The sequence below is a fragment of the Delphinapterus leucas genome, chromosome 18, assembly GCF_059928025.1.
Source record: "Delphinapterus leucas isolate spDelLeu-1000000601 "Yukka" chromosome 18, BTC_Dleu_Yukka2, whole genome shotgun sequence".
Lineage (NCBI taxonomy): Eukaryota > Metazoa > Chordata > Mammalia > Artiodactyla > Monodontidae > Delphinapterus > Delphinapterus leucas.
In genome coordinates, this window is record NC_143146.1 from 62,425,182 (window position 1) to 62,564,591 (window position 139,410).

General features: G+C 40.8%; 1 protein-coding gene across 11 annotated transcripts; it reads left to right on the forward strand.

Annotated features, from left to right (window-relative positions):
* The first annotated feature begins 23,477 nt into the window (after positions 1–23,477).
* Positions 23,478–119,448, forward strand: RNASEH2B (ribonuclease H2 subunit B). 11 transcript variants are annotated; one of them, XM_089899607.1, is made up of 13 exons: positions 23,480–23,827; positions 49,605–49,676; positions 51,687–51,794; positions 54,268–54,344; positions 58,157–58,271; positions 68,824–68,888; positions 70,511–70,616; positions 73,027–73,108; positions 81,644–81,686; positions 93,951–94,011; positions 105,539–105,565; positions 112,056–112,157; positions 114,207–119,448. In XM_089899607.1, the coding sequence occupies exons 1-12, from the start codon at positions 23,764–23,766 to the stop codon at positions 112,145–112,147; spliced, it is 912 nt and encodes a 303-aa protein (XP_089755733.1). In that variant the 5' UTR covers positions 23,480–23,763; the 3' UTR covers positions 112,148–112,157; positions 114,207–119,448. The 11 variants fall into 11 exon arrangements, 10 of the variants coding, with proteins under 10 accessions (XP_089755731.1, XP_089755733.1, XP_089755734.1 ...); XR_002644689.2 differs by lacking the exon at positions 93,951–94,011 and adding an exon at positions 100,905–100,985 and having other exon boundaries at positions 23,482–23,827; XM_089899605.1 differs by lacking the exons at positions 112,056–112,157; positions 114,207–119,448 and adding an exon at positions 108,817–112,048 and having other exon boundaries at positions 23,478–23,827.
* The last annotated feature ends 19,962 nt before the right edge of the window (positions 119,449–139,410 follow it).

A 139,410-nucleotide genomic window follows, 5' to 3' on the forward strand; every position in this document is an offset into this window, starting at 1 on the left:
CAGCCCAACCCCCAGCTTTCTAAACTGTGGGCCACCTCTTTGTGCTTTATAACCCAGCCAGGAACTTTTTGGGTTTCTGTGGCATTGTCTAGCTTTCAGTAGGCAGCTACAGTGTACTCAGTAAAGGCCTGGTGTGCCTTGGGGTAGGGGGCTTTTCTCTCAGTTCTCCTTCTTTTCCCCCAGCTTCTGCACGCCGCTGCCTTGCACTAGGTGAAAGCCCATGCTCTTAGGAGAGGACTTCTGTCAGCTATGCTGCCCTGTACACAAACTTTACTGCGTCGCTGCCTTACAATCAATGAAATTCATATACCTTGGAGATTCTCTCTCATCACTCCTGCCTTGCTTCCACTTTAGCCGGCCACTTTCTTCTACTTGGGGAAGACTTGATGTACCTCTGGAGGAAATTTCTCAGCTTTCCTGCTCTGGCGCCAACTTTTAGTGTACTACCCCCACGCACTCCAGTGCAGGCTGAGTGGGCACAGACTAGCTTTATTACTGGGCACCTTGTGATTCCAATCTACTTTGCCAGCCCAAATGCAATCATTGAAAAGTTGTTTGAAGATAGGCCTGTTTCTCCCTTCCTTTTGATGATCCTTCCAACATGCCCCTAGGTTGAAAGAAGCTGTAGGACTCCTCTACTAGGAAGGGCTTGATTCTTTCTAAACTGTAGTTAATGTAGGTGTTTTTGTTTTTGTTTTTTGTCTCATGGGTTCTCTGATGGGTATAGAGCAAATAAACAAAAACAACAACAAATCAAACTATGAATTTGTAGTGTTTCTGGCCTGTTCTCCTTGTTAGGGTAAGAGAGACAGACACTTGTAACTTTCTTCATCTTATTCGGAAAGTAAGTTTTTTCCCCTCATTAGGTGTTGTGCATTGTCCTCAGGGTATAGGTTGTTTATCTGTCAAAAAGTTACCTTAAATACACACACACACACACACACACACACATTCCTTTTAAATATAGCTAAACAATGCTGTAAAGCCTCAAAGTTCAACATTCATACTCAGTGTGAATGAGCTTAAACTCTCCTTGGTCTTCAGAAATGCCCTCTAGAACCTCCCTCATTTGCAATGGAATTTTCATAATAAATTTATTCAACAAACATTTATTTGGTACCTACTATGTGCTAAGGACTATTTCTGGACCTGGAGATACAGGATAAAAGTCCCATGGCGTTTAGATTCTAGTGGACTTAGGAACAATAGAAGGATCATGATTTAGTTGTGAGCGCCCCCATGATATGCAAGTTCACATAGTCTAACATTTGAAACAGCTATTTCAGGAGCCAAATTATTAAGGATAATTTATTCCAGATCCCTGCTGGAATAAACAATGCTTCTGAGTTCTGTACAGATGTGTAGCCAGCAGCGAACTGCCTGACTACCTCAGTTTCTAGACGTCTTTCAGCAAAGTCAGAGCTCCGCAAAGAAAGCTGAGTATTCGGGGCCTCTGTGCATTTTCAGGCACACCCTAGGGCCTCAGTCTAATGAGGGGATTACACTCTTTTGTGTGTAATTTTTCACTGGTGGCAGATTTAATGTGGATAATAATGCTCACTTAATAAGCAATACAATATAATTTAACAGAGGTTAGTAATTCAAGTTAAAATGAATTTTCATCTACAATTTTAAGTGTCATGTATGATAGAGAACAGTGGATGAAGAGTGAACCTAAAAATAGTAACATCTTGAATTATGTGTTAGTGCATTCATTTCTTTCACTTAAACAGCTGAGATTATGAAAAGTGGAAAATGCATTTCATGGTAGAGACAATTTGGGTATAATATTTAGAGCTTAAACCAAAAGATTGTACCATTCACCTAACGTATTGTAAGACATGAAATCATGTTTACTTATACAGTTTTAGCCTATCAACTAAAGCAGCATTGGCAAATGTTTTCTCTAAAGGTCCAGACTGTGAATGATTTAGACAAAGCAAACTATACAATTTCTGTTACAACTACCCAACAACTCTGCCTTTGTAGCATGAAAGCAGCCATAGACAATAGGTAAATAAATGAGCATGGCTGTGTTTTTATAAAACTTTTTTACAAAAACAGGTGGAAGGCTGAATTTGGCTTGTGTGCCAACTCCTAAACAAAAACTTGGGAGCAGTGGAGCCGAAATTAGACTCTCCACAAGAATTTACAGGTTATGCACAAAATGTGTTGATCTATGCCTGGCTGCAGACTGTGTGTTATGCATTAATTATGACTATCGTGCAAATATTTCTAGACCTACATGATGGGATTTCTGAGTGGGTATCATATATCCACCCATACATCATGACCCTCTTCTTCAGGGTGGTTAGGGAGATAGATCTCAATAGACTCTGATGTAGTAGCTTTCCACTGGGTGGGGAAGAATTAATTAGATTAAGATGTTAAGTTATAGGTGCTTTCAACACCATTCATTCATTCAACCAGCACTATGTTGTTCATATCATGCTAGGATCTGGGAATACAAAGATAAATAGAAAATAATATCTGCTCCCAAGGGTTCACAGTCTAGTGACAGGAAGTGATGAAAAAAAATAATTAGAGAGATTTAATAAATCCCATAGTAAAAGCAAGAACAAAGGACTCTGATATGGGAAAAGGGAAGCTCTCAACTTTTCCTGAAGATATTAAGGAAGACTTTGTGAAAAAGATGTCATTTATTTGGTCTTTAAAGACTAAGTGTTTGCCTGGCAGACAAATCAGAGAGGAAATTCTAGGCAGACAGGCAATTTCATTTTACTTTCTTCACTTTTTTCTTACCCATTGTCACTGGCTTCTGTCTCCATGACTTAAACTATTCTCTCTTGAAGGACACCATCCCATCACCTCTTTCTCAGGCTGCATTTTCTCCTTGACTCTTCTGCCTCATTTCACATGGTTAATCACTGTCTTCTCCTTGTCCATTATTTTTTCTTCTTCTTTTTTTAAAACATATTCATGCTTTTGGAAGATCACTCAGCTTGAAGTATGGAAAATAGATGATATCAGAGAGACTGGTTACAATTTTATTGTGTTAATTAAAGTAAGAAATTATACGGCCTAAGTCCTACAGAGAGGGGAAGAGATTCTAGAGTTGACTCCAGTGAGCAGGGACCAATTGGATATCGCATTGTGGGAGATGGATAAGGTATGACCCCACGAGACTGGGCTTGGTGCCTTAGAACCTTGACAGAGCAATTGACTTCTCTCTCAGAAATGCTTTCACCCCTGGACACACTATAAAACAGAGCTAAAGATAATTTTACTCATTTCTTTAAATTATTTTTTAAATTGTCTTAAAATACACATAAATTTTACCCTCTTCACCATTTTAAGGTGTACATTTCAGTGGCATTAAGTATTGATACACTCACATTGTTGTGCAACCATCATTATCATCCATTTCCAGAACTGTTTTCATCTTTTGTGAAACTGGAAGTCTGTATTTATTTTTTAAAAAGACCCCCCCATTCTCCTTCCCCTGCACTGCTGGCAACCACCGCTTACATTCTGTCTCTATGGATTTGATTACTCTAGGCACCTCATACAAGTGGAATTACACAGTGTTTGTCTTTTGATGACTGGCTTATTTTACTTGGCATAGTGTCCTCGAAGTTTATCCACGTCGTAACATATGTCAGAATTTCCTTTTTAAAGCTGAATAATATTCTATTATGTGTATATTACCACATTTTGTTTATCCATTCATCCACTGATGGATACTTGTGTTGCTCCCACCTTTTGGATATTTACTTACTTTCTAAAGCTTAAAATAACTTTTGTGAGATGCTTATACTATTTCAAACTAAAAAATCTGCAAATTCTCGATATTTTAAAAAATGCATAAAGTTGTTATTTTTCACTAATTAGCTTAATGGAAAAAAAAGAGAGAGAGAGAGAGAGAAAAGCACAAAATTGATCTCAACCAGCACAGATTTCTCAAAATCTTCCACCTTCTATTTACTCTTTTTGTGATTTTCTCTGCCTTTTGCTTTCTTACCTTTTACGATATAGTTAAGAAGAAACTGGCTGTTATATAACCCTTAGAATAGCCAACATGTATAATGATTACTGTTTGGTAGGCAGAACTTGTTTTGTTTTATTTGCATCTTTGCCAAATAAAGCAAAGATGCATTGCTTCTTACATCCAATTCTCTCACCTGGTTTCAGCATTCTTCTTCCTGAAGAACATTCAGCAGCTCTTTCAGCAAAGGTCTAGTCAATTTCTCAGGCTTTGTTGCTCTGAAAGACTATTTTACCTCACTCTTGAATGAAAATAATAGGACTATAGTTAGACACATCACAGTGAAACTTCAGAACACCAAGGACAAAGAAGTCTACACTTAAGAACTTAGACATAGACCTTTGGCATATGACAGAAGCAGCATTACAATTAGTGGTCTTGGGGAAATTGGCTACTTAGGTAGATGAAAAACCTAAATGTAAAAAATGCAATATTGTAAAAGTTTGGAAGAAAATAGAAAATAATATCTTTATGGTATTGGAATAGAGAAGTAGTTACTATTACTATATAAAATTCAAGAACATAAACCATAAAAAAGATAATAACCTTAAATATCTTAAATTTTAAGAAAATCCACACAATATGATATACAAAGTAAAAAAGCAAGGCACACACTAGGATATTTGCATAGCACACAGCAGACAATTACTACTGTGTAAAGAATTCCAACAAATCAATGAGAAAAAGTGATAACCCAATAGAAAAAATGGGCAAAGAATGTGAATAGGCAATTTATAGAGGAATAAACTTGAATAACCAATAAACATGTGAAAACATGGTTAATCTCACCAGTACCCAGGGAAATTAAAAATAAAGAAACATTGAGATCGCCCTTTTTACTCATTGGTTTTGGCAAAGAATATATTTGAATATGACCACACAGAATGTTGTTAAGGACGTGAGAGAAAAAGAACTTTTAAAAAATCATTGGCTAGAGAGTAAATTGCTACAGTCACTTTGAAAAATTTAATATTGCTTAATAAATTTGAAGGTCCACATAACCTACAACAAGGCAGTTCCACATCTAGGTATAGATCCTAAAGAACCTCTCCAACATGTGCAAAACGGCCAAAGACACAGGCATTCATTGCAACACTTCTGTAACTGCATCTAAGGACTAGCTCAACTCAATGTGTAAACAGAGTGGTTTACATAGAATAGAAAACCATGTAGCACTTAGGATGAAGGCACTGGACACAAATCAACCTACATAAATCTTTAGAATATGATGTATATCAAAGTAAGTTGTATTTCTTCTTTGATTTCTTCAGGGATCTCTTGGTTATTTAGTAGTGCACTGCTTAGGCTCCATGTATTTGTGTTTTATACAGTTTTTTTCCTATAATTGATTTCCAATCTCATAACGTTGTGGTCAGAAAAGATGCTTGACCCAATTGCAATTTTCTTAAATTTTCTGAGGCTTGATATGTGACCCAAGATGTGATCTATCCTGGAGAATGTTCCCTGTGCACTTGAGAAGAAAGTGTATTCTGCCACTTTAAATAAAAAAATACATAGAAACAAATGAAAACATGACGACCCAAAACCTATGGGATGAAGCAAAAGCAGTTCTAAGAAGGAAGTTTATAGCAATTCAATCTCACCTCAAGAAACAAGAAAAACCTCAAATAAACAATCTAACCCTACACTTAAAACAACTAGAGAAAGAAGAACAAAGAAAACCCAAATTCAATAGAAGGAAAGAAATCATAAAGATCAGAGCAGAAATAAATGAAGTAGAAACAAAGAAAACAATAGCAAAGATCAATAAAACTAAAAGCTGGTTCTTTGAGAAGATAAACAAAATTGATAAAACCTTACCCAGACTCATCAAGAAAAAAAGGGAGAGAATACAAGTAAAATTAGAAATGAAAAAGGAGAAGTCACAACTGACACTGCAGAAATACAAAGGATTATAAGAGACTACTACAAACAACTATATGCCAATAAAATGGACAACCATGAAGAAATGGACAAATTCTTGGAAAGGTACAATTTCCAAGACTGAACTAGGAAGAATTAGAAAATATAAACAGACCTATCACAAGTAATGAAATTGAAACCGCAATTTAAAACCTTCCAACAAACAAAAGTCCAGGACCAGAAGGCTTCACAGGCGAATTCTATCAAACATTTAGAGAAGAGGTAACACTGATTCTTCTCAAACTCTTCCAAAAGAATCCAGAGTAAGGAACCCTCCCAAATTCATTCAACGAGGCCACCATCACCCTGATACCAAAACCAGAAAAAGATATCACAGAAAAAGAAAATTATAGGCCAGTATCACTGATGAACATAGATGCAAAAATCCTGAACAAAATACTAGCAAACAGAATCCAACAACACATTAAAATGATCATACACCATGATCAAGTGGGATTTATCCCAGGGATGCCAGGATTCTTCAATATATGCAAATCAATCAGTGTGATACACCACATTAACAAATTAAGGAATAAAAACCATATGATCATCTCAATAGATGCAGAAAAGCTTATGACAAAATTCAACACCCATTTATGAAAAAAACTCTCCAGAAAGTGGGCATAGAGGGAACCTACCTCAACATAATAAAGGCCATATATGACAAACCCACAGCAAACATCATTCTCAATGGTGAAAAACTGAAACCATTTCCTCTAAGATCAGGAATAAGACAAGGATGTCTACTCTGACCACTATTATTCAACATAGTTTTGGAAGTCCTAGCCACGGCAATCAGAGAAGAAAAAGAAATAAAAGAACACAAATTGGAAAAGAAGAAGTAAAACTGTCACTGTTTGCAGATGACATGATACTATACATACAGAATCCTAAAGATGCCACCAGAAAACTACTAGAGCTAATCAATGACTTTGGTAAAGTAGAAAGATACAAAATTAATGCACAGAAATCTCTGGCATTCCTATACACTAACAATGAAAAATCTGAAAGAGAAATTAAGGAAACACTCCCATTTACCATTGCAACAAAAAGAATAAAATACCTAGGAATAAAACTACCTAATGAGACAAAAGACCTGTATGCAGAAAACTATGAAACACTGATGAAAGAAATTAAAGATGATACAAACAGATGGAGAGATATACCATGTTTTTGGATTGGAAAAATCAACATTGTGAAAATGACTATACTACCCAAAGCAATCTACGAATTCAATGCAATCCGTATCAAACTACCAATGGCATTTTTCACAGAATTAGAACAAAAAATTGCACAATTTGCATGGAAACACAAAAAGCCCTGAATAACCAAAGCAATCTTGAGAAAGAAAAACGGAGCTGGAGGAATCAGGCTCCCAGACTTCAGACTATACTACAAAGGTACAGTTATCAAGACAGTATGGTACTGGCACAAAAACGGAAATATAGATCAATGGAACAGGATAGAAAGCCCAGAGATAAACCCAGGCACATATGGTCACCTTATCTTTGATAAAAGAGGTAAGAATATACAATGGAGAAAAGACAGTCTCTTCAATAAGTGGTGGTGGGAAAACTGGACAGCAACATGTAAAAGAATGAAATTAGAACACTCCCTAACACCATACACAAAAATAAACTCAAAATGGATTAAAGACCTAAATGTAAGGCCAGACACTATAAAACTCTTAGAGGAAAACATAGGCAGGACACTCTGTGACATAAATCACAGCAAGATCCTTTTTGACCCACCTCCTAGAGAAATGGAAATAAAGACAAAAATAAACAAGTGGGACCTAATGAAACTTAAAAGCTTTTGCACAGCAAAGGTAAACATAAGGCGAAAAGACAACCCTCAGAATGGGAGAAGATATTTGCAAACGAAGCAACTGACAAAGGATTAATCTCCAAAATATACAAGCAGCTCATGCAGCTCAATATCAAAAAAACAAAAAACCCAATCCAAAAATAGGCAGAAGACCTAAATAGATATTTCTCCAAAGAAGACATACAGATTGCCAACAAACACATGGAAGGATGCTCAACATCACTATTCATTAGAGAAATGCAAATCAAAACTACAATGAGGTATCACCCCACACTGGTCAGAATGGCCATCATCCAAAAATCTTCAAATAGTAAATGCTGGAGAGGGTGTGGAGAAAAGGGAACCCTTTTGCACTGTTGGTGGGAATGTAAATTAATACAGCCACTATGGTGAACAGTGTGGAGGTTCCTTAAAAAACTAAAAATAGAACTACCATATGACCCAGCAATCCCACTACTGAGCATATACCCTGAGAAAACCATAATTGAAAAAGAGTCGTGTACCACAATGTTCACTGCAGCACTATTTACAATAGCCAGGACATGGAAGCAGCCTAAATGTCCATCGACAGATGAATGGTTAAAGAAGATGTGGCACATATATACAACGGAATATTACTCAGCCATAAAAAGAAATGAAATTGAGTTATTTGTAGTGAAGTGGATGGACCCAGAGTCTGTCATACTGGGTGAAGTAAGTCAGAAGAGAAAAACACATACCATATGCTAACACATATATATGGAATCCAAAAAAATATATGGTTCTGATGAACATAGGGGCAGGACAGAAATAAAGATGCAGATGTATGGAATGAACTTGAGGACACGGGGGGGGGGAAGGGTAAGTTGGGACAAAGTGAGAGAGTGGCATGGACGTATATACAACTACCAAATGTAAAACAGACAGCTAGTGGGAAGCAGCCGCATAGCACAGGGAGATCAGCTCGGTGCTTTGTGACCGCCTGGAGGGGTGGGATAGGGAGGGTGGGAGGGAGACACAAGAGGGAAGGGGATATGGGGATGTATGTATACATTTAGCTGATTTACTTTGTTATAGAGCAGAAACTAATACAAAATTGTAAAGCAATTATACTCCAATAAGGATTTTAAAAAATATAAAATTATGTAAGTAGTTATAGGGGGAATGTGACTGCATTTGTATTTGAGTGTCAGCATTCATGAGATTGAACATATTCTCAGCTTTACTATAAAAGACATTTCATTCTGAATGAAAAAGAAGTGAGAGTTGAAATAATCTCATAGATGGTGCAAATGACAGTGTAAGGAAGGAGACTCTGGTGAGCAGCCTGGGGCGATCAGGAAGAGAGTAGATGCAGCTGGGCTTGTGGGAGGGGTGGACGATCCACAACATTTTCTATTAGTTTTTTAAATCCCTTTTCTTGATGTCAATTACCCATTTAATAAAACACTATAAAATAGAGATTCCTTTTCTAAAATAAGGAATGGGTTTAATCTAAATCTTATGTTCCACTTTATGAACAAATACACTTTAAAAAGTCATTTTAGGATAAGAGTACTGCATGGTGAACCTGCAGCCAAATGCCTGTCAAGATCATGCTTTCCACGTCAGTGCTTAATTGTTAGAGCAGATACACCTGGCTGATTATAATGTATAAACTGCAGTATCATAACCTATCATCACTAAGGTTAAATCAAGAATAAGTACAGATTAGCATTTGGGTACAACCACTTCCCACTCAATGAGTGACCTGATTATTTTCAAAATGTTTGCCTGCAGCTTCAGCATCTGTGCTGCCCTGTATAGCCCTGGTCCTCACCAACCGCTGGAGAAGCAAGGAGGGTTCCTGGGCAGTGGAATGTGGCGCTGGGGATGCGCTCCCAGTCTCCTGCTCTTCCTGATGGTGAGTGGATGCTCAGCTGCCGTTCACAGGACACTTACCATCCCCTCAAAGCGTCTCTCATTCTATAAAAGGAAAAAGAGTAAAGGAGGGAAAAGAAAGTCAAGGAGATGGAAGAGGAAAGCAAGAACAGAAAGATGAATTAGAAGGGCTGTGGTTTTGAAACACAAAGGCTGAATAACAGAAAATGGAAACAGAATAAAGGCATAAAAAAATTAAAGCTATGGAACAAAGGAATATGAGCAATGAAATCTTAAATCTGAAAAAAAAATGTTTGATGATAACAAGTAACAGGAGACAGCTCAAGAACATCCTGAAATTTCCTAGATTATACTAAAGGAAGAACTGGACCAAAGTGTTACTCATGGTCATTTTATGTCTGTAAGAATGTTAAGTGTAAAAATTTAATTGACGAAAAACAACCTCGTAGGGGAAATCAAAGTGCTAGTTTGGTTTAATATGGGCCTGAACAAGCTAAATACACCCACTTTCTTCAAGTGCTTTGCAATAGTCAGTGGACTTTGTGGGTTCTTTGAGACCATCCGGGAGCCCAGCCATACTTGGGATCTACTCACTTTATAGTATTGGTACAAAAGCCTTACAAACGCGGTTTGTGTAGAGAAAGCAGTGATATTATAGAAAGCCAGCATTCATACAAAAAATTCCAAAGGGAGCAGTAACATAAAATGATGAAAATGCCAAAGATATGAAAAATAAAGACAATTGTTACAAGACACAATAGCTCTGAATGTTTGCTTTTATGTGACAGATGTTTTTAACCAAAGCTCAAAGTTGGCAGTTTAAGTACACTTATGATTTTAATTTGTGTTCTATCCCCTTTTCATATTGATGTCTACTTACAACATCTGTGAAGTCTCTGTAACCTGAATTTGACAGGGGAAAGTGAACAGACTGCCTTTGGAGTGTTTCCATTAAGTCCACGTAATAGACTGTTAACAAAAATCTTAAATAGCTATTCTAATCATCAACAGCAATCTTACACAAATTAAATTAGACCCAAAGGGCCCGATTAACTTTAAAATGCCTTACAGGCATGTAACATAAGTTTAACTCTTTTTTTCCTTTGGAATAGAATAGGATTGTTCAGTGTGAGTCTGAGGTACAGTTAAAAAAAAAGTTAGCATGCATGTTGGACTCATAAGGACTTGGAGACAGGGTTTCATTTTCTTTATCAGGAAACCACACTTCTGTGCATAGAAATTCAGTTAAACGCCACAGCCAGGCTCTCTGTTTACATGCAAAGTAGATGCTTTGAAAGAAGTGGGGAACACAGGTCCTCTCATAAGCTCAAGGAGGTCTTATTGGTAAAGAAAGGAGGCATATAACAATAGGCACTAACATTAAAATGATGCCATTAGCAGAGGTAAAAGCTGAGCTAGAATTTCTGCAGTTCAAACACACCTATCAAGAAATAAGCTGGATTCATGATTCAAAGTATAATTATACCATGCATCAAGGAAAAACCATTGCTATAAATATCTTCCATTCTTTGCTTTAGCCAAATCCCCAGAGGCCTGTCCAAATGCATTTCTTGAATTTTCACTCATCCCAAATCCCAGCCGTCATTTGTACATTTTGGTATAGTCTCCAATCCTCACACATAGTTGATAACTTCTTGTAGGCAACTTCCTTCCAGCTGCATGGAATATGTCACTTCCGCCCAAGTCGATAGCAGTGAATGAGAAACCCATTTCATATTAAAGAATATGAAATTACCAAAATTACCAAAATTACCAAAACTACATTGTGGACATTTGAGGAACAAATGGCCTTTCAAGTCTTATAAAGCTATCAGAGACACCCATACTTGTCAACACCCCAGTGTTCTGGTGCCCTAACAGTAAGTGTTTTCAACCACTAGGAGTTGTTCTGTGTTCTCCGCCTCCCCAGATACTGGATCAGAGTCATGGAAGATGTTCACTGCCTGCAGAATATTCATTAGTACCTTACAGAACCAAAATGCTTTTCAGAAACGTATCCCTCTTCTACACATCCCAAGGGATTTGATGACCACCTAGATCTCCAAGGATAGAACCGGATTCATTTAAGTCAATGGCAGTCACCCAGCCACTGTCATTAGGCCAGGGATGGGCATGTAATCTGAGATGGTATAGGCAGGAAAAAAAGAAGGACTTCTATTTCATGCTTCAATGTAAACCAGGAAGCATGTAGCTCCCATTGCCACTGGCAGCCAAATTGTGAGCACGAAGAGAGCCAGTCTTAGGATGAAACTAGGCTGCTCTACCTTTGGAATCTGGTTATACAGTTAAATGTTCTTATAGTTCGTGCCAGCCTGAGTCAGGGATTTTAATTCCCTGCAGTTGAAAATACTCAACTGATTTAAGCGGTCTTGTGAGTAATTTGTACTTCAATGTCTCTGAATTTTTCCTAGAATCCAACCACCAGTTCATGGGGCCTGGGCCAAGAGGCTCTAAATAGTAGAGCATGTACTCCATACTGTCTCCATCCTCTAGTGCTAGAGACCTGGTTTTGAACCAAGCATGGGCTTAGCTCTCTAAGAATGAGTTCCTCTCCCTAGAGAATTCTATCCTCATGCAACTACCCACCTGCCAAGTATGTTCGGTTATGCCCTAAAAATATGTCAGGCTAGGCTCAAACTAGAACCCCTGTTAAATAAATAAATGTATTTTTATACATTTGAGCTAAAACCTACTTTTTTAGTTTATCCTTCTTCACCCCCCTCAATTTTAGATGAAACCTGGACTGAGGAAGGGGCCAGACTCAGGAAAACAACTGACGAGACCCTGAGCTGGGACTGAACCCATGTCCCTGCTCTCAGTTCAGGTCTCCGCCTGAGGCTCTGACACACTGTGCCTTCCAGCGTAACCCTAATGCCCTTCCCCAATGGCCCGGGAGCATTATACACGCATTATGTTGGGGATTTGGAATAAAATTGTTGAAATTCTGTATTTAAGAAGTCTGAATTTTTCATATCTGCCAAATTAGTTGTTAGTACAATTACTGCTATTTTCTGAGAAATAGTGCTTAGAGGCAGTGAAAATCTAAAGAAGGACAAACCATTGGGAAAGGGTTCTAAACTCCAGGTTAAGTCTCAGCAGATGTCTGACTGATGATAAGGTCAGTCCATTTATACCTGGGCTTCTTTCCATACGTGTGTTCTAAAGTAACTGAGTGGTCATTTAACAACAACAACAAAATTTATATATTTTAACAGAAAAAAGAAGCAGAAAATGCATGCAGACTTTTGTTGCATACCTAATCCATGTGAAATATTTAATTGTGAAAACTGCTGCCAAACGAATCTTGGAAACGTGGTTGTCAATACACCCCTGAGCTACTCAAGAACACACACCGGCTTCTCCCCCCACTCCCTCCTCAAGTCTAGAATTCTCTGGCTGATCTTCAGAGCATCCTGTGACCACACATCATTAATCAACTATTTCACTTCACCACCTCCCATGCTCTCCAAAACATCTGCCCTCCCTCAGGCTTTAGCCCACATTTAGCAGACATCTGAAATGCCCTCAACCCTTCTCTGACTGTTCAAGTTCCATCCATCCCCCAAGACTCCTCATAAACCCCTCTTCATTACCAGTGAGCCCAATCCACAGTCTTTACTACTGAAGTGCTTGGCCTTGATTATCAATTGCTGTGTTACGTTTTTCTAATTATTTCACATGCATGGACCTTTTCAAATTTGATTGTACACTTTTTAAGAATAAGCAATGATGTTATCCTTTCCCAGATTCATTCTGCAGAGCACCTTGCACAGTGTGGAATGTGAAAGATCCTCTACAAATGCTTGTTGATGATGGAGAGAAGTAGCCTGGAATAGAGGTGGAGCAGTGCCGTACCCTGCTTCACTGGCGCCCCCAGAGCCTTGGTCGCCTCCGTCCTGCTCCACTAGCTTCTCATGTTAGGAAAAGCTCTTATGAGGACTGATGGCCAAGATTTCTTGTTCTCTTCCTCTTTGTCCTTTCTTCCTTGCTGTAGATTCTGAGTAGATCAGTTAAGATCTTCAGATCTATAGAGTTGGCAGACAGAATCTCAAATTTCAAAGGACATCTATGACATCGATAATCCCTTCTAGTTCCAAGTAGGCTAGGATCTAAGCTGTTTCAGCAAAGCTCTTGTTCTCAAAATCCCCAGGCAATCTTGAACATCTTGCAGAGATATGAAGTTATTTCTCATGTCTAATCTAAATCTCTTTGGCTGCAACTCAAGTCTGTTCCCTTTATCACAGCCCTAAGTAGATATAGGGACTAGGGCTTTCTTTGCTGAAAACCATGTCCACACCATATAACTGATTTTTTAAAACGTATTTACCAGCCTATCTTCTTTACAAATTAAGGACATGGTGTTGTGTTTTATATCTGGTCTCAGTTTTAAAGTAAATGGTTATCTGTAGTACTGACTATAATAAGGCAAGTCCTTTAAATTTTCAAACACTGGGGAAGTACAGAGAAATTTTGTCACATTTGCTTTAAATATTTTAAATATTAAGATATTATGGGTATAGTTGATGCTGCCTTTGTACCATTGTCTCTTCTCTCTCTAGAAGGGTAAGGACTATCTTGAAACAAAGTGCATATTCTTCCTGCCCAGTTTAAAAATCATATATGTGTGTATATCATGTGCATTTATCATATGCAGATATCATACATATGTGTGTATATATAGGGATATATAGCAGTCATTTCCTCATTGCTTATCTTCCGATTTATCACTTCTCTATTGACTGTGTCCAGTATAGAATTTATTCTACATTTATTTTAATGACTGTATTTTTCATTTTTAGGAATCTAAATGGATTTTTAAAAATATACCATTGTTCTTCCTTTATTTCTACCAATTTTTAAATTTTATAATATCTTGTCACTTCTTATGAGGGCATTCCTTTATCTCTTTGGGACTCTAAGACATTTATATTAACACCAGTTTCAGATTGCTCTGTTATTTTTGTACCCTGTTGAGAGAATCCAGGTTCCTATAGTAGATTCTGTGGGCCGTGTTTTACTCAGTAATTATCCTCTTCCACATGTGTTTTGGAATTCCAGCTTCCAGGTTCATCTTAAAAGGTAGGTTTTCCTTCTGTTTATCCTCCTCATCCTTACCTCCTGTTCCACTTCTGCCCCCTTATCTAGTAATATTGTGATTTCCTCCACTCAGCTCCCAACTCAGAGCCAAGTCTTATATCTGTAGCTCAGGCCTCCTACCCTTGGTCATACTGGGGATACCCAAGGTCCAGTCACCTAGTCACAGATGGCTTTGCCAGGTCCTGGCTTCGAGGCTATGTCTACATCTTCCCTCATCCCATTATCCTGCGTTTCATCCATCCTTACCTCATTTCCTGGTTTGAAATAATGAGGCCACCCTGACCCCTGTCTCACATGGGGTACGTTTATTCCTGGTACCCACCAGAATGGAACTCCCAGCTGCCTATGCCTGCCTCTGAGCCCAGACTGTAGGCCTGCAGGGCCAGTTCCAACCTACTGTTCTGTATTTCCCTCATTCCCATAGGGATGCTTGTCTGGCTTTACAACATGATCTATGCCTTTTCAGTTTTTACATCATGTCTATAAATGCCATCTGTTTGGACTAGTGTAGGCCGATGCTTGAAGTATGAACTCACTGTGCAATGTGAGCTGATGTGCTCCCCGTTGGAACAGCCAAGAGAGAACCTGGAGCACGAATGGAAGGAATGGCCTCAGTGAGGCTTTATTTAGTAAATAATTTAATAACCAGTAGGAACTTGGACATGGAAGATGAGAATCAACGAGTAGTTGCTTCACTAAGACATTCTGAGAACTCATAGAATGTCAACAAATTCTTGATTCTTGAGAAGACTATTTGTATTTTACAGGTTGTACTTAGAAGGTTTAAAAACCTTTAGATAAAATTATCTTTATAAGCCAAAATAAATCATAATTAATACTTACTAGTTATTTTTCCTTTCATAATTATTCTACAGCAATTGTTCTAATTTTTAGACTTCAAAAAATTTACTTATTCATCCACTAACAAGAATTTACTGAGCATTGACTATGTGCCAGTTTCTGTGCTATGAGAAGATAAGACAAGGTAGACAGGGTCCCTGCCCTCATGGACTTTACAGACATTAACTAAATATGTAATCACAGGGACAAGTTTAATTAGTGCTGTGACAAGTGCTCTCCAGTGCCCTTTTTCATCTTCTTCACATATGTGGCTCCTTCCTTCCTGCAGGGTCTCAATGAAAATGTCATATCCTCTGAGAATCTTCTCCCCACCTGCGATTATTCTCTGGTACAGCTCAGAGCCCTGATTTAAGATGCTATCACAATTTACTCTTATTTCGGTTATTTTAGACAGTCTGTCATCCTGACTAGACTAAAAGCTCCACAAGGACAAAGAGCCTGTCTATTGTCCTACCATCTTTGCTGTCACTTACCAGCCCCTAGCACAACGCCTGGCTCATAGATGGAACTCAACAAACAGTTGCTGAATGAGTGAATGAATACGTGAGCCACGAAGAGAAGGAGACCTAAGAAATGAGTAGTCTTTGGCCAGGAAAGGAGGACGTGAGAGGACTTTTGGGTGGGAGTGGAAAGAACTTCCCGGCAGAGGGAACACCTTGTGCCCAATTTTTGAGGGTAGAAGGAACACGGCATGTTGCAGAGGCAGAAAGAAGACCTGAGAGGCTGGGGTCACGGTGACCTAGTGGTGGGCAGGGGTCAGCTCATCTTGGTGTTGAATGCCAAGTTGAGGATTTTAAATTTTATTTGTTGGAAATTGTTGGAATTTCCAACATTGCTGGAAATAAAGGGGTTTAAGCAAGGCAGTGACTTGTTCAGGTTTTCACATCATCCACATTTCAAGTGCTTAAACACCACAAGTGGCTAGCAGCTACCTTAACAGAGAGCACAGATACAGAGCATTTCCATCATTGCAGAAAGATCCTTTGGATAACACTGTGGGAAAAATTGGACACTTGCTGTGTGGTAAGCGGGTTGGATTGGAGGGGATATTTCCAGGGTACAATAAAACTTGAACCCATACAATGGCAAATCTAAGAACTTTTTGCAGTGGCAAAAAAATATATTTAAAAGTATAACCTAGTTGAAAACAAATTTTGCGTTTTGAAAGGACAATTTAACGGTTCAGAAAAGTACCAGTGCTTATATACTCATAAAACCAAGCTGTTCTCAAACATTGTGAGAAACTCTCAAAACATTTTGAGATCGAGTTCTAAAATTTGCACTGTTTTCTAAAACAAATATATCTAAAGATTGGTCTGGAGATAATGAACAGAAATCTATTAGCAAATTTACTAATTAGGGTCATGTCTACGCTTCTACGGAAACATTAAACATTTGTTTATTTGAAGTAAAGTCTCTTTAGTCAACTACCATAAATATTGGCTGCCTGTCAGAAATGATGTACCCGAATTTCACATGTTTTACATTTCCTAATAGTGACTTAGCCCACACAATATTTTTATATGACGACAGCTGTCATGAAAGCAGAGTGTCTTGTATATACATTGGCTTTTGATTAATGAGCTAATGGTGGTTCCCTGTTTAAAGTCATTAGGCCTTATGTATGTTTAGCCAAAGCTCACTCAGAGTTGACAATGCTGTTGATTATGTCATGCACATGTTAGCGTGTAGCCAAAATGATCATATTACTGATTAGCAGTGCTCTTTTAACTGTACATCACAACCCATTGCTAGGTTGTGAAATCAACTTAGTCAATGTTATCAGCATTGAATAAAGAAAAGAAATCTAATAGCCTAGAATTAGAGTACATTGAACATAATGTGTGTAAGTATTGGTTTGTGAAACTTTTGTTTTATTTGTACGTGTGTCTTTTGTGTGACGGCTGGGTGATGCTGTAAAATATATTTCTTACTGTGGATCACAGTGGAAAGCTTTTGAGCGACACCGGGCTTCCTTCACGTTTTTAGTTGCAATGCTTGGTTGTTCTACCTTTTTCCCTTTTCTTATGCTTTATTACACTCTTTTAGCACTCCTTGGTCAGCCCTCTGGGGAATCCCATTTTACCCCCTCCCATGGCATGTAAGGTTCTCACTTCTCCAAACTCATCTCCTGCTACCTCTTCCCCTTGCTCACTCCATTCAAGCCACACAGCCTCCTTTGCTGTCCTCGAATGTGCCATAAAAGCTGCAGTCTGGAGCCTTTGCACTGGCTGTTCCCTGTGCCTGAACACCCTTCCCTCAGATATATGCATGCCTAACTCCCTTTCTTCCTTCAAGTCTTTGCTCAAATGTTACCCTCTTAATGAGGCCCACCCTGATTGCTTTATTTAAAACTGCAACCCTCTTAGTTCTCACAAGCCCACTTGCCCTGTTGTATTTCTTCCCTACACACTACTGGCCCTCTTCTATTGCACTATAGAGTGTGTTTATTATGTATATAGCTTCCCTGTCTCCCTCTACTAGATGTAAACCCCAGGAGGGTAGGCATTTTTATATGTTTTATTTATATGTTTTATTTACTGAATAAATAACATTTATTATTGGTTGCCCAAGCAACCAAAAGAGTGTCTGGCACAGAGTAGGTGTCAGTAATATTGTAGAATTAATTTAGATTGGCCCAAGTGGAGACAGAGAGAGAATGAGAGGTACCAAGCACCAAATACAAAGTAACAACCAGGATATTGTTATTTCATTATTAGGTTATTTCCTGCCTTTTATCAAAAACTTCTAAAAATTGAAGTTTGTACGTACTTTTAAAGGACAATCGTTTTATTAAGTTCTTTAAAAAATAGGAATATTTAATAAACTAATGAAGGAAGACTGAGTTTTCAGGAATGTCACATGGTCACTGTAATTAAAAAGTCAACATGAAATTGACTATTATTCTGTAGAAGATGCAGCAGTTCCTCTTGAAATAGTCACTCATTACTTATTTTTGCTGTTGAACAAAACATGGGGTGGAATTCACATTACCAGAAAAATTGTTAATCTTTTGCAACAGATCAGCTATATTTAGCAGTTGCAGTTCCTATTTTCAGCTAGCTCAACAGAATTAGTTAATAAAATATCTTATTACCATTTGAAGAGTATTTTACTTTTAGGCAGAGAACAGCAGCAATGTACTGTTTCGACGTTATAAATGAATGTGTATCTTTTAAGTCGCTTAATTATGAAATTATTAGTAAACGCAATCAGGACTTACCAAAAAGAGAACCAGAATATTATTGTTTTAGCACCTAGGAGGAAGCACAGAGTAAAAAACAAAAACAACCTAGAAATTAATAATATTGCTATTATCAAATTAAAAATATTAACTGAACAATTTTGGAAAATATATCAAAGTAGAAAGAAATGATTAAAGGACAACTATGGTTAGATGTTAGTCACCAATCTTTCATTTTTATTCTTCTTCTTAGTTGTAATCATATTCTCTATACAAGTTTGTACCCTGCTTTTGAAAATTAATATTTAAATGAAAAAAAATTTTTAATTAAAAAAACAGAAACTATGATGGATTTTGTAAACAGGAAAAAAAGAAGTCAGTATGTTTAAAAAACTAAATTAAATAAATGAAAAATAGCCAGCATTTTGGCATTTCTCCATTCATTAACTTGTCAGGTAACTCATAGCGTAAAAAACATGTCTCAAAAACTCTGCACTGCAGAAAATATTAAAAGCACATATAAAAGCAAAGTGAGAATAACTAGGACATCAAGTTATTGAAATTTTCTGAAGTGTATGGTGATTGCTTAGGCCGTCATGCAGCAAAATATGTAATTATCTGACTATCTGATTCACTTGACCATGGTGGCCTAGCCCTATAGGTAGTTCAGTTGCAAAAGTACATTTTGGAGCTTGAATTGCCTGAATTTTCTTACTACCTTAATTTTATGTGAATGTATGTAAGGTTTATAACTGTACACACACACACACATACACACACACACACATACACACAGGGAAATGAGTAAACACAGTGGCAACCCCAAGTTTAGCCCAAGACCACCAGGAACACCCCTGCAGTTGAATGGGAGAACACAGGCCATGGGAAGTCAGGGGCGTCTTACTAGATGGATGATGTTGGGAGGAAGCTTTGGAGGGTTGGGCTCTGGTTGGGTGACTTGGGGAGGGTCTAAGGATGCAGGGATCCACACTAGTTTGGGTGCTGTTAGAAAGTGGTGTCCCAATAAATCTCCTCTACAGGGAGCGGGGAGCTGGGGTGAGGATGAAGCTGGAATTAGTAAAGAAGTAGCAGTCACTCATTTCAGCTAACAGATGAGGTGTTCAGTATTTTGTAGGTGGCAGAGTGACCTGTTTTTGTCTGTGCTTTGCCCAAATCATGAAGTGGCCTTGCTCTGTCCTCATTTTATTGTGGTCTCAGGACAGCCTTGTCTGAGGCGGGTGTTCTGGGAGATTTGTTTAAGATACTGGGAGAGTCACCATGATCCAGCTGGGAGCCCCAGGCCAGCTTCTGAATGTCTGGGGCTGCTCTTCTTTCTTTCTCAATAGCTTCAGTCATTCTTGTTGTTCTATAACTGGCAGATTTCACAGTTTTATATGTGGGTATTTGCATACAAATTATGCAACCTTTTGCAACAAGTAGGATCCTGTTTTGGGTTGGGTTGGATAAGAGAGTGAATATAAAGGAAATATTCTCCCCAGAAAGAATGGTTCAGTACTACTGCTTGGTCTCTTTTCTAAATAGTTGGCCCTTTTGAGAGCTGATGCCTTTCTCCTCCCCATATGATTCTCCAGTACCGTGTTGCCTTCCCTGTTGTCCCTAGATGAGCATTTGGCAACAAGACAAAACACAAGGCAACAATTCTTTCTTAGGATGAAAGTGATGATAAACATGGATTTTCATTCTTATTTTGTTTTGAAAGAAGAATTCTCATAAGTGTTTAATAATCTATTAGAGAAAAAAAATCACTACCCTTAGTTCAAGCTCTCTCTGTTTTGGTCACCACTAAGCACTGGTAGAGGTCACTGAACTCTGAACTGTTTTTAAAAATTTTCCCCAGTTCCTTTTATTTTTCCACTAGAAAATGAACATTTCTTATTTCTGGCATTTAGAAGAGTTTCTATGTTTCTCTACTCAGAGGTATTAATGTTGCTGTTCCCTTCTTATTCCTTGAAGAACGACCTGCTTGTCTCTTTGCGTGTTAGTATAACTAGTATAAAAATTAATTTATGGAATATTTTATGATATACTAGATGTAATCACTTTGTTCTTGTTTATAAAACTTAGGAATGGCACAGGCTACACTCACTGTTACCATAACTGCCTATCTATCCACATACATGTTTATTCAAAAATATTTGTGGAGCATATGCTATGTGCCCATACAGCTTTGTCCTAGGCATTGGGACACTAGGGAAGGAGGGAGGGAAGGTTAAGAGCCCAATTTCTGGGTTGGAATTCCTGCTCTGCCACTTGCTCGTTGTGTGTGTTGGGTAATTAGTTGATCTCTCTAAACTTTACATTCTTCCTCTGTAAAACGTGGGGATCATACTGATACTTCCCCTTAAGACTTTTGGGAGGACTGAAAGAGTCAGAGTTACATGTTCAGCGCAGTACTTGTCACAGTTGGTATGCAGTGAAAGGCATCATTATTTTTTGAGGATAAACTGGTGAATTATTAGATGCTGTCCTTCCTCAAGGAATTGACTGAAAATCAGGCTCACTCCTTAGTGAGGTAACTGAGAAGACTGGAGGCATCTCATTCATGGGGAGGATGTTTGGAGACAGGAAGAGGAGTGCAATGAGAAGGTTTTGTCTCAGTGAGCCTGATATATGATGAAATGTTGTCTAGGTGAAGTGGAGGGTGAGAGAAAAGGCAGAGGAATGAGGCTAGTTGAGAGGAGCGTGGTTCCGACATTAGGAACACAGTGTCAAGTGCTGGATGTGACAGAGGGCAGTTCCTCATGGCCAGACTGTGGTCAAGGTGGGGAGGGAGGGAGGCGGCAGAAACTGTGGCTGGAGGGGCAAGTGAGAACCAGATCTCACGGGCCATGTGTTCCAAGCTTAGTACCTTGGATTTTACCCTGAAGACAATAGGAATCTTGAGCCAGTCTCCAACATCACCACTGGTCCCCCTTCCAAGAAGGTACTTAAATAATTTTTTTAAGTGGATAAATGAAATTGCTTAGAGATGTTTGTTGCAGCACATTTTTTAAAAAAAAGTTGTCATCCTTGGACCTAAATGTCAGAGAATGTATTATACTCTCATTCATAGGACATAGTGACAGTCATCCACGTGCACCCTGGCCCCTTTTGATTTTTCTTGCCTTCTCATTCCTTATCCATCCCCAATCCCATTCCCCTCCCTTTTAAAGACACCCATTTCTTATGTGATACATGGCCTTAAATGTGCATATATCCTTCTAGAAGATATAATGTTGTTTTATGTGTGTTTTTAATTTACCTACATGGTTTTCTGCCATAAATCTCTTCCTACTTCTTTGTTTCCCTCTTGATATAAAGCATCCATGCTGCAACATGTGCATCTAGTTCATTGCTTCAAACTGCTGCATAGTCCATATATAGTATACATTGTAGCATTTTTTAGAATAACATTTTGAAATAATCTAAATATTGTACACTAAGGATTGGTCAAGTAACCTTGGTACATTAGCAATGTGAAATAGCATGTCTCCAATGACAGCTCTGGATGCCATGGGAAATGTGTTCATGGCAATGTTAAGGTACAAAAGCAGACAAAATTGTCTTTGCATTGTGAAAACAACCACATAAAAACACACGTTCAAACAGCCAACGGCTGGAAAGGATCAGAAAACGATGAAAACAGCTCTAGAGCAATACCAATCTGCTGCCTGCCCCAGAGTTAGCATCTGGGTCCCCCTCCTCAACCAGAAAGGCTTCCTCTCTGCCAGGTGTGTCCTGCAGTCAACTTGAGCTGCATTTGTCTCCCCTCATGGGAAACAGGACTGAAATTAAAAAATCTTTTCAGCAGGCTGAGATAGATCTAGTGCTGCAGAATTTAACTCCCTTCAAGATTAAGCAAAAAAAGTTAAGTGCATTAAGAGTTATGTATATTCTCTTCCATTTGTGCAAAAAAAAAAAAAAAAAGACACATAAACTTGTTTTTGAATGGAAAAATTCTGAAGAACAGACAAGAAACTGTTAACAGTGATTGCCCCTGGGGAGGGGGACTGGGGATCTGGGGTAGCAGGGAGTCCATACTATTCTTAAGTATGAGACAAATATTTATTATCTTCTTTTCTAAAACCATGTACTATTAAAATTTTATTTTTAAAAGTTTAAATCCCGAAATTTCATGACTCTTAACTTTTTGAACATCAATTTTAAAAGTCTTAATTTTTAACTCATTACAAATCAATGTCTTCCAAAACAACAAATGCACGTTTTGAGCCTCAAACTGTGCCCCTCTTTTTAGTAATGAGGAGTAACCCCAATTTGAGGACCGCTTTACATGCATTTTGTTATGAATCACAAAGCACACCAGATTCTGACATTAATTCCAACGCAGAATGCAAATGATATAAAGAAACGTAGACAAGGAACGGTGGCATTAGGATTCCGATGTGATAGCTGTTGTCCTTAACGTGGATTTGCTCCAGGCTTTTCCTCCCGCTAGGTGTGCGCAAGTCCGCCAGCCCTCAGAGGTGGCAGGCGTCATCCCTCCGGGGGCCCCACTCCGCAGAGACCCGGCCTCGGCCCGCTCTCCGCAGGGTGGGGAGTCCCTGGACGGAGGGCCGCTGGGCGCGGTGACCGGGCGCCCCGAGACTGAGGCCACCCCGCCCGCCGCCGCCGCCAACCTGTGTCGCCGCCCCCCGCGCCGCGTCACTGGGCGCCGCGGGTGAGCACCTACCATTGGCCGAGCCGCGGAGGGGAGAGGCCGTGACCCTGCCCCGTCGGCGGGCGACGCGCCAGTGGGCCGGCGGCCTGGGCCTGGCGCTCAGTTTAAAAGCTTAACAGGGGCCTCTGGCGGGCTCCGGAAACGAAACGAAATTCGCCCCGCTGGCCGCCCTCCGGGCCCCGCCAGTCCCTCCGCGCGCCGCGCTCCCCGGAATCGACCCTTCTCCCGCCATTTGCCACCGGGCTCTCGCTGAGCCCGCCCTCCCAGGGCTCAGAGGCCTGCGGCCGCGGGAACCGAACGGGCGTCATGGCGGCAGGCGTGGACTGCGGAGAAGGGGCTAGCGCCCGGCAGCACGTGTTCCTAGTCCCAGGTAAACACGCCCGTGCCGGGACGGCGGCGCGCCCGGCCGCGACCGGGCCTCCGGCCCCGGGCGGCCCGGCCCGAGAGCGCGCCAAGCAGCGGCTGGGGCGGCTCCCGGACGGGTTCTCGGCGGCGGCAGGGCGCGCCCCCTCTGGCCCGCGGCCCCCGCGCGCGCACCCCAGAGTGTTCACGGGTCAGCGCAGAGCCGAGGCGCAGCCGGAACAGGCCCTGCACGCCCCTCGGCCGCGCGGGCGGGACCCGAGTGCCTCGCGGAACACGTGGTTCCTCATCTTGGTTACGAGTGCCAGCAGCTCCGCTTTTCAAAACCTCAGCAGGAAGCGCAGAAACCGACCAAGCGGATTTTCCCCCTTCTGATTCTTTGTGGATCCATCGGGTGGGCTGGAGGGAGCGGCCCAGGCGGGGGGAGAGCAGTGCGGGTTCAGGGCCTCGAGGCCTGGAGGTGTCTGCTCTTGGGGTGTAATTATGAATCCCCCACTCGACATCTGGCTTGGCGGCTGAGTCCTACTGGATCGGAACCTAGGATCCAGTAGGTCCACATTGGCCTGGAGGCTGCGCTGTCTTAACAGGATCCCAGCCCTGGGACAGACCTTGGTTTGTGAGGCAGGAGGGGAGCTGGATGGTGGCAGGGGTTAGGACAGGGGTGGTTCAAAGAGATTCAGGCAAGTAGCTAATGACAGGAATGATGGAGCCAGTATTTTCAGCCTCCCCCGGGATGATGACCACATCCACGGTCTGCTGGGGCTTCGGATGATGGACATCAGTTGCCACCTATGATGGCATGAAGTGGCAGAGTAAATGGAGTTTGGGACCAGGGAGTGCAAGACAGAAAGGTTTGGCCTTTTCGTAGGGTGAAGCATTGATTTGACGGCATAACATTGGCTATAAGGAAAACCCATTGTTTTCTTTATGTAACTTTGATATTTAGCTTAGCAAATACAGTATTTTTGCAGTAAATGATACTCTGATAACTATATAGTCGCCCAGTAATCTAGATTTTTATGATGGATATTGAAAATAGTTACATGACCACCTGTCAAGGCAATGTTGTGCATGTTTAACTTTTTCTCCCTTTATAAAGAAGTGTAACATACATAACGTGTACCAGTTTAAATGTGCAACTCAATGACCTTTTCATATGTATACACCCCTGTAACCATTCCACAGGTCAAGACCTAGAACTTTTCCAGTGAGCTCCTCTTGTCTGTTGGTAGATAGCCTCAGTAACCTCTATGCTGACCTCTGTCACCAGAAATTTGTTCTGCCTGTTTGGATAAGTGTGTGTTAACTTTGTACCTGGCATCGTTTGCTCAGCTGAGGTCCACCCATGTTCTGTGTAGCAGTAGTCTGGTTTGTTGGTTGGTTTGTGTTTTCTTTGCTGGGTATATTTTATTGTATGCATATTCATAATATTTATCTCCACTACTGTGGGTGGATGTTCGGATTATTTCCCGTTTGTAACTATTACGAGTTACACTTCTAAGAACACTCTTTTATGAGGCTTTTGGTAGATGGAAGTGCTCATTTCTCTGCAGTATAGACCCAGGAGTGGAATTGCCGGTCCTGGATATTGTATGTTCAGCTTTGGTAGACTCTGCTCAACAGTTTTCCAAAGTGCTTGTACTGATATATACTCCCAGCTGTTTGTGAGAGTTCCCGTTGCTCCATATCCTCACTAGAGATGTTTGTAGTTTGTATAGGAAAAGTTAATGCAAAATTCAGGGTTTTCACAGAATCTAGTAAAGGGCTACCTGATACATGCTTTACAGTAGAAAACATCTCTTCTCACTGTTGTCACATTAATTCAATGAGATTTTAACGGTGGGAACTCATTCAGAATCAAGTGCATTATTTTTATTCAGATACACACAATGGCTGAGAATAATTTGAATTTCTTATCTTGTTCTATTTAATCAGTATTGAAATTTTCATTCTTAAAGTATGTCTGTATCCTCACCGTATTAAACACAAAAACCTTTAAGGTCATTTAATATTGATCGCATCTCTGATAACTGTCGGTTTAATATGTCTACTGTCAGGCGGCGAGAAGAATTTCAGTCTAGTTCCTGTTCAAAGCTGAGTTGAATTGTGACCTTCCAACTCATTGGAGGAGGCTGAGCCAGCTGTTAAGGAACTGTTAAAGAAGAACAGTGTGGTCAGGCAGGCTGGTTCTGTAGGACTTAGAACTTGAGCTTCTAGTGCCTGTAATTCTTCTAGCTGGACTTTACTGCCATCTGCAGGCCCTGGGTGTAGAAACGCTGGTGGTCTGATAGTTAACTGCTGTGCAACTATGCTTCTCAATCTTGAGGGCATCAGTCATCTGGGGAGCTGGGCCCCATCCCCAGAGTCTCTGATTCAGTAGGTCTGGGGTGGGGGCCCTGAGAATGTGCATTTCTAACAAGTCCCCCCCGCCCAGTGCTGCTGGTGCTGCTGGTCAGAGGACACCACTAGGAACCACTGAAGTAGGACCAGCCCTAGGGAGCTGGATTGGGAGATAGGAACAGCCAGCCTCAGATTTAGCTGTCTTTCTGGCGGGTCAGAATTTCCATGGTCAGGGGAGTGCATGTAAGTACAGGGTATGAGGCCCATCTTCACAGATGTATTTGTTGTTTTTTCCAGCCTATGGGAAGTCATCCCCAGTAAGTTATGCATTTAAGAGATGGAGACTATACCCTGCCATAGGGCTGTATTATATAGTAACAGAGGTGTCTCTGCCACTCGTTTTCAGTTTGTCTGGAAAAGTCAAATATCTCAGAAAAACAAAAGCTGAAACTTGGAAGGGATACTTGGAGGTGGTCGGACGTAGCCTTGATTTTCATAGGCCAGTGGAGATAGAACTGCCTTCCGTTTCAGCAGGGTAAGCATTCCTTGAACTTTGGGATGATCTCAAACGTTTCTCCCACATGCCCTGGAATACTAGCCTATTTGCAGCTTTGGTTACTGTAAGAGACCGTGAACATCTCAACTTTTTGGAATAAGGTAGAAGTTTCCATCTCTCTTTGCTGCCCTAAAAGTAAATGTTTAAGTTATATTTTTAATATTTTTCTCTAGTCCAAGTTTTGTACGCTTGTCAGTCCTAATAAGTTGGAGTGGATGCCAGCGTGAGAGGCCAGCGGGAACAGATTCACTGAGTGTAGGAGAGAAGACTGTGTTATATGCTTCTGTGGCTGAACTCTGTTACTTAGCCATCTCCAAGGAAATGTTAAAGCATTGGGAAACCCTGATGTTACTTGAGGAAAAAGGGAAAGACAGAAATGATCTCAGCATCCACCTAGGCTGAAATCATCCCCCAGTCAGCCCCCTGATTAAAGAGCCTCGAGGTCAAACTGGAATTCAGATCACATCTTCAACTGTAGACAAGTTTTGCAATAAACTTATTCCCCTTTATTTTATGAAAATACACATTTAAAAGTATTTTAGGAAGAGTATTTCTCTTTGTTATTTTTTTCCCCCAAGATAGCATAAGTAATGCCAGTTTCTGGGGGGTAGAGGAAGGGGTACCCTTTGGGAGATAATCCCAGGCCTGCCTGCCTACCTTAGACATTCCAAATACAGTAATGACCCTTTTATGTGAGGTGCCATGATAATCCCCATAAAATGTCATATTTGTCTCTCCAAAAGGAACACAAAAATAGATTTGTATAACTGCAAGCTTTAGAACTATATTCTAATTAAAGGATTAAAAAAGAAATCAAATTTAAAAGGAAAAACGAATTTCCTATTTAATAATGGAGAAAATTTATGTTATTTCTGATTAGAGACTTGTAGCTTTTTAATAAGCCCGCAAGAAACACCTCTTGTTTGAAAAGTAGTTTAAAGTATGTGGCAAAGGAAGAATTACTATAGACCCAAATGACTTTTCAATGACCCTAAAAAAAAAATAAAACTTTTCCTCTTTTACCTGAGGGCATGTGGTTAGTCTCAGAAGAAGCAGCAAGTATTTTGTTCTTTGTCAACACTGTTTGCTTGTATGTATGTTTGTGTTTAGAAATATACCTCGTGGGCTGAAAGCTTTCAGAAGAGCTTTTTCACCAGGGAGGAACCTGCATTAACTTGGCCAGAGATAGGGAACCTGGAGGATTCAAGTGCTGACTTTAGACAACTTCTGAATCATTCAGCTCAGCTTCTTGGAAGATTTGTCATTTACTGAATAGTCTCCTGCAGGCTGTCAGCCGTTAGGGAGTCTCTGAGTTTTCCAGCACAGAGTGTATTTAACATTTTCCACACAAATCCTGAATCTGGCTTTGTCTTTATGAAACGTTTTTGGAGGGAACCCGACTGACCCTTCTCAGATGGCCACTCACTGGATCTGCTCCCCTTGCTATCTGAGCACATTCTGAAGTGGATGGACTTAATCAGTTGCCAATTGGTATAACTGGGCTGTTTCCAGAGCCTGATCTTGTCATGCTAGTAATTGTTCCAAAAGGCCCCTGGACGTTTATAAGTCAGAACTCATGACTCCCACATATTTATCCTCCAGGGCAGAAAAAAATTCATAAAAGGAAAGTAAGAAATGTTCATGATTTTTTTTCCACTTCAATTGCGGAATAGGGACTGAATGGGTTTTCCCCGTATCCTCTGAGCTTTAACCATGATGTTAAGAAACAAATAAACAACAATGTTCTTGAAAGCCTGGCTGTAATAAAACACACCTATAACTAGATTTATGCTATTTATGAGCTCTGTGTCCTTGGACAAATTGCATGCTCATTGTAAAGCCTCGATTTCCTCATCTCTGCAGTGGGGAGAACAGTACCGGTCTCACGGGGTTGTTGTCTGTTGGTTTGAATTACACATACGCTCTCTCTTGCACCCCAAGCTTTTAGCCTCCCTGGCCTGGGACAGAGCAGGCATTCAGTAAACATTTGCTAAAAGAATAAATGGCTCACGTTCTGTTTCTCCCTGCAGCCTTTGTCTTTGCTCACGCTGCCCTTTTTCTTCCCTTTCCATTTCCATCAACTTTAGTTTCCATGAAGCTAAGACATTTGTATGTATCACAAAGTGAATTCCAGTGTTCTTTTTTCTATTTCTGCCTTTATTTTACTATTTATTCTTACTACGTATTTATTGGAACACCCACTAAAATACTTAGCGATATTGAGGTTGCATAACTTCTCTTTCTTTGAGTGCGCATGACTTTGTGTCTGCCTGGACCCCTACCCACTCTTTCCCACGTTCTCTGCTTGGCAACTGCGTACTTATCTTTTAAACCCAGTGCAAGTGTCACCTCTTCCAGGAAGCCTTCCTTCTGGGCCTCTCCCCGTTAGTGTGCAAGTTAGTGGTACCTCTTAGACCACCTACACATTTCATCGTCGTTATTCAGTTCACTGTCATTTTTATATGAGTATGTATGTATTGGACGCCCAGTACCTGCCAGAAGCTGGGGAGGATCCAGGCACGTTCTCCCCGGGTGGCCCCCGTTAGCTCCTCATTGGTGGGCTCGTTGGCCTTAAGCTTCAGAACCCAACCTTGCCTGGTGCCTCTGAAAGCAAGCATGCCACCTAGGCCTTCCTGCCTTTTCGTTCAGAGGTCCTTTATATTTGTTTTTAAAATATCTTTGAAAGTGCCTTTCTGTCCTAGGTATGACTGTTCGCTAAAGTGGAGTGAGCTCGCTGGTGAAAGGGTCCGATATGCTCTGAGCCTGTTTCCTTACCTGCCTCTGGCACTGCTAGAATCCAGGCTGGCTGAGGGCTCCCCAGCCAGAGCTGATTTCCCTGCGAGGGCCTGAAGTCCCCACAACATTTGGCAAGACTCTCTTCCATCGTCAGTTGCTCTTTTAACTTCAGTTCTGACCATCTAACTCTTCACTTACACGTTTTTTTCCCAGTGGTTTTTTTTTTTTCATTAACTTTTTTTATTAGAGCGGTAGTACGTACCCAGTGTAGAAATTTTAGTAATGCAGAAAAATATACAGAAGAAAAGAATTTGTCCATCATCCTGCCACTGAAAAATAACAATTTTGGAAATACTTTTTCCAGGCTTTTTGTGTTGTATGTATCATAGAATGAATTCCAGTGTTCTTAAATTTTTTCTCATTTTTCTATTTCTGCCTTTATTTCACTATTTACTCTTACTTCTTATTTGAGGGAACACTGACTAAAACACTCAGGGACACTGAGGTTACACAAGAGTACTATCTGGTTCTGTTTACTATAGTTCTACATAGAATTAGAAAAAGATGGTTAGACTGATTTAATGGGGAGCTAGGGGGCTGAAATTTTTTTCTTTTAATTTTGATAAAGACAGAAACTCAGACAGTGACATGAATAAAGCTGACAAAGAATCTGTAGGTCATATTTTGAGCACTGAAGAGGCTTGTTATGAGTTTACTTATAACAAATATACCAAATAAGAAGTATTGCTTCACAGAGTAGGCAGTACATACTTGAAATGGATTATCTTTTTTTTTTTTTATATCTTTATTGGAGTATAATTGCTTTACAATGTTGTGTTAGTTTCTGCTTTATAACAAAGTGAATCAGTTATACATTTACATACGTTCCCATATCCCCTCCCTTTTGCGTCTCCCTCCCACCCTCCCTATCCCACCCCTCTAGGTGGTCACAGAGCACCGAGCTGGTCTCCCTGTGCTATGCGGCTGCTTCCCACTAGCTAGCTATTTTACATTTGGTCGTGTATATAAGTCAGTGCCGCTCTCTCACTTCGTCCCAGCTTACCCTTCCCCCTCCCTGTGTCCTCAAGTCCATTCTGTACGTCTGCGTCTTTATTCCTGTCCTGCCCCTACGTTCATCAGAACCATATTTTTTTTAGATTCCATATACATGTGTTAACATACGGTATTTGTTTTTCTCTTCCCTTCTTTTTTTTTTTTTTTTTTTTGCGGTACGCGGGCCTCTCATTGCTGCGGCCTCTCCCGTTGCGGAGCACAGGCTCCGGACGCACAGCCTCAGCGGCCATGGCTCACGGGCCCAGCCGCTCCGCGGCACGTGGGATCCTCCCGGGCCGGGGCACGAACCCGCATCCCCTGCATCGGCAGGCGGACTCCCAACCACTTCGCCACCAGGGAAGCCCCTGTTTTTCTCTTTCTGATTTACTTCACTCTGTATGACAGACTCTGGGTCCATCCACCTCACTACAAATAACTCAATTTCATTTCTTTTTATGGCTGAGTAATATTCCGTTGTATATATGTGCCACATCTTCTTTAACCATTCATCTGTCGATGGACATTTAGGCTGCTTCCATGTCCTGGCTATTGTAAATAGTGCTGCAGTGAACATTGTGGTACATGACTCTTTTTCAGTTATGTTTTCTCAGGGTATATGCCCAGTAGTGGGATTGCTGGGTTATATGGTAGTTCTACTTTTAGCTTTTTAAGGAACCTTCATACTGTTCTCCGTAGTGGCTGTACCAATTTACATTCCCACCAACAGTGCAAGAGCGGTCCCTTTTCTCCACGCCCCCTCCAGCATTTATTGTTTGTAGATTTTTTGATGATGGCCATTCTCACTGGTGTGAGGTGATATCTCATTGTAGTTTTGTTTTGCATTTCTATAATGATTAGTGATGTTGAGCATTCTTTCATGTGTTTGTTGGCAATCTGTGTATCTTCTTTGGAGAAATGTCTATTTAGGCCTTCCGCCCATTTTTGCACTGCGTTGTTTGTTTTTTTGATATTGAGCTGCATGAGCTGCTTGTATATTTTGGAGATTAATCCTTTGTCAGTTGCTTCATTTGCAAATATTTTCTCCCATTCTGACGGTTGTCTTTTCGTCTTGATTATGGTTTCCTTTGCTGTGCAAAAGCTTTTAAGTTTCATTAGGTCCCACTTGTTTATTTTTGTCTTTATTTCCATTTCTCTAGGAGGTGGGTCAAAAAGGATCTTGCTGTGATCTGTGTCATAGAATGTCCTGCCTATGTTTTCCTCCAAGAGTTTTATAGTGTCTGGTCTTACATTTAGGTCTTTAATCCATTTTGAGTTTATTTTTGTGTATGGTGTTAGGGAGTGTTCTAATTTCATTCTTTTACATGTAGCTGTCCAGTTTTCCCAGCACCACTTACTGAAGAGGGTGTCTTTTCTCCATTTTATATTCTTGCCTTCTTTATCAAAGATAAGGTGACCATATGTGCGTGGATTTATCTCTGGGCTTTCTGTTCCGTTCCACTGATCTATATTTCTGTTTTTGTTCCAGTACCATACTGTCTTGATAACTGTAGCTTTGTAGTGTAGTCTGAAGTCAGGGAGCCTGATTCCTCCAGCTCCGTTTTTCTTTTTTTTCTTTTTTTGTGGTACGCGGGCCTCTCACTGTTGTGGCCTCTCCCATTGCGGAGCACAGGCTCCGGATGCGCAGGCTCAGTGGTCATGGCTTACGGGCCTAGCCGCTCTGTGGCATGTGGGATCTTCCCGGACTGGGGCACAAATGCGCATCCCCTGCATCGGCTGGCGGACTTTCAACCACTGCGCCACCAGGGAAACCCTTCGTTTTTCTTTCTCAGGATCACTTTGGGTATTTGGGGTCTTTTGTGTTTCCATACAAATTGTGAAATTTTTGTTCTAGTTCTGTGAAAAATGCCATTGGTAGTTTGATAGGGATTGCATTGAATTTGTAGATTGCTTTGGGTAGTATAGTCATTTTCTTCCAGTCCAAGAACATGGTATCCAGCTGTTTGTATCATCTTTAATTTCTTTCATCAGTGTCTTATAGTGTCCTGCATACAGGTCTTTTGTTTCCTTAGGTAGGTTTATTCCTAGGTATTTTATTCTTTTTGTTGCAATGGTAAATGGGAGTGTTTCCTTAATTTCTCTTTCAGGTTTTTCGTTGTTAGTATATAGGAATGCAAGAGACTTCTGTGCATTAATTTTGTATTCTGCTACGCTACCAAATTCATTGATTAGTTCTAGTAGTTTTCTGGTGGCATCTTTAGGATTCTCTATGTATAGTATCATGTCATCTGCAAACAGTGACAGTTTTACTTCTTTTCTGATTTGAATTCCTTTTATTTCTTTTTCTTCTCTGATTGTTGTGACGAAAACTTCCAAAACTATGTTGAATAATAGTGGTGAGAGTGGGCAACCTTGTATTGTTCCTGATATTAGAGGAAATGGTGTCAGTTTTTCACCATTGAGAACGATGTTGGCTGCAGGCTTGTCATAGATGGGCTTTATTATGTTGAGGTAGGTTCCCTCTTTGCCCACTTTCTATAGAGTTTTTATCATAAATGGGTCTTGAATTTTGTTGAAAGCTTTTTCTGCATCTGTTGAGATTATCATATAGTTTTTATCCTTCAGTTTGTTAATATGGTGTATCCCATTGATTGATTTGCGTATATTGAAGAATCCTTGCCTTCCTGGGGTAAAGCCCACTTGATCATAGTGTATGATCCTTTTAATATGCTGTTGGATTTGTTTCGTAGTATTTTATTGAGGATTTTTGCATCTATGTTCATCAGTGATATTGGCCTTGGATTATCTTGAGGAGTGGTTAAAGACTGAAAATACAATCAGATGCAGGAGGGGTGAAGATAAATTCACAGAACCATAGTGAACGTACGGCCTGGCCAGGATGTTTTGAAAGCCATTTGAGCTTGAATTTTTGAAGACAAGCATGGTTTTCTGCAAACGACCTTGGTGTGTTTGCCATAAATAGGATGCCAGTTTGAACGGACCATGAGCCTACCTTATTATGGTAATTACTCTTTCTTTAGTGTGGGGCCAATGCATCCTGATTGTTTATTAGAAAGCGTGACTGATGCTTCTTCAGGACTTCCTTAGCAGGGCCACGTGTTCCTAAGACGGGCCGGCTGTGCTGGGGGCAGGGTGGCGGACTGGTGGAGAGCTCAGAGACCTCTGGAATAGGACATTGCAGCACCAGGAGGTCCAGGGTTTCTGCCTCTCTCAGTGTTAACTTCCTTGTCTCAAATCAACTTCTTCCGATTCCTATAAAACAGGCTGCATACACCCTGCACCCAAGCCCCAAGCCTCCTGGTGTCTGCTGGGAGAAGCAACCCCTCTTTTCTTAGTTCTTTGTTTACGGTTTTCAAGACAGGCTTCTGACCGGCCCCTGAGATCACTTGTAACCCTAGCCTCTACCCACTATGAGCTGTACCCAGGGAGGGGTGAGCTCCACTACCATTACAGGTGGGAGAGAGCGATGGCAGAGGGCGCTGAGGGTAGGGAGTGTTTTGTCCAGAGGGAGGAAAAGGTGCAGGATGGACAGCACAAGAGCCGACCACTGCCCTCCCTCTCCAGTGAGACCCGCCCTGGCCAGGAGCCTCAGCCACGTCACCCAGCCTGTGTCAGTCAAGCATTCTGAGCTTCCTGTTAATTGGTGGTCTTTGAACGGCATAGAGATGTGGCAGAGGTTTATTGTATGGAGAATTGGGTTGGGCTATAACTTATACTCTCCTTCCTTTGCCAAGATTTATATAATTTTTAGGAAACCTGTCTCCTAGGCCCGTATCTTCCATCTCTTATACCATTGTAATACACTCTGATGATATCGTGTGTTATTGTATTTGACCCTCACAGTGACCATGGGAAGCAGGCAACACAAGCTTTATTATCACCATTTTACAAGACTCGGAGAAGTCAAATAATCTGCCCAACACTCAACAGGAATTAAGTGGCAAAGACTGTCAGCTCTCCTGCGTCCTCCAGGGCCCCTGCTCTGTGCGCAAGGCCACTCTGCAGGCCGATGATGGTCCTTGCCCCTGTGGGAGAGGTGGGAGGACAGGAGGGCTGGGTGTCCTCTGTTGTTAGTTTGATGACCAGGAACCAGGCACACCTCTCCATGAGCCAGTGCTATTGTCATTGGACGTCCCAGTCGGGTCTGTCCTTTCTATCTCACCAGAATTTTCCTGCTTCCCGGATGTCTCAAGGCCTTGGCTCCATCTCTATATGTTGCTGTTCTTTGTGGCTTTGAGTTGGCTACAGACTTGAAGCTCTGCATCAGTTTCTTCTTCAGTGCACAAGCCATTCCTAGAAATGTGGCCATTGATAGGTCAGCCCTAAAAGAATGGAGATGTTATCTTCTATGGTCTTGGCAAAGGCCATTTTCTTCAAAACTTCAAAATGAAAAGATATTCTTAGAGGAACCCGGTACTTGGAAATTCTTTTTCTATTGCATGCCGCTCCCTAGCTTTTCTTGGTTTGCCTCCTGTAGTGTTTGAGGAAGCTGAGAGCTTCAAAGCCAGGAAAATGACCCAGATCTCTTTGATGGCAGTACTAACATCTTGGGAAAGGAAGGCATATAGTTATTACTGAAATTAGCATTCCTGGAAGCGGCAAGTAACTTGGAAATTATGCTGATTTGTCTTGCATGCATCGTATTTGTGTCCTAGCAAAGCGTTCCCAAGGAGGTATCTCTGCCAATCAGGCAGAAGGGAACCAGTGGGTCTGAATATATTCTAATGGATGAAGTCTAAAGAAAATGAACTGGGACCTGTTTAGGGCATATTGCATGAGCATGAGAGTGATAATCTCTCTCTCTCTCTTTTTTTTTTTTTCTTTTTTCCTATTGGATCTTCATAAGAAACCTGAATAGCCTTGATATGGTATCTAAAAATAAAATGAGTGGTGCTTTGATGTCTGTTCTTTCTTCTCCGTGTAACAGGGGGTGTGTGTTTCTCAGAGCTTATCTGCTATGTGCCAAAAATCGGACAGGGTCACGAACAAATGCCCATTGCTTCCAAGTCATAAGAACACTTGGCAAAAAGGTGGCTCTCTCTCTCTCCTGTCTCGTGTCTTTGAACTTTAAATGATATGAAGAAACTTGTCTTAACCAACAGAGGGATAAGAACGAGCTGCCAAGTTTAAAAACTAGTTGATAAATAACTTCATATCAAGTGTACAACACCCCATACTGTATACTCTGCAGATGAAAAATAATGTTCCATTTTGGCTTGTACAATACTTCACGAGTAACTTTTCAAACATACTGAATGTTTAAGTCTGTGTATTGATAATGTGCTGTGCACTCTAATTTTTAAGCATTAAGATGTCATAGATAATTGGGGGCAGAGGATATATGCAGCTGTGCATAGGGTATTGTAATCGCTAATTACATCAGTTTCCTTTTTTTTCCATTGGTCAAACTTGACTTTATCTGTTTTTATCACCAGATGTTTCTTGTATCCCACAACAAATTTCTCTCATCCTTCTTTTATCTATTTTTTGATCCTTTCTTTTTCTCTTTCTCACTTTCCTTAGCTCCCCCTCCTTCTCTTCCTTTGCTGCACCCCTTACACTTGGGGGGTACTGGCTGGATTGGAGTGGGGCAACTGATGAGAAAGAAGTCTCTGAGGAGGACAGGACAGGAGGCGGACAGATGAGTTTGAGATGTTTGTGTCACAGGAGGGCAGTTATACCAAGATAATTATTGTGCTTCACAGCCACAGTTTTGTTTCCTGAGTTAAGAAGGAAGGATGGGACTTCAGATTAAGAGATTCTCTAGGGCTTCCCTGGTGGCGCAGTGGTTGAGAGTCCGCCTGCCGATGTAGGGGACACGGGTTCATGCCCCGGTCCGGGAAGATCCCACATGCTGCGGAGCGGCTGGGCCCGTGAGCCATGGCCGCTGAGCCTGCTCGTCCGGAGCCTGTGCTCCGCAACGGGAGGAAAAAAAGAGATTCTCTAAAGTGTCATAGTTTAAAATGTTTGTTGCCTGATTTAAATCTTGGCTCTGTGTATAGCTGAATAGCTCTGTGACCTTGGACAGGTTTCCTAACTTTAGGCAAATTTATCATCTACAAAACTGGGAGTTAAAATGGTACCTACCTCATAGAGATATTACAAGGATTATATGAGGATTATATATACATATAATCTGATGAATATATATGTGTGTGTGTATATATATATATATATATATATATATATACACATACCTCATATATATATATATAATGTCTGGTATACAGTAAATGCTGCATACATATTAGCTTTTATTTGTTATTTTACATTCACTGGACACAGTTGTCTCTTTGTCATGGGTATATTTTCTTTAAAGTTCAAATGTCAGGAAAGTAGCAATCAGAGTTTCCTTTCTGTTGAGGTATTTAGATCAGGATGGTAAACAGATGGAAGATATGCTGCTAGAGTTCGTGGTGACCAGTGGGACATAAAATTGGATCTTTATAGAGAAGGCAGAGACCATAAGAAAACTGTGTGGAATTGGTTAGACATCAACTCAAGAGGCAGGGCTTGAGATAATTGGAAGTTTAAGATATTATTGAATCTGAAATGCCGAAAGAGACTGAGGACCTGCTTCTGATTTGTCTGATTTTTTTCTGTTTTTGTAAAATACTCTTTTAGCCAGCATGGCTTATGTCATCTCTTATGTAAGAGAAAACAGTCAAAAAAAGAAAGTGTAAAGCTTACTCTTTAAGAAATAAAATGTGAAGTCTTATTTTATTCAGCATGGTTTTAAAAGAAGGTGTTTCACATGAGTAAATTTTCCATATAAATGAAGTTTGGCTCATTAAATATAAAAACTTGCTTTTATCATTTCTTACTGAGCTTGTTCTAAAAATCAAACAACACATTCATGTAACATTTATCGAGCATATTCCATGTGCCAGAAACTGCTGGGTACTTTACTATATGTTATCCTAATTTTTGCACATAAAATGCATTGTGTTCTGGCTTCTTAAAAAGAATACACAAGCATAATTTTATTGCGCTTTGCTTTATTGCACTTCACAGATACTGCATGTTTTTACAGATTGACAGATTGTGGCAACTCTGCGTTGGGTAAGTCTACTGGCGACATTTCTCCAACAGCATTTGTTCACTTCATGTCTCTATGTCACATTTGGTAATTCTTAGAATATTCCAAACTTTTTCATTATGACTGTATTTGTTATGTTGATCAGTGTGATCTTTGTTGTTGTTACTACTGCAAGATTACGACTCACTGAAAGATCCAATGATAGCATTTTTTAGCAAAATTTTAAAATTAAGATGTACTTTTTTTAAGCATAATGCTATTACACACTTAACAGACTACTCTATAGTATAAACATAACTTTTATGTGCACACTGGGAAACCAAAAACTTCTTGTGACTCACTTTATTGCGATATAAGCTTTATTGTGATATTCACTTTATTGCAGTGGTCTAGAACTGAACCCACAGTATCTCCGAGGTGTTCCCATACTGGTCCTAATTTAATCTGCTCTTGGAAAGCTAATTGTTAGGCCCTTTGGTAGTTCTGTGCTTGGAATTCTTGACTTTTATATTTTGATCTTAATATTCCCAACACATTCTTAATGTTTCCACATAGTTAAGAGCAAGGACACTGGTTCTTAATTGAGTGCTTATTGCATGTTCTAGCCACTTTCACATTTATTTAAGCCTAACAAAAACCTGTAAAATAATTACTACGCCCGTTTTGTAAATGAAGTAAGTGAGGCATGAGAGGTTGAATATCTTGCCCAAGGTCACACTACTGAGTAAGAGGAGGAGCTGGGAATGGATTATGGATCTGTCTGACTTCAAATCTTGTGTTCTTTCTATGCTGACATGATCAAAGAAATAGGTATCAGTTAAAAATAGGTTTATAGAAGAAAACCCTTCTTTACAGTCCCAATCCTCCTTTTCTGATTCTTTCCCATTATTCTAAAAGCAGATGTTTTTTGCTTCCCTAATTAATTTACCTATCCTTCAGCTGTGCTGATGTTGCAGGTAAAAGTTAGAAAAACGATGGAGCTTCTAAGCTTGGTGGGTGGGGAGCTAGCCCATGGGATAACCCAGGATTTTCCAAATTTAAATGAAAAATTTTAAACTCTTTTTTTTTTTTTTTTTTTGTGGTACACAGGCCTCTCACTGTTGTGGCCTCTCCCATTGCGGAGCACAGGCTCCGGACGCACAGGCTCAGCGGCCATGGCTCACGGGCCCAGCTGCTCCGCGGCATGTGGGATCTTCCCAGACCAGGGCACGAACCCGTGTCCCCTGCATCAGCAGGCGGAGTCTCAACCACTGCACCACCAGGGAAGCCCTAAACTGTCTATCTTGACAGAGCCTTTAGCTTATAGTCAGAAGTAATTTTGTGTGCTTAAGGGACACACACACGAAACTATCAACTAAGGGATATATTAGAAGTATTATAACAATATGAGTTATTTTTTCATACTAAGTCTTCAAAATCTGATAGTGGTAGATCCACTCCTCCGTAAAAGCAGTGAAAACATTGGCAAAGATGTCCAAAATCAACTTTTTCAGAACTCTTGAAATTAGCCAAAGGCTTCCAACAATTTGAGGAGTGTTTATTCAAGAAAAACTGCTGAATCTCATTGAGCAAGGTTTGTGGCATTGCAACTTGAACTGCTCCCATCTCCCTTTGCTCAGATCTACCATAACCTTGAAAACCAGCAGGCTTGCAACCACTGGATGGGCAGGCCATGTTTGGGGCTCCTCAAAAAAAAGTCCCATTCCCAGAGCATTGTCCCTATTTGACCTGTCTTCCAGCTCCCTGGAAAAGCCCTGTTCACAGGGCATTGTTGTCATTTGACCTGACTGGAGCTCAGAGCTCACTCGGCAGGAAAACCCTATCCCCAGGACCTTTGTCAAAAACAGTGGCAGTTGATACTCAGCTGCTGAGGGGGCAATGCCAGTTGCAGAAATGAGAACCTGGCCAAAAACTTAAAAAGAAGTTACGGGAATAAAATCTCTGTAAAAGGCTTTGAAAAGCTCTGACATATTCCTAGGGAATTACAGCACTGTGCACACATGCAAGGCTGTGTGCATACCTAGGAAAGACCTGAGAAGCCCGATTCTCTCACCTCTGACTGACCTTGAGGCCCAAGGGAAGCAGTAAATAAAAGCTAAGGCAGAAGTTTAAATTACCTGAGTGTTGAAGGCATGCCCCAACACACGTGAAGATCCCCTCAGCAAATGTTGGGAGACTTTTTGGTTCAAAACTTTTAAGGATATCTCAGACCAGTCATTAGCTAACGCTAAGCTAACTGAGACATCAGTGGTTGCACACAACAGGGAATAGAGACTACAGGATTTGTCCAGAAAAGTCACTAAACAAACAAATTGTAACAATTGCAACGATGACCAAAAGCAGCAACAACAATAAGTCTTAGAGAGTTAGGTAAAGGGACTCTGATTTCCAGAATTGTCACATTTATTGTTATATTATCTAAAATGTGGAGTTTTCAATAAAAAGATATGAGACACATGAAGATATAAGGAAGTATGCCTCATACACAGGGGGAAAAAAGTAATCAATAGAAACTGCTCCTGAGGGGGCCAAGATGTTGGACTTATTCTACAAAGATTTTAATCAGCTATTATAAATATACTCAAAGAACTAAAGTGAACTATGTCTAAAGAATTAAAAGAAAGTATGACAATGAAATCTCACAAAATAGAGTATATCAATAAAGAGATAGAAATTACAAAAGAATATATAAATTCTGGAGTTGAAAATTACAATGACTGAAAAGAAAATTTCATTAGCAGGCTCAACAGCAGATTTAAGCTAGAAGAGGAAAGAAACAGCAAACTTGAAGATTGATCAATTGATATTATCCAGCCTGAGGAACAGAAAGAAAAAAGAATTGAGAAAACTGAACAGTCTCAGAGACCTGTAGTACACCATGAAGCATATCAGAAAATTTATAATGGGTCCCAGAGAAGGAGAGAAAAAGAAAGGGGGACAAAGAATATTTAAACAATTAATAGTGAAACATTTCTCAAATTTTTTTTTTTTTTTTTGTGGTACAGAGGCCTCTCACTGTTGTGGCCTCTCCCGTTGTGGAGCACAGGCTCCGGATGCGCAGGCTCAGTGGCCATGGCTCATGGGCCCAGCCGCTCTGTGGCATGTGGGATCTTCCCGGACCGGGGCACAAACCCGTGTCCCCTGCATCGGCAGACGGACTCTCAACCACTGCGCCACCAGGGAAGCCCACATTTCTCAAATTTGATGGCAAATAATATACAGATTTAAGAAGCTCAGTAAACTCCAAGGGGATAAACTAAAGGGGATCCACACCTACTCACATCATAGTCAGACCATCAAAAGACAGACACGAAGAGAGAATCTTGAAAGCATCAAGAGAAAAATGACTTATCAAATACAGGGAGCCTCAATAAGATTAACAGCTGACTTCTCAGTAGAAACCATAGAGGCTGTAAGTTAGTGGGATGACATATTAAAGATGCTGAAAGAAAAACTGTCAACCAAGGGTTCTCTGTCTGATAAAACTATCCTTCAAAACTGTGGGAGAAACTAAAGCATTCCTAGATAAAGAAAAACTAAGACCTGAAAATCACAATGGGGTCCTTCAGATTAAAAGGAAAAGACACTGGATGATAACTTGAATCTGCATGAAGACTATAGATCACTGGTAGAGATAAATACATAGATAAAAATATAAAAGACAGTACAGATGTATTTTTGTTTGTAACTCTTTTCTCTCTCTGATTTAAAATACAACCTCATGCGGCAATAATTATAAAATTGTTGATGGGCTTATATAAAGATGTAATTTGTATGATAACAATAGTACAAATGAGGGGGTAATACATTGCAGGGAAATTTCTTTATGATATTGAAAATTTCAAGTTAGCATTAATCTGAACTACGTTCTTGCAAGTTAAGATGCTGATTGTAATTCCCAGGACAACCACTAAGAAAATAACTCCCCCTAAAATATAGTGAAAGAAATGACCAGGGAATTAAAATTGTGTGCTAGAAAATATCTATTTAACAGGAAAGAAGTCAGTAATAGGGGAAAAGAGGAACAAAAACTTCATGACATATAGAAAACAAAGAGTTAAATGGCAGATGTAAATCTTACCTTATCAGTAATTACATGAAATGTAAATGTATTAAAAGTTGTTACTGGACAGAAAAGGGGATAATTATAATGATAATTAGGAAGCTATAATAATTATAAACATATGCACCTAATGAGAGAGCCCCAAAATGCATGAACCAAAAACTGACTGAAAAGAAGGGTAATGTGGAAAACTGAGCAATAATAGTGGGAGATTTCAATAACTCATTTCAATATGGATAAAACAACTAGGAGGAAGATCATTGAGGAAATAGAAGACTTGACCAACTCTGTAAACCAGCAAGACCTAAGAGACATCTATAGAACATTGCACTCAACAACAACATTCTCCAGAACAGACCATAATCTAGGCCATAAAACAAACCCCAATAAATTTCAAAGGACTGAAATCATACAACATATGCTCTCTAAAAATAGTGAAACGAAAATAAGCAATTAATAGAAGAAAATTTGGGGAATTCGGGCTTCCCTGGTGGCGCAGTGGTTGAGAGTCCACCTGCCAATGCAGGGGACACGGGTTCGTGCCCCGGTCTGCGAGGATCCCTTACGCTGTGGAGCGGCTGGGCGCATGAGCCATGGCCACTGAGCCTGCGCGTCCAGAGCCTGTGCTCCGCAGTGGGAGGCCCGTGTACCGCAAAAAAAAAAAAAAAAAAAAATTGAGGGAATTCACAAATATGTGGAAATTTTAAGCAGCATACTCCTAAATAATCAATGGCTCAAGGGAGAAATTACAAAGGAAACTAGAAAGTACTTTGAAAAGAAAGAAAATGAAGCACAGTAATGTAAGGAATGGAAGTAAAGCAGCGTTCAGAGTGAAATATATAGCTGTACATGCCTATATTAAAAAAGAAGAAAGATCTCACATCAATAACCTTATCTTTCATCTTAAGAAACTAGAAAAAGAACAAACTGAACCCAAAGCAAACTAGGGGAAGAAATAAAGATTACAGAAAAACAACACAGAAAAATCAGTGAAGTCAAAGGAGGCCATTTTGAAAAGATCAACAAAATTGGCAAATCTTTAGCTAGACTGACCAAGAAAAGGAAAATTCAAATTACTAAAATCAGGAATGAGAGAGTACATCATTGCCGATCTTATAGAAATATTCAATAAAAAAGGAACATAAGGGAATACTATGAACAACTGTATGCCAACAAAGTAGATGGTTTAGATGAAACGGACAAATCCCTAGAAAGGCATGAACTACAAAGACGGACTCAAGAAGAAGTAGACAATCTGAACCGACCTATAGCAGGTAGAGAGATTAGATTAGTAAATTAAAGCCATTCCATAGAAAAAAGCCCAGTCCCAGATAGCTTCACTGGCAAAATCTTCTAAATAATGAACAAATTAATACCAGTTCTTTACAAGTTTCTCCCCAGAAATGGAAGAAGAGAGACTACCTCCCAACTCATTCTGTGAGGCCAGTATTACCCTCATACCAAAACCAGACAAAGATGTCATAAGAAAAGAAAACTACAGAATATATCCCTTATGAACATAGATGCAAAAATCCTCAAAAAGTAACAAACCAAATCCAGGAGTGTGTAAAAAGGATTATACACCATGACCAAGTGGGATTTGTCCTAGGAATACAAAGTTGGTTCAACATACCAAAATCTATCAATGTAATATATTGTACTATTTCAATAAAATAAAGGCCCCAAACCACATAATCATCTCAACAGCCACAGAAAAAGCATTTGAGAAAATACTCTTTCGTGATAACAACACTCAAAATATTAGGAGTAGGAAACTTTCTCAGTCTGTTAAAGGGCGTCTATAAAAAACCCACAGCTAACATCATGCTAACGTATTTCATATTTTTTAATGGTTTGAAATAAAAATATTTTAGATATATACATTGGGTTAAATAAAATATATCATTGAAATTTTATTTTATGTATTTTTAATATGGCTTCTAGAAAAGTTTTAATTACAAATGTGGCTCATATTTATGGGATGCATTTTATTTCTGTTTGACAATGCAGTTCTGGACACGGGGGCTCTAGGTTCTGGCAGATCTGGGTCTTACTTCCTGCCCTGTAGCACTGGATAGTCGAGGCGCGAGGGCAGAGGATTGAGGGACTGGGGTGGAGAAGAAGCAGACAGGGGAAGATGAAGGGGTGTATTAAATGCAGTCTTTCTGTGAGCATAGGGGCTTTGTTTTATTCACAGCTATATCCTCACTGCCTAGAATAGTAAAATTGGTAATAGAATCAGTTTCAGTAAGAGGATAGGGTTTATTACTAAATGGTTACTTATTCACATCTGATATTTGCTGTAGGTACCTAGAATCTAGAAAATGAGAATGCAGTTTAGTGAGCACAGACGTGACATTTGATAATCATCCAACCATGAGGTGAGTGTACAGATGCCTTGGAAGACTAAGGGGAACTAGACAGTGGTAGCTGCCATTTAACAAAATGTTCGTTGTTGCCAGGTGTTTTGATAGTGCAAGGCAAATCTTTGCCCAACGATTTTTTTTTTCATATTTAGGGAAAATATATCTCATGTAAAATTACCTGATTTCCAAATATTGGCACCTAATTCAAATTTTTAAAAATGTGCATAGCAAACAAAACCCTCCTGTGCACTGGATTTGGCCCAGAAGCCAGCTGAATATTTAGCTGGTAAAGTGAATGCGTGCTTCCTTTGACTCCTTAGGCATCAAAGCAAAGAACTCAACCAGTGCTACACACAGGAAGCCTTCCCAGACCTCCTTATCTGTGTTACATCCTCTTTCATAAGGTCTAATAGTCCATGTATTTCTTCTCAGCAGTTGTTACATTTGCAGTCTACATTTGTGTGATTATTTGATTCAAGATATGTCTCTTCCATGGGACATCTGAAAGCTCCCCATGGGTAGAGGCTGGGTCAGTTTTTACTAATCAATAATTAACAAATGAATGAATGAATTGGGCAGGAGAGATGAATTTTGAAATGCATGCTGTGTTAAAGAGTATAGCATCTCACTTGGAATTCTGTGTTGAAAGGTTGAGTCCAACAGCTAGTTGTTTTGTAGGCTCTATATGAGAAAAGATGACTTTTTTCCCCTGTTACATAGACATTTCAGTGTTATCTACACTAATATATCTTAAAGCCCATTTCAGAGAACACTGGCATTTGCAGCAGAACACATTAATGTCAGCATCTATTTGTACTTAGTAATTCCAAAGTTCTCATAGTTTGACATTTTAGGCTGTAGCTAATCCTCTGGACTTACTGCTCTTCCTGGGAAAAATGGAAACACTGCTTCCCTTGAATAGTTATTAAAAATATCTTTTTAAGATTTTGGATATTTGTAAAGTTTGATTATTTTAAGCTCTGGAGGAATGGGAAAGCTGGAGGAAGAGCTGTCAAGGATCACTAGAACCAAAGTTTTCTATTAAAAAAAGAAAAACAGAAATCAATAATAATTTGCCAAGTTACAGTTGAAAGATTTACTGTCATAATGAAATAAAATAAAGGCTGTATTGCTGAAAAAAGAGTGGTCACCTTTTCTATGCCTTGAGACGTAATGAAGAAATATGATGCTGGGAAGTGAGAAACAGCAGGCAGGGAAAGGAGAGAAGACCACAACCTGTTTCAGTTCGTGGACAAGTTTTGAACAGTGCTAAACTTTATCCTTTACATTTTTATAAGTTGCAGAAAGGAAAGTCTTAAAAGATTTCTTAAAATTGAATCTGTATGGTTCCATTTATATAACATTTTCAAAATGACAGCATTTTAGAGATGGAGAACAGATTAATGGTTGCCAGGGGTTAGAGATGGGGCAGAAGTGTCTATCAGTTTTTGCTTTGTGTATCTTGAAGCTCAGTGTGTGTGATTGTAAACAGTGAGGATTATTTCCTCCTGACCCTTCTATCATTATGAAATGACCTTCTTCATCCCTGGCAATATCCTTTGTCTGTTATTAACAGAGCCATTGCATCTTTCCTTTAGTGTTAGCATGATAAGCACACTCTATCTTCTTCCTTTTACTTTTAATCTACTTGTATCTTTATATATAAATGGTGTTTCTTATAGGAAGCATATAATTTTATCTTACTTGTTTATCTAGTCTGACAATTTCTTTTAATTGGGATGTTCAGTCCATTTACATTGAATGTGATTATTGATATGGTTAGATTTGAGTCTGTCATTCTGCTATTTGTTTTCAATTATCTCATCTGTTCTTTGTACTTTTTTCTTTTTTTTTTTTTTGTGGTACGCGGGCCTCTCACTGTTGTGGCCTTTCCTGTTGCGGAGCACAGGCTCCGGACATGCAGGCTCGGCGGCCATGGCTCACAGGCCCAGCCGCTCCGCGGCATGTCGGATCTTCCCGGACCGGGGCACAAACCCGTGTCCCCTGCATCGGCAGGCAGACTCTCAACCACTGCGCCACCAGGGAAGCCCCTTTGTACTTCTTTTACTCCCTTTCTGCCTTCTTTTGAATTGAGTGCTTTTTATGATTCTGTTTCATCTCCTTTGTTGTCGTATTAGTAACAGCATTTTGTTTTGTTTTGTAATTTAACTGGCTGCTTTAGGGTTTACTGTACACATATTTAAATGATTACGTCTACCTTCAAGTGATATAACACCACTCCACATATAGTATAGGAAACTCTCAATGGTATATTTTCATTTCTCCCTTCCTGGCCTTTATGCTATTATTGTCATATATTTTATTTATGCATATGTTATAAACCCTGCACTAAATTGTTATTTTTGTTTAGCCAGTGATCTTTAAAGATATTTAAATAGTAAGAAAAATTCTTTACCCCTGCAGTCACCATTACCAGTGTTCCTCATTCCTTTGTGTAGATTCATACTTTCATGGGGTTTCATATTCCTTCTAGCAGAAGAACTTCCCTTAGCATTCCTTGTCATGTGGGTCCATTGGTGATTGTTTCTTTCAGCCCTTGTATTTCTGAAAGAATCTATTGACCACCTTCACTTTTCAAGGGTATTTTCTCTGGGTTCATCATGTGTTCTTTTAGTATTTTAAAGATGTTTCCCCATTGTCTTCTGGCTTGCATTGTTTCTAATAAGAAATTTGCTATCATTTTTAGCTTTGTGCTTCAGTACATGATGTCATTTTTTTCCTCTCTGCTTTTAAGACGTTTTCTTTATTACTGGTTTCGAACTGTTGATTCTGATGCATAATTTTATTCCTGTTTCTTTGTGCTTTGGGTTTATTGAACTTCTTGGATGTGTGGTTTTATAGTTTTCATCAAATTCAAAACTGTCCTGCCATACTTCAAATACTTCTTCTGTTTCCCCCCTGTTCTCTTTCAGGAGCTCCAATTCACACATAAATTATTAGGATGCTTGAAGTTGTCCCACAGTTTGCTGATACTTTATTTTTAATTCTTCTTTCTCTGTGTTATCATTTTAGATAGTTTCTATTGCTATGTCTTCAAGTTCATTAATCTTTTCTTCCACCGTTAATCGCATCTGGTGTATTTTTTAATCTCAACTTGGGTCTTTTTAGAAAATCTTCTGTGTCTCTACTTAACTTTTTGTACATGAGGAATACTGTGTTTAATCCTTTTGTCTCTTCATTCTAACATCTGTGTCTAACATCAGTACCCCCTCTCAACAACTGATTTCTTTATTTTTCTCATTATGGGTCATATTTTTTTGCTTCTTTGAATGCCTAGTAATATTTGATTAGACATTGTGAATTTTACCTTTTTGGCAGATGAATATTTTTGTATTCCTATAAATAATCTTGAGCTTCACTCTGGGACACAGTGGAGGCACTTGGAAACAGTTTGATTCTTTTAGGTCTTGCTTTTAAAATTAGTTCGGTGGGACTGGAGCAACATTTAGTCTAGTCTGTCCCCTACCACTGAGGCAAGACCCTTTGGAGTACTGTACCCAGTGTCCTCTGAATTATGAGGTTTTCCAGTCTGCCTGGGAATAGGCCCAGTGCAGGGCCCCAAGTGCATGTGGGGTACTGTTTCCTCTAATCTGTTCAGCTGGTTTTTCTCCTACCCTTAGGTAGTTTCATCACGTGCATGCACTGATCAGTACTCTGTTGAATACTCTACTCAAGCAGTACTCTTTGCTGATCTCTGGGGTTTTCTCTCTTTGTTGCTCAGTTCCTGCATGCTGACCTGTGAACTCTAGCCATGGTGTCTTGAGAACTCTCCGCTCCATCTCTACAACTCAGGGAGTCAGCCAGGCTTCACCTGGGTTCTCCCATTCTGCACCGTGGCCTGGAAACTGTCTCAAGGCAGTAAGCTGGGGCGATCACAGGGCTCACCTCATTTGTTTCCCATCTCTCAGATAACTGTCCTGCATGGCTCAACCTCAGTGTATTGAAAATAGTTGTTTTGCATATTTTGTCCTTTTTGTTTTTGTTTTTTGGCTGTTAAATTGGGTTTCTGTTATTCCATTTGGTTGCAAGTGAAAATCTCAAAATTAGGGTTTTTTTTCTTTATATATTTAATGTCACTATTGAGAAAAAAGTTGTACCTACACCATTTATCAGTAAGCCAGTTTCTAAACATGCTTGCTATATTTAAGTTTATGAAGATCTGAAGTGGGATAAAGGGAGTGGGGCTGTAGAAAATAAAGGTGACTAAGTTCCCTTCCTTCCTCAGAGCTTTCTGATTTACTGTTTGGTCGATTGTTGCTCTGCTCCCTTATTAATCAGAGCCCCTTGGTTCCTTTTGGAGAGAGATTCTTTAAATGGGTTTAAATATGCCACTCAAAATGTATGAGGATGTTATAAATAAAATTGTCATGGTCTTTATGTTTTAATCTGTATGATTTAAACTTTGACATTAAAATATCATGGAGGAAACATAATGAGAGGACTTAACTCACCAGATATTAAAATGTATTTTAAAGCTACAATAATTAAAATATTGAAGTACTAATGCTAATATAGCCACAGATTCATGGGTCAAAATACAGTGTCCATAAACAGACTCATAAATGTGTTTGAAACACTTAGCATAGGTTATTCAGTTAGATGGCATGGAGACAACTGGACAACTCATTGCAAAAACTTAAAGTTGGATATCTCCTCCCCATATCTTATACAGAGATGTATTCCAAATAGGTTAACTATAATCTAAAAGTACTAGAAGAAAATATGGGCAATTCACATTATCTTGAGGGAGAGAAGGCCTTTCTAAGTATGACACAAAAGATACAACCATGAAGGAAGTTATTGATGAGATTACACAAAGATTTTATATCTCCTAAGTGGTGAAATAATCATTAAAAACAGGGAGTTCCCTGAGAGCCTAGTGGTTAGGATTCGGGGCTTTCACTGCCATGGCCTGGGTTCAATCCCTGGTCTGGGAACTGAGATCCCACAAGCCACATGGTGCGCCCCGTCGCCCCCACCCCCCCAAATAATATCATTAAAAGCAGATTTGATATCCTTACTGTGTAAAGACTCCTAATACAGTAGTAAAAAAAAAAGATGAATGCCCTACTAGAAAAATGGGCAGAGGACATGAGTAGATAATCATAATTAGGGGCAAAAAACATGAATGTCCAGTACATATTGATTTTTTAAATGTTCTATTTAATAATAATAGTAACAATAAAAAAATAATAATAAGAGCTATTACTTATTATTTATTATTTCTGTTTGCCTGAATATAAGAACTTTAAACAAATTAGCTAGTTTAATCCTTTGAAAGGCAAGTGTACATATTATCATCATCATTTTATACATGTGACGGCTGAGACGGGACATGAGGACCCTTGCCTGAGGTGACAGAGCTGTCGGGTGCTTGAGCCAAGGTTTAACCCTTCTGAGCCCTGCTCCTCAGCACTTCTCAAAGAAGTAAATTAAAACTACCTTAAATTCCACTGCACTTCACAGAGAAGTTGATAATTTGCATAAGATCACACAATTTATAAGCAATAGAAGAGAGCTAAAATTTTTAGGAAGAAAAATCATAAAAACAGAAGAAAGAAAAAGAGTAAAGTAAGTAAAGTGAGTAACAAAACAGATGTCTTTTAATTTTACAAACTCACCATTTCTTTTCAGAGTATTTAAAAGACGCTTCAAAGAAGATGAAAAGTGGGCTTATGTTTGTAAAACTGGTTAACCCGTGTTCAGGTAAGCGCTCTTGCCCCCCACCCCGCCCCGGTAATGGTAACTTGAACATTTTTAAAACGTTGTAGCTGAAAAGTGTGTATATTTATTTGTCTTTGTATGTTTGTTCTTCCTGAATAGCTTTTAAAGGTAGGATAGCATTACATGGTGACAAAAGCAAGCTAATGACATAACCAGTCTTCTAAGATAATTCACTTGACTTAAACGTTTTTTTATTTCTTCTTAATTTTAATCCATAGAGCTGTATTCATCAGAAATGATGGCAAAACAAAACAAAAAAATGTAGCGTGTTTGATTTCTCTCTGAAAACAGATGAATTTTCCTTGGCCTTTTTAAGCCAACTTTTCCTAAAGTAGTTATCCAATATTAGCCTCCATTTATACTCATTTTATGTTATAAAGTAAAATAAATAACCAGAGTTTAAAAAAAAAAAAAGGCTTTTACTGGACATGCCAAGATTTTGAATAGTTTCATTTTTAGCTGTACTTTCCTTATTTTGTTCAGACCGAAAAGTAGTATATATATTTTTTCCTGTCAACGGGTGATTTTTTTGCATTAAAAGCATTGTATTTTGAGGAGATACATGTTTTATCAGGAACAATTTTACCTTTATACTCAGTGTATTTTGCTTTGTCTTATAATTTTTAGGCAAAAATATTAAAATATAAGTATATAGTAATATTGGTGATACTATTTATCTCTGTGTGAAATTTTTCTCCATTAGTTTATTTTATAAGATTTACCAGGTTATTATTAATTTTATAAGGCTTTGAGTAGATACCTGATATTTAGCAAATTAGAGCATCCTCTTGGTGACTGTCGTACTGAATAGTGAAAGCAAGAGAAATCCAGTGAGCAGTGCCGTGTTGTTATCGTTGTTGCAAAGACACATAAATAGAAACAACAAGAGAGGCAAAAATTCCGGCTTCCTCCAGTTTTCTTTTCCTCAAAATGAAATTGAATGTAATTGGTCAGTTATATTATGTGGAACTCCTAGGTATATGTAAGACTAAGATGAGGTGAGAAATGTTTTTTCAAGAAAAGTTTTAGTTATCAGTAAAGCATTTAACAAAAGGAAGGTACAAAAAAGGTCAGGCTTCTTGTAAAATTCATTTCATCTAAATGTCCGTGGACAACATTTTGCTATACTGACTATGGAGAAATAAAGGCTAACTTTTGCTGAGCACTTACTAACGTGCTGTGCTAGGAGCTTTACGTGTACGTATTCTGTCTTTTCAATCCTTATAAAAAAAAATACTGAGGTAGGTTCAGTATTGCTCGCAATTTACAGATATGGAAAGAGAAGTACAGAAAGGATTATATAGCTTCCCCAAGGGCTCACGCCCAGCATGTAGTTGAGATAGACTCAAACTCAGGGCCCTGGATTTTGCTATGCTTAGAAAAAAAATTCGTGCATTGGAGGGATTCATTCAGATTCATGCAGATGTGCCCAGTCCCTGCCCCCTTCTAACTTCCATTTTTTTTGGTGTTTTAAGAAAGGGAAATTTTCATCCAATTGGGTGTGGCTTTCCTCACTCCTCACGGCGTAAAGCACGTTGCTGTTGTAGGGCCCTGGCCTTTCTCCTGTGGAGCTCGCCTCAGGTGTGCAGGCCCTGTCTCCCGCCCTCTGTATGGGAGGCTGTACACCGCCCTGGAGACAGGGCCCACAGGCCAACTCAGTTCATCTGGCTGAGCCATTAGGTTTGGGTAGTTTAAGAATGGGTTTTTCTTCCTGATCTGATAGAGGACTCAATGAGAGGCTCTGTAGCAGTTAAGATAAATGATTTGTACTTTTGTGTTTATTGGTCTAAGTTCAGTGAGGATTATACAGTTGGAAAACAAGCATCTGTATGTAATAGCTACAAGCTTTCCTTGGAGTCACTTTGTATAGACTATATCTATGTATGTTTATGTTCATATTAGGAGCATTCCTCAGAACTATTAGATAGTCTTTTGATATTTGTGTGTGTGTGTGTGAAAACTTACAAATAAAAAACAGATTTGTTTTAACAGGGGAAGGAGCCATTTACTTGTTCAATGTGTGTCTACCACAGCTGTTTGAAATAAAAGTTTTCAAGGAAAAAAACCATTCTTGGTTTATAAATGAATCGGTTCAATCAGGTAAGTGACTAGTGTATATATTTACATTAACACATACCCTGACTTTGCCGTCCTTTACATCTATCTGCCCAGTTTGGAGTCTGGTCCATGGCTTTTTCTTTGTTGGCGTCAGAGCAGGGTTTAATCAAGGAGAAAGGAAAGATTTAAACAAGTTTAGATCAATAACTGTGTGTCTTAGATGGTAGGAAATTTTTAACTAACAATTCTGATTTTTCTCCTAAAACACTGACACACCCCGAGTCAGATGACTTTTGTACTACGGAGTGCACATTGTGTTCACTGGAAACTCTTTGCTCTTATCCATTTTTGAGGATCTTCAAGTTTTTAACATCTTATTTCCTTGCAAATGGATGTTGATATAGCTTCTAGAATAAAATAGAAGAGAAGAGAATGCTTTCTCATATAAATTACTATGGCCACCCCACCTGCCCCCAGCACACACACCCAACACCCAATTTCTATTTCTTTTAAGAGCGTTCCTTTGATTTGGGGCTCAGCGTTGACTCGGAAGACAAAAGGGTGCCACACGTAGTCCTGACAGTTCTGGGTGAGAGTGGGAGGGTGCGTCGTGGGGTGTCTCAGTTCCCTCTGTCCCTCTGTCTCTCGCCGTTTGCAGAGAGTGCTTTCCATTGCTTTCTAAGCCCTCTGCTTTCTGTTGACCGTCTAAGTCACCGCTTAGTGCTAAGGTAGGAAGGCCACTTTGCCTTTCTTGTAAGGCATACAGAAGAAGAGTTTATTGCTGGTGTTGAATTTCATATACCTGTGTGCATGGTATATGAAGATTTGAAGTGGTTTCCAGTTGCCGAAATGCAGCGGTAGACTGTGTATTTAGCCTGGTAGGTGCCAAGTATACATTCCTTTTTATTGTTCTCTTTTCTTATTTTTCATTTGGCAATATATGAGAGTTCCCACTTCTAATGTAGTATACTTGCCTTTGAGTTTGGCTGGATAGACACAGTAATATCCAGATGAAACTGGAAAATATTCAGAAGCAGTGATTGATTAGCTCTCCTGGACTGTCTGACTTGGTACCTGCTCTTTTTTTTTTTTTTTTTAATAGACCTTTTTTTTTTTTTTTATAGTTTTTGGTTCACAGCAAAGGTACCTGCTTTTTTCATCATTGTCTTCTTTTTAAACGTAACCTTAAAGAAAGAGCTGTTTTTGTTTTTGTTTTGTTTTGCGGTACGCGGGTCTCTCCCGTTGCGGAGCACAGGCTCCGGACGCGCAGGCTCAGCGGCCATGGCTCACGGGCCCAGCCGCCCCGCAGCATGTGGGATCTTCCCAGACCGGGGCACGAACCCACGTCCCCCACATCGGCAGGCGGACTTTCAACCACTGCACCACCAGGGAAGCCCAGAAAGAGCTGTTTTTAAGAATGGCTACCAGGATATTGTTTTCAGAACAAGAAACCTGTTTCTAATTTCTGAATATAATGGATGCCTCATATAAACTGAGCTTAGAGCTTCTGATAGGTTGTTTCATAAACTTCTCTTCTACTTAAAAAAAAATAATTAACTAATGTCATCATGTAAAATTACGTCCTTAATTTTTTTTCAACATACTGTGAAATGGATTCATGTATATAATTTACAGTTAGAATTTCTTGGCTGTATAGGTAGGTTGCTCTGTTAGAGAATAAAAGTCAGTACATGTTTCCTGAAACCAAATTAATAAGCATGGAGATGAATTGTTTATTGTTCTTTTTGATGAAATACCTCTTCTGGTTCACTTCCATGGAAGAAGGACTCTGGGATGCTTGGAGGGGAGTGCGGTAGAGAAAAGTGGGGCGCAGGCAGCCTAGTTGATTTGCCTTTTTTCCTTTCAGCGTGGAGAGCACCACTCATCTTACTGCAGAGATTCCAGTTTCTTATGCTCAGTCTTGTTAGACTCCTGCCCTCTTGCATTTTTCTTTGGGAGGAGGGATGGGGTAGTTTCTGGCGACCTCTGAGCTTTGAGTCATTGACAGTTCAGAGCTGTGAGCCCAGAGCCCATAGGAGAAGCCACGTACAGAGGAAATAATATTGCTTTCCCATGGCTTCCTCCTCAAAAGCACAGGAAATTACATTTTACTGCAGCTTTGTAGATAGACTTATACAGGTTTCCTAATGTTTGCCTGATTCACATTCTGTCTGTATTCCCCCGAACCCTGCTATTTTTTTTTGGCAGGGGGTGGGAGGTGGGGAGAGGAGGGCCTCTATTAAAAATGATTTCTAAAAAAGAAATGGAAAGTTAAAGATCAAGTTCAGTGTCTTGGCTGTCCTCTCCACACCAGGGATTTGAAGCTGTTTGGAGTGAAATCTCGTGGACCATGTTCTGCCTTTTGAGAGAATCACATAATCTTGGGCCTGTGTAGGAGGAGCTTCTGAATTTGGAATTTCACATATATTTTTCAATGAATGGTTCCCACATTGGGATTAAGGTGAAATAACTAAGTTGTCTTTCCATGTTGTTGAATTCTCTTTTTAATCTGTAGGAGGTCTTCTTCACTTTGCCACACCCATGGACCCTCTGTTTCTGCTTCTCCACTACCTTATAAAGGCTGATAGAGAGGTGAGTTTCCCAGTTTGGGATATTAACAGTGGGGAAACAGAATAGATTGTTTTTTTTAACATGATCTCCTCTCTCTCCTTATAATGGTCCAAATGTAGACTCCCCACAGTTCAGATTTAACTTGGTTGGTATACAACACCTATATCATGTGTGCTGGTACAGATCAGAGCACTGATCGGCAGACCTGAGATCCAGCATCATTAGCTCACCAACGAGTCCTGAGAACTGCCTAACCCTTTGTGTTATCTGCCTTACTTGTTTGACAAAGTCTAACAATGAAATTCTCATTACGTACTCATTAGTTTTGAAATACAGTACAAATGTTAAGACCTCAGGCCTTAAGAGAATAAAGAAGATTTATCGTCTTTCATTTTCTTCTGTGTGAGACACTGTGAAATAGGTACTCTGGGGGTGTGTCCAGCAAAAGCTCCTTAATGGGGAAGCTGTAGTTGAGGAATCCCAGATGGAGTAAAATTTACCTTTGTGATATAAGACAGAGTTTATTAATAGTAATAGTTCCAGCCAAAGGTCCCAGGATACCTTTACAGTTGACAATTATTAAGGATCCCAAAGAACTTTTTGTTCCTGTGTGTTTTATCTATCAATATTGACTACATTAGAAATTGAAACTGAGAAATTTAAAAATAATTTTATTAATTTATTTTTAAAATAAAAATAATAAGCCCATTATATATTAACACATGACATGTTTCTAATGAAACAAACAGTAAAAGTCAGTGAGGAGTATGGTACTGTTTTACATTTTTGCAAATCTCTTTGATGTCTGGCTTGAGAGAAGACAACTGGATTTTCACATCTTGTTCTGCATTCGGTCTGTTTCCATACACTGTTTGAGTGGAAGTGTGTAAAGAATATGCAGCCTTTCACATATGAGGTCAGAAAAGGAAGGAATTGTATATTAGCCTTTTAGATAGTTGTGGATACTCTGCTTTGATACTACTCCAAAAACCAACAAGTAGTGGTTTCTTAAAAGTTAGTTGCAGTGTGGAATCTGAAACCCTGTCAATGAACTTTCCGTGTTCTTGTTAAAAAACAAAATTCAAATGAGTAAATTTTAAAGATCTTATTGGCTTTCTTGAATGATTCACGAATCGGGCAGCATCTATTCTAGCAGACAGAAAGAAGCTCCAAGGAACTGTACAAAATGAAAAACTTTTACAGCCAGAAGGGAATAAGAACAAGAAAGTTCAACTAGACTAAAGGGGGATTGGTTATGGCAAGGTCACGTTTCTTTAGGGCATGCCTGGCGTCTATCAGGCAAATGACCTGGCTAGTGCTCCTTAGCAGATTACTGATTGGCTGGTTTAAGATCCCTCTTCTGGGTGAGCTGAAACTAATTAAATTAAGTCTCTGTTTGGGCTTAGCACAAACGACTCCATTTTGGGCCTGCTGTCTGGTTTTTAACACTCTCTTATGTTAAAATCTATTGGATCTTTCACGCATATTACTTTGCAATATCATGCATTGGTCATTTGGAAAATATTGTCTCACTGAATTATGCAGGTCTTCCAAATGTCTACACAACTTATTACACACACACACACACACACACACACACATACACGCACACGCACACACCTTTGTTAATTTAATATTACCAGTGATCTCTTTAGAAAACTGAGTGTTGGGAAGCTTGTCATAGTGGCAGACAAATTCTCTACAATTCTAATTTTTGCTTTAAAGTTCAAATTTTATCGTTGGCTACAAGCACTGTCAATCTTTCCCTTGAAGTGACAGGTTCACTTCATTTATGTTCTGTCAGTACTCAAGTCTGAATAACCATAGTTCATAGTGGTTCTTTTGGGTAAAAAACTGAGAAAAAGGGAGCTAGTTCTGCTCGCAACTTGGACAGTCACACAGCGCTTTTCCTTGAGATGATCCCTGAGCCTCGGCGATAGCCGAAGTACTTCAGCCACACTTGACTTTCATCACACAGAGCATTTAACCTACTTGCACCCCAAGGTCAAGATTTAAATAAAAGAAATTGCTTTCGCTCCTTGATCAAGGAGACCCTTAAGTGCAGCTGGGATTTTTTACCTGCTCGTCCATGGCAGTTTGATCAAGGAGACCCTTAAGTGCAGCTGGGATTTTTTTACCTGCTCGTCCATGGCAGTGAAGAGTGCAGTGGCTGCTGGACGGTTTGCTGGCACCACCCTGACTGGTGCTGAGGAGCCAGGGCTTTTACCCACCTTTGGATTGAAATCATCAGTGCAAATGTTGACACAGTGAAAATGCAAATAGCATTGTAGCCTTAGCTTGAGAATAGTTTGGAGCTTGTGGAGCCCCTGCAGGGGTACTGTATCTCCCAGGGATCCACCAACCACAGCTTGAAAACCTTCGAAATGACAACTTTAAGGAAGGGTGTTATTTAAACACTTAGAGGAATCTTATTTTTGCACTCTCATGTCTGCAAATAGTTTAAGTGCTTATGGGTTCTCACTGAGTACTTAGATCCATTCTCCAAAACTCGTGTTTTGTATTTATATTGACTTAATTTGTGATAAATACCGAGAGTAATAAAACTGACTTAAAACTTTAGGTGGTGCTTTCTCCTGATGCACCTTGTCGTCTCTTATTCTCCTCCTCTCCTACATTCTTTGTTCTTTATTGTGGATTAGTGAAGTTTTATTCCTTAGTTTAATCATGTTTCCTCTTACCTGGAAGCTACTACGGTAGCCGCTATAATTAGGGCACGGCGAGCAGTGAGGCCGGTGAGCCGTGTATCTCTAAGGAGCAGAAACGGTTCTAGTCCCTACCAGGAAGGCCCTAGCAGTATTCAGGGAAGAAGATGGAAACTTCAGGTGGCTCCCATTCCTGGTGTTTCTAGGATACATTAGCGGGAGGAAGCCACCAACCAGCCTTAGTATCAATACCTGTGTTGATGCACCTTTAAAGGCCCTTCCCCCATTTGGGGGAACTGTTTGCCCATTTCCCATTAAGACCCTGACTCTGGTGAATTAATCCTCACCCTGGCCCTCTGGGAGGCTCTGGGGGTGCTGTGGCTGGTTCAGGGAGGCAGATGCAGAATGAAGCTCATGGTGGTAGTTGGCTTTCACTGTAAACCATCTTGCTCTCTCTTCTCAAATACTTAAAGTGCCCCTTAAAATAGCCCGTGAGGCATTCAGATATTTCCTCCCCTACATTTTAGATGTGATCTTTTCCTATTTAATTAAAAAAATATTAGTATGTACTTTCAAAATGTTGACCCATTCTTTGTTAAACATGATTTATTTTAACGTCAGTAAAAATAATTCTTCTGTCTAGCTCTCCCAACTGTTATTAACTTTATATCCAAACAAGTTTCTTATTGCAAAACCTTTTTATGTATATATGGTAAAGAAAACAAGAATGAAACGTTAGTGTATTATGAAATGATGATGTCAAGACTGTGTGGTAGTCCATTACATATTAGTAAAATATTGTTTTAAAGTAGTTAAATATTTAACACATTGGGTGATCATGGAAGAATATAGATTAAGGTAGGAATCTAAAGACAGTAACTTGGGAAACCCGTGAATTATTCTTACTATCTGAAGGGAAAAGAGAACATTTAAATTAAAACATTTCTTGCCACTTGATGGAACCCAGGCGCTTTCAAGAGCTTCCTAAAGGGAGCCGAGAGTCAGTTCTGGAGCCTGTCCCGTTAAGGGAATCCTTAGGTGGAACAAGTGACTTTGAATTTAGTTTAAAGGTCCAGCTATGAGGTTATATATCTTTGTCTCTTTTTTTTAATGTATGAGTTTGTTGACTGGAGTACTTGCATCCTGACTGACTAAAGTCTTTTTTTTCAGGGAAAGTTTCAGCCCCTGGAACAAGTTGTGATGGATGACATGTTTCCGAATTGCATCTTGTTGCTGAAACTTCCTGAACTTGAGAAGTTACTTCGACATGTGACAGAGGAGAAAGGTATGGCATACGGCCTTTGAAATCAGGTTTATGATTTCAGAAAAGCTGGGCATCTGTCTGAGAATGCAGTGGCTTGAAGGCCTGTGGAATGTGATGCTTATTCTGTGTGGGTCATAGGGGAAGCTGTCGTTCAGATTCGCTTCCACTTGTCAATATTCATCCTCTATTGCACTGGCTTGTTCAGTCTGCGAATTTGAACCAGTGAAATATGGTGGCCTGTCTCCTGCAGGGCCAGGATTCACGAGGCTCAGGCTTTAGTCTCAGCTCTTCTTTCAACTAGGCTGTGACTTTAGGTAAGTGCCTCGACTGCTTTCTGCCTCGGGTTTCTCATTTGTAAAATTGAATAAAATCTGTGCCTTTATTGATTCAAGAAACATTTATTGAGCACCTACTAAGAAGCATATGTTGGGCACTAGAGCCAGGCTCTAGGGATAGTTATAAATAAAATATTATCCTTTGCCTCACTTTGCTTCTACTCTGATGGAGACAAATGACAAGTAGGGCAATGACAGTAGGGAATAAGGGACGTGAACTCGGGGTTTTGTGGGGACGCACAGGACAGGTTTATAACCCGGCCTAGGTAGGGTGGGAAGTGCGGGTAGGGGGGTATTGTGTTGCTTTCCTGTGGGAGATAACCTCTAAGTGGAGGCTAAGTCAGAGTAGCAGCATGGATGTATGGAAAAGCTTGTCATGCTTAGCAAGATCCAAGAAGTTCAGTGATACGTTTAGGTTAGTAAGGAAAGAACAGGGGAGAGTGCTGCACAAGGGTTCAGGTGGTGAAGGGCCTTATACGTGTCTGGACTTGACCTAATGGTAGTGGAGTGTCAGCAAAGTTTTAAGTAGGGCAGTGCTATTGTGTGGAGAAGCTAAGGTCTGGTCCCCAGAGGCTGCTGCTGTGGTCCAGGCAGGAGGTGATGGTCACCTGAGCTTAGGAGGTGGAACCAGAAGGAAGTAGCAGCCTCGTGTGTTGACTGGATGATGGTCAAGAGAAGGAGGAATCAAGGATGGCTTCTGGGTTTGTGCCTTGACCCACAGGATGGATAGAGATGGCCCCCTGGAGACAGGGGACACGGGTGCGAGGAGCAGGCTGGGGGTGACAGAGATGAGTTGTAGCCATTCATTTGAATTTTGAGAGGAGGAAGTGAGGCAGTGTGTGAATGTGTTTTGACAGGTTTGTAATAGCATTCAGACTTAGCATCAGTGTCTCCAAAAATCATCCAAGTAGTTTTAGAGTTAATACGGAAACACAGTGTGAGAACCGAAACAGCAGGCTGATGAGTTATGGTTATTTGGGGTTCTAGATGGTTTGGCCAACTATGGTAGTTCTTCTAGGACCAAGAAAGTGGTGACTCCAAGAAGTGTAAGCTTACAGTGGAAAAAGGGAAAACCTCATTCATTGCATTTCACATTCGAAGGGTCTACTAAATTCACACTTGGCCAGACACAGAGCTCTGTTTTGAGCCTGAGGGGTATGTGGTGCCCAGGTTTTTATCAAAGCAGTGCTATTAATGACACTCCCTGGTGCTGATCTTGGCAGGAGACAGTAATATTTTTGTGGGTGACAAATGAAGTAGCTCATAGCCATTTCTGAAAGCTAAAGCAGTGAGGAAAAATTACAAGTCATTTTCATTTTGCCAAGTTAATGGAAGCTGACAACACGATTAACTCATTAGCCAAAAATCTTCCAATAGCTGTATAAGAACAGTTGCCTGAAACCAAAACCCAGCAGCCCAAATTCAGAAATAGTATTAAAGCATTGTCATTTGTTAGTGTACAGCCTGTGTTCCAAAGCAGGAGCTTCCCTCACTTCCATTCCTTCCTCCTTGCTCACTGACCCCCTGACCGTCTGTTGAATCATTATCTGAACTCCTGTCCTAATCTCTTTCACTTCTCAACATCGCCTAACTTTTGTAAGTTCTGCTGTAATAGAAAGTGAATGCCCTATACTTGTCTTGTTTGACCAGCTCTAAATAACCAGTTGTAAACTTCAAGCTACTGTGTGTTTCTCTTTGGATCTTTGTGGGAAATGATGTCTGTCTTAGTATGCTGTCCTTGTATACAGAAATGACATGAAGAAAAATATTTCACATATTTGTGTTCTGTGTCAAGGGGTGAAGCAAGTGATGTGGAATTGCTTCTGTTTTGATGAAGAGGCCTTTTTGAAGGTTGAGGCATTAGAGATCTTATTATTTCTTGTTTTTAAAAAATTGGGGGGGAATTCCCTGCCGGTCCAGTGGTTAGGATTCCGTGCTTTCACTGCCGAGGGTGCAGGTTCAGTCCCTGGTTGGGGAACTAAGATCCCGGAAGCTGCGCAGCACGGGCAGAAAAAAAATTTTTTTGTTTTGTTTTGTTTTTGAACCTTCCATTATTTTAAGATTTACAGAATGTAGTTCATTAGGGGAAGAATTAAATTATGAAGAAACTGCCAAGACTTCTAGAGAATTGCATACATCTTTTACCTGTGAAATTTAACCTAAATTACTTTGTTTTGCCTTACTGTCATTAAAAAAGAAAGAAAGAAAAATTTGAGGCCTAGGGTTTTTAGAAACCTGGCATGTATAAAGGTTGATGATATAACTGCTTTGAAAATGAAAGTACATGGGCAAGGGAGGCGGTCTTTTTAATCAGAAAATTTAAAGGTACAGAAAAACTCGGGAAAAAGCTACAAATATTTGTCTCCAACTGCAAAATCAACCAGTGTTAATGTTTTGTTATTTTTGCTTCATATCTCTTTCAGGGAAAGAATTTCTTTAGGAACAATCTGGTAATCTGATCACAGGATTTGATAGCCTACAAGAAAAATTAAGAATGTATTTGCTACATGGTTTTGAGCAAATCATTCAAACTTTTCAGCATCCTTGATCTGTAAGATGAAGGGTTAAGAGTATCCCTCATATTCTGCCATATGTTATAATTAGTACTCTGCAAAGTTGTTCTAAATCATAAAATAAAGCTTTCCTTCTCTTGCCTTTAGAGTGTTGAGATCTCTAAATTACAGCATATGAACATTATTTAAGAATTGCAGTTAATAGTATCTACTATCTACCACAAAGAGATGCTTTAGGAATTAAATGAAATCATACAAGTAAATCAGTGCCCAGAGAGTGCTGGGTGTAGAGTAAGTGCTCAATAAATGTTTGTACCATTAAGGCTTGTGAACTAGAAATTTTAAATTCTTTGCTGATGTTTAAGTACTAGGTATACAGTAAGTGACCAATGCACATTTGTTTGATGGTCCAGTGATTAATACAGAGTCAAGTGGTTTAAGTAGGAGAATGGGGATAATCAGATAATAATAAAAATGTCTACCATATATTAACAAATTATTATATATCATCTCTGTGCTTGTTGTTTTACGTATGTTATTGAATTCTTGCAGTAATTCCCTTTCATTGTTAGTAGAACCAGAATTTTTACAAATGAGGAAATTGAAGCTCAAAGAGTTTAATAAGCACACTGACTAACCTCATAGAACTTGAAGTGGTAAAATCAAGGTTTGAACCCATGTCTGTCTGACGGCAACTCTTCCTCTTCCTTCTTACAACTGTGTAACACTTCCAGGAGACTCTGTTAGAGTTTTTAGGTGTTGTCTCATGTAAAAATAGAAACTTAATTTTTTGTTAGTCTTGTATATCCCATTAATAATGTCTCTTTGTGAGACAAAGAGAGAGACAGGAAAGGAGACAGTGGGAACTTCTACACCTTAAGGAAAAGACAGTTCTCATCCTGGCAGTGAGCGTTCTGTTTTCCAGGCATCCTCTTTTAGTGATTGCCTTGGGTCCTGGCTGCTTGTTTGAATTAGATTTTTGTGTATTTTTAAGTTAGTATTTGGTTCCATTCTCTTTATTTTATTGCTAGGGTTTTTAACTAAGAAACAAAGAAGACTGCTAAAGAGTGGTCAGGTACTACCCGTGACAGGGAGCAGAGATAAAGAGGAAAGTTGATGTTTTTTCACTTCCATCCTCCCCACAGGCGCTGTGCAGAGAGAGTAAAAACCTGAAATGCTCAAATTCCCCAGTCAGCTATTTTGATATTGGACTCCAGATGCTGTCTCAAAAGTCTGTGGCATTAAAGATCTCGTTAAGCCTGCTAGGTTTATGAGAACCTTTCCTTCTCCCTGCCGAATAAACCCAGCCACAGTTGTTTGCATCCTGAATGATGATGGTGGTGATCTTAGTTAGTTAGCACTGCCTGCTTTATTAGTGAAGGAAACGATGTGTCTCAGTTTGCTAGCTCTGGGGCTCAGCATGCTTCTTGCCAAAAAAGCTCCCATTCAGTGGAGAGATGACAGGGGAAAGGACTAATAAAGGGTTATGAACTTCATCTTGAGTATAATACTCTGTTTCATATTGCAAGCAAAAGCTATGCTGTGCTGTTCATTGTGATTAACAGGAAGAGCCAGGAAAACTTACCTGATTAAAATACCCCAAGCACAGTTGCCAAGTTTCTATCCCCAGGAGGCAGGAAAGAAAAAAAGAGACCATATGAGTTTCTCAGTTATGGAAAACATTCAGAAAGTAGATGTGAAAATCTGCTCCAGGCAGTTTGTTCAACAATACATCAGGGAAATTCAAGTTTGTGAACTGATTACCCAATTGCTGAACATGTTATTTAATTGTGGACTCCTTTTTATTCCATCTTTATTTTGTAAACCCAATCTTTCCAGATGTTTGAGACCAGTTTTATAGGCACCAGACACATTAGGGAAAGAAACCTTTCCAGCACGCGCACATGTCATCTAACTCACAAACTCGCAAATATTAAATTTAGGACACAATAGAACATGTTATGGTATTTTTCATAATTGTGGGTAATCTGTGGCCTTCGTGAATATTTTAAACCACTTTGCTTATCAAAATGTGTAAATTTTAAAATTAAACAGTAGTTTATGCACTTCATCCTTATATAGTATTTTGGGATATTCAAGCTTGGTACTTCTTAGTGATCGTCTTGTCCAGGGGAATGTTTAGTTAGAAATAAATTTGTAATTTAAAAACTTCCTAGGAAAAAAACTCCAGGCCCAGCTGGCTTCACTGGTGAATTCTACCATACTTTAAGAAAAAAATAATACTCAAAGAAATAATGATACTTAGTCAAATTCTTTTAGAAATTAAATGAAGAAGGCATATTTCCCAACTAATTTTATGAAACTGGAATGGCCCCAATACCAAAATCGAAGTTATTACAAAAAGAAAACTAATCTAGTATCCCTTATGATCATAGATGGAAAAATCCTTTAAAAATATTTGCAAATTAACTATGTAAAAAGGATAGTACATTATAACCAGGTGAGGTTTATCATAAGAATGCAGAGTTGGTTGAACATTAGAAAATCAATCAGTATGAGTCACCATATTTATACATTACAAAAGAAAAACTGTGATCATCCCAATAGATGCAGAAAAAAACATTTGACAAAATTCAGTCATAATATAAATTCTCAGCAAATTAGAGATAGGAAGGAGCTTCCTCCTTCTGGTAAAGGACATCCATGACAAACATAAGCTAATATCATACTTCATTACTTTTACAAGTGATATCATACTTGTAAAAGACTGAACACACTTTTCCCCTAAGATTGGTACAAGATAAGGATATCAACTCCTCATCCTGCTAGCGGAAATCCTAGCATTTGCAATAAGATAAGAAAAAAATTTGGACTTCCCTGGCAGTCCAGTGGTTAAGACTCCATGCTTCCACTGCAGGGGCCTGGGTTCAATCCCTAGTCAGGGAACTAAGATCCCACATGCCAATAAATAAATAAATAAAAGCTATGCATATCAGAAAGTAAATAGTGAAACTATCTTTTTTTCATAAACAGTATGGTCGTGTATGTAAAAAGCTCCAAAGAATTTACCAAAAAAAAAAAAAAATCACTAGAACTAGTAAGTTCTCAGGATATAAGGTCAATATAGAAAAATTCTATTTCTGTATATTAGCAGTGAACAATTGGACAGTGTAATAAAAGCACACCATTTATAATATAAAAAATCATGAAGTTGTAAGGATAAATGAAACGTAAAATATGCAAGACCAGTACACTGAACATTACAAGACATTGCAGAGAAATTAAAGAATTAAATAAGTAGAGAGATATACCATGTTCATGAATTAGAAGACTTAATATTGTTAAGATGTCCATTCTCTCCAAAGTAATCTATAGAGTTAATGGAATGTCTATCAGGCTTTTTTTTTTGGTAGAAATTGAGAAGCTGATTCTAGAATTTATATGACAGTGCAAAGGATCTACAGTAGCCAAAACAATTTTGAAAAAGAAGAACAAAGTTGGAGAACTTACACAACCTGATTTCAAGACTTACTGTAAAGCTACAATGATAAAGAAATTATGGCATTGGTATAAGGTTAAATAGATAGATAAATGGAACCAAATAGAACAGAAGTGGACCCACATTTATGTAGCCAATTGTTTTTTTTTCCCAACAGTGTCAAGATAATTTAATGGGAGAAAGGATAATCTTTTCAACAAATAACCAGGAAAAATTGGATATCCATATGAAAAACAGTTAACATTAACTCTCACCTCAGAGTCATACAGAAAAATTAACTTGAAATGGATCAATAATTTAAATGCAAAAATGAAAACTATTGAATTTCTGGAAGAAGCCATAGAAGAAAACCTTTGTGACCTTGAGGATTGGCAAAGATTTCATAGGACACAAAAACTACTAACCATACAAAAAAATTATAAATTACATGTCATTAAACTTAATATCTTCTGGTCTTTGAAAGATACTCTTAAGAAAAGAAGACAAGCCACAGTTGGAAGAAAATATTTATATGACATATATCTGATAAAAGATATATATAAATGTAAAAGGAACTCTTTTAACACAATAATAAGATGATATCCGGCCCTGTAGAAAAATCAGCAAAAGGTTTGAACAGACTTCACAAAAGAAGATTTATGAATAAGGCACATGAAAAGATGTTCAATATCATTAGTCACCAGAAAAATGTAAATTAAAATCACAGGGAAATATCACTGATATCCACCAGAGTTGCTAAAATAAAACAGACAGACACTACCAGTAAGTTATGGAACAACGGGAACTCACCTACCTGGCTAGTGGAAGCATAAAATGGTCAAACCACTTGACAATTTCTTACGACTCAGTAATGCTACTCCTAGGTATTTGCCCAAGAGTTATGAAGACATATGTCCATACAAAGATTTGTGCAAGAATGTTCAGAGCAACTTTTTCAAAATAGTCCAAAACTGGAAACAACCTAAATGCCCTTCAGTAGGTGAGTGGGTATACAAAACATGGGATATCCATACACAGGATACTACTCCATAATACAAAGGAAAGAGCTATTGCTAGCTGCAGCAAAATGGAAGAATCTCACAGAAATTATGTTGAGCAAAAGAAGAGGGTCACAAAAAAGTACTTACTGTATGATTCCATTCCTGTGATGTTCTAGAATAAAGCAAAAACAATTCTGTAATCATAGCAGATCAGTGGTTGCCTGAGGTCTGGATAGGGGTGAGAGAATTGACTGTAAGCTCAGGGGAACTTCTTGGGCTGGTGGTTACATGACTGTATGTAGACATTTGGCCATACTCCTCAAATTGTACACCAAAAATGGGTGTGTTAATCATACGAACATTATTCCGAAATACAGTTGTTTTTTTAAAAAAATGAAGTAGAACTGATCCAGCACAAGAAGCTAAGCCTCCTGATTTCAGACACAGTTTGTTTTGGGGTTTTTTTGTTTGTTTGTTTTGATTCTTCCTCCCTCGTTGTTCTCTACAAGATAATGTTGGCTCCTTCCTGTCTCCCACGGAATCCAGTGGGAAGCAAGGCAGGAGTGACTCAAGCCTGGGTGACCAGGAAGGTGATTTGGGAGGAAGATGACACACAGAGCCTCAGCTCGGGGCTCTGGGCTTCCTGGATGGGTTTAGTCTTGCTAAGACAGGATGAAGTCATGCCCAGAGAGAGATACAAGTTGGCGTCCAAGGAGGAGGCAGTGGAGCCGGAAAAGAGTCAGAGGAAAAGCCATTAGAGATGCAGAACGACCAAGAGAAAGGTTGTGTAGGTCCATGGTGGAGAGTCTTTTCCCATAAGGAATAGGGGCGGAAGTACTGAGTGGGGTGAGGACTAATTGATCTCAGTAAAATGAACACCAGATGCACGGCTTTGAAGTCAGATTGGGAAGGAATCCAGTGCTCCTGTTTACCAGCTCAGTGACTTTGGACAATTTATTTAACTTCACTCAAACCTAATTTTTTAATATGGGGACAAATAGTAGTTTTTACCTGGGATTCATTCTGAGCATTCAGTGAGAAACTGTGTATGAAGAACTTAGCACAGGCCTGACTATGCATTAGACTCTGATGTTATTATCATTAACAAGTTATAATTTAATTTTTTCATAACTAATACTAAGTATTTGATGTGTGCCAGATGTTGTGCCATCACCTCATTCAATAGGTGACTTCCTGAGGTGACATCGTGCGCTGGGGGTGTAGGAGCCCCAGCAGTACGGCTCATAGCCTGGTCTCCACTTCTTCTGAACCAGCATTTCCAGAGGGAAAGAAGGGGCCTGCAAGGGGCTCAGAGAGTGAACGAGAGGGAGGAAAGCTATGGCAGGTTGTAGAATGTCCTTTCAGGAAATTTGGAGGTAGAGACAAGAGACAAGTGAGTGGCAGAGTCAAGGTGGGATTCCTGGGAGAGACCTGACCACTGAGCTTCTATCAAGATTGTCTCAGGCAATGATCAGAACGTCTGAGACTCATTCAGCAGCATACATGTACTAAGTGATTGCTGTATGCTCTTAGAATTCTCCCTATTTTTGTACAAAGAAATATTATATCACCTCCAGGGAGGCTGAGTCTAGCCTCATCTGCCTTGGTTCCACAGCACGCGGTTTGCCAAGCAGTCCTGGCTCCAGGAGAGCAGGCATTGCGCCTTGGAATTCTCAAACTTCTGGCAATGCCAGAAGTGGGTCCCTCATTTTCATTATTCCAGTGACGTGTCCTGAGGAGATGGGTGCAAAGGTCCAGCACCCACTCCATCCACCTCCTATTGCCCACAGTGTTGACGACCACAGGCTGAAATGGGGAGGAAATGTGCAAGAGCTCAGGCCAGCCCTTCCCCATACCAACCGTTCAGTGAAACTTCAAGCAGTTTAACAGATTGCTGAAAACCACCCCTGAACAAGCAGTTTCCGTTTCCCACCATGATCATGAGGAAAGAGAAAGCGTCATTCTATGTAATTCAAGCAGTCACATGTGGCAAGTTTGTATCTGGCCGTGGGAATTCCAGTGGTCACGAAGGTAACTCCTGCATGGAGGCGGGAGGCCGGAGTGGAAGAGCTGCGTCTGCTGACTGCACAGAAAGCAAGAAACCCTGTGAATGAAGTGTTACCAAGGAAATAATGGCTTAATATCATATACCATGTATGACATTAAGCGGTTAGATTACATAAAGCTAGCTGGATTGTGAGGAGAGGAAGTATAATTTATATGAGATGAGACTTTTATCTCCATAAAGGGCCAGATTGAGCCTATCATAACTCTAAATTCCCCTGAAATAGCTATGGCTATATTGGTAATACATTGAAAGATAGATATATCTTTTCTTCTTTCTCCACTAATCCCACCAGAACAGCACTAAATAGTTAACAAGATTCTTTTCCTGAATGAATGCAATGAACTTCATAGGCACCTGCATTTAGCTTCAATTTTCTTTCTTGGGATTTCCGTTTTTATTTTACAAAAGGAGTCTTTCATTGAAAGCATTGAGGTGAGCTTAAAATTATTCAGAAAAATTAAGATTGCTCGGTATGTTAATTTGCTGAGTTTTAAAAATTACCTTTTGAGACGATGACTAGATTTATTGTGGTGACCATTTCAGAATGTGTATAAATATCAAATCACTACACCTGAAACTTAATATAATATTGTATGTCAGTTATACTTCAATTAAAAAATTACCTTTCCTCCAGATTTATCTGTAGAATTGTTTTCAGTTTTATTGAGAAATAATTGACATATATTACTGTGTAGGTTGAAGTTGTACAAAATGATGGTTTGATTTACATATATTTTGAAATGACTATCAGTAGATTTAGTTAACATCCACCATCTCGTAGATACAATAAAAAGAAGAGAAAAAAATTTCTCCTTGTGATAAGGACAGTTTGTATAATTTGATAATTTTCTTAAATTTCCACTCATTTAATAGTTGGTTGAGATCTGAGGTATCCCAGTTCTGTTTAGGGACTTTTTTTAATGTCTCAAGTATGTTCCCAGGGTTATAAATTGAGTTTTCCAAAAGTGTAAAGTATTAGGACTTTTTTTTTTTTTTTTTTTTTTTTTTGACCACGCCTCACGGCTTATGGGACCTTAGTTCACCAACTAGAGATTGAACCCAGGCCCTGGCAGTAAAAGCAGAGTCCTAACCACTGGACTGACAGGGAATTCCCTGAAATATTTTAAAACTGTTATCTTGTATATGATATAAACTTACGAGTTTATTTTTTGTTTAATCCACTGCACTGTCTTTTTTTTTCTTTTAATTTAATCCAGAAATAGACAAGAAGAAATATTACAAGTACAGCAAAGAGAAGACATTAAAATGGCTGGAAAAAAAGGTACGGTACCTCTCCAATGCCTTGTGGCAGAAAGAGTTTAATGCTCCTTTTTAAACATATTTAGAGAAGGTAGTAAGCCTGACCCCAAAGACCATCTTGAACATCAACTGCAAGAGAGAAGCTGTACAAAGACCTCCAAGTGGGAGAAGAATCTTTGGCTTTTCATTCTCCCTAATTCATGTATTTTTTTAGCTTGATGTGTTCCTTTGTGCATCCCCATTTCCCTGTGGTCCTCACCAGTGAGAATGAAGAAGTTCTTGCTATTTGTTGGTGTAGACTTGAGTCTTTCAAGCCAAGTGATACCAGGGCTACGTGCACTTGATGCCGTCAGTCCTATAGGCATCTCAGAGGTCGACGTTGCTCACACATGACCCACAGGGGACCAGGCAGATGGGATTCAGGCTTAGTGTCTGGATGCTGAAGAGGGGTCATCTTCCAGGCAAACCCTGTATCTTAGTGATCCTAAGAATTAGACCAGTATAAGGTCTTGGGCAGTGTTTTTCAAATCGATTTAGTGGATCACAATCAGTATTTCTCTTAGAATGGAATGGGATAGAATAGGATAGGATGTATTAAAAGATAGCACAGACTATGAGCAAGTATTAAGTATGACTGTATGAAACGTACTTATATATGTTTTGGGGTATTGGGTTGCTGTGTATTTCTTATTATGGGTATAGTAAAGGAAAAAACAAAAAAGCTACTGGTCTAAGGATATTGCATACTTTCACCGTGATAAAGAATCTCGCCAGACCAGATCTATGGATGACAAAGTTTTTGTAAGTTCAGTGGATACCAGTTCTAGTACTGATTCCTAAGATTCTCTTCTATCTTGTATGTGAAAAACATGTTTGTAATATCATGTTACTGAGCACATTGGGAACTTGGGAACATAGAAATGAACCTTGCAGAATTAATCAGGTTCTTATGTACAGAGTGGTGAAAAGATTTGAAAAGTACCCATGTTTCATTTTTCATTTGCTTTAATGGTAAGTAGTATTTGCATTAGTAGAATTCTGTGTAGGTGAAGAATGAGAAGTACTGAGCAGAAACTTGGCGTTTTGTTTTTGCTCTTAGCAAATGATAATGACACAAAATAGCAAAGTGAGGTTTATGTTTATTGATTGTGTTTCCTTTCTTAAATTCCTAGGAAGTGAGAAATTTATATTATTTATTCTATTTAGAAAATCATTACATATAAGCTTTGTGCCATTTTCTGTACTAAGAGCTTAACATACATTAACTCATTTAATCCTCACAACAGTACTATGAGATAGGTACTATCTTTATCCCCCTCTCGTAGATAGAGGCACAGAGAGGTTAAGTAACTAGCCCATGGTCACAGAGCAAACCCAAGCAGCCTGCCTCCAGAGTCAGTGCTCTCATATTGTGTAGGCCTTAGGAAGTCCATGTACTGAGCTCATCCCGTAGTGCTGTTACTACCCTTCACCTTTCTTCAAATGTGCAGCTATCTCTCATCTTGTGATATCTGGTGAAGGTATTTCTAGATCCTCAACTACTTCTTCCTGGATCTTAACTGGATTGAGGACTGTCTGGAAGGTCATGGGGTTTCTAAAGTTAGTTGAAAATACCCTGATATTCCCCTTTCGTTTATTTCATAGGTTAATCAGACTATGGCAGCGTTAAAAACCAATAATATAAATGTCGGTGCCCGGGTACAGTCTACTGCATTTTTCTCTGGTGACCCGGTTTCCAGTGACAAGGAAGGTAAGTAAATCATTTCATCAGAAATTATTTTTGTCTGGAGTAAGTTGCTGACCAGAGTAAATGCCAGTCTTATGATTTTAAAATCTTAATGTCTCAGAAGCTTCACATTCTCGCCGATGTGTTCTCATAGATCTTGTGGCAGGCGTGCATTTTATTTCAGAACCAAGTAGTACTTCTGCCGTAGTTCACTTCTTTCACTAATTGATACTTAAATCATTCATTCAAGAAATATATATTTTGCGCTAACAGTAATAACAGCCCTAAAAACCCTGGCTATCATTTATTGAGGGTGTGTTGTGTGCCAAGCCTTTTACTAAGCTGCCAGTGTGCACACATTAGCCCATCTGACCCTCCATCTAAGTCTCATTTTACAGTGAGAGTCCTGAGGCTGTGTCCAAAGTCACACAGCTAGTAAATGGTAGAGCTGAGCTACTAATGGAGCTTGCCTGACTCTTAAGCCCACACTCATAACCTTCTTGTTGTACTGTTCGTGTGGCACAAGGATTTCCAATGAGCTGTATCTGTTTGCATCTTACTCTCAAGAAGCATAGGTCCTACTGTAGGTCTCAATATTTTGATTTTAGATGAAACTTTATTCAATTGGCAGTTTTTTCTCTTAGGTTATTAAGGTAAATTTTTTGCTTTTTTACAGTGTAGTGTCCTCTTATTTTTATATGTGTAGTTGAATAAAAACAGCTATCTAATACAATTAACTTTCTGAAATGGTAGGACAGACATTATTCTGACTTTAAGCTCCAATTCAGTGTTCCCCTGTTCCAGTATACAACTCCAAAACATCGGAGTTTCATCATTTAAAAAAAAAAAAAAAAAAGAACTAGGAACGGCGGCCTGTTGGTAATTCAGGCAATCTTCGACTCGCAGAAATCCACCTTACAGTACGTTGTACATATGGATAATAGCTGGCTCCTGCCATTCTGGGAGTGGTAGACTTGCCCTTGACATCTGAGTTTACCAGCTATCAGTGTCTTTGATTGGCTTTAACAAAAGAAGAGAAGGGACTGAGTCAAATGGCTGGACAGATAGACAGATGCATGGATTGATGGATGGATGGATGGATGGATGGATAAAACCATAGATTTTTGTTAAAGTAGGAGAAGGGGTGTTAGAGGTTATTTAGACAGATCTTCTCATTTTAAAAATGAAAACCTGTGGTCTTAGAGAAGCAGATGACTTATTCAAGGTCACCCATCCTAGCTAGCAGGCCAGGTCTTCTGCTCTGAGGCCAGTGTTTGTACCAATCTCTAAATATGAGTCTGGGCTTGGCTACATGACCATTTAGGTTCCCAGCCATAAAGTAAGCTTTATGCTCTGCATTCTTTCCTTTTTTAGATCTTTAGCTTGATATGCTACCAGAAGAAGCAAACAGATGATATATTGGCTTTCTTAAAATAACTTTCTTTGTCTATTCATGACTCATTAGATAATTACTAACTCAGAACCATGAGCATATTTTAAGAAGGGTCCAGTGATAACTTTCAGTTCTGTGCTGGCAGTGAAAATCTCTTACTGAAGACTTTTTGAGAATGAGGTGGACCAGGCAGCAGTCACTTCCTAAGTAATACTGAGGCAAATTGTTATCCTAACATTGAAGGTAGAAGAGAAAGGAAAAAAAGAAGAAAATGAATATCCCAGCAACAAACCTGGGATATTGCTTTTGGTAGTTTATATCCCCTTGTGATTATCCCATCTATTAAGTTTGATTATCCCCTAGTATTCTACAAAAAATACTGAATTAAGGAACAGAGCTTTAAAACAGATTTTCTCTTATGTTCTGTATTTAATTGATACCAGAGTTTCATTTTAGTACTGAGAATCCAAATGCTTTAGAAGTAAAGATTATACTCACTGCTGAGTTTTGTTTTTTTCTATTTTTTAAGGCATTTTATTAGTTTGGGGGTATATATAACATTCAGGACTCTTATAAAGCAAGTACTTAATAGAGACATATCATGTATTATTTCTCTTAAATGAGCATACTCATTTACTCTTCAATAATTAGATTTATTTTATATTGAAACAGACCTAGAAAAGATTAGTCTTTTAAAAAGACGTGAATATTTCATATTGTTACATCTGATTTTTGAACTTTATTTGTATTCAAGGGCCTCAGCTAAGAAAAGAACCCTGAGTTTTTACCTGTTATTTAGTGGGCATCTGCTGTATTGTGCTTGATTATCTCATCATATTTTTGATACCATCCTACATATCCATCCATCAGATTACCCCACTACTGTGACAGATAGATATGAGCATCCCCGTTTCACAAACAAAAGCTTAAGTGACTCTCTAAGGCCAGACAGTGCCAGAATTTGAACTCTGGTCAGTTTGACTGTAAAACTACCATAATTATTACTAATTTTTTTTTCATTCTCCATTCTGTTTCTTTCAGAGGATTATATTTGTTATGCCCATGGTCTGATATCTGATTACATCCCTAAAGAATTGAGTGATGACTTATCTAAATATTTAAAGTAAGTATGGTTCAGCTTTAGTCACAACTAAGCATAATTGTGCTTCTTGGTTTCCAAGAAATAGGGTTTCTTTATGGCTTATATCACTTTTTCTGATAAGAGATTATTCTTGAGTTATGTCATAGACTGTATGATTTGGAGGTGAATTTTAATGGATAGTTTTTTGATTGGAACAAGCTGATTTAATGGATACTAGTTGTAGGAACCCCTGAGTGTTAGGATTGGGGTTATCGGTTGTTTTGATATTAGAGGGTAAACTGTGTTAAAATTTTGTCCCCAGCCAGACTTAACTAATTTGGTTCGTGGGAAAGAAAGAGTAGATAGCAGAATAGAATATTTTTGAAAGTTATATTTAAAGGTTTTGTACCATTTTTATTATCATTAGATGTTCACTAAGTATTTTTATTATGCCCAACACTTGGAACTCAATGAAGAATGAAGCACAGTCTGTGTCTTTGAGGGGGAAGAAGGGTTTGAGAATGACCTGATTTGTGTTCCTTCCTTCATAAAGATCTTTAATAAAATATAAAGACTTTATCTTAGGCTGAAAAAAATGTTTATTTTCTGTATTTTAGCAACTGTTGTTCAGATTTCATGTGTGTGATAATTTAATAGCCTTTCCTGATTCTTATAATAATTTTTTCCTCTGATACATGAATATAAGATGACTTTTTAATAGATACAGTTGCTGTTTTTAGCAAATTGCATCTTAGGTCCTACTTTAAAAAAACAATTAGTAGATACTGGTTTCTGTAGTATAGTAATATAGTATGTTGAAAGCCTGCTTTGAATTGATAAACATATCCTTCTGTTTAATATTTTCCTGGATTTCTTTGTACCTGCTTATCTTGTTAGAGACTTTATGTCTTTGTATTCCATTATTTTTTTATATTATTTTTTTAACATCTTTATTGGAGTATAATTGCTTTACAATGGTGTGTTAGTTTCTGCTTTACAACAAAATGAATCAGTTATATATATACATATGTTCGCATATCTCTTCCCTCTTGCGTCTCCCTCCCTCTTGCGTCTCCCTCCCTATCCCACCCCTCCAGGCGGTCACAAAGCACCGAGCTGATCTCCCTGTGCTATGCGGCTGCTTCCCACTAGCTATCTACCTTACGTTTGGTAGTGTATATATGTCCATGCCACTCTCTTGCTTTGTCACAGCTTACCCTTCCCCCTCCCCATATCCTCAACTCCATTCTCTAGTAGGTCTGTGTCCTTATTCCTGTCTTACCCCTAGGCTCTTCATGACTTTTTTTTTTTCTTAAATTCCATATATATGTGTTAGCATACGGTATTTGTCTCTCTCTTTCTGACTTACTTCACTCTGTATGACAGACTCTAGGTCTATCCACCTCATTACAAATAGTTCAATTTCGTTTCTTTTTATGGCTGAGTAATATTCCATGGTATTTATGTGCCACATCTTCTTTATCCATTCATCCAATGATGGACGCTTAGATTGCTTCCATCTCCGGGCTATTGTAAATAGAGCTGCAATGAACATTTTGGTACATGACTCTTTTTGAATTATGGTTTTTTCAGGGTATATGCCCAGTAGTGGGATTGCTGGGTCATATGGTAGTTCTATTTGTAGTTTTTTAAGGAACCTCCATACTGTTCTCCATAGTGGCTGTATCAATTCACATTCCCACCAACAGTGCAAGAGGGTTCCCTTTTCTCCACACCCTCTCCAGCATTTATTGTTTCTAGATTTTTTGATGATGGCCATTCTGACTGGTGTGAGATGATATCTCATTGTAGTTTTGATTTGCATTTCTCTAATGATTAGTGATGTTGAGCATTCTTTCATGTGTTTGTTGGCAGTCTGTATATCTTCTTTGGAGAAATATCTATTTAGGTCTTCTGCCCATTTTTGGACTGGGTTGTTTGTTTTTTTGTTACTAAGCTGCATGAGCTGCTTGTAAATTTTGGAGATTAATCCTTTGTCAGTTGCTTCATTTGAAAATATTTTCTCCCATTCTGAGGGTTGTCTTTTGGTCTTGTTTATGGTTTCCTTTGCAGTGCAAAAGCTTTGAAGTTTCATTAGGTCCCATTTGTTTATTTTTGTTTTTATTTCCATTTTTCTAGGAGGTGGGTCAAAAAGGATCTTGCTGTGATTTATGTCATAGAGTGTCCTATGTTTTCCTCTAAGAGTTTGATAGTTTCTGGCCTTACATTTAGGTCTTTAATCCATTTTGAGCTTATTTTTGTGTATGGTGTTAGGGAGTGATCTAATTTCATACTTTTACATGTACCTGTCCAGTTTTCCCAGCACCACTTATTGAAGAGGCTGTCCTTTATCCACTCTACATTCCTGCCTCCTTTATCAAAGATAAGGTGACCATATGTGCGTGGGTTTATCTCTGGGCTTTCTATCCTGCTCCATTGATCTCTCTTTCTGTTTTTGTGCCAGTACCATACTGTCTTGATTACTGTAGCTTTGTAGTATACTCTGAAGTCAGGGAGCCTGATTCCTCCAGCTCCGTTTTTCGTTCTCAAGATTGCTTTGGCTATTCGGGGTCTTTTGTGTTTCCATACAAATTGTGAAATTTTTTGTTCTAGTTCTGTGAAAAATGCCAGTGGTAGTTTGATAGGGATTGCATTGAATCTGTAGATTGCTTTGGGTAGTAGAGTCATTTTCACAATGTTGATTCTTCCAATCCAAGAACATGGTATATCTCTCCATCTATTTGTATCGTCTTTAATTTCTTTCATCAGTGTCTTATAATTTTCTGCATATAGGTCTTTTGTCTCCTTAGGTAGGTTTATTCCTAGATATTTTATTCTTTTTTTTGCAATGGTAAATGGGAGTGTTTTCTTGATTTCACTTTCAGACTTTTCATTGTTAGTGTATAGGAATGCCAGAGATTTCTGTGCATTAATTTTGTATCCTGCTACTTTACCAAATTCATTGATTAGCTCTAGCAGTTTTCTGGTAGCATCTTTAGGATTCTGTATGTATAGTATCATGTCATCTGCAAACAGTGATAGCTTTACTTTTTCTTTTCCAATTTGGATTCCTTTTATTTCCTTTTCTTCTCTGACTGCTGTGGCTAAAACTTCCAAAACTATGTTGAATAAGAGTGGTGAGAGTGGGCAACCTTGTCTTTTTCCTGATCTTAGTGGAAATGCTTTCAGTTTTTCACCATTGAGGACGATGTTGGCTGTGGGTTTGTCATATGTGGCCTTTATTATGCTGAGGAAAGTTTCCTCTATGCCTACTTTCTGGAGGTTTTTTATCATAAATGGGTGTTGAATTTTGTCAAAAGCTTTCTCTGCATCTATTGAGATGATCATGTGGTTTTTCTCCTTCAATTTCTTAATATGGTGTATCATGTTGATTGATTTGCATATATTGAAGAATCCTTGCATTCCTGGAATAAACCCCACTTGATCATGGTGTATGATCCGTTTAATGTGCTGTTGGATTCTGTTTGCTAGTATTTTGTTGAGGATTTTTGCATCTATGTTCACAGTGATATTGGCCTATAGTTTTCTTTCTTTGTGACATCCTTGTCTGGTTTTGGTATCAGGGTGATGGTGGCCTCGTAGAATGAGTTTGGGAGTGTTCTTCCCTCTGCTATATTTTGGAAGAGTTTGAGAAGGATAGGTGTTAGCTCTTCTCTAAATGTTTGATAGAATTCGCTTGTGAAGCCATCTGGTCCTGGGCTTTGTTTGTTGGAAGATTTTTAAATACAGTTTCAATTTCATTCCTTGTGATTGGTCTGTTCATATTTTCAATTTCTTCCTCATTCAGTCTTTGCAGGTTGTGCATTTCTAAGAATTTGTCCATTTCTTCCAGGTTGTCCATTTTATTGGCATAGTAGTTGCTTGTACTAATCTCTCATGATCTTTTGTATTTCTGCAGTGTCAGTTGTTACTTCTCCTTTTTCATTTCTAATTCTATTGATTTGAGTCTTCTCCCTTTTTTTCTTGATGAGTCTGGCTAATGGTTTATCAATTTTGTTTATCTTCTCAAAGAACCAGCTTTTAGTTTTATTGATCTTTGCTATCGTTTCCTTCGTTTTTTTTCATATATTTCTGATCTGATTTTTATGATTTCTTTCCTTCTGCTAACTTTGGAGTGTTTTTGTTCTTCTTTCTCTAATTGCTTTAGGTGCAAGGTTAGGTTGTTTATTTGAGATGTTTCCTGTTTCTTAAGGTAGGCTTGTATTGCTATAAACTTCCCTCTTAGAACTGCTTTTGCTGCATCCCATAGGTTTTGGGTCATCGTGTCTCCACTGTCATTTGTTTCTAGGTATTTTTTAATTTCCTCTTTGATTTCTTCAGTGATCACTTCGTTATTAAGTAGTGTATTGTTTAGCCTCCATGTGTTTGTATTTTTTACAGATCTTTTGCTGTAATTGATATGTAGTCTCAGAGCGTTGTGGTCAGAAAAGATACTTGATACAACTTCGATTTTCTTAAATTTACCAAGGCTTGATTTGTGACCCAAGATATGATCTGACCTGGAGAATGTTCCATGAGCACTAGAGAAAAATGTGTATTCTGTTGTTTTTGGATGGAATGTCCTATAAATATCAATTAAGTCCATCTTGTTTAATGTATCATTTAAAGCTTGTGTTTCCTTATTTATTTTCATTTTTGATGATCTGTCCATGGGTGAAAGTGGGGTGTTAAAGTCCCCTACTATGAATGTGTTACTGTTGATTTCCCCTTTTATGGCTGTTAGTATTTGCCTTATGTATTGAGGTGCTCCTGTGTTGGGTGCATAATTATTTACAATTGTTATATCTTCTTCTTGGATTGATCCCTTGATCATTATGTAGTCTCCTTCTTTGTCTCTTCTAATAGTCTTTAAAGTCTTATTTTGTCTGATATGAGAATTGCTACTCCAGCTTTCTTTTGGTTTCCATTTGCATGAAATATCTTTTTCCATCCCCTTACTTTCAGTCTGTAAGTGTCTCTAGGTCTGAAGTGGGTCTCTTGTAGACAGCAAATATATGGGTCTTGTTTTTGTATCCATTCAGCCAATCTGTGCCTTTTGGTGGGAGCATTTAGTCCATTTACATTTAAGGTAATTATCGATATGTATGTTCCTATTCCCATTTTCTAAATTGTTTTGGGTTCGTTATTGTAGGTCTTTTCCTTCTCTTGTGTTTCTTGCCTAGGGAAGTTCCTTTAGCAGTTGTTGTAGAGCTGGTTTGGTGGTGCTGAACTCTCTCAGCTTTTGCTTGTCTGTAAAGGTTTTAATTTCTCCATCAAATCTGAATGAGATCCTTGCTGGGTAGAGTAATCTTGGTTGCAGGTTATTCTCCTTCATCACTTTAAATATGTCCTGCCACTCCCTTCTGGCTTGCAGAGTTTCTGCTGAAAGATCAGCTGTTAAACTTACGGGGATTCCCTTGTGTGTTATTTGTTGTTTTTCCCTTGCTGCTTTTAATATTTCTTTGTATTTAATTTTTGACAGTTTGATTAATATGTGTCTTGGAGTATTTCTCTTTGGATTTATCTTGTATGGGACTCTGTGTGCTTCCTGGACTTGATTAACTATTTCCTTTCCCATATTAGGGAAGTTTTCAACTATAATCTCTTCAAATATTTTCTCAGTCCCTTTCTTTTTCTCTTCCTCTTCTGGAACCCTATAATTCGAATGTTGGTGCATTTAATGTTGTCCCAGAGGTCTCTGAGACTGTCCTCAGTTCTTTTCATTCTTTTTTCTTTATTCTGCTCTGCAGTAGTTATTCCCACTATTTTATCTTCCAGGTCACTTATCCGTTCTTCTGCCTCAGTTATTCTGCTATTGATCCCATCTAGAGTATTTTTCATTTCATTTATTTTGTTGTTCATCATTGTTTGTTTCATCTTTAGTTCTTCTAGGTCCTTGTTAAATGTTTCTTGCATTTTGTCTATTCTATTTCCAAGATTTTGGATCATCTTTACTATCATTATTCTGAATTCTTTTCAGGTAGACTGCCTGTTTCCTCTTCATTTGTTAGGTCTGGTGGGTTTTTATCTTGCTCCTTCATCTGCTGTGTGTTTTTCTGTCTTCTCATTTTGCTTATCTTACTGTGTTTGGGGTCTCCTTTTTGCAGGCTGCACGTTCGTAGTTCCCGTTGTTTTTGGTGTCTGCCCCCATTGGGTAAGGTTGGTTCAGTGGGTTGTGTAGGCTTCCTGCTGGAGGGGACTAGTGTCTGTGTTCTCGTGGATGAGGCTGGATCTTGTCTTTCTGGTGGGCAGGTCCACGTCTGGTGGTGTGTTTTGGGGTGTCTGTGGACTTATTATGATTTTAGGCAGCCTCTCTGCTAATGTGTGGGGTTGTGTTCCTGTCTTGCTAGTTGTTTGGCATAGGATGTTCAGCACTGTAGCTTGCTGGTCGTTGAATGAAGCTGGGTGATAGTGTTGAGATGGAGATCTCTGGGAGATTTTCGCTGTTTGATATTATGTGGAGCTGGGAGGTCTGTTGTGGACCAGTGTCCTGAAGTTGGCTTTCCCACCTCAGAGGCACAGCACTGACTCCTGGTTGCAGCACCAAGAGCCTTTCATCCGCACGGCTCAGAATAAAAGGGAGAAAAAGTAGAAAGAAAGAATTAGTAGAAGTAGAAAGAAAGAAAGGAGGGAGGAAGGAAGGAAGGAAGTAGGGAAGGAAGGATAAAAAGAAAGAAAGAGATAAAATAAAGATAAAATATAATAAAGTTATTAAAATAAAAAAATAATTATTAAAAAAAAAAAAAAAACAGAGGGATAGAGCCCTAGGACAAATGGTAGAAGCAAAGCTATACAGACAAAATCTCACATAGAAGCATACACATACACACTCACAAAAAGAGGAAATGGGGAATAAATCTTGCTCTCAAAGTCCACCTCCTCAATTTGGGATGATTGGTTGTCTATTCAGGTATTCCACAGATGCAGGGTACATCAAGTTGATTGTGGAGCTTTAATCCGCTGCTTCTGAGGCTGCTGGGAGAGATTTCCCTTTCTCTTCTTTGTTCTCACAGCTCCCAGGGGCTCAGCTTTGCATTTGGCCCCGCCTCTGCGTGTAGGTCGCTGGAGAGCGTGTGTTCTTTGCGCAGACAGGACGAGGTTAAAGGAGCAGCTGACTCGGGGGCTCTGGCTCACTCAGGCCGGGGGGAGGGAGGGGCACGGAGTGCGGGGCGAGCCTGCGGCGGCAGAGGCGGCGTGACGTTGCAGCAGAGGCCGGCGTGACGTTGCACCAGCCTGAGGCGCGCAGTGCGCTCCCCCGGGGAAGTTGTCCCTGGATCCCGGGATCCCGGCAGTGGCTGGCTGCACAGGCTCCCCGGAAGGGGTGTGTGGATAGTGACGTGCGCTCGCACACAGGTTTCCTGGCGGCAGCAGCAGCAGCAGCCTTAGCGTCTCCTGCCCGTCTCTGGGGTCCGCGCTTTTAGCCGCGGTTCGCGCCTGTCTCTGGAGCTCCTTTAAGCAGCACTCTTAATCCCCTCTCCTCGCGCACCAGGAAACAAAGAGGGAAGAAAAAGTCTCTTGCCTCTTCGGCAGGTCCAGACTTTTCCCCGGGCTTCCTCCCGGCTAGACGTGGCGCACTAACCCCCTGCAGGCTGTGTTCACGCCGCCAACCCCAGTCCTCTCCCTGCGCTCCGACCGAAGCCGTGCCTCAGCTCCCAGGCCCGCCCGCCCTGGCGGGTGAGCAGACAAGCCTCTCAGGCTGGTGAGTGCTGGTCGGCACCGATCCTCTGTGCGGGAATCTCTCTCCTTTGTCCTCCGCACCCCTGTTGCTGTGCTCTCCTCCGCGGCTCCGAAGCTTCCCCTCCGCCACCTGCAGCCTCTGCCCGCGAAGGGGCTTCCTAGTGTGTGGAAACATTTCCTCCTTCACAGCTCCCTCCCACTGGTGCAGGTCCCGTCCCTATTCTTTTGTCTCTGTTTATTCTTTTTTCTTTTGCCCTACCCAGCTACGTGGGGGGTTTCTTGCCTTTTGGGAGGTCTGAGGTCTTCTGCCAGCGTTCAGTAGGTGTTCTGTAGGAGCTGCTCCACGTGTAGATGTATCCCTGGTGTATCTGTGGAGAGGAAGGTGATCTCTGTGTCTTACTCCTCCGCCATCTTCCCGGAAGCACTCCCTATTTTTTTTATATTCTTTACTGCTGAAATTTTTAAGTTTTGGTTAAAGAGTTGAGGAGAAAGATATGTCAATTAAACTCTAATAGAAGAAAAGTAAAGTTTATGACTTTTTGTCAACAGTTAAAATAATTTTCACTTTTGTATATATTCTAGATTCATCATTTATGATGAAAAAATACAGTACCAAAATGCAAATTTTTAGAGGCTAAAGAAAAGCAATTCCATTTCAGCAAATGACTTCTCATTTTTTTCTTTCTCAGACAATTCCAATACTTAGAATTAAGGAGGCAAATGAACATTTATTCACTTAGAGAAATTTCATTCTTTCCACTGAGGTGATTGAACATTAAGATATATGGAGGTGAAACTACTAGATGAAAGTAGGACTTACTAAGTCTGAAGTTGGCCCAGTTTTTCTGTTTGCTTGTCTATGAAAAACCATGACTATGATTTTTATTTTTTACTCCTCAGGCTTCCGGAACCTCCAGCTTCAGTGCCAAACCCTCCATCAAAGGTAAGAAGCTGTGACTAAGCTATCTTTGGAGGACTTAGAAAAATATTATACTTTTGCCACATAAATTTAGTTTAGTATATTTTAAAACATACTTCATTCAACTTATGTGGCATAAAGATTATACTGGGTGCTTCATCAGTATTTTTATTTCTGTGGCTTTTACGTGAATGATAAAGTGTTGTTAGAATCAAAGAGTTGATTTTAGCTGGATACCTATGTCAAAATATTAAAGAAGTATAATTAAAATTAAGTCTTCTTGACTGAGCTAGATCCTGTAATTAACTTTATTAATCACCAGGAATACTCTAGAACTAAAACTCATTTTTCCAAATATAATTATCATGGGCACAAAGGCACATAGAGCATGATTTTTGCAACACAGAGAAGCTATCAGTGGAAAACCTTTCCCCTTCCAGATGTTCTCAAACTGCCACCCACAGCTCCTCTGCACTGTGGGCTATGGCCTAGGTTTGTCTCCCAGATATAGGGAGTAGAGAAGCCAGCTATAAACCACACTTGAGAGCAAAGAGTAGCATCCCGAAGTCCAGGCGTGATCGCAGACCAGTGAGCGCTGCTCGGACACGGGGAAGTAAACACATGCAACAGCTTGTCAGTGAGGTCATTCTCCTGCCAGAAGAGTAATGAGTGCTTTGCAAATAAATGTAAAGTGGGTGTTAAACAACTTTGCTTTTTTCCTGCTTTCGAGGTGACCAACATGCTCAGGATATTTTTTTTTAATCATCCCTGTTTGAGGGTGGTCATGGCTCTAAAAACGTTCATTACTTTGACTTTTAGAAAAGGACATAAAATTTAAAGTGCATCAGTGTTAGTTGTGGGCCTTTTTCAGCAAATTGCCCAAGGAGGTTCATCTTTTCTTCTCTGGAAGAATAGTACTGGAGGAAGTCAGTTGGTGTAAGATGTAAAGTTATTCTCGGTCAGACCCACATTTCTTCCAGTTCAGTAGTGAACCTCTGACAGCAGCACCAGGGGACATAGATATAGTTGTCTTGCTCTAACTAAGAGGACAGGTGTATTTGTTCCTTTCTTATTTCTCTCCCTCCACAAGCTAAGCATATTTCTTTCTCCCAAATATCTGTCTTCCTTAGTAACATAGAGATCATTCATGAATGGATCAAAACCTGTACTTGAAGGTTTTAGCCTTTGATACTGTTGCTGGAGGGTAGGTTCTTGTTTTGTCGCAGAAAGAATTCAGAGCTGAGACTGAGAGGCCAAGTAAGCAAAGGATTTATTGAGTGATAGTACAATCTCAGGAGGGAGCACAGGCAGGCCTAGGTGAGCAACAGTGAGTCCTTTCGGCAAGCTGGTTTATACAGGGTGTGAAAATGAATGGGCAGAATATTCATCAAGAAGGGAGGGATTTGGGGGGTAATTTCCTGGTTTTCATCCCAGGTCCACCTTCCCGAGAGGAGGGGGAGTTTCTGTCCTTATTTGGCTTTGCTCGGATCTGTCATGGTGCCGGTGCATGATGGGTACTGCTCTGGTTGCAATGCTAATTCTACCGTAATGAGGGCATAATGAGCAAAAGGTTACATTCCGACCAGGAGGTTCCTGCCTTTCTTTGTTTGCCTCTAGGACCCTTGTCTTCACAAGATATATGGTCCCCTGTCAGCCCGGAGGGTCCCGCTTTTCTGTCTTTGCCCCTAGAACCCCTGTCATTGCAAGATGTATTATGGTCTCCTGTCACATGACCTGTGCCTCCCTCCTCTGCTCATGTCTGGCTAACTGCCTGCTCTAACGTCTCCCCCCTTGAGGAGTCTGGACCCTTAAAATCTTTTAAGGGTCAAAGGGTCGATGGTCCGGCTTCCGTAGCTGCTTCAAGCTGAGCAGGGCCATTGTCCCTACCAGTGGGGTCCAGATCACCTTGCTCTGTCAGAGATAGGAGGTCTCAGGGTCATGTACAGCGGCAGAGATGGAGAGTGGGGAGTAGAAGGAGGCTGCAGCCCTGTCCAGTGGATGTTGATGGTCCCCATCTTCTTGCAGGATGGGTTGAAATCCCTGGCATACCATCACCTGTAGGTGACACTGTCGTAACCTGAAGAAACAAACTTAACAAACAGGAGACTAAAAAGGCAGGGGCCCCAAATCAGCAAAGATATTATTGCAGTCAGAGGTCCAAGCAGGGGTAGGAACCAGGTCATGTTTGGTAATACCCCTCTGACTGCAGTCCATGTGGAGCTGGCACTGGGGTCACCCTTTCCACAAGTGTGGAGCCACTGGGCCTGTTCATGTATCTTTTGCATATCTTCTTCCACCTGGCCAGTGGTGTTGATGTAGGTGCAGCGCATTGTCTTGATTACTGCACATACCCCTCCCCATTCAGCTAGCAGGTAGTCCAGGCCCGTCTGTTATCCATCACCACACTTGCTAGGAAATAAAGGGGGTTCCCCCATGGTCCTGGCCAGAGGAGGCAGAATATCTGGCACGTTACAAAGCATTGCCTCAAGGTAGGCAAAGCCGCCCATGGGGCCACCAAACAACAGCTGCTCCAGTTGCTGCCAGGATGAGGCCCATCAGCCTCTTATTTCAGGAGTGGCGGATATTATGGATGGATACACCTAGGTTCGTCTGATTACTTAGTTGGCCTAGCGTGCACTGTCCCGCAAGCAGGGCCTTATCTATCCAAGGCAAGGCCACAGCCAATCCTGGGGAGCGGAAGGAGAGCTGGGGTTATTCTGAGAAGGCAGCTGGTTTACGTTCAGGCCACAGAGGGACAGGCGTCTGGGGGAGTGCACGCCTGGCGCACTTCTGAGGAGCTGACCCATTCCTGTAAGTGGTTTGCCCAAGAGGGTGTACCCACGTGGCTTGAGGAGAGAGGCCACCGTTACAAGAGGGGTCGTGAGGTGTGGGGACTTTCCTGTAGGCCTTAGGAGGGCCATATTGTAAATGCCGGACAACTGGCGTTTTCCCTCCCTCTTCCACTGGTCACTAGGGGCAGGGGCAGCAAGACAGGCTAGACTCATTGCACTTGAGAATGAGTACTTGGTATTGGTTAGAAATATTGATGTGAGGGCTGAGATTCAAGCATGGAAGCTGCGTTAGGGACGCGATATGAACTTCAAGAGGGATAGGTTTAGCAGAACCGTTGACCAGGGTGGGAGTGAGGTTGTCATTCTTAGGCATAAAATGTAATACCTTTAATCCATATGTGTCACTCTGAGGGTGGGGATGACAGATCCAGCACCGGAATAGATTTTCTCCATGGGCTACAATTCTTGAGAGATTTACTATTGAATTAAATTCCCATTTCCTTAGTGTGGACACCCAAAAGAAGGAGAGAAAGGTTAGGGTGAATAATGACTTCATGATGACGGAGGTGAGCTAAAAGTAAACAATCCTTTTTGAACCCAGCATGGACTGAACAGAGCCCCCTCGGGTATAGGTGCTGAACCAAGGCGGCACTCACAAAGGATAATGAGAGTAAGAAGGAACGAGAGGAAGGTGATAAGCATCCATATCCACCAGAGCATATTAGTTAATTTGTGGGTGGACTGGGGTAACAGGAGGCAAAAGGAAAACAGTGACTATGGGTTCTTAGCCTTGAATTTGTGGAGTTTCTTCGTCCTTCGTAAATAACAATTTCAGGTCTTGAAGAGGTTCACTCAACCTTCGGACTCTTCTGGCCGTCCAAGATCCTCTGTATCCTCTGAAGACTCGGGGGGAGGGGGAGGTTTGATTCTAGAAAGGTGCACCCAACTAGTGTTTCCCCATACTTTCACTACAATAGGAGTGCTGAGAAGGACCTGGTAAGGCCCCTTCCACTTGGGTAGTAATTGTTCAGAAGGGGACCCTTCTCTCCATGTTTTTAGGAGGCAAAATCTCCTGGCTGAACCTGAATGGGGTCAGGTTCTTGGCTGGGGCTGGTAAAATCTGATTTCCAGATTCTGCAATTGCCCTTTGGACTTGTCCCAGATTAATCAGTTACTTAGTGAGCTCATTGGTGTCAGTGCCCACCAAAGTATCTGAAGGTAAAAAGGGCCTACCTACCGTCAGTCATTTCAAAGGGGCCTGAGCCTTAGCCCCGTTTTAGGTGCCACCCTGATTCTCAGGAGGGCTATGGGTAAAATTTTGTCCAAGGTTCCAATTTCTCTTGACAAAAGTTTAGCCAGCGTTCTTTTTAAAGTGTGATTTGCCCTTTACACCTTCCTCGATGACTGAGGGCTCCAGGCAGCATGGAGGTGGTAGCAGATGCCTAGGGCACTAGAGATTTGTTGGGTAACCCTAGCCATAAAAGAGGGACTGTTATCACTTTGTAAAAACCATGCAAGTCTGAACCAAGGAATTATTTCCTTTAATAATGCCTTTAGTACTTCCTGAGCTGTCTTGGTTCTTCCTTGTTGGAAAGGCTTCCACCCATCTAGTATAAGTGTCAATAAAGACCAGAAGGTTTTTATACCCCTGGGAGGATGGCATCTGGGTAAAGACTGCTTGCCAGTCCTACCTGGATAGATTCCTCTTCTTTGGATGGGCTGGAGAAGTAGAGGCCTTAGTTTCCCCCGGGCTTACTATGGTGTCATATATTACAGGCCCTATGACTTCTAGGATAGTCTAGAAACACCCATTCCAGGGAAGACTTTCTCTACCAGGTTCATCAAAGCATCCCTTCCCGAATGAGAAGAGTCATGGAATGATTTTTAAAATTTCCACTGTAATGCTCTGGGCAGTAGTATTGTTCTTCCTTAATCCACCGGCCATCAGGGCCTTTTTGGCGTCCACTGTATTTCCTTGATTGTGTACTGAGGTGACGAAAGCGGGTTGCGGATTGGTACCTGGGGGAGCAAGGCAGCCCGAGTAAAAGGGGTTTTACAAGAGCTACACTCTGTGCCAGGTTGTTTCCTTTTATTATGTCTGAGTTTCCTTTCTGATGTCCCTTGCAGTGGATAACTGCCACCTCCTTAGAGGTGCCTCTGGGAGTTCTGAGAGCTCCTGGCAGTGCTGGATTGGGGAATCCCATGCAGTTAGGGGTCCTCTGTGCTTCCAAGTGGCAGCATATGCATGTAACACCAACAAATAGATACTCAGAATGGCTATAGATATTGATCCTCTTGTCTCTTCCTAGCCTGAGAGCTTGAGCTAGAACTATAAGCTCGGCTTTTTGTGCTGAGATTTGAGGTGGCAGGACACCAGCTTCTATGATCTTACGTAGATCTACTGTGGCATACCCTGCCTTCTGGATGCTGTCTTATATAGAGCTACTTCCATCAGTAAACCAGACAGCTTCAGGGTCATCGAGAGGCTGGTCCCTAAGGTCAAGTCTACTAGAGTACACCTGTTCGATGGTCTCAGTGCAAGAATGAGGTAATTCCTCTGGGCTTTCTGTTGGTATAAGGGTGGCTGGATTTAGGGTCTGACATACCTTAAAGGTCACTTCAGGAGAGTTAAGAAGGAGGGCATCATATTTTGTGACAGAACCTCCAGTCAGCCATTGGTGTCCCTTAATTTCTGGTATTCCCTGTATCGAGTGTGGCGTCAATACCTCTAGGGGGTTGACCCATGGTGAGTTTTGTTTTTTGTTTTGTTTTTTTGCACTACGCGGGCCTCTCACTGTTGTGGCCTCTCCCGTTGCGGAGCACAGGCTCCAGACGCGCAGGCTCAGCGGCCATGGCTCACGGGCCCAGCTGCTCCACGGCATGTGGGATCTTCCCGGACCGGGGCACGAACCCATGTCCCCTGCATCGGCAGGCGGACTCTCAACCACTGCTCCACCAGGGAAGCCCCCTGGTGAGTTTTGTGGCCTCTTCAGTTAGCAGGGCTGTGGCCGCTACAGCTCTCAGACACATCCCGAGGCCACTGGGTCCAATTGCTTGGAGAGGTATGCCACCGACCATGGGACTGGTCCCCCCTTTTGGATGAGAATTCCCAGGGCTATTCCCTGTTTTTCTGAGGTAGACAGAGTAAAGGGCTTGTTTAGATCTGGCATTCCTAGGGCTGGGGCACTAGTCATGACGGTCTTCATCTGATCAAATGCTCTTTGTAAGTTGCCCATCCAATCTACAGGTTCTGTGTCTAGTCCCTTCAAGGCCTCATATAATGGCTTTGCCATGAGACCAAACCCAGGGATCCAAATCCTTCAAAATCTAGCCATCCCTAAGAAGGTTCTGAGCTGTCTCTTTGTGTGTGGTGGCTGTCAGTGGCGGACTGCCTCCTCACGCCGGGTCGTACAGGGGCGCTTTCCCGGGCTTAGACCACAACATGTCCCATGTAGGTGACTCTGTGAGAGATTTGGGCTCGGGGTACCTTTTACCCCGAGCCCAGGAAACTGAGGGCCTGTACAGTGTTTTGGTCTGAGGCTTCCTCCGAGGGGCCGAAAATAAGGAGGTCATTTACATAGTGTAATAATGCCCACATCTCTAATGTAAGTTCCTTAAGTTCCTTTGCTAGGGCGTTGCCAAACAGGTGTGGTCTGTCCCAGAATCCTTCGGGAAGGACAGTCCAGGTATACTGTTGGGTCATATTGGTGTCTGGATCAGTCCATTCAAAGGTAAAAAGGTATTGGGAATCAGAGTGAACAGGTATACAGAAGAAGGCATCTTTAAGATCAAGGACTATAAACCATGCTGTGTCCTTCGGGGTCTGAGTAAGGATCACGTATGGATTGGAAACAGTCAGATGGAGAGGAATCATAGCTTCATTTATGATTTGAAGATCTTGGACCACACTATAGTCCCCATTTTGGTTTGAGGATAGGTAGGATTGGAGCATTACAAGGAGACGGGCATGATACCAAAGGCCCACATTTGATGAATTTTGAGATCTGGGGTTTGAGTCCTTGTCGAGCCTCTGGTTTTATGGGGTACCGACCCCTGGAAGGGAAGATATTAGCCTCCTTTAAAAGGTGATTTTTAAGGAGTGGCAAATTTTGCCCGTCCTGGGATTCCCTGATTCCCAGACCTGTGGATCTGTAAGTTTTTCAATTTCTGGGGAAATATTATGGGCCGGACTGTCCATGTCTTGTATAATGCATAATCCAGCCAAAAATAGGCCTTGGTTTTGGTTTTCAGGGAGAGTAAAAGTTGCCCCCAAGGCTGAAAGAAAGTATCTTCCCAATAATGGGCTAGGGCATTCAAGCATGACAAGAAACTTGTAAGTTATAAGGGTCTTTCCCAGGTGCAAAGTAGAGGGGTGGTGAAAAGTTTCAGCTTTGACCTACCTTCTACCCCAATGATACAGCAAGTTTCAGGGACAAGAGGCCCAGCGTGAGAAGTCAGGACAGAGTAAGTGGCTTCTCTGTCCACTGGAAACTGGACAAGCTTACCTGGCACGTCAGTGGTCACCCATGGTTCCTCCCTTGTGATTATGACTGTCTTCTCAGGAGCCTTGGGAGGTCCCAGGTCTCATCAATCAACCACTGACATGACTGGCAAGGGGGAATTTCCCTGCTCCCTTTGGAGCTGAGGGCCCTTCCCTGCTCCAGTGACCCATCTTCTTACAAAGTGAGCATGGCGTCTTGGGTAGAGGCTGGGACCTATTTCCTGGGCATTCCTTGCTCCAGTCTTTGGGGCTCCCACAGCTAAAACAGGCTCCTTTACCTGGTGGAGCCTTCTGGAAGTACCTTTGGGGTGACAAGGAGGTGGGTTAGGTCCTGCCATAATGGCTGCCAGAATCTTGGCTTGCCGATGGGCCCTTCTCAAGTCACGCTGTTTCTTCCTTTCTTCCTCAGCCTGATCTCTATTCTTATTTATTTTTTAATTTAATTTTATTTTTTTATACAGCAGGTTCTTATTAGTCATCAGTTTTATACACATCAGTGTATACATGTCAATCCCAATCACCCAATTCAGCACACCACCATCCCCACCCCCACCACGGTTTTCCCCCCTTGGTGTCCATACGTTTGTTCTCTACATCTGTGTCTTAACTTCTGCCCTGCAAACCAGTTCATCTGTACCATTTTTCTAGGTTCCACGTACATGCGTTAATATACGATATTTGTTTTTCACTTTCTGACTTATTTCACTCTGTATGACAGTCTCTAGATCCATCCACGTCTCAACAAATGACTCAATTTCATTACTTTTTATGGCTGAGTTATATTCCATTGAATATATGTACCACAACTTCTTTATCCATTCGTCTGTCGATAAGCATTTAGGTTGCTTCCATGACCTGGCTATTGTAAATAGTGCTGCAGTGACCATTGGGGTGCATGTGTCTTTTTGAATTATGGTTTTCTCTGGGTATATGCCCAGTAGTGGGATTGCTGGATCATATGGTAATTCTATTTTTAGTTTTTTTAAGGAACCTCCATACTGTTCTCCATAGTGGCTATATCAGTTTACATTCCCACCAACAGTGCAAGAGGGTTCCCTTTTCTCCACACCCTCTCCAGCATTTGTTGTTTGTAGATTTTCTGATGATGCCCATTCTAACTCGTGTGAGGTGATACCTCATTGTACTTTTGGTTTGCATTTGTATAATAATTAGTGATGTTGAGCAGCTTTTCATGTGCTTCTTGGCCATCTGTATGTCTTCTTTGTAGAAATGTCTATTAGGTCTTCTGCCCATTTTTGAATTGGGTTGTTTGTTTCTTTAATATTGAGCTGCATGGGCTGTTTATATATTTTGGAGATTAATCCTTTGTCCGTTGATTCGTTTGCAAATACTCTCTCCTACTCTGAGGGTTGTCTTTTGGTCTTGTTTATGGTTTCCTTTGCTGTGCCAAAGCTTTTAAGTTTCATTAGGTCCCATTTGTTCATTTTTGGTTTTATTTCCATTACTCTACGAGGTGAATCAAAAAAGATCTTGCTGTGATTTATGTCAAAGAGTGTTCTTCCTATGCTCTCCTCAAAGAGTTTTATAGTGTCCGGTCTTACATTTAGGTCTCGAATCCATTTTGAGTTTATTTTGTGTATGGTGTTAGGGAGTGTTCTAATTTCATTCTTTTACATATAGCTATCCAGTTTTCCCAGCACCACTTATTGAAGATACTGTCTTTTCTCCATTGTATATCCTTGCCTCCTTTGTCATAGATTAGTTGACCATAGGTGCGTGGGTTTATCTCTGGGCTTTCTATCTTGTTCCGTTGATCTATGTGTCTGCTTTTGTGCCAGTACCATATTGTCTTGATTACTGTAGCTTTGTAGTATAGTCTGAAGTCAGGGAGTCTGATTCCTCCAGCTCCGTTTTTTTCCCTCAAGACTGCTTTGGCTCTTCAGGGTCTTTTGTGTCTCCATACAAATTTTAAGATTTTTTGTTCTACTTCCGTAAAAAATGCCATTGGTAATTTGATAGGGATTGCATTGAATCTGTAGATTGCTTTGGGTAGTGTAGTCATTTGCACAATGTTGATTCTTCCAATCCAAGAACATGGTATATCTCTCCATCTGTTGGTATCATCTTTAATTTCTTTCATCAGTGTCTTATAGTTTTCTGCATACAGGTCTTTTGTCTCCCTAGGTAGGTTTATTCCTAGGTATTTTATTCTTTCTGTTGCAGTGGTAAATGGGAGTGTTTCCTTAATTTCTCTTTCAGATTTTTTATCATTAGTGTATAGGAATGCCAGAGATTTCTGTGCATTAATTTTGTATCCTGCAACTATACCAACTTCATCAATTAGCTCTAGTAGTTTTCTGGTGGCATTTTTAGGATTCTCTATGTATAGTATCATGTCATCTGCAAACAGTAACAGTTTTACTTTTTCTTTTCCAATTTGTATTCCTTTTATTTCTTTTTCTTCTCTGATTGCCACGGCTAGGACTTCCAAAACTATGTTGAATAATAGTGGTGAGAGTGGCCATCCTTGTCTTGTTCCTGAATGATGTTTGCTGTGGGTTTGTCATATATGGCCTTTATTATGTTGAGGTAGGTTCCCTCTATGCCCACTTTCTGGAGAGTTTTTATCATAAGTGGGTGTTGAATTTTGTCAAAAGCTTTTTCTGCATCTATTGAGATGATCATATGGTTTTTATTCTTCAGTTTGTTAATATGGTGTATCACATTGATTGATTTGTGTATATTGAAGAATCCTTGCCTCCGTGGGATAAATCCCACTTGATCATGGTGTATGATCCTTTTAATGTGTTGTTGGACTCTGTTTGCTAGTATTTTTTTAATTTTTTTTCAGTACACGGGCCCCTCACTGTTGTGGCCTCTCCTGCTGCGGAGCACAGGCTCCGGACGCGTAGGCTCAGCAGCCATGGCCCACGGGCCCAGCCGCTCCGCGGCATGTGGGACCCCCCCGGACCGAGGCACGAACCCGTGTCCCCTGCATTGGCAGGTGGACTCTGAACCACTGTGCCACCAGGGAAGCCCTGTTTGCTAGTATTTTGTTGAGGATTTCTGCATCTATATTCATCAGTGATATTGGTCTGTAATTTTCTTTTTTTGTAGTATCTTTGTCTGGTTTTGGTATCAGGGTGATGGTAGCCTCATAGAATGAGTTTGGGAGTGTTCCTTCCTCTGCAAGTTTTGGAAGAGTTTGAGAAGGATGGGTGTTAGCTCTTCTCTAAATGTTTGATAGAATTCACCTGTGAAGCCATCTGGTCCTGGACTTTTGTTTGTTGGAAGATTTTAAATCAGAGTTTCAATTTCATTCCTGTGATTGGTCTGTTCATATTTTCTATTTCTTCCTGGTTCAGTCTTGGAAGGTTATACCTTTCTAAGAATTTGTCCATTCCTTCCAGGTTGTCCATTTTATTGGCATAGAGTTGCTTGTAGTAGTCTCTTAGGATGCTTTGTATTTCTGCGTTGTCTGTTGTAACTTCTCCTTTTTCATTTCTAATTTTATTGATTTGAGTCCTCTCCCTCTTTTTCTTGATGAGTCTGGCTAATGGTTTATCAATTTTGTTTATCTTCTCAAAGAACCAGCTTTTAGTTTTATTAATGTCTGCTATTGTTTTCTTTGTTTCTATCTCATTTATTTCTGCTCTGATCTTTATGATTTCTTTCCTTTTGCTAATTTTGGGTTTTGTTTTTTCTTCTTTCTCTAGTTGCTTTAGTTGTAAGGTTAGATTGTTTATTTGAGATTTTTCTTGTTTCTTGAGGTAGGCTTGTATAGCTATAAACTTCCCTCTTAGAACTGCTGTTGCTGCATCCCATAGGTTTTGGATCATCATGTTTTCATTGTCATTTGTCTCTAGGTATTTTTTGATCTCCTCTTTGATTTCTTCAGTGATCTCTTGGTTATTTAGTAATGTATTGTTTAGGCTCCATGTGTTTGTGTTTTTCACGTTTTTTTCCCTGTAATGTATTTCTAATCTCATAGCCTTGTGGTCAGAAAAGATGCTTGATATAATTTCAATTTTCTTAAATTTACTGAGGCTTGATTTGTGACCCAAGACGTGATCGATCCTGGAGAATGTTCCGTGTGCACTTGAGAAGAAAGTGTAATCTGCTGTTTGGGGATGGAATGTCCTATAAATACTAATTAAATCTATCTGGTCTGTTGTGTCATTTAAAGCTTCTGTTTCCTTATTTACTTTCATTTTGGATGATCTGTCCATTGGTGTTAAAGTTCCCCACTATTATTGTGTTACTGTCGATTTCCTCTTTTACAATTGTTAGCAGTTGCCTTATGTATTAAGCTGCTCCTATGTTGGGTGCATATATATTTATAATTGTTATATCTTCTTCTTGGATTGATCCCTTGATCATTATGTAGTGTCCTTCCTTGTCTCTTGTAACATACTTTACTTTAAAGTCTGTTTTATCTGCTATGAGTATAGCTACTCCAGCTTTCTTTTGATTTCCATTTGCAGGAATATCTTTTTCCATCCCCTCAGTTTCAGTCTGTATGTGTCCCTAGGTCTGAAGTGGGTCTCTTGTAGCCAGCATATATATGGGTCTTGTTTTTGTATCCATTCAGCAAGCCTCTGTCTTTTGGTTGGAGCATTTAATCCATTCACGTTTAAGGTAATTATCGATATGTGTGTTCCTATGACCATTTTCTTAGTTGTTTTGGGTTTGTTTTTGTAGGTGCTTTTCTTCTCTTGTGATTCCCACTTAGAGAAGTTCCTTTAGCATTTGTTGTAGAGCTCGTTTGGTGGTGCTGAATTCTCTTAGCTTTTGCTTGTCTGTAAAGCTTTTGATTTCTCCTTCCAATCTGGATGAGATCCTTGCCGGGTAGAGTAATCTTGGTTGTAGGTTCTTCCCTTTCATCACTTTAAGTATATCATGCCACTCCCTTCTGGCTTGTAGAGTTTTTGCTGAGAAATCGGCCATTAACCTTACGGGAGTTCCCTTGTATGTTATTTGTCATTTTTCCCTTGCTGCTTTTAATAAATTTTCTTTGTCTTTAATTTTTGCCAGGTTGATTACTGTGTGTCTTGGGTTTATCCTGTACGGGACCTGCTGCGCTTCCTGGACTTGGGTAGCTATTTCCTTTCCCATGTTAGGGAAGTTTTCAACTATAATCTCTTCAAATATTTTCTCTGGTCCTTTCTCTCTCTCTTCTCCTTCTGGGACCCATATAATGCGAATGTTATTGCATTTAATGTTGTCCCAGAGGTCTCTTCGGCTGTCTTCATTTCTTTTCATTCTTTTTTCTTCTGTTCCACAGCAGTGAATTCCACCATTCTGTCTTCCAGGTCACTTATCCGTTCTTCTGCCTCAGTTATTCTGCTATTGATTCCTTCTAGTGTAGTTTTCATTTCAGTTATTGTATTGTTCATCTCTGTTTGTTTGTTCTTTAATTTAGTTGTTTTTCTGGGGTTTTATCTTTTTACTTCATCTGGTACATAGCCCTCTGCCTTTTCATCTTGTCTATCTTTCTGTGAATGTGGTTTTTGTTCTACAGGCTGCAGGCCTGTTGTTCTTGCTTCTGCTGTCTGCCCTCTGGTGGATGAGGCTATCTCTGGTCTGTATTGTTAAAGACACTGAAGGCCATATCCATAAGAAGGTTGAGAGGGGTTTGGGGACCCACGGCAAGCTTTTGCAGCTTCCTATGGATGTCAGGGGCCGAATGGTAAATAAAGTAAGTTGCAAGCACAATGCGTCCCTCAAAAGCATCTGGGTCCCCATTTGTATACTTTCTGAGGGAATCTACCAACCAGGCCCGAAATAGGGCTGGATTTTTGTCCTCACCTTGGGGGATCTCTTAAACCTCATCATAGTTGACAGGTTTAATTATGTGCCGCTGTCTCATCCCTTCAGTGAGGCAAAGGATCATGTGGTCTCTTCTAGGGATACTAGGTTGGCCTAGTTCATAGTCCCAGTTGGGATCAATCAGTGGCACTGCTGTCATGCCCACAGGGTAATAATTGGGTTGGACAATGTATAATCCATCAGCATATGCTTGAGCACGCACCCAAATACAGGTCTTTTCCTCACAGGTGCTGCAGTGGGAAATGGCAACATTCAGGTCCTTCCAAGTAAGGTCGTAGGAAGGCATTAGTCCCTGGAATTCTTCAGTGAACTGGCTAGGATCCTCTGAGAATCGGCCTAAGTGAGTGCAGCACTGGTTGAGGTCAGACAAAGAAAGGGGTGCAGACTCTGGTCATTCCCTGAGGTCTGCCTGTTACTTCTTAGAGGGGGCAAAGGAGCTCTGGCTGCACTTCTGGTATGGAAGGATAAAGAGGCTTATATGGTGCTAGAGGGGCTGAAGATGGCGAAAGAGGACTTGGGTCTTCTGTCCGAGACTTATTTTCCTGCAGAGATACTACCAGAGGGGGTTTTTGAATAGTTTGAACAGGTCCCAACCTGCAAGGTTCCCTAACACAGGACTTGCATAGCTCCAGGTTCTCTCTTAGGGCCATAAGGGCCTGATCATAAGGAATCTCTCTCCGTTTTCCATGCCTTTCGCAAAAAACTTCTAACTGTACAATGGTATTACAGTGGAGGCTTCCATTTTCTTGCCAGATCTCATCATCCTCAAGTTTATACTGGGGCCAGGCTGTATTACAGAAGAAGATGAGCTTTTCCTGTTTAAAAAAATCTAGAGAAAACTTGTCCCAGTGACTTAGAATGCACCCTGAGGGGTGAATCCTTGGGGATGGAGGAGATGCTTCCCACTGATCAGGGAGAGAGGGCTCCTGTAAAAGAGAGGAGCACTACAGTTAGGATGTCCCTTTAGGGGTTCCCTCTGTCAGGACTGGCTACAGGCATCCCTGTTCACCTTGTCCTGTCAACTTTGGCCAATGTCAGGGTAGTGGCCCTGCCACATGGCAACTCTGCCAGCCCCAGAGTGCTGGGGCCTGTGTCCTATCCTGACATCTCTGGTACCCAGGATGAACGACCTTCCTGAGGGTTTCTCTATAGATTCTCTGACCATTGAGTAATCCATGTGTTCCAGGGCCCCTGGAACAGACGTCTTCATAGTTCCAGGAGCTATTTAGGTCCCAGTCTCCTTTCTCTAAAAGGGTGGTCAGGATCTGAAAACAGGCACTGGCCACTAAGGGAGGTGGTATGTAGGACTGTGTACAAGCCTCCTTTCTATTATCTAGGAAAGTCTGGATTTCCTTTCATTTACAGTCCAAGTAAGGCTGCATTTTATATTTCCACAAAGTTGAACCTGATCACAGTTAATCAAATGGTCCATGTCCCTGGCTGCCTGTGAAAATGGCTGGAAACTTTTCTTGACATGCCCTATGCATATGCAATAGTGAAATGTGTAGGACCTAGCAGCTAGGTTGGAAAACGCCTGACAAATTTCTTCCCCCCATTTCCAAGGAAGTAATAAGAGCAAGATAGAGACACAGAGACAAAGATAGTCAGACATAAGTGGACCTAAAATAATCCTGTGGGGATAGCCACAGGGAAAGGGAGGGTTTTATGTTTTAAGCTTGTGTGCCTAAAAACGTTGCATGGAAGTTGTTTTAAGGTGGGTGGACAGACCTATCTTCTCTCTAGTCCCTTCCATGACCCACATATCCTTACACAGCAGGAGTCTTGTGGTGGCAAACACCCTGGTGTCTTATATATGCTTGACCCATGCCCACGTATGTTGCAGCAAGCAGGTCCAAAAGGTGACAGGCAAAGGGAGCAAAAGGGAGAGTAATAACAAGAAGTCAGGCAGTGGCTCTCAAGCACAAGTGAGATGAGAGGCTAAGACTTGCCAGGGAAAGGAGGAGGGATATTTGACCTCCAGATAATTCTCCTGGCTGGCTTACCCAGATGTTGCCAGAGGGTAGGTTCTTGTTTCCTCACAGAAAGAATTCAGAGACAAGTCACAAGAGGCCAAGTAAGCAAAGCGAGGATTTATTGAGAGATAGTAAACTCTCAGGAGGGAACACGGGCAGGCTCAGACAAGCTAAGGCTCAGCCCCTTTGAAATGACTAATGGTAGGCCCTTTTTACCCTCAGATATTTTGGTGGACACCGAAACCAGTGAGGTCACTAAGTTCCTAATAAATCAGGATAAGTCCTAAAGGTGATTTCAGAGTCTGGAAATCAGGTTTTGCTGGCCCTAGCCAAGAAACTCACCCCATCTCTCTTGAAGTTCATATCCCGTCCCTAACGCAGCTTCCATGCTTGGATCTCACCCCTCACATCAATATTTCTAACCAATACCAAGTACTCATTCTCAAGTGCAATGAGTCTAGCCTGTCTTGCTGCCCCTGCCCCTAGTGACCAGTGGAAGAGGGAGGGAAAACGCCAGTTGTCCGGCATTTACAATATGGCCCTCCTAAGGCCTACAGAAAAGTCCCCACACCTCACGACCCCTCTTGTAACGGTGGCCTCTCTCCTCAAGCCACGTGGGTACACCCTCTTGGGCAAACCACTTACAGGAATGGGTCAGCTCCTCAGAAGTGCGCCAGGCGTGCACTCCTCCAGACGCCTGTCCCTCTGTGGCCTGAACGTAAACCAGCTGCCTTCTCAGAATAACCCCAGCTCTCCTTCCGCTCCCCAGGATTGGCTGTGGCCTTGCCTTGGATAGATAAGGCCCTGCTTGCGGGACAGTGCACGCTAGGCCAACTAAGTAATCAGACGAACCTAGGTGTATCCATCCATAATATCCGCCACTCCTGAAATAAGAGGCTGATGGGCCTCATCCTGGCAGCAACTGGAGCAGCTGTTGTTTGGTGGCCCCATGGGCGGCTTTGCCTACCTTGAGGCAATGCTTTGTAACGTGCCAGATATTCTGCCTCCTCTGGCCAGGACCATGGGGGAACCCCCTTTATTTCCTAGCAAGTGTGGTGATGGATAACAGACGGGCCTGGACTACCTGCTAGCTGAATGGGGAGGGGTACGTGCAGTAATCAAGACAATGCGCTGCACCTACATCAACACCACTGGCCAGGTGGAAGAAGATATGCAAAAGATGCATGAACAGGCCCAGTGGCTCCACACTTGTGGAAAGGGTGACCCCAGTGCCAGCTCCACATGGACTGCAGTCAGAGGGGTATTACCAAACATGACCTGGTTCCTACCCCTGCTTGGACCTCTGACTGCAATAATATCTTTGCTGATTTGGGGCCCCTGCCTTTTTAGTCTCCTGTTTGTTAAGTTTGTTTCTTCAGGTTACGACAGTGTCACCTACAGGTGATGGTATGCCAGGGATTTCAACCCATCCTGCAAGAAGATGGGGACCATCAACATCCACTGGACAGGGCTGCAGCCTCCTTCTACTCCCCACTCTCCATCTCTGCCGCTGTACATGACCCTGAGACCTCCTATCTCTGACAGAGCAAGGTGATCTGGACCCCACTGGTAGGGACAATGGCCCTGCTCAGCTTGAAGCAGCTATGGAAGACGGACCATCGACCCTTTGACCCTTAAAAGATTTTAAGGGTCCAGACTCCTCGAGGGGGGAGACGTTAGAGCAGGCAGTTAGCCAGACATGAGCAGAGGAGGGAGGCACAGGTCATGTGATAGGAGACCATAATACATCTTGCAATGACAGGGGTTCTAGGGGCAAAGACAGAAAAGCGGGACCCTCCGGGCTGACAGGGGACCATATATCTTGTGAAGACAAGGGTCCTAGAGGCAAACAAAGAAAGGCAGGAACCTCCTGGTCGGAATGTAACCTTTTGCTCATTATGCCCTCATTACGGTAGAATTAGCATTGCAACCAGAGCAGTACCCATCATGCACCGGCACCATGACAGATCCGAGCAAAGCCAAATAAGGACAGAAACTCCCCCTCCTCTCGGGAAGGTGGACCTGGGATGAAAACCAGGAAATTACCCCCCAAATCCCTCCCTTCTTGATGAATATTCTGCCCATTCATTTTCACACCCTGTATAAACCAGCTTGCCGAAAGGACTCACTGTTGCTCACCTGAGCCTGCCTGCGCTCCCTCCTGAGAGTGTACTGTCACTCAATAAATCCTTTGCTTACTTGGCCTCTCAGTCTCAGCTCTGAATTCTTTCTACAAAAATACAAGAACCTACCCTCTGGCCGCACGAAGACAGCCACAGACAATTCATAAGCCAATCAGTATGGCTGTATTCCAGTAAAACTACATTTATAAAAACAGACAGCCAGCTGGACTTGGCCCCTGAGCGGTACTTGGCTAAGCCCAGATTTAGATCTTGGCATCTCATTTCTCCTACATCTCAACTTCACCTCCTGGATTATTTTAGTTGCTTTCTGAGGTTTCCTGCTCTATTGTGTCTTCCTGGGGCTCCGGTTGGTACATTGCAAGCTTCACTGGATGATGTACCATAGTTGAAACAAGTGTAGGATAATGTCTGCTGCTAGGTTTCCCATCTGTGTCTAGGATTTGATTGATTTTTACAGAAATATAGTTGATTGTTTGCAGGAAATAACGTTCCAGTGACTGTTAGGTATCTTTGCATCTGTGTTGTAATCCGTAGCATGGAGCCTCTCTTCCTTAATATGTTTTGCATTATTTTATTACTATTATGTTTGACTATGTTGAGGCCCGGCTTCCAATTCTCACCCCCTTGCCTCTTTTGTATTTATCACTGTCAGCTGGCAGAGCTGAATGCAATCAGTGGATTTGGAGATGTTCCTAAGTGCCTTCATTGCAAGTCATTTGTAAGAATAAGACCAATCTTAGCATTAGTTCCTCTGTACTTTTCTGTCTGCCTTTTTTTCCAGAACTGTACCCATTTAGTCAGACCCTTTGTTACTGTCTTTCTGAGCCACTTTTCTATTTCTTCTGAAACATTCCCCCAAATCTGTAGTGATTCAGTCTTTTAAATAACAGAAATTTAAGTAGATGTTACAGTTAATGTTTTTTTCCCAACGTATTCAACAGTGTGCTGGTGAAGAATTTCAAGACGTGTCATTTTACCCACTTGTATTGTACATGGGCTGTGGCATCTTTTAGTACCGACTGTACAGTTCTTTGTGTAGTGAAAGCTGGGTGTGAAGAGTGAAGCTGGGAACAAATCTGCATTTCCTAGGGTGGGTCCATATTGGGTCTTGTCAACCCAGCGTCTCCACAGAGAGCTTGAAAATCTGTAAAAGTCCAAGTTGTGATCCCTGTGCAGTCAGTTCTCCATGTTAAACATCAAGACTTACCTGCCCTGCTATGTGCCTTTTACATAATAAATGTGTCAGATTCCTACTGTAATATGAACATATGGCCACAGTCTAGCTCTTGACAAGATTCTCACATTCGTTGATTGGTGCAAAATGCTCATGTGAAAGGTGAAATCATGAAGTAAAGGGCGACTTAACTGCATTGGGTCCGATGGAAAGAGCACTTGTACCATAGTTGAGATCTCACCTCAAGTCCTCTGCTAGGTGACCTTAAGCTGTTCACTTAACCTCTGTGCTTCCTTCTGCTTGCTTTGCAAGGTTGTTCTTATGTGGATAAAATGAGATAATTGAATTGAAAGGAGGTAAGAACATAAAGCTATACAAAGATGGTGACAGTCAGAATGCTGTTCCTGTATTCCTAAATGGACATTACAGCAGCCCTGCAGGTGAATGAAGTCGGGGTTCTGGCTGGACCCCTGGCCATCTTAAAGGAAATTCTCTTCTTTGCCTTCTGTGCCTGCATTCACCCCCCTTAGACTGTCCTGGAAGTCAGCAGTCACCTCGATGCCCCCTGTCCCTGGTACATACATTATGTGATCATACCGCTAGACAGCCTAAGGGCTGGGTCATGGGCTTGCCTGCTCACATCTCCCCATCACCACGGCTGCTTCTTGGAAGGGACATCTGGCTTAGTTCCTAGATAATTGGCAAAAAGCGAAGGGACTTGTAAAAAGTAAGCCCTCTGCAGGGTCTGCTGCTCCATTTGACCTCGCTATTGGTCCAAATTGCACATACGTGTTGGGTTTTTTTTTTTTTAATGGACTGATGTAAGTGTCAGGGTGACATTTGACACTTCACTGCTCTAACATTGCAGAAAGTAAAGTTATCAGATGAGCCTGTAGAAGCAAAAGAAGATTACACTAAGTTTAACACTAAAGATTTGAAGACTGTAAAGGTATGTGTCTGGGTGCAGCAGCAAATACTCTTGAATCCTGTGGCTGTTGCTGCATGGGGACTTCGAGGAACGATTGGATGCTTGATTGTGATTTTATCATTTTAACCATGAAGAATTATTAACTTGCATTTCTGTGACTTAAGAATTAATTCAAAATTATGAATGGTGATGAAAGCGTCAAGCAAAGAAGACTTTTTACAGCTAAAGAAAGGCAGTATACTTATTAGCAAGAGTGTGCCTAAACTTTGCAATATATTCAGAGGGATAGGATGGGGCAGAGGAAGGGGCTCCAAAGGTAATTTTTTGTCGACTCTACTGCCCAGTAGCTTCCCAGAAATTATGACAATGACAACAATTATTAACAACTCCATAATTCAGCAACCACCCCAGCAAGTATTTTCATAACATTTCTTACTGATTTATCCTATACATCATCATATATATATATACACACACACATATAGTTTGGGGTTCTGCCTTTTTCATTTAGCTCTATATTGTGAAAATGTTCATGTCATTAAGCTTTCTTTGAAAAATTATTAATGGTTTCGTGATATTCAGTCATGTGTTATTTTATTTCACCACAGGGAATATAGTCTATTTAATCATTCTCCTATTTTTGGACACATAGGTTACTTCTGCTTTTTTGTTTTTGTTTTAATGAGGTGATAAACATTCTCATTTATAGTCTGCATCTCTGACTATTTCATTAGACACAATTTAAAACTAAGAGTAAAGGCTTAGAACACATGAACTCTTTCCATGATCACTGGTGCACATATATATAGCTAAAATGCTTTCCAAAAGTGTGGCAGAAATTTGTGCTCCCAGCCACTACTGCTGACGAGTGTCCATCTCACATTCTTGACAACAGCAAGTATTATTTTTATTCTTGAAAAATTTGCCTAAGTAGGCTAATTTAGGTAGAAAGGTTGTTTTTCCAAATGCTTATTGCCTATCTGCATTTTTGCAAATTGTCAGTTCATGTTTCTTGCCTGTTTTTATATTGGGATAGTAACGTTTTTCTTGTTGATTTGTAAGAGCTCATTCTAAATTCAGGCTATTAACACTTTTCATGACATACAGGGTACAGATAATTTTCCAGTTTGTTTAGGCTTTTCATTTGACTTTTGAACTATTTTAAGTTTATCTGAGGATTAAATATGGAAGTTTTTTATGATTTTCTCATTTTTATGCTTAGAAAGACCTTGCCTGCCCCAAGATAGGTTAACTTCCACCTAGATTTTAAGAACACTTAATCTCCTTAGATTTAATGTTTTCTAAAAATTGTATTCTTTAATCTACATGTAACTTATCAGGGCATGGGCTATCAGGGGATAATCCAACTTGAGATTTGGCTAAAATAGCTGATTATCTCAGTGCTTTCTGTAAGCAGGGATATTTTCGAGTTTCTCTGTGAGGAGTATTTCTGCCCCACCCTTCTAAGTGCTGCTTCCCATTGTATGCACTTGGGCACCGCACCAGTGAGATAAGAGGTTGGACCAGGATGTCAGTTAATTGCAGAGGATGGAGGATAACTTGTCTCAGAGACTGTCACTTTTCCCCATCCAGCCAAAATATAAGCCTACTAAATTATAAGTGACAGAATGTAAAAAGCAAATTTTTAGGGATCATATATTGACTGTGCCCTTAAAAGATACCTTGGCAATGGCTCTGTCTCACAGTTCCCAGGGAGACAGATGATTTTTTCTGTGCTGATTCCCATCATTTATGCTTTTGCTGAACGCTGAAGTAAAATCAGCTGCTATTTCCCTTCTGCCAGTGCTTGTTATAGGACATGGCAAAACAAAACAAAACAAAAACAGTGACCAGGAAGAGAGAGAATTTTAAAAGGCAGAGTTATTTGGAGTCAGCTTTTTAGAAAGTATTTTTTTGTTGGAGGAAAAATGGGACAGCTATCCTGCTGGTCCTGGATGCTTTGCAATACAGGTTATCTTTTGAATATAATAGCTTTGTCCTTGGTTTCCCATAGAGCCTATGAATAAAATCAGACGGTAGATTGTTGTGAATTATTCATCATTTGGTAATACAAGGCTGTAATTCCTCCCTCTGACAATTGCTGCCTGTGTCAGTTCCATTGTTTGTGTTATTTCACTTAATACACCCTCCAGAATTATTTCCCCTAAAGTAAACCGTTGGTTGTAACATTCCACTCCTTAGAAGGCGGCAGTTTTGTCTCCTGCCTCTTTTAACATATTTTGTCTCTTAGATCTGAATTCTGAATAGAAATCAGAACTTTTAAAAAGAATCACTCCTTTATGAAGCATGTCAGCAGCAAATGCTTACCTCCCTTAACGAACCTTGAGACATGCATGGTCTTGTTTGATTTGCATGTATGATTTATAAATGTATACATTCATAACAATTTTTCTCTCTTATTTTCAATAACAGAAAAATAGCAAAATGACTGCAGCTCAGAAGGCTTTGGCTAAAGTTGACAAGAGTGGAATGAAAAGTATTGATTCCTTTTTTGGTGCAAAACATGTTAAAAAAATTGGAAAGATTTGAAACTTTGAAAATTAAATCAAGCAAAAATATTTGCCTTCTACATGTCCCATTTTCAGCCTTCCTCCATTCCACTGTACTTCCTAACCCTTAATTACCACCTTTTGAAAAAAGTAGGAAGGGGGCAATTTTCAGATTCACTTGAACATTTCTTTGTGTTTGATTTTTGTGTTTCCTGAACAAAATACGGGAAAGTAATTGTGTAACTTCATGGCTTGTGGCCTTTGGAGTTTTGTTTGACATCCTGAAAAGTAATCAAGTGAATAGAATTAACCTCTAGCATCACAATTTCCTCAATAAAGTGATGTGTGACAATATTTGAGTGTATGCCTGTTATTTTATGCAATGTTGCACATGGTAGCTATAGCAATATGGTTTTCAATATACTGAGAGAAATATAACAACTATCAGATAAACTACTACTTTTTAAAAGCCTTTAGTTTTGGGTAAATCTTTTGTTTAATGTATTTTCTGTTTTATGAATACATGTTCTTTGCAGAAAACAGAGAAAAGTATAAAACAAAAATTATAATCTCCCAACTTTTCATTACCTGGAGGTAATATGGTGCATTTTCTTCTATAATAATTTTTAAAGGAATTATAATAGTAATTTTATAACCTTTTTTCTTGACATCATTTTGTGAGCATTTTCCCAGGCTACTCTTCTTCATAAATATACTTCTTTAATGACAGTAATTTTTAATTATTTGAGTATTTGATTATTTAATGATCATAGTCCTATTTTGGACATTTGTATTATTTTTAAACATTTGCTATTGGAAGAATCAGATTCTATGTAAATATTTGTCCATATCTTTTATTGTTTTCTTAGAATGGATTTTTAGAAGTGGGCTTACTGATTAATAACTAAGTTTTTCAAATATATACTTTTGGGAATATATTTCACAGAAAGGTTATAGTATCTTGCACTCTAACAAATGATGGTATGAGTCCTTATCTTATTAGCTTTGAATAGTGTCTTTGCAAATAAGTGGAAAAAAGGCATGTTGGTGTGGTTTTAATTCACATTTTCCTGATTAATAATGTCAACTGAGAAAAACCCCACACAACCTGAAAGTTGAGAGTTATGTTTTATTCGGGGAACTTACAGAGGACTATAGCCTGGGAGGCAGCCTCTCAGATAGCTCTGAGGAACTGTTAACAAAGAGGTAAGAGAGAAGCCAGGATATGTAGGAATTTTTGTTGAAAAAAAAAACATGCAGTCAAACATCAAAAGATTACTGCTAATCATACACACACAGAAAAACCCCCAGACATCTCAGGTTAATGAGTTTAGTGCTTTTCTGGGTATGGGAAGATGCAAGAGTCTGGGCTCATTGAAATTACTCCTTTGATATGCATCTGAACTGTCTAGGGCCAGTATTCTGTTTTTCTCCATCCTGAATTCCCCTCAGGGCACACCGAGGTTGGGGGGGGGCAGGTGAGGGGAAGCTCTGCAGAGGCTGATGGCTTGATGGTGGGCAGCATTTGTTGTTTTCTGAAATGGCAGGCAACATTTTTTTGTCCACAGTAATAATATTGTTCATTTTTTCACATTTACCTATCATTTGCCATCTTATAGAGAATTATCTGTTTATGCCCTTTGTTAAATTATTGGAGTATCAGTATTTTTCTTATTGATTCTAAGAAGTATTTTATAACTTAAAGACATTCATTTTTGTCCAGTGTTCATTGTAATTTTTTTCCCTTGGTTTGTAATTATTTTCTCACCTATTTATTTTTTCCATTAGATTTGTAGGATCATTTTTACAGGTTCTAAGAGTAAATTCTAATGGGTTTTACTGAGATTTTGAAAGACCCATAAATTATTTTGAGAAAAACACATCTTTACAAAAGTCAGTGTCCTTATTCAGGAATATGGTATTTGTCTATATTTACTAAAATCCTAATCATACCTTTCACTAACATTTGGTTCTTCATCTTCATGTAGGTTCTAGATACTTCTTTTTAGGAGTATCTCTAGGTATTCTTGTTGCTATTAATGAAATCTTTTTTTTTTTTTTCAGTTATATCTCCTAACTGGCTATTTTGTGGTAAAGTATTACATTTTTATATATTTATCCTTTAAATAACTAATTTACTAAACTATTGATCTAAATTTTAAAATTTTATTCATATTGGGTTTTCAATGCATAATAAGGTACATAATCTTAACTTCGAAAAATTTGTGTGCAGTTCTTTCTGATAGTTATAGCTCTTTTATATCTTTTATATCATATTACATGGGTAAGACTATCTAGAACAGTATTGAAGAATAATATGTAATAGTAGTTATCTTTGCCTATTTTGTGATTTTATTAATGTGCGTTACCATCAGTTCTGACACTAGCTATTGTTAATGTGATAAAGAATATCTATCTTTGGTATTTCCTTTTATACTTAGTTTCCTTAAAGTTTTAATTAGTTATTGGTATTGGTTGTTATCAAATATCTTTTTGGCATCTCTTGTGCTGGTTGTAGAGTTTTTATCACAATTAAACTGTGCTTGAGTTCCTACACTAAACTCTACCTGGCAGTAGATAAAGGATAGCATCATGGATGCTCCCTATCTGGTTTAACCATTGTCAAATCTAGTTCTCAATTAGGTTTTCTAGGCTTTTATTTAGAATGTTTGCATCTATATTCGAAAGCAATATTGCTGTTAGGTCTTAGTGTTAGAATTCAGCTGGCTTTCAATCTTTCCCAATATTCTGGAAGGAATAATTTTGCATAAGAACATTCTATTTCTGGAAACTTTTAAAGAACATCCGTGGTAAAACTGTCTGGCACTGAGCCTTCTTTTGTCTTCTTTAATCTGGAAAAATTTCTCACCTGTTCCTTGTCTTACTTGACCTTGACATTTTTGAAGAGCACAGGCTGGTTATTTAGTCAAATGTTCCTCACTTTGAGTTTGCCTAATGTATCCTCTTGATTAGATCCAAGTTTTACCTTTTGGGCACCCACAGAAGTAATGCTGTGTCTTTCTTAGTGCACCATGTCAAGAGTCACATGACCCAGTACTAGGGATGTTAACTTTGATTGCTTGATTAAGGTGGTGTCCACCAGGTTTATCCACTGTAGAGTTATTATTTTTCTCTTTGTAATTAATAAGTGATTTGTGGGCAAATACTCTGGCACTTTTAAGTATCCTGTTCCTCATTCAACATTCACTCACAAGTTTTAAAATAAAACTGATGTTTTTTCCAACTCCATCATTTCTTTTATATTTATTTATTTTACATTTATATTTATTTATTTTGGCATTTTTCTAGAAGGAAGGGCTTTCCCTTCTGTACTTATTTATTCATTTATGAGCTTATATCATCATGCACTTGAAGGTTATTTTATCCAGTGATTTAAATTACATTATTCTGTTCCTCATATTGTCCCAGAAGGGCCAGTAGGAGTCCCTTCAAGCTGCCTACTGTATCTTTTTGTTATGTTTCATTCATTTTTAAATACTTCATTACTTCTTCTGCAAGAGGGTATTCCAGACTCTTCATGTATTTTCCCTGTCCAAGCCCTGGAATCAGCCTTTTTCCCAAGCAGCCAGGGTTCCTTTTAGAGGAGAATGGTATTTAGAAACCAAGATCCAGGCAAGAGGTGTGCTTGCTGCTACTATCGATCTATGTGTGTGGTTTTTGTGGATTTCCTTTATCAGACTGAGGAAGTTCTTTTCAGTGAGAGTTTTAATCATGAATGGATATTGAATTTTGTCAAATAAGTTTTCTTCATCTATTGAGATGATCATGCAGTTTTCCTTTAGTAAAGGAATATATTTTAATATGTGAAGTATAATGATCGATTTTTGAATGTTGAACTTTACATTCCTGGGATAAACTCACTTGGTCTTTTCATATATAGTATTGTGTTTTATTTCCTAATATTTTATTAACGATTTTTAAAATCTCTGTTCATGAGGGATATTGGTCTGTAGTTTTCCTTATTTGTAATGATTTTGTCTAGTTTTGGTATCAGAGTAAAGCTGACTTTATTAAATGAGTTGGGAAACAGTCTGTCATCACCCATTTTCTGAAAGCGTTTTTGTGAGATTAGTATTGTTTTTCCTTTTTATGTTGGACAGAATTCACTAGTGAAGCCATTTGAGCCTGGAATTTTTTTTTTTTCTGGGAAATGTTTTAGTTACTAGTTCAATTTCTATAATAGACGTAAAGCTATTCTAATTTTCTTCTTTTTCTTGTGCCAGTTTTAGTAATTTATGTCTTTCAAGAAATGTATCTTTCATCTAGTTGTCAAATTTATTGGTATAACTTGTTTCTTATATTTTTATTATCCTTTTTATGTCTGTGAATCTGTAGTGATATTCCTTCTTTCATACCTGATTTGGTTATTTGTGTCTCTTGTTTTCTTGATTATTTTCATCAAATTTGGAAAATTTCTGGCCAGTATTTCTATAAATTTTCTGTTCTTCACCCACCCACCCCCTTTTCTCTTCACCCTCTTGGCTTCTGGGACTCCAGTTACATGTATGCTAGACTACTTGATGTCCCACAGGTCCTTTAGCTTCTGTTCTTCTTCTTTATTTTCAATTTTACTTTGTCTTGTAGTGTTTTATTTTCTATAACCTCAGTGAATTTTTATTTCATATATTGGAATTTTCAGCTCTAGATGTTCCATTTGGCTCTTTTTTATATCTTCGCATTTCTCTCCTCATTGTGTTCTCCTTCAAGTAGTTTGTTAACGGTAGTTGCTTAAATGTTCTTGTCTGCTAGTTCCAACATCTCTGACATTTCTGTGCCAATTTCTTTCTTTTCTTTTGTCTTTACTTTTTTACTTTGAAATAACTTTAGACTTATAGAAAAGTTGCAAAAACAGTAGAGAGTATACATATACCCTTCACTCAGCTTCCTCTAACCTTAACACCTTATATAACCAGTACAATTATCAAAACCAGGGACTTTACAATAACACAATATTATTAACTAATCTACCCCCTTGTTTGAGTTTCACCTATTTTTACCACTAATGTTTTTCCATTCCAGGGTCCAGTCCATCCTTCCACATTGCATTTAGTTAAGCATATCTCCTCTTTTTTGTAATGTGTCTCTCAGTCTTTCTTTATCTTTCCGTGACCTTGACACCTTGAGAGTACTGGTCAGTTATTTTGTGAAATGCCCCTCCATTTTTGAGATACCTTGAAATTGTGCTAATATCCTGTTTCTCATGTGATCATTTCATAATACTAATAACTAATGATACTAATAACAACAAATACTGTCTAGCATTTATGTGCTTGGCACTGTTCTGAGCACTTTACATATAATAATTCATTTAATCCCCACAGCAGCTGTAGTTGTAAGGCAGGGTGCCATAGGAGCCAGGAGAGTGACACCCAACCCAAAGGGCAAAAGGATGAGAGAAAGGCTACTTAAACTCTTGAATTATCACCCCTGTTGAAGGTAAGCTACTTAAGAGCAGGAACTCTGTGCTATTCACCTTGTGTCTCGCACAGAGTATGCAGTTGGTAGATGTTGGTACACACTGGATAGGTTGGGCACAAATGTTGGATAGGTTGAGTATTCTAACCAGTGTCCTCACTAATTGAGACTTGACCTTTTTATCCCAAGGGTCAAAGTCATGGTCTTGATCAATCTTGGTCTTTCAAATTGTCTAAGCTATTACATGACCTTCTTGTTGGTCCTTGAATATGCCGCAGTTCCCATATCAGTGCCTTTGTGTGACTTATCTTTTATATCCTTCCTCCAGATCTTCACATGATTTGTTCCATCATGTCATTTCAAGCATCTCAAGCATCATTTTCTCAGAGATGCAATTCCTGATTCCTCACTTGCCTCCAATCCTCTCCCATCTTCCTGCCTCACCCTCTTCACAGAACCTTGCCTGACTAGGTCACAGTTATGTCCACAGCACCTAACATGGGGCAGCGCGGAGCAGGCCTTCTATAAAGGTATGAGGTAATCAATCGATCAATCAATTAGTCTGTACTGGACACCTCAGAAAAGTGTTCTGCAGTACAAAATGGGGTTCCTTGGCATTTTATGGCTGAACCTTGGAATTCAAGTTTCATTCTGAGTGGTTTTCTGTGGTGCTCTTAGAGTTGAAGTTTAAGAACATATTCATAAACTCCTTGTAGAGGCTTAATAGAAATAGATATAATCTTTAACCTCTGGATAAAGGGCTGTGAATTTTCTTCTATCAGTTGATTAAACTTCACTTACTGTAGTCATTTTATCTGCATCAGAACGTCTCAAGTTAGAATACACTGTTTACATCTGTGCTGTTAATAAATTTGCTTTTACATGGCATTTAAAGATTATTCATATAAAGCCCATAACCTAAATTGAAGTTTGAGAGTATATGTGGTCTATATACTCCTTGTCTTCACAGAAGCTTTTATTTTTTTCCAGCTTTATAGAGGTATAATTGACAAATTAAATTGTATATATTTAAAGTGTACAATGTGATGTTTTGATACACAAAGATTGTGAAATGATTACCATAACCAAGCTCATTAACATATATGTCACCTCACTTGTTTACCGTGTGTGTGATAACACTGAAGATCTATTCTCTCAGCAAATTTCAAGTATACAGTACAGTATTATTAACTATAGTCACTACACTGTACATTAGATTTCAGGAGCTTTAAATAGGAGCTCACATCATGACTTAGCTATAGATTAAATGGGAATCTGTGAAATCATCAATTTTGTTTTCTTCCATATTTGAGTTTACTTTTGATTTCAAGATGAAGATACTAATCCTACTTGCAATGTGCAGTGTTAACTAGGAGTTGAATAGTAGTTGAAGAGTGAAAAACTAAAGGTGTTACACCTACCTGCCAAGTGCTATTTTGGGGAATAATATTAGGAACAAATCAATGTGGACTTTACATACATACATGCACAATATACACAAATAGACACACATGTATATACACACACACTTAAATACAAATACATGCACATATACACATATGCACCCACAAACATACATACGTATATACACACATACACGTATATATCCTACCCTTCCTTCAAATTTAAAGAATTTCAAACTAGAGACTTTTTAGACTTTATTACCAAAGGTACAGTACCAAACATTGGGGTACTGTACCTTACTCAGATCCTTTGGCACTTTGCTTCTCTTACTTACATCATTTATCTTTTTGATTAATGTGCTGAGTTTGGGGAAAGTTTCAAAAGATTTCTGCAAACTCTAAAACCACTTGTGTACACACACAAGAGCCTCCATCATTTTCATCAAACCATTCATATTTCTGAAACTGATCTCAGATTACCAACATCCTTTCCTTTTTTGCGCCTGGTTTATCTTCAATTTAAATCTTCCTTGTACTCTGGCTCTCAGGCTCTTTCATCTTCCAGGTTTGTGCTTCTCGGGTTCTGACTCCCAAAGAGATTCCCCTCCATCAGGTTTAATGTGGATGTCAAGTGGGACTGGGTTTCATCCGTTCAGGTCTATTTTTAGTGCGCCGCCCTCCACTCCCACGCTCCCGTTTCTCTTACTCAGGGCTTTAGCCAGACACAAAGGCAATTTGGAAGTGAGAAGCTGAAATGTACCCATTTACATTTACTAAATGTACAGTGTTTATACTGTGTGCAAACTTATGATGACAAGTAACAGTAAACAGATGAAAATGAAGTGAAAATGAGCAACCATGTTTCAAACTGAACTAAAAAGTTTACTTTTAAAAAGTAAAATAGTTGGTCTAAAAAGGCCAATTAATTTAAAGGAGCTGGATTTATACTTGGTTGTAGTCCTAATCCTGCCTTAACTCTGACCCATGGACAAACCACTAGCATGGCTGACCCACAGTGTTGTCTTCCGTGTGAGATGAGACTAGATCACTGGGTTGTTTGATGTCCTGCCCTGCGGTCACTGCTGCTTGGGGCGCCTCATCTCCTCCACCCCTGTGAGGCTGTGCCCTCGATTAGCATCTGTCCTGTGCTCACCCCACATCAGGCCCTCGTCTGAGCTCCTCGGGTGGATTATCTCATCTGTTTGACTGGAAGCAAATACACCAACATGTTCACTCTGGCTATTGTGTTCATGTTATATATTTGTCTCTTTTCTTCATTTTCCATAGATTACATTACTTTGCAGTGGAAAGAACTGCAAAGGGCATAATTCTTAGAAAGTAATAACAAAGACTGGCAAAGTGCCTTGCAATTTTTAAGCACTTTTCCCATGAATTTATGTGTTTAAAATCCTTCCGGAAACCATGTGGCACAATTGGTATTATTTCCTCCATTTTACAGTTGAGAAGGGTAAGGTCATTTCATTTGCCCAAGGTCACACAGCTAGTAAATAACTGAGCCAGAACCTCAACTCAGGACTTCCCACTGCCGGGCTCTCCACACCAAATTAACTTCCTTCCCCAGAGGCCCTAACTTCGACTTGCGTTGCACCCTGGGAAGTCACCCCTTCACCAGATTTGAAAGACAGCCTCTTCACATAGGTTAAGATTGACTTTCTCTGCTCTTAAAGTTGATCTGACTTAACTAGCTGCCTTGTATCACGTATGTTTTTTTTCCCAAACAGCCCTTTCTCCAGGACTAATCCAAGATTTGGAGATCTCCAGAGTTAGCTGCATTATACAGTTGAACCTCTTGGTGGAAGGCAAGGAGCTCTGAGTCTAGGAAGGCAAGTGAAAGGCTATTTGTTAGTGTCCTTGGAAGATGTCCACAGGCTTTGACCTCATCTGAATAAGGAAGAAATGATTAGATTCGTACACCTTTTGATACACAGATTTATACACGCCGCCAGTTTACATACTTCTCAGGGTCATTAGACTGATGAAAAGTACCTTATGTTTAATAGTACTTTACAGTTTTTACAGCAATCCTGTATCAGTAGTTAAATTAATCTTTACAACAACCTTCTAAGGTAGACTGGAGGGGGGGGGTGTATCCCTGCTTCATAGATGGTCCAAGTGAGGTCACCCAGACTGTGAATGGCCAAGCCCAAGGCTGCCCTTCCACCCTCAAGCCCAGCCCTCTCTCTTTTTTGCCTCCCCAAGGTCCTTATCGTTATGTATGTAGCTTTATGGCTATTTCTCCTTCAGTAGTCTGTTTTAATTGTGAATTTTATCCTAAGAAAGGAAAAATCAGATTTTTTGTTTCATCTTTTTGCTCTATTCATAATGAATTCTGCAGGTCAATTTATCCTCAGCAGTGCTGAGCCAGAATTAAAGCAAAGCTTCTACTTAGCTATTGCATTTGCATGCCAGGTCTTTAATTCAGCTGTCGGCTTTTTAGCAGTTACTGTACTTTTGTTAATAAATGTTATCTTGATGGTCTCACACTAATCAAGCCTGTTTGAGACAGGGAGGGGCGGAGGGAAGCACCGAATGTGATTTACAGAAGAATCGGCGCTTCTTCATGGATGTTGGGAATTGCTGTTACCTTACACATGTGCTTTAATCAGAATGTGTAAAATTAAAGTTAGTCAAGTAGTAAGTTCTTTCAAGAGAAAAAAGGAGCCAAGGAATAAGCTTAGATTCATTTATTCTTTTAAGAGCATATACTGAGCACCCGCTTTGTGCCAAATGTTGTTCTAGGCACTAGGAATGCAGCTGTCCACATGGCAAAAAATACCTGCCTTCGAGAAGTTTCTGCTCTGGGGGGGCGGCTAGATGGAGTGTCAGATATTGCTGGGGGCTGTGGAAGAAGCTGAGCAGGGAAGTGGACAGAGTTCTGGTGAGGCGGCTGGTCAGGGAAGGTCTAACCTCTGTCACATCTTATCCACTTATGGCACAGAAGTCTGATTTCCATCAACTTTTTTTTTTTTTTGATAACTTACTTATAGCTCCAGAGTAAATTGTTTGACTTTGTGATCAGTAAGAAACCAGCTTTCAATAATTACACTTGTCCCATGGCATTTTTCAGGAGGATATTAAGGACTACTACTTCCACCAGCAAGTCTATATTTATTTTTTATACATTGGATCTGCATAGGAAAAGAGAAGAAAACATGGTTTAAGAATTATTCACCTTAGAACTTTTTTTTCATCTGTTTCTTGTATTATCATTTTTTTCCTAAAATGAGGGTATCTATTCCCTGAGTTTGGGCAACCTTAACATTATTTTGTATTTCACTCCCTTTGAACACTGGAAGGAAAATGTGCGTCTCACCCACCTCCAGGAGCCTAACATTAGCCCTAGAATGAGGTCGCCCCAACGGAAACGGCTTCCTTTGCCTGAGGGCTTCTCTTTTTTATTTATTTTTTTATTTTTGGCTGCATTGGGTCTTCGTTGCTGTGCACAGGCTTTCTGTAGTTGCAGCGAGCAGGGGCCACTCTTCGATGTGGTGTGCAGGCTTCTCACTGCAGTGGCTTCTCTTGTTGTGGCCAGGCTTCAGTAGTTGTGGCATGTGGGCTCAGTAGTTGTGGCTTGCGGGCTCTAGAGCACAGGCTCAGTAGTTGTGGCACGTTAGTTGCTCAACAGCATGTGGGATCTTCCCTGACCAGGGCTCGAACCCTTGTCCCCTGCACTGGCAGGTGGATTCTTAACCACTGTGCCACCAGGGAAGTCCCAAAGGCTTCTCTTTGAAGCACAAATGCACAGCTGCTGATCTCAGGACTAACCCAACCAGCCTTGCTTTTCTGTTCTGGAAGGTGCAGATGGTCCTCGGGATTGCAGGTGACTACTTCTCCTCACCAGGATACAACATGTATTCTCCTTCTCTCCCTAGGTGGCAGCACAAAGACAGAAAAGGGACAAGTGACAACAGATCCACGCAAGACTTGGCTGCTTCTCATGTGATTTAAGACACTCCCAAAGGGCTAAAACTTTTTCTTCTGCGCTTCCTAGAAAATCACCGAATGCCAAGAGATGTAAAGGACTAACCAGGAATGTTTTATTTCTGTGATCAATACCGCTAGTCCCTTCAGGCAGCAGCAACTCCCCCTGGAGGCAACTGGCATGGAACTAGAAAGCACCCCTAGTGTGATTCTGCCCTGAGGAATTCAAGCCATATCACCCCTCTGCCCCAGCCTACCCACCATAAAGGTATGGGTTTTTAACAGTCTAGTGCTTCAGATTTCAAAACATTGGGAGGGGAAGGCTCATTGTGAAAATCGGGTCATTTCTTAAGCTGGACCCTGTTGGCCTGCTGTTTTCCTGGGGTCAGGACAGCACTTTTGGGTTTGCATGTGGTGACTATAGTACTAGATTCCACACCAGAAGCTTTGACAGACCAAGTTTCTACCCGTATTAAAAAAAAGAAAAAGGGGGAATTGCCGGGAGGACCAGGGGGAGTAGTCAGCACGTTCACTGCTGCGGCAGGGGTTCAGTCCCTGGTCAGGGAGACAGGATCCGCAAGCTGCGTGGTGCACCACCCCCCCCCCAAAAAAAAAGAAAGAAGAAAGCCTGACCTTTCTTTACTCCTTATCAGTTTGGCAGCTTCTAGTTCATAACAATACCTGAACATGTGCATTTTATGGTGTGCCGGAGTTGTAAACATTGCTTCATTTTTAAAAGATTTGTCCAATGTGTGCATTATTATAGTTATTTAGAGTGTGGGCATAAGACATGGGGGAACGTTAGAAGTAGATGCCAAAAAGTAATCTAGCGGGGGATTCTGATGCATAGTGAAGACGTGTAAGGGGCGCAGACAAGTCCAGGAGTTGGTGCCGACTCACCAGCTTGACCCGCAGGAGGATTCGGGTGGAAGCCGCTCGGGTGATCTTCGTGCCTCCAACAGGACCCCAAACCTTCTCTTTGGGAAATAATTTTGTTTCTGAGTCTCTAACTCCATCAGGTAAGTAGGTTCTGGAAAGTACTCTAATTTTTTACACACCTCCTTTCACACAGGGAAATTTTCTTTAACCTGTAGGACGTTTAACACCCCCGCGCTTCTGTACCTGATCGTGTGGTGTAGTTGTAGTGAATCCTCGTCTCCAAAAACTCAATTCTAGGAGTCAGTTGTGGAATTTGGGATGTAGCACAGGCTTCCAAGAGCAAGCGCTCCAAAGAAATTACCTGTTTGTTTGTTTGATTGATAGCCAAGCCACGTGGGTAAGAATCAAGAGCCTGACACATAGTTTGGCATAACACTGTGGTGTTAAAATCGGGCTTTTTCTGCCTTCTCCTTGCACGATCCCAAATACTGTCCTTGGAGGTCAGTGGACATATATTTTGGCCCAGAGCAACTTCGGGGTGTGTTGTGTGTCTTTGAGCAAATCGGTTCTCCTTTCAGGACCACATCTCAGGGTGGGAGAGAAAACTGGCTTGATGCAGGCTCTCCCCTCCTCCTGGAAGACTCACCCCTGGGAAACCTGTGTGGGTACTGTGCTCCCACTTGTGTGAGGCTCCCCCAATTTGAGGAAGACTTGGTGGAACAGTTCTGTGTCTTCTACTGGCTCCACTTTTCTCAGCTGTGTCTCGGCCCTCTGCCTCCCCTCCACACCCTCTCGGCACACACACACACACACACGCTCACACGCACACGCGTACTCACTGCCTCAGATTTCGTCCAGCCCTTGGTGGCCAAAGCCACTGGATACTGAGGACACCCAGGTCGTCACTGGAAGCCCTACTCTCTTACCTGTGCCCCAAACTCATATTCCACTGGCCTCTGAACTTTGAAGAACTACTAACATTTCAAATGCAGCACACCTAACATTACAAAAATTCATTATTGTTTTTTCTTTACACAAGATGCTTCCTCCAAAAGTTAGAAAGCAAGAGCTGTTACCAGCCTCACCCCCACCCAGGCTCCTCTAGGAACTGTCTCCTTGGCCCTGAATAAGGTCCTTTTAGTTACCCATTTTCCAATATCCAGTTTCCTCTATCCTTTTTCTAGCTGGCAGCCCTATAGTCACTTTTCATGCAACCAACTTCTATCTAAGAATCAAATCCTGTTGATTCCTCCTTCAGAAATACCCCCCAGGACAGAAATGCTTCCCAGCACTCTCACATAAGCCCCCTCCCCTCTGCAGCCAGCTGCCACCAAGCATCAGGTTTCCCACCTGATTGTCAGCTGTCTTGAGGGCAGAGACCACGTGGCCCAGGTCTCGTCACAGAGCTGAGTGTGTTTCGTGTGTTCCACGAAAGCACGTGAGTTACTGATGCACAAATAAAACGAGATGCTTGGGCTTCCCTGGTGGCGCAGTGGTTGGGAGTCCGCCGATGCAGGGGACGCAAGTTCGTGCCCCGGTCCGGGAGGATCCCACGTATCACGGAGCGGCTGGGCCTGTGAGCCATGGCCGCTGAGCCTGCGCGTCCGGAACCTGTGCTCCGCAAAGGGAGGGGCCACAACAGTGAGAGGCCCGCGTACCGCAAAAAAAAAAAACCAAGAAAACAAAAACAAAAAACGAGATGCTCCTTCTCTGTCAAATTGTCAGTAGTGCTCAGAGCTGGAGCAGTTGTGGGAAACGGGCACTGCTAAGGAGAATATAAAAAGGTACAACTTCTGGGGAGGCCAGGTTGGAAACAAATGTCAAAAGCTTTAAATGTTTGCACTGCCTTTTTTTCAGCAATACCCACTGTTAGAAATACAGGCTTAGGAAATAATCATGAATGTGTGCAAAGCATTAGCTATGAGTATTAGTTGTGAGACTGTATAAATAGTGAATAATTGGAAAAAAAACTAAATTGGAGAGCTGAGGGAAATTAGCTTTTAAAATTGGTGTTCAAAGTATAAGTAATTTCTCTCTCTTTTGTCTTCTTTTTTCTTCTTGTTTGTCTCATGTTAGAAATTTTTATGACAAACATGTATTACTATTACATTAATACAAAAATAATAACCTTAAAAATACTGGGTATATTTATACCATGAGTTCCTTAAATTTTTTCTTTCAAGATTATTTTTTTTACTTTTTAAAATTAAGTTTCTTGGAGAAAGAATTGATGTTTCACTATTGTGTGTTTAGTATTCAAGTGTATTCTTAGCAAATCTATAAGTAATCACTTAATTGCTCTTCTTTCCTCAAAGCTTTGACAGTTTCAGATCCCTGCCATTGCTTCCTTGGCTTCACTTACCCAGTCAAAACTAGGTTTCACTTTAAATTGTATGCATTTGACATGTACCCAGATGGTGAAATTAATTAATTTTGCTCTGAAGATTTACTAAGAGCCCCAGAAATCATTGCAGATACTCTGGGGTATTTCACAACCAGACTGAGAATTACTGTATCTGTCTACAAAACTGAGGTGAAGCAAAAAAAACATGACTGATTAAAGAAAACACAGAAAATAACCTGACATTTGTTGCTACTCGCCCTTTTCTGGTTTTCTTCCCTGGTACATAGTAACCAAATTACTCAACTTCGAAGTAAGAACTGAAGTCCCTATCCCACCACCCCCTGCTTCACTTCTGACTTCTCAGTGCTTTCTCACTGCTCTTAGGGTGAAGCCCCACATCCTCCCCGTGACCTGCAAGGCCTTGCCTGCCAGAACTCCAACTCTTCCATCTCGGTTACAGACACACTACTTTTTAGATGCTTCCTCTGGCTCCACGGCTGTTAGACCTGCTGTTTCTCACCTAGAAGGTTCTGCCAGCCCTTGCGAATTAACTAAGTTCTGATCTTTCTGAGTTGGTGGGAAGCCTTAGGGAGGCTCGGCTGACCTTCCAGGCCAGGTCAGACTCCCTGCAGCAGCTCTCCTGGCAGCCGGTATACATCTCCTTCCTGAAACTTTCACAGAGACGTGGTGATATTTGTACACATAATGATTAGACAAATGTTTCTCTCTCCAACTACACAGAGCTTCAGGAAGGCAGAGACCATTTCAGCTTAGCATTTCTGCAGAAAACAGGTCACATAGCAGGGCTGAAACCACCTTCCTTGCCTGCTTGCAGGGTTGGCCCTTGGTTGATGTCTAGAACCTTGGCTTCTCACACTGAGATCCTCCGAGCCGCCCACTGTGCCCCAGATGGCACAAACAATGTGGTATGTGCTGAACACCTGCTTTTCTACTGGGGCTCTGGAATTTGGGAACGTGCTGGCCAGGGGGTGCTCACATGATAAAGACCTCAAGCCGAAGTCTCCAGTGGTCTCCCAGGCAGTCACTGCCTGCCTGTGGCCGCACTTGGCTGGGGGTGCACTCTGCGTGACCCCTCTCGCGGGGACGGGGGGAATGAGCCTGAGGAAGCCTGCACCTGATCCTTCCCACTCCTCTTTCCTTGCCATTCGCCTGTGTCCTTATCACACAGCTGTGATAAACCTTGGCCGTGAATACAACTGCATACAACTGCTGAGTCCTCACAGCAGAGAGCGGTATGGTCAACACACCATTGTATCCCCAGAACCCTGCACAGTATTTGACATTTCGTAAATGATTTACTACCTGTTTTCTGAAAGGAAAATGAAAATGACCTCAGAGGACTAGGGCTAAGGCTACCCTGTGGAAATTCTCAAAGGAACTAAGAAACAGAACTTATCAACTACATTCTAATAACCCAAAGAATGTACATGCTTCTAAAAACGGCAGAATGAAATTGATTCAGGAAAGTTAGCAATGTCAGAGCCTGTCAGAATTTCTTTCTCACAAAGACGAATGTTCTGGATCTGTGACAGGGCTGGGTAGCCATGGGCCAGGACTTGCACACGGCCCCCCCATGCAGTTTCCAGCTTTCCTGTCCCCTCCCTCCTTCACCACGTCTGTACACTGTCAGCCCATTGGATCAAGCAGAGTGACACTCAGTATTGGGAGCAACGCAACTTTGGAATCATCTGGAAGCCTTAAAAAAGACATGCTCGGACCCCACCCCTAGAGATTCTGATATAATTGGTGTGCTGTGTGGTCTGGGCACCAGGACTTCCATGTGCAGCCCCTCCTGATACCCTCACTCCCCTTCTTTTCCTCTCTCGCCCCATCTCTACCTTGACAATTGTATTTCCCAAGGTCCAGGCTCCCACTCAAGGCCAATCTCTTATTTTTTGGAAGACTTCTTAAAATTTCTGTTTTCTGCCAATAGGCAGGCACACTGATCAGAGGAAGAAATAACACCTTTTATCTCAACAGTACCGGAAGGGAGCCACAAGGACAAGCAGGCGGAACTCAAAACCGTAAAAATCAGAGCCATTTCAGAGCGGGTCATGACTAAGAACATCCCGACAGTGCGAAGTCATTCCTGAGAATGTTGTTTTTAACAATGATCAGCCATCTACACCACCACTCGGCTGCCCCCTCTCCCCCATGCATGCTTCACTGACCTATCAAATGAAGTTAATTAATTTTATTTTGAATATTTGATAAGAGCTCATTATCCTTGATGAGGGTGCGCATGTCACTTACTGCCTTTGGGAAGCACTCTCCTCCAGGAAACGTAAGCTCATCCGTTGCCAGTTTTCCGGTCTTCTCTGGGGAAGACAGCCGACTCTGAGATGCATCAGCGTTAACTGGCAGAGCTGTGATTTCTCTCTTCTTTGTAGCACCCAGCAGGGCTGCTCAGGGAATCCAGTGGGTGATAAACCGGGTGAGGAGGGTTATCTAGGTCTTGAAGGTCAGCAGAGGAGTTTGAAGTGGATGGAAGTGTAGGTTCTCAAACAGAAGAGAGGAGCGGTGAAAAGAGGGAGGGCTCTGTGGAGAAGGTGGGCCTGGGCTGGAATGATTGGATTTAGGCAGGTGTGGCCCGAAGCCAGGCCCAAAGGAGCAAAGAGCTCCTTTGGGAACACATGCACCTACTGTGCGCCCACCTGCCCTTTGCTCAGAAGGAAAAGTGGATAATTCCTGAGGCAGTCTCAGCTCTGGAGAATCCCTTTAGGGTATAATTACACTGTTCCTCTGCTTGGTGCTGTGGCCTAAAGGTGGCAGTGGAAATGCCAAGTCAGGTTGTGGTTAGAACCTCTGCCCCTGGGAGAGTCCACAAAGGCTAACAGGCCTGGGTGGACGTGGCCTGTCCAGGGGCCCTGGGGTTGGGCAGGCCCAGGCAGGAGTGAAGTCAGGAGACCTCATTTACTCAGGTGCTAAGAATGGCGTCAACTTTCAAAGCCCTCACCAGGCAGAGGTGACAAATCACTTAATGAGCACTAATCATTTTGTGGCTCATTTATCTTCCCAGTGAATACTTTTCAACACAAGCATTTACATTTCCAAAGAATAAAGCCTTGTAAAAAGGCTGGTGGAATTTATGGCTGCAGGAAACTGGCTCCCAGTTTGCTCTGCTGACAGGTTTATAAGGCCAAGGAAGTTCATAAGGTAAAATGAATTTCCAAGCAAATGAATTTTTCGGAAATGAGTTTTTGACCTTTTTTTAAAAAAAAAAACATATACCAAGGTTATTTGCATTGATTTCATTAGTGAACAATGAAAAGTGGTCAAAATGCAGTATTATCTTATTTTTTTAAATGTGAGCAAAAGCACCAATGGCTTTTTGTTTGTCTTGTTTTTAAGAAACGATCTGGGTAAAAGATTCCTTGGGTCTTAAAAGATATTTATTTGGTCTATTTTTTAAATGGATGATTTGTCTAAATAACTTTGTTAAAGTTAGTAAATATCCTGTCGTTTAGAGTGTAGTTTCCAGAGCACTGGCCTGGCCAGGCAGAACGTGGTTACCGTAACACGTAACAGCCTGAATTCGGTCATCAGGGAACTGAGAGCAGAGGGGGATCCAGTTATTTCGGTTGCATTCAGGATTAGAGACTAAATCAGTACGTATTAAAAGTATTAAAAGGCCTGGATTTTAAAAAATTGCCATGGAGATGGGAAGGAAGGCAGGAGGCAAGGGCCCTGGAGACTGGAGATGTTACCGCAGCCCATGCATGTCAGGCAGGACAGGCCTTCACACCTGCGAGAATTGCTCGGAGAAGAACATTTGGCCCCAAAACCAGGAAGACCAAGATTTCAGTCCTGGCTCTGCCATCCTGAGTAAGTTATCTAACCCCTTGAAACCCCTATTCCCATGCCTCTAAAATGGAGCAGGTAATAATACGTGCTCCCAGGAGTATTAACATATGTAAAGTTCCTAGCCCAGAGCCAGGCCCTAGTAATTTTTCTCTACAAGTTAATTCTTCACTTGACACTTCAGAGGCCCAAGCTGCTCCCCCATCCAAGCAGCCTTGAGCCTAGATTCCACTACCCGTGATTTGTTTCTTGGACTTAAACCTTGGGTTGTCCACCCTGTCTTAAGGCTTTAGAGAGCCTTTCCCCTCGCTGGAGAAATGAGGTCCAGAAAGATAAGGACGTCTTGCCCAAATGATAAACTAAGAAAATACCCTGAATACTTTAAATCTATAACCGGGGCTAATCACCAGTTAAATCCATTTCACCTGTAACCTATCTTTACACATCAAGGTTGTTTTAATTGTTGCTGCAAAAGACCTGCACGTCATCCAAGGATCAGGGAACCTAAACAAGATGTTTGCCCGAGGTGTTTTCCAGAAACTTGGCATCACCTGTGTCTATATGGAGCTGAGAAAGCTAAGGCTGGAAAGGACCACTGACCCTCCAACCCGCCATGCGCGAGTGTCCTCTAGGTGACCTTTTGATGTCAGAGGGCCGAGAACTCCACCCTCAGATCAGGCCGGGTGCCTCCGTTTTTGAACGTGCAGAGGCCTGTAGCTTAGTTACACTTGCACAGAATGACAGTTACCCACCTTTTCCCAGTAACCTTTCTGCGAGCTCTCCACGCCCCAGACCGCCCTGCTGCTTTATGCTTTATCCCATAAATACCTGCACCCCTTGCCTTCGGGGAGGTGAATCTGAGACCTCTTTGCTCGGATGCCTCTCTTTGCTCAGATGCCTCTCTTTGCTGCAAACCTCGGTGTCTCAGCGTTTTGGCTTGCTGAGCATCAGGGAAATGAGTCTGATTTGGCAACAAATCTACCTGAGTCTTCAAGGTATCTATAGGCTCTGGAAAATGAAATCCCCTATCCTATTATTTTTCTTTAAAGGATTTTCAAAATTAGCTGCTTCAATCATTTAGGCTTTTCATGTCGAAATCTGAAATACTAACGTCTGCATAGCTTTCTGGTTTAAGGTGAAGGTGGGAGGTCTGTCTTTTCTTCTTTGAAGTTGTAGAAAGCAAAAGGGAAATAAGAAATGAAGACTTAATTTCCATTTTCACGAAAAATAGGGAGTTAAAGCTGAAAACTACAAAACAGGTGGATGGGCTGGAAAAAGCAGGGGAGCATATAGGAGGGAGAGGAGAGGCCAGTACTTGACTGCAGAAATCAGGATGAGTCAGCAAAATGCATTTGTAAAAGAGATCAGCTGAGGAACAGAATCTAAGCTTCATGTTTACAACAGAGAGACGATGTACAAACAGGGCAGCAAAAACTCTCCAGGACCCAGTTTGGTTGTGGAAAGTAGAGGTGATGGGGTTTTAAAAAATCACATACTTGCAGGGAACGCCCTACCTACAAGCAGCAGGGAAAAAGATGCTTTTTGAAAAACCCCACAGCTGCTTGTCATTATTGGCTGGGGGGAATATATCTATAAGCAGCACAAGACCCTGGTTCATAATGAAAATTCCTGCTAGGCTGGGATGTGGCCCTGCAAGTATCTGGTCCAAGAAAAACTCACCTGCCTCAAAGGTGAGGCATCAAAAAGAACAAATCCAAGTTATTTCAAAGATACAGACCCAAAAAAGATCAGGAAAAATAAACAGCAGATAAAATGCTGCCAGAGAGCAGACAAAAACAGTAAGAAAAAAAGTATTTTTACTACCAATGTAAAATATTTAATGAAGCAGTTACCTCTACAAAGTCTGGGCACAAAGCAGAGACGCAGGAATCTATCTGGCAGTGATAACAGAACAACAACAGACAACGTAAGCTGACAGCGTCCAGGGTACAAATAGGAGGAAAAGAAAGAAACCAAAGAAACAGGGATGAATTGGAAGGAAAAAGAGATAACAATAAAAGCTTAAGTAAGGAGCTTAGAGGACCAAAATGAGAAAAACCAAGCAAATGGATATGGGTATAAAAAAGATTTAAACAGGACACAAAGTGAGCATAATATTGATGCAAAAACCTGGTAATAATTGTACAACTGAAAAAACTTTACTGATGCAAAAAAAAACAAAATCTTACCAAATAGACTCAAGGAACTCAAAAGAATAATACAATGTGACAAAGCGGGGTTTATTCAATGCAAAGGTGGTTCTGTTACCGAAAGTGGGTGTCCAGCTGCTCGCTGCTCAGAAGCCAATAAAGAGGCAAGCTTGGTGGAAAGGAAAGTTTGCTTTATTTCAGAGGCTGGTGGCTGGTGGGGGGAAATTCCCGGCCAAAGGCCGACTCCCCCCACCTCCACTGACAACCAGTGGGGCAAGAGCTTTTATAGACAGAACGGAGGGAGGGGGCTACCTATAGTGATAGAAACAGCACGGTCAGCTCTGACAATCATCTTGAAATTGGTCCTGCAGTGATCTGATCAGCATCATCTTGATTGTTTTAAGTAGAGTTAGGCTTCAGTTCCAGGGTCAGTTTGTTCCCATTTCCTTGAGGCCAGTTCTCGGAATCGCAGCAGCTTATGTCATGGCTACAGTCTGGTCATCATGTAGTTAACTTCTTCCATCTGGTGGGGTTATAGTATCTACAAGCCAGCTCACAGGATAGGGCTCAGAATATTACCTATAGCCCTTGAGAAGGAAATAAAGGTCCTTAACTTTGCTCCATGACTAAACTATTATTGTTTTGTCCTGTTTGACCGATTTTCTTTGTTTCTGCATTTTCTCACTTCTCTGATTAAACTTATTCTTTGGCTAAAGTTTTTCTACAGACAAAAGGCAGGCTGGGGACATAGGGAAGGACCATAGAGTACTGCTCCATTTCAGTTCAATATTAGGAAGTCTAGTTATGTGAATTCACCATATTAATGATCAAAGAAAAATATGTATCTCTTTAGATGCTTAAAAGTAAAATTCAGTGTCCATTACTGACATAAAATATTCAGTGAATTAGGAACAGATGTGTACTTCCCTAACCAAACTGAAAGTCAACATTATGTTTAAAGGAGAAATACCAATAGCATTCCTATTAAAGGCAGGAATAAGATTTAAATGTTATAAACAGAAAAGAGAAATTAGACATACAAAAATTGAAGAGTAAAGTTATCATAATATGTATACTTGGATAACCCAAAAGGATCACCTGAAGATTATGAAAATATTTCAGTAAGGTGGCTTAATATAAAATGAACATTTTCAAAAGCTTTCATGCGTTTAAACAACTTGTTAGAAGATGCAATGCAAAAAAAGACCTTTTTACAGTAACAACAAAAACCTTTTTACAGTAACAACAAAAAAAAGCCAAGGTAACCAAGAATAAATCTAAGAAATGTTCCAGTAACAACAAAAAAAAGCCAAGGTAACCAAGAATAAATCTAAGAAATGTTCCAGATCTATATGAAAAAAACTTTAAATTGATCCTAAAAGACACAAGAGCAGTCTTAAACAAATGCAAATATTCTTGAATAAAAGGAGTGAATTTTATAAAGATGTCAAATCTCCCTGAATTAAATATCCCTGTGTTTAAATACTACCAAGATAATTTTGTAACTAGTAACTATATATGTATGCATCAGAACAAATTCCAAGTGGATCAAAAGTTAAATGCTAAAAGTAATAGAAGAAATTTGGGAGACTTAAAATTCTTTATAGCAAAAATCAAGCAAAGTTCAAAGACAAGTGGGGAGAAAAATATTTGCACCTCATCACAAAGAACTAATTTTCTAGAAACTGAGAAGTAAAAGGGCAAGCCAATAGAAAAATGGGTGAGCAAATGGACACTTTAAATGAATGGAAATAAACCAGATTGCAAATGCATTTTTCCTTTGACTCACTAATTTTAGTTCTGGGAACTTATACTTGAAACAGTATAAAAAAGATATACAGGCAAAATTATTCATTACATCTTTGGTTGAAATAACACAAGATTGGTAACAACCTGAATGCTCATCTATGAGGGGCTAATTAAATAAATCATGTGTACCTGCATAATGTGTTCAGGTTATCAGTTGGTATAGGACCTCAAAATAATAGAAGTCAGAACAACAATGTATTATTATCTCTCACTGTTCTGTGGGTTGATGGGGCTCAGCTGGGTGCTTCTCACTTAGGAATTCTCATGGAGTTGAGGTCAGATGGTAGTTGGGCTGGAATCACCTGAAGTCTCCACTGTTCCTTGCCCTGTCTGGGGTGTGGGCCAGCATGGCAGAAATAGCTGGGGACCAACCGAGCACCTCTCTATGCAAGGTCTCTCCATGTGGCTAGCTTGGGCTACCTCACAGCATGGAGGTCTGAGGGGCATCAGACTTCTCCCCCAAGCACCTGGCCCCCCAGGGGGAGTGTCCCCAGTGGCAGGAGGTGGGAACAGACAGCTTCATTCCTGACCTACAAACACAGCCTCACTTGCACTATATTCTGTTGGCCAAACAAGTCACTAAGGCCACCACATATTCAAGAATCCATCTCTCAATGAGAAGAGAAGCAAAGAATTTGGGGCCACCTTTAACTTGCCACATAATGAAAGCATATGCAATTATAAAAAAGAATGAGGATGGTCTCTACACTGACACGGAAAAACTCCCGGTTTTGTTGAGTGAAAAAAGCTAGGTGGAGAACACTGTAAAAAGTTTCTTTTGAGTAACACAGGAAGGAGTGGGGAATACAAACACCCATGTGTGTTTACTTCTATTTTAATACAGAAAATATAAACAAAACAAAAAACAATTTTCTCAACGAGAACAACGGGTGCACAGGTGTAGAGATAGGAGAAAGATATCTTAACATATGCCTTTCCATATTATTTTGACTTTTGAAGTAAATTGACAAAATACTTGGATCTTAAAAAAAAAATCCAAAGTTGCTCAACTTTGCTCCTTTCCTCAGAGCGTTGGAGCTACTTGGGGAAGGAATAAGGGGTCTTATTTTTACAATCCTATACGTTTCCAAGGAAATCTGTTTTACCTCCACAATAGTTAAAATCAACCCAGAAAAATGGTCCATCAGTTATATGGTTAGTTACAGCTGGTAATATTGCCTAAAAACTGTTATATTTGTGCTGGCCTGAGGGTATGGACAGGGGGTTTATTGTCCTTCATCGTCAAACCCAAACTACCATTTAAAATGTTGAAATTGTCAAAGTCGAAGATAGGGGTGTGCTGGTTCATGAAAGCCAATTGTTAAATATTCAGGAGTTTTGCAAGCCATGTGTTAAACTATTGGTAGCTTAAAATCAACAGGAGGCTGATTCCAGTATATAAACAAATCAATTTCAGGTTGCAATGAGTGTTACGAATGAAAAACACAGGGAAGTGCGGCACAGAAGGAACTGGAGAGTGCTCACTTATACCAGGCCATCAGGCAATGTGGCACATGAAAATAATAATAGATTTCATCAGTGAGACAGGGTTTCCACTCTCTTTCTATTTTTTTGTAAGAAACCATACAGACATGGGTTGTATACGGATTTTTTTTAAATAGTTAACATTTATTGCACAGTACATGTGCAAGGCACTATGTGCTTTGCAAGCATTATCTTGCTAATCATCGTAACAACTTTTTGATGTAGGCACTGTGATGACTGCCATTCTACAGAGAGAAAATTGAGAGTCCAAAGGTGGAAAGTGATTTGCACAGGCCAATAAGCAGCAGAGCCAGACTCCAAATCTGGTGGCTTGGCTCCAGTGCCCACTCATTTAAACATCTTGCTGGAAGCCCATGACATTACATTATTATTTGAAAAACTCAAACACATGAAGGAGAAAAATAAAAGTCACCCATAATTCTAGTTCCTGAAGATGACCACTATTAACATTTTGATCTAAATCAGAGGCTTTCAACTGTTTCTCCACCCCGATCCATCTGAGGACTTGTGGCTCACTTCTGTAACTGTGGCTCAGTGTGAACAGATATTGTCAAGGGTATGAAGGCTGAAATCTGAAAAATCCCACATGTGGTTTTTATATGGTCTGCTCACTGTCTCATTTTATTTCTTTCAATAAAGGGCATGGTTTTGCAAAGTTCACATTGCCCACGATCAAGTGTAAAGAAGTTTGATATGTTTTTATTGGAATGGCTAATGGAAAGCTTTCCTGCATTGTTCCATCCCTACTGATTTATCGGTACTCTCACTGGCCAGCAACTTGCTTTACTTCTCTGAAGATGCTAAGGTATTATGGAGCTATACACATACATGCAGAGTCACGATACGATACGTATGTTACCTGAAAGCATGGATAATATTCAGATACGCACACACAACACACATACACTATTTTTTGCAAGAGCTGGGTCAAAATCAATTCTGATTTTGCCAATCACAATCACTTTGAGTCACAATCACAAGATTATAGTAATATTTTCAAATGTGTTAAAGAGAAAGGCAAAACCAATTCCTTTTTTTTTTTTTTTTTGCGGTACGCGGGCCTCTCACTGTTGTGGCCTCTCCTGTTGCGGAGCACAGGCTCCGGACGCGCAGGCTCAGCGGCCATGGCTCACGGGCCCAGCCGCTCCACGGCATGTGGGATCTTCCCGGACCCGGGGCACAAACCCGCATCCCCTGCATCGGCAGGCAGACTCTCAACCACTGCCCCACCAGGGAAGCCCCCAATTCCTTTTTAATCAGAGGGTTTTTAATTTTTTTTCTATCATAAGTTGATGGCCACAAAGATTTTGAATGGTTTTCTAAATGTATTTCAATATTTGGGAAGCTAAAATGACTAATGATTATATGCGTGTGTATTTCTGATGCTCATTAATCACAGGCAAAGTAGTAGACAGCTCAGGTTCAATTAATTATCCCTGCAAGTTGGGGCATCTTGAACTTTCACAGTGGCACTTGTTGAATCTGGGAAAGTGTGAGAGGCTTCTCTGTAAACCGATTTTTCTTTTGGTCAAATGCTCAATTTGAAAAAACTTTTTGATGTGTGAAGAACTTATAATGAAGACAAATTTTTGTGGAAAGATATTATATGCCAATAACTTTAACTGATCATGGACATTAACCAGTTGAATCACATTAGCTATGACATATTTCAAGGCTGTTAACCTCCATTTTAGTTCTCCTTGATTTAAAATTTTTTTAATTCCTGATTTTTCATTGGTTTTCCCATTTTCTTCACTCTGATTTTTTCCTCTCAGTTCGTTAGTGCTCGGTCTCTATGGAACAAGGCCTTGCTGTGATGGGGTGTGATTCAGTCTGGCTGGTCCCGCCCACGGGGTGATGTTCTTGTTGCTTTGTTGAGTGCCTGAGTGATCCATTCTTGAGCGATTTGTGACTTCGGTCTCCTTTGTGTTTGTCACTAGTGTTTTCAATCCTTTTTAATTCAGGTCTTTATTGAAGAAGATACTTTAATGATGTTTTTCATTCTTGCAATGCAAGTTTATAACAGTATTTCCAAACAAATGTGTTCAATAGAGATGAAAAAAGTCAAACTGATTTTTCCGTAAGCAGAAACTTAATTTTTTCCTAACGTAAGACAAAGCTGATGCTCTAAATGATTTTGAATCTCCTTAAAAGTTTTTCCACCCTTGAATAAGATAAAACAAGTCATGTTCAGACTGGTGTTTATTAGTCGCTGGCAAATTAGTAGACGGTTCCTGACACCCCCTGCTTTGTTTGATTAATGTATTCTCTCTACAGTGGGGCCTCACTGGCATTTGTTGATCTGAGAAAGCATTAGAGATTCCTACATAAATCTATTTTATTTATTTTATCATATGCTTAGTTTAAAAAGTGTCTTATATAAAAGATGTCTTTCCGTTTTCTCAGTTCCAATTGGCATCATCCTAGCCTAATCCAAGGCCATGACATCGGAGGAAAATTCAGGGGCTGCAAAGTCCACAGCCACGGACCAAAGCCTACTCTGAGTTTTCTCCTCCAGGACAGAAAAGAGCAATGGCCAGGATTTGAGGGCACTTTACTTTTTGGTAATATGGGTTCATTCCAATCCAGTTTGGGACACACTGAGTGAACCTTACTGCATGTTTCAGGCTCCAAACTAACCATTTGTTTAAACAGCTGGATATTTTAGGTGAAAAATTCAGTTTTAACGTTTTTTTACATCTCTCCTGTTTAGTTCACTCCAACTATATGCATCTGACGTAGGTGCTTCATAAGGGTGCACGAGCTAGTATGTATCGGTTTAACATTAGGAGGGTGCAACCTGGTGGCCAAGAGCTAAGACCAGAGTTGGGCAGGGCCCAGTTCTTACCTCTGCACCTGTTTCCCCGTCTATAAAATGTGGATAATCATGGCACTTACCTCACACTTGCAGGACTACAGCACGTGGCTGATGCCTGGCCTATAACAAGTACTGGACCGATAGCACCCACGACAGTATCACCACCATAGTTTCCCACATGAGCACCTATGTACCTAACACTGCCTGTTGACTGGAAACTGCTCTATCAGGTAGACACCAGGCTATGACCAGCCCCTCTTCTCCTTCAGCCAACTGGAGCCCTCCATGCGGGGGAAGTGAAACAAGAGAAAATACTCTGAGGCTTCGCATTTGGAAACCGGAAAACAGATGCGCAGAGCAGCGCCCACCTCTGTTTGAATTGTACACTGTGACAGGTTTTCTGATGCCACCTTTACAAGGATGAGTTAAGCAGTTCGTTGACATATCATTATCACGTTTTGAAGTTAAACAGCCACAGGATCTATGAACTCTCATCATGCAGTTAATTATTCCTGGATTTCTCTGTGCTCTTGAAACATATTCTATTTATTTAACCCTCCCCTGGGAGCGCTGGCTGCCTTTGTCCCCGTGACACAGCCAGTGGTGTAAAACCTCTGCATCTGTCAGATTTCTCCATGTGGAACATAATTGCCTAATTTCCATTTGAAAGTACAGCCCTGACATTACAACTACATAGACCCACCAATGATCACAATGATGTCCTGACACCTACAAGGGGATGGGGGCGGAGGGGTGCCTGATGCCATAATAAATGTGCACCAGATGAATGCTTGCCTTCAGATGGACCAGGTCTGAGTTTACAGCTGCAGATGAAGTGTTCCATGGGAACAAAAAAAAAAAAAGAAAAGAAAGAAAGAAAAAGACTAAAGAAAAAGAAACCAACAGATTAGCATCAGCGTTGAGTCTGGTGGAGCCAGATGGCTCTCTGTGGAAACGGAGCTTTCCCGCTTTCTTCCAGTAACCCCGACCAGCAGACAGCGAGCATGCTAAGAGGGGAGAAAAATGATCTCATGCCTCAGCCAGGCACATGATTCTCCTTCTTTCTCTCACACACAACTTGAGCTGAAGGAAAGTTGGAAAAGAAAAAGGGGTGAAAAAGAAAGGGCGGGGAAAGTCAGGTTGTCATTAAGAATAAGCTGGTCAGAGCCCAAAGGAGGGTGAGACGCAAGCCCCTGGCCAGGCAAGGCAAGGCATCGGACAGCCAGGCTCAGATGCCCACGAAGGGGAGAGCCATGCCGAGGGAGGTCCGGGAGGTGGGAGGGACTCAGCCCATGTCCACCAACTTGTCCACAGAGGCTTCGTGTATAAGAGGCTTGGAGGTGGGTTAAGAAGCCATGGGATTAAGCTCTGCGCTCCCTTGGGGAAGGACGGCGGATAGTGTTTTCAAATTCTTACTAATGAAAATATCCACCTCTCTCCGTGGGCTGGAGGCCAGGGTGTTTGTAATAGTCCTTGGCCTGCTGGACCAGGTCGGAAGCCGCACCAGCCATCTGCTTGGATCCCAGTCTTCTGTGCCCCTGGCCTGTGCCCTGGGGAAGGCACTGGAGCCAGACAGAGTTCCTGGGTAAAACGAACCTAACAGGTTGTAAGTGTGGGAGGGGACCTCCGAGGACCTAAGGCTGAGAGGAGGCTCATCCCAGCGTCACTCTGCCTTCCCTGCTGAGCAGAGCATTCACTGCTCATAAACAAAAGTCTGTGATCTGGAGTGACAGCCAGACCTTGGACTGATGCACCTGGGGCGGACCACCAGATGTTGGTGTCAGCGCACAGCACTGGTGGAGGCCGGCAGTGTGCAGGAGTACCATGAGCTAATCCGCCCTCTGAGTGAGTGTGTACACACCCCAGCTTGGCACTGAGGCTCCCAAGGGCTCCCACCCAGAGAGGTGCGTCCCAGAACGAATGCTCCCTCGGGAGTGCCAGGGGCTCACGGAGCACGTTGTCGGCCTGGCCAGGTCTCCCTGGGCACCTGAAGTTTGTCTCCACCAGTGTTTACTCCAAAGAATAAATAGTAGGCTCCAGGGGGATGCCAAATGCCCGATGTAGTCATTCAATTACAGCTGGAAAAGATTATTTTGATCCTAATAAACATGGAACAAAATCCTCTCCATTTTCAACCAGGGCTGGGGCACCTGCCTCGCCATTTCTGGCATCTTCGGTAGAGCTGAGCATTAAACTGGCATATTCTATCAGGGCCAAGGAAGCTGCCAGCTGGGAGCTGGGGCCACAGGCTCCTGCTTTTCTCCTTCCAAAAACAAAACAAAAAGCCACTACTACACCAGGCAACCGTTTTGCTCTTCATCTCTCAGGCAGTGCTACCACCTAACTGTTCCTAGTTCTGTCTGGGTTGGCTTTGCTCCCTCACCGCTGAGCTAAAGGATTTTGAAAAGAAAGCATACAGGGAAAGTAACAGGAATCGCGAGCTGGATCATCTTTCCTTAGCCCCACTTTAGCAGTAAGACCACTTAACTGGAGCATTAAAAAAAATCACATTCACAGAGGGATTACTAAGCGTCCGTAAGTCTTCTAAGGGCTTTGTGTATATGTCACACAGTCCTCATGACACCCCTACGAGGCAGGTCCTCTGATTATCCCCATTTTACAGAAGGAACATTCAGACACAGAGATGATAAGCAACTTTCCCCAACACACACAGCTGCCAAATGGTAGAGCCAGGATTCAAACCGGGCTCTACCTGGCTCCAGGGTCCACACGTCCAGGCTGCCCTGACTTTTTTGATGTTGTCGTAATGTTGAACAGCACGTCTTCTGCTTAGGCTATTTGCCAGCGCCAGGGGTGTGATCTTGGGCTACTAAATCTCCCTGAGTTTGTTTCCTCATCTGTCAGTTAGGGACTGGAAACATTGTCTTATCATGGGGTTGTTGCCAAGAGCAGAAGTAACGTGTCACATACATGCAAGGCCAGTGCGTAGAATTTGGTTATCTATAAATGTTAGTAGTTACTATTGTTGTAAATATCAAGGGCATCTTTGTGCTCTTGTATTTCACTGTGAGGCAGTGAAATGGGTGGCGCAGCTGTCACTAACCCCATTTTACAGGTGGTAAAATTGAGATACCAAGACATCAAGCAACAGAGGCTGGCCAAGAACCCACATCTCTGGAGATTGCATTCAGTCTAATCCTGGCTTGTTCTGGCCCTTCTGAACTATGGGCCACACCACCTATTTCTAGACACAAGACACGGTTGTTGTCTGGAAGGACAGCAGAGCAAAGAATTCAGCTCTTTCCGCCTTCCCTTCCCCTCCTCCTCCTGAGATTGGCAGCCGACAGTCAAATCTGCCCTCCTAGGAACTGCTGAAGACAGTTAACGCCTCTTGGGACAAGTAAGGTCCCAGCAAGAATGAATCACAAAATTACGTGTGCCCTTCGGATTTTCCTTCTTACATAGGCTAAAAAAATACTTATTTTTTCACCATCACCAAGTGCAGATGCTAGACCACCAGACCGCTTCTCTGCCGCCCCTCGCCCCTGACCCCAGGCCTCTGAGAGCATTTCCAGCACTCGCCACTCGCCACTGCCCAGATGTCCCCATGCCGCAGGAAGAAGCAGAAGAGGGGCCTTCTGAGTCTGAAGGCAGCCGGCCAAGGGACCTGGTGGCTGGCGGCACTCTGCCTAATTTCCCAATCTTTCCTAACTCTGCCCTTCCGGCGATTTTCACATTTTCTCCTCCATTTTACTTTCAGAAAATCTCTGGGGAATGCGGCTTTTGTTCTATCGCTTCACATAATTCCCAGGGCTGGGAATGAAAATGATTTCCTTTCACAATCCCTGGCTGAGTGCCTTTCACATCCCGGCTGTGCTCTGGGGCGATTTATAAACTGTGGGGTCTGGGGCTCTTTCTTCCTCCTCTCTCCCATCATCATTTAGAATAAGACATTGCCCATGGCCAGCTCTGAGGTCAGGGTGTCCTCCGAAGTCAGCCACTGGGGCTTCTGCTCCAAGGCAAAGACTCAGTGGAACCACAGTGATGAGAGCAGGAGAGCCGTTCATTCCCGTTAGAAGAAAACAGAAGGAGGCCCTACAGCCCAACTTCTCATCCACGAGAACAAACAAGACCCAACGTCTCCAAGTATCGGGGTTGGCTTTGAACTGAGACTGTGAAAGCACATTTTCCAAACTTGTCAGGATTGTGTTTCATTTCTAGACCTTTATTCTCAAAGGGACAATGAGGAAGAGATGCAGCTTAAGAAGTCTTGAGCTGAGAAATGAAGTTACTTTTCTTTGCTGCCATTAAACTGAGCAGGGGAAAAATTAACCCGAGGGGTTCGTGTTTCCCTGTCACAACAAAGCACAGAAACCAGACAGCAGCGTGTCTTTAGGAAAGCGATGTACCTTTGAGCTGAAGACCACTGTCCGTCAGCTGCCTCCACGGATTCCTGTTCCTCCACTGGACTCCCTCCGGGTGCCAACTGGTCAGAAGCTGAAACAAGACAGAGGGGTGAGCCGAACAGTCAGGCCTCAGACTGGTCGCGGGTGAGGGGTTCTGTCTGAGCCCAGCCCCAGGGAACAGAGTGGACACCATGGGCTTACTTTGCGACCTCCTGAGCAAGAGAACATCTTCACAGCTGAGGCCACAAAGGTCCATTCAGACCTGTCTGCCTTGTTACATCTTTTGTCTGAGGCTGTGTCATCTTGTTGGTCACTTACCAAATCTTTACTCGTGCCTAACTCACATGACAGCACTGAGCCTCCATACCTGCTGCCCTGTGACTGTCTACGAGGTCTGAGCATCCATACACACAGGGTTCAGACCCAGTGCTGCCATGGTTCATCACTAACCTCTCTGGGCCTCGTTTGTCCTCATCTGAAAAGTGGGGAAATAACGATTATACCCTCCTCCCAGGGTTGCTGTGATAATTAAATTAGATGCCTTCTACAAAGTGAGTACACAATGCCCCACACACAGCACAAACTCAAAGATGCCAATTCTTATTTCTAAGTATGGGAAGGAGCCCATGGGGGAGGCACCGAAAAAGAACCTGGGTCTGTGAGCCACAACGAGGAGGGAGGTAGCGGGACTCGGAAGGAATGGAAACAAGGAGGCTGGGTAGAGAGACATCTCCTGCTCACCCTACACTTTCATTTGGAGAGGTCAGCATCGAAGATTTTAAAGTAATCTATATTCCCATTTCTCTCTCTCTGTTTTTTTTTTTTTACACTAATCATTGTTCCAGAGACGCTCAAGTTCGGAGAGACTCCCATATTTGATTTGAAGCTCCAGAGTTCTAAAAATCAGGAAATGCAGGCGGGGCTTCGTCTCCAGCCTTCTGTCCCCAAACAAATGAATGACTTCCTTTGCCATTAGGGGCTGTTAGCACCTCCCTTCCTCCTGAACCTGGATCAGTGATTACCTCTGTTTTAAGATCCTAAAAGCAATGGGTAATTTTTAGCACAAAACAATCAGATGCAGGCAAGTTCAATTTGCTAATGGACTGGTCATTAATGAACATAATTGATGACACATGTGGAAAAACGTGGGCTACTGGACCTTTCCCCAGTCTCTCCCAGGCTCAGGCCCAGGATGAGGTGAGAATTTGGCGGATCTAGAACCATGTCACTGGGGCAACTCTGGGTGATGATTCATATGGAGTATTTTGCTCGTGCAGAAGTTGGGGCTAAACTGACAAGGTTCATAAGCCCCTCAGATGCGGCATTTGTATAAGGTATGGGTTTAGACAGGAGCTGGCTAAGTGGAGTTGTCATTAACTACAGGTTCATTTGCGCATCATGGCACATCCCACCCCACTCCACACACATGCAAAAGACTGACTCCTGCTCAGCAGTATTTTATGCTCTTTGGAAATAGATTATTCCCATATGGGGTGGGATTTTGGTTTTGTTTTTTTGCTAATTCACTACTAGTCTTTTTCCAAATACCCTTTATCCCTTTCACTTTGAATTACAGAGTTCATTGCAGTATTGTTTTTCTTTGAGATGTAAGCCCTATTATAATTTTAAAAGGAATTGAATTTTTCAAAAATGGAAACATTCAGGATAAATGATAAGGACAGTATGTTTGAACAGTCTGAGTTCAGTTTTGTTTTGGCACCATCACAAACAAAGGAAAAAGGAACTGGTTACAGACGGGAATGTAGGGTTTTTTTCTACTGAGAAAAAGTAGTACTGCCTCCAGTTTGCCCATCAGCATCAGAAAAGGATTCAGCCTCCCCATCTAGTGTCTCCCTGTGCCTCAGCTCCTCCAGATGTAACAGGATACTAGACCATACATCCGTCTCCTACTCAACTCACAGAAATGTTATAAGAACCTATGAGAGAAAATCTCCACAAAGTAGTACTGTGATCACAGAACTTATTTGGTTTGTCTTTGTACCCCAAGTAGGGGTTACCCTAACAAAAATAAAAAACTGAACAAGAAGGAGCTGGAGATGCTTTTAAAAAAAATAAAAATAAAAAGAGGGAATATAGCAAAGAAAACTGTCTCTTTACCTATCGACAGTCAGGCTCTGTTTCTGGTGTGCTCCTGCTTCCAGACGGCACCAAGATTTCTTTGTAACCAGGATGAATATTCTATTTTCTGGTTTAACCTCTCACAAAAAATTCTGGACGTAAACTCAACACTAGGAAATAATATTTCACAAATCTCTCAGTCTCCCCTGTATGCAACACCTTTTCATGTTTTTCTTCCAATTTCTCTTCTCAAAAAATTTTCAACTTAGCTTTTCACTGCTGATTCTGTTCTCGTGCATCCACAGCACAATTTTCTCTCTTCTAACCTGGCCGTGTCTCATTTTCTCACTTGTGTCCTAACTGTGGTCCTCCTCCATATCTACTCCCATTTCACTCCTATGAAACTCTCCCCTTTCTCTCCTTGAGAAAAAATCCCCTGATTAACAGGAAGAGAAAGACGACCAGCTAGGACTGTGTTGGGGAAAGAACTGAGATGGCCTACTGAAAGCTGGACAGGCCAAATTTTGAGTTCATGCTGCCTGACAATTCAAACGAGACTTGGTCAACATGGAACTGCAAGACTCTCTTGGAATTTCTACACATATATATTTGACATTTTACCCCAGTGCAATTCCACAATCCAGATGGTGGAAGAATTTCCTTGTTTACTTGAGATAAATTCTCATTCATCGTCTTTTGCTCCCATGAGACCACTGCCTCACAGCCCCTGAGGACTGCCTATTAGGAGCATCACTTTGCTACAGTTTAATGCTCATTATCGGGCAGAGTTAGGAAATGCAGCATTCTGGCTAATCACGTTTTCTGACTAATTGAGAATTACAATGTACATCTTCCATGGATTACTAATATCTAGACACCAGGAATAATCTAAATACCAAAGCTAAATTGAACTCGGTTAGTCCTTCTTGGAAAATTCAGAGGCAACTTCAGAATGTCAGGGTCATCAGAAATGGATACAAATGTGCAGAAGTACAAGATAATTGGGGTTTCATTCAATACAAAGTAAATGTGGCTTTTGGTGTGTAGCACCATGGGAAATAAGTGTACCATTTCAAGCACATTATTTTTTTTTTTATAAAACTCGAAATGTGTTTTGAAATGTTTTAAATGTTTAAAGGAAAGAAATGCACCACCTGCTAATTTACCAAACGGTATATGTGATAATCCCAATTCTGTAACAAAAAGTACACGTGTACACACATACCCTCACACACAAGTCTGGGAGGATGGGCACCAAAATTTTAACAACAGTCTCTCTGGGTGATGGAATTAACAGGTGCTTTTGTTTTCTTCCTCCTCCTTCGGTTTATCTGCACTTTCTGGTTATAAAAAATAATAATTCCTTCTATAACGTAAATGAATAAACAATCCTTAGTTGAGCAAACTAACACAGCCCAATAAATAATTAAAAGCAGCACAGAAACCCATTTCAATGTAGATTAAGAATGGATTAAATGAAAAGAGTGGTAGCAGAAGAAATCTTCCCGTTTGGAAAACAGCCATCACACATGCTATGTTGTCAAATGCGAACTTGGCCGGGGGGGGGGGGGGGGGAGCAGTGCAGAAGTGATAGCAAGGTGGAGTCTGGGAGAACGCTGTTGTCTTGCGGAATATACATGGGATTTGGGTCATCGCCTGGACGTTACAGGCAGGGCTCTGTGGTCATAAAGGATATGATAGGATTTGGGGTTACAAGAAGGGATTCTTACTTTTGCAATTAAAATAATTCCTTATCTGCATTTCTGCATCTGTTTCTAACCTCCTAGATAGAATCAGATATGGGAAATCACAACTTGGTTTCAGTACTGATCCTCCCCCACTGGGGAGGGGGCTTGGCTGGAGCCTGAAGTCAGACTCTGTCGGGTCTCCCCAGTACCCCGTCCCAGTCCTTCCCAGACAGGGACGGTTGCTGGCCTTTCCGTCCCACCCCACCCGTAACTCCCACCCTGCCCTGCTCTGGCCTTTATTCTGCGGGGTCTCCACATGTGAGAAGCACCTTATCTCCTCCTGCTTGGTTCCATCGGGGTTAATTTTCCAACAAATCGACCTGCTCTGGGGGGAGGGCAGGCTGACCACACCATAGTGTTCATGGGTGTGAACAGAGAAAGGAGCCATGGATGCTAGAAATATTTGTGGAGGGAGACACCATCAGTGAGAGAATTTTATCCTAGTGATGAAAAGGGTTCAATGGAGTCTCCACACTTGGGGGAGGGGTTGCCATTCTAGGATCACCCACCCCCTTGCTTCCTATTTCTGTCCATGGGCAAAAGAGGCCATGCCCTGGAGGAACTACATCTCCAGCTTCCAGAAGCCCCTGCATTCTCCAGGGACCAGAGCAGAGGCCACATCCTTGCCATGCCCATTCCTGCTGTCACCTGCACGTCCTCTAAGAGTCTTTCAAGTCCTCGGTGTGTCTCCAGCCTCACCTGTGCTCGCTGTCAGCCCTGTAACACCCTGCGCTCACCTTGCCTGTGGCTCTCCTTCTGCCTGCTGACCTAAAGCTCCCTGTGTGCAGCAAACCAGTATTATATTTTTAACCCCTGTAGTACCACTTAGAGTTTTGTGCCAAGACTCACATATTTGTTAAGTGAATGAATTGTCAACAATAGGGTCCCTAAGTGATTAAGCAGTCGGCATACCTGACCTGTCTTCAGCACTTTACAGCTTTCGGATGACACACAGTATCTCATATGTTCCTCAAAGCCACCTCCCTCGTAAAGCAGGCACTCTATCACCTGTGCCTTCAGGATGAGAAAAATGAAGCGAAGAGGCTGAGGCTCGCCCCAAGTGACACAGCTGGTGACTGGATATCAGGACCTGGATCCAGGCCCAGGAATTCTGATTAAGGGCCAATGCTCTTTCCACTATGACAACGGTTCCTGAGCCCAGCAGCTCATCCGACTGCCCCGTGGAGGTGGCTGACCAACCAGAGCGGAACAAACCCTTTTCTGGACCTGCTGAGTCACTCTCTGCACAGGCCCCGCCACCTGTACTGTCAACCACAGGTGATTCTGATGCCCTCCCACCCACGGCTCTGATGCCACATCCCGGCCAATGATACCAAAGCTGACAACCAGTGACTTTACCCAAAAGTCGCATGTTCCTCCAGTATTTACCTGCTGATTTGTAAAGAGTTCATTTACACCTCCCAGGATCTTCCTTCTATGGAGCGTTGCTGGGTTAACAGGTCAACTTCTAGAAAGCCTGAGGTTAAAAATGCCTATGCCATTCATCAGCCCCAAGTAGAAGAGACTGGGAAAGTTTGACAGCCATGCTTATGAAGGCCTCAGAAAAGCTGCTGAAAAGCTTTGGAGCCGAGAACGAGGGCCCAGGTTCCGCAGCCGGGCTCCAAACCAGCTG

What these genes read in the sequence shown, in the direction of transcription:
- RNASEH2B (XM_089899605.1), top strand. Translation starts at nt 23,764, where the DNA reads ATGGCGGCAGGCGTGGACTGCGGAGAAGGGGCTAGCGCCCGGCAGCAC. An exon ending in TTATAAAGGCTGATAGAGAG is followed by an intron (nt 54,345 to 58,156) that starts GTGAGTTTCCCA and finishes CTTTTTTTTCAG; the next exon opens with GGAAAGTTTCAGCCCCTGGA. An exon ending in GCTGCGCTTCCTGGACTTGG is followed by an intron (nt 94,012 to 105,538) that starts GTAGCTATTTCC and finishes TTTTTTTTTCAG; the next exon opens with TTATATCTCCTAACTGGCTA.